A 144179-nucleotide genomic window follows, 5' to 3' on the forward strand; every position below is an offset into this window, starting at 1 on the left:
GATAAACCACTGTTAATTCTTTACCCGATAAGCTTCTTAAAAACACTTCTTGCAATTTGCAGAAGCTCTTTCCTTAGAGACTTCTATTAGCCAACACTTGTTATATGGCCTTTTAATTGAGAAAACAAACTCCTTGATATCCTAAGGTCTTGTTTTCAATAATATTTTACACAATAATCATTCCAAACACCACAGGAAAAATGTCAAGCCCTATTCCTATTTATCAGCAAAGGCCAAGTGAAAAGCCTTGACGTCTTTCCTCACCCAAGAGTAAAAAGTTATCCCTCCCCTCTGGTTTGGGGGCTGGGATCAGAGAAGGCTGAGTGAGATGGTCATACCTGTCAGGTGGTATTGACTTCCATCCTAAATCCGCTGGCAGTGGAGACCATGTGGGGTACCTGGACTTCCAACCCCACCTGGTGGTAATAAGGCAGCCCTCCACCTTTGTGCTGTGTTAGTATCAGAGGAGGCCTAGTGGAGAGTCAGGACTCTGACCACTGCCTGGCAGGAAGGAGTCCAACCACCTCCTCTTGGTGTCACTGAAGGCCACGATGGGAGCAGTAACAAGGCAAACCTGTCCCTCCCAACCAGGATGGCTCCAGTTTAGGGAGGAGCCAGTACTCCCATCTTTGCCCAGCAGTAAGGAGGTGCTCCTACCCCTTGTGGTGTCAGTGGAGGCCAAGCTGGGGACCTGCATTTACACCTACAGCTAGAAGTATTGAGGTACTCTCCATCTCTCACCAGTGCAAAGCCAGAAGAAGCCTGATAAAACAGAAGACTTAAATTCCAGTCTCATAATACCCCAAATGTCTGAGATTCAATTAAAAATCAACAGATTCCATTGAGATGACATTGATGTTAAAATCAGATCTGACAAGAATTTTAAAACAGCTATCATAAAAATGCTTTAATAAACAATTACCAACATTCTAAAACAACTAGAAAAATAGTCTCAGCAAAGAAAAAGAAGAACCAAACAGAAATTTTGGCATTGAAAAATACAGTAGAAAAACCCAAGAGATGAACAGAAAAGGAAACCATAAACAAGACGAAAAGACAACCTTCAGAATGGGAGAAAATATTTGCAAATGAAGCAATTGAGAAAGGATTAATCTCCAAAATATACAAGCAGCTTATGCAGCTCAACATCAAAAAAACCCAAACAATCCAATCAAAAAATGGGCAGACTTAAATAGACATTTCTCCAAAGAAGACATACAGATGGCCAATAAACATATGAAAAGATGCTCAACATCACTAATTATTAGAGAAATACAAATCAGAACTACAATGAGGTATCACCATCATCAAAAAATCTACAAATAAAAGCTGGAGAGGATGTGGAGAGAAGGGCCCTCTTACACTGTTGGTGGGAATGTAAATTGATACAGCCACTATGGAAAACAGTATGGAGGCTCCTTAAAGAAATAAAAATAGAACTACCATATGACCTAGAAACCCCACTACTGGGCATATATCCAGAGAAAACCATAATTCAAAAAGACACATGCACCCCAATGTTCATAGTGGCACTATTTACAATAGTCAGGACATGGAAGCAACTTAAATGTCCATAAACAGAGGAATGGATAAAGAAGATGTGGTACATATATACAATGGAATATTACTCAACCATAAAAAGGAATGAAATTTGTAGAGACATGGATGGTTCTAGATACTGTCATACAGAGTGAAGTAAGTCAGAAAGAGAAAAACAAATATTATATATTAACGTATATATGTGGAATCTAGAAAAATGGTATAGATAACCTTATTTGCAAAGCAGAAATAGAGACACAGATATAGAAAACATGTATGGATACCAAGGGGGAAAGGGGTGGGGTGGAGGAATTGGGAGATGGGATTGATACATATAAACTATTGATATTATGTATAAAATAGACAACTGAGGGGAACATACTGTATAGCACGGGGAACTCTACTTCATGCACTGTGGTGTCCTAAATGAGAGGGAAATCCAAAAGGGAGGGAATATATGTACATGTATGGCTGATTCATTTTGCTGTGCAGTAGAAGCTAACACATCATAAAACAACTATACTCCAATAAAAATTAATTAAAAAAGAAAAAGAAAAACCCAAGAGAAAGGAAAGCATATGTCCATACATGTACACAAATGTTCATAGCAGCCTATTCATAAGAACCAAAAGGTAGAAACAACCCAAATGTCTGTCAACTGATGGATGGATAAACAAAAGTATGGTACATCCATACAATGGAATATTACTTGGTCAGAAAAAGGCATGAAGTACTGATATATGCTACATGGATGAACCCCGAAAACATTAAGCTAACTCAAATGAGCTAGTCACAAAAGGCCACATATTATACAATTCAGCTTATCTTAAGTATCCAGAATAGGCAAATACATATAGGTTAGTGGTTAGTGGTTGCCTACTGCTAAGGGTGTTAGGATGGGGAAATTAGGGGTGTGTGATTGCTAACCAGTATGGGGTTTCTTGTGGGGAGTAAGGACAACATTCTAAAATTGATTGTGGTGATGGTTGCACAATTCTGTCAATATACTAGAAACCAATGAATTGTACACTTTGAACAAGAGAATTGCCTGTGTTATGGGTTAAATCGTGTAGCATAAAAAAAAAAAATACATTGGAGTCCTAACCCCTAGTAGCTAAGAATGTGGCCCTATTTGGAGAAAGAGTCTTTAGAGGTGATCAAGTTAAAATGAGGTCGTCAATGTGGCCCCTAATCCTTATAAAAAGGGGAAATTTAGACACAGACACCTATGGAGGGAAGATGATGTGCAGAGACACAGGGTGAAGATGTTCATCTTCAAGCCAAAAAGAGAAGCCTGGAACAGATCCTTCCCTCAAAGACCCTGGAAGCCAACCCTGCTAACACCCTGATTTCAGACTTGCAGCCTTCAAATGATGATAAAATACATATCTGTTAAGTTTATGTCACCCAGTTTGTGGAATTTATAGCAGCCCTAGCAAACTAAAACCCAGTATGTGAATTATTTCTCAATAAAGTTGCTACCAAAAAATCAAAACCATGTGCTATCTACAAGAAACTTATTTCAAATATAATGACATAGGTTGAACGTAAAAGCTATTCTAGACACTTGCAATAGTCTGGTTAACAAAAGAAACAAAAATCCTAGTCCTCATGGAACTTACATTCTAGCGGAGTAGCTGAGTGAGCCCAAGAGTGTGGGTCAGGTGGCTGAGGAAAGGTCACTAACCAAGCAAGGTTACATTTACATTTCCAGGGCAGAGAGAAGAAAAGGAGTTCCTGAAGAAGACAGAGAAAGAATTGTGTTGTCACAAAAATTAAGGAATGGAAGGGACTGTGTCAAATACAAATGTTGAAGTTAGTGAAAGTCAAGTTCATGGAACTTGGCAATTATGTGCACATTTTGACATCAGCAAGAATCATTTCAGGAGTGTGATGGCAACTAAGATTCCATTATGTCAACTACTTGCCAGCCTGCTCAAGATATTATTTCTTTCGTCAGTTGCACCCACCCGATAAAAACTCAACTCCGAATAGGTTTTACCAATGCACAGTGTTGAAGAAAAGTTCTCCAGATAGATGGAGGCCACTGTAAGTCCATGGTGTCCAACCCACTGCTGTTCTTTTCTAGTCCATTCTCTTTCCCATTCTTTAGGACCATCATTTCAAACTACCTCTGTTGTCTTTGTATCTCCAACCTCAGCCTCTCCTCACTTCTAGAACTGGCTACATCACTTGGTTCTCAAAGATGTGAAAGCAAAACCATTAGGTGAAAACTTTAAATGCTCTGCTACTCAAATGACACACATGGTTATGTCCATACCCATTCCTTCACCTGCCTATGATATGGATCCCAGCTTCTCCTCCTCAGGAACCTAGGATACTAATGATCTTGGCCAATTTCTCCTGCATCCCTGCATTTGCACCTCCACCTCTCTCCTGATTCCACCCCAGTATCTAAACTAGCATTTACATATGAGACGCAACTTTCTCCCATTTTCAAGAAAACAGTATTTCCCTCAACCACATGTATTTCTGTTGCTATAGCCTCACCCTTCATGTCAGCCAGTTTTTGAGTTATCTATACTTGGTCACTTCATTGCTTTGCAGTCCCCATCCCACTACAATCTAGACTTACCTTCACCAATACACTGAAAAAGGAAGATATATATATATAGATTACCATGATTCTTTTTTTTCTAATTTTTTTTTTAATTTTTTACAATAAACTGCATATATTTAGAGTGTACAATTTGGTATCCCAATCTCCCAATTCATCCCCCCCCCCCCGCAACGCTCCCCGCTTTCCCCACTTTGTGTCCATATGTTTGTTCTCTACATCTGTGTCTCTATTTCTGCCTTGCAAACCAGTTGATTTGTACCATTTTTCTGTAGTCCACATATGTGTTAATATACAATATTTGTTTTTCTCTTTCTGACTCACTTCACTCTGTATGACAGTCTCTAGGTCCATCCATGTCTCTAAAAATGTCCCAGTTTCATTGCTTTTTACAGCTGAGTAATATTACACTGTATGTATGTACCATATCTTCTTTATCCATTCATCTGTTGATAGACATTTAGGTTGCTTCCATGTCCTGGCTATTGTAAATAGTCCTGCAATGAACATTGGAGTGCATGTGTCTTTTTGAATTATGGCATTCTCTGGGTATATATCCAGTAGTGGGATTGCTGGGTCATATGGTTGTTCTATATTTAGTTTTGCAAGGAACCTCCATACTGTTTTCCATAGTGGCTGTATCAATTTACATTCCCACCAGCAATACAAAAGCGTTCCTTTTTCTCCACACCCTCTCCAGCACTTACTGTTTGTAGATTTTCTGATGATGCCCATTCTAACTGGTGTGAGGTGATACCTCATTGTAGTTTTGATTTGCATTTCTCTAATAACTAGTGATGTTGAGCAGCTTTTCATGTGCCTCTTGGCCATCCGTATGTCTTCTTTGGAGAAATGACTATTTAGGTATTCTGCCCATTTTTTGATTGGGTTGTTTGTTTTTTTGATATTGAGCTGGATAAACTGTTTATATATTTTGGAGATTAATCCTTTGTCTGTTGATTTGTTTGCAAATATTTTCTCCCAGTCTGAGGGTTGTCTTCGTCTTCCTTATAGTTTCCTTTGCTGCGCAGAAGCTTTGAAGTTTCATTAGGTCCCACTTATTTATTTTTGGTTTTTTTCCCGATTACTCTAGGGGGTGGATCAAAAAAGATCTTGCTGTTATTTATGTTGAAGAGTGTTCTTCCCATGTTTTCCTCTAGGAGTTTTATAGTGTCTGGCCTTACATTTAGGTCTTTTATCCATTTTGAGTTTATTTTTGTGTATACTGTTAGGAAGTGTTCTAATTTCATTCTTTTACATGTAGCTGTCCAGTTTTCCCAGCACCACTTATTGAAGAGGCTGCCTTTTCTCCATTGTATATCCTTGCCTCCTTTGTCATAGATTAGTTGACCATAGTTTATCTCTGGGCTTTCTATCCTGTTCCATTGATCTATATTTCTGTTTTTGTGCCAGTACCATACTGTCTTGATCACTGTAGCCTTGCAGTATGGCCTGAAGTCGGGAAGCCTGATTCTACCAACTCTGTCTTTCCTTCTCAAGATTGCTTTGGCTATTCGGGGTCTTTTGCATTTCCATACAAATCATAAAATTTCTTGTTCTAGTTCTGTGAAAAATGCCGTTGGTAGTTTGATCGGGATTGCATTGAATCTGTAAATTGCTTTTGGTAATATAGTCATTTTCACAGTGTTGATTCTTCCAATCCAAGAACATGGTATGTCCCTCCATCTGTTTGTGTCATCTTTGATTTCTTTCATTAGTGTCTTATAGTTTTCTGAGTACAGGTCTTTTACCTCCTTGGTTAGGTTTATTCCTAGGTATTTTATTCTTTTTATTGCAATGGTGAATGGGATTGTTTCCTTAATTTCTCTTACTGATCTTTCATTGTTGGTGTATAGAAATGCAAGAGATTTCTGTGTGTTAATTTTGTATCCTGCAACTTTACCAAATTCATTGATGAGCTCGAGTAGTTTTCTGGTGGCATCTTTAGGATTTTCTATGTATAGTATCATGTCATCTGCAAACAGTGACAGTTTAACTTCTTCTTTTCCAATTTGGATTCCTTTTATTTCTTTTTCTTCTCTGATTGCTGTGGCAAGGACTTCCAAAACTATGTTGAATAGTAGTGGTGAGAGTGGACATCCTTGTCTTCTTCCTGATCTTACAGGGAATGCTTGCAGTTTTTCACCAATGAGAATGATGTTTGCTGGGGGTTTGTCATATATGGCCTTTATTATGTTGAGGTAGGTTCCCTCTATGCCCACCTTCTGGAGAGTTTTTATCAAAAATAGGTGTTGAATTTTGTCAAAAGCTTTTTCTGCATCTATTGAGGTGATCATGTGGTTTTTATCCTTCAGTTTGTTAACATGGTGTATCACATTGATTGATGTGCGTATATTGAAGAATCCTTGCATTCCAGGGATAAACTCCACTTGATCATGGTGTATGATCCTTTTAATGCGTTGTTGGATTCTGTTGGCTAGTATTTTGTTGAGGATTTTTGCATCTAAATTCATCAGTGATATTGGTCTGTAGTTTTCTTTGTAGTATCTTTGCCTGGTTTTGGTATCAGGGTCATGGTGGCTTCATAAAATGAGTTTCGGAGGGTTCCTTCCTCTGCAATGTTTTGGAAGAGCTTGAGAAGGATGGGTGTTAGCTCTTCTCTAAATGTTTGATAAAATTCACCTGTGAATCCATCTGGTCCTGGACTTTTGTTTGTTGGGAGATTTTTAATCACAGTTTCAATTTCATTACTTGTGATTGGTCTGTTCATATTTTCTATGTCTTCCTGATTCTGTCTTGGAAGGTTATACCTTTCTAAGAATCTGTGCATTTCATCCAGGTTGTCCATTTTATTGGCATATAGTTGCTTGTAGTAATCTCTTACTGTACTTTTTATTTCTGCGGTGTCTGTTGTAACTTCTCCTGTTTCATTTCTAATTTTATTGATTTGAGTCCTCTCCCTCTTTTTCTTGATGAGTCTTGCTAGAGGTTTATCAATTTTATCTTCTCAAAGAACCAGCTTTTAGTTTTATTGATTTTTGCTATTGTTTTGTCTCCATTTCATTTATTTCTGCTCTGATCTTTATGATTTCTCTCCGTCTACTAACTTTGGGTTTTGTTTGCTCTTCTCTCTAGTTTCTTTAGGTGTAAGGTTAGATTATTTGGGATGTTTCTTGTTTCTTGAGGTAGGATTGTATCGCTATAAACTTCCCTCTTACAACTGCCTTTGCTGCATCCCATAGGTTTTGGATCATTGTGTTTTCATTGTCATTTGTCTCTAGGTATTTTTTGATTTCCTCTTTGATTTCTTCAGGGATCTGTTGGTTATTTAGTAGTGTATTGTTTAGCCTCCATGTGTTTGTGTTTTTTACAGTTTTTTTTCCTGTAATTGATTTCTAATCTCATAGTGTTGTGGTCAGAAAGATGCTTGATACGATTTCAATTTTCTTGAATTTACCAAGGCTTGATTTATGACCCAAAATGTGATCTATCCTGGAGAAGGTTCCACGTGCACTTGAGAAGAAGGTGTAATCTGCTGTTTTTGGATATAATGTCCTATAGATATCTATTAAATCAAGCTGATTTATTGTGTCATTTAAAGCTTGGGTTTCCTGATTAATTTTCTGTCTGGATGATCTGTCCATTGGTGTAAGTGGGGTGTTAAAGTCCCCCACTATGATTGTGTTACTGTTGATTTCCGCTTTCACAGTTGTTAGCATTTGCCTTATGTATTGAGGGGCTCCTATATTGGGTGCATATATATTTATAATTGTTATCTCTTTTCCTTGGATTGATCCCTCAATCTTTATGTAGTGTCCTTTCTTGTCTCTTGTAACATTTTTTATTTTAAAGTCTATTTTATCTGATATGAGTATCGCTACTCCAGCTTTCTTTTGATTTCCATTTGCATGAAATATCTTTTTCCATCCCCTTTCAGTCTGTATGTGTCCCTAGGTCTGAAGTGGGTCCTCTTGGAGACAGCATATATATGGGTCTTGTTTTTTATCCATTCAGCCAGTCTGTGTCTTTTGGTTGGGGCATTTAGTCCATTTACTTTCAAGGTAATTATCAATATGTTTGTTCCTATTACCATTTCCTTAATTGTTTTGTGTTTGTTTCTGTAGGTCCTTTTCTTCTCTTATGTTTCCCACTCAGAGAAGTTCCTTTAGCATTTGTTGTAGGGCTGGTTTGGTGGTGCTGAATTCTCTTAGCTGTTGCTTGTCTGTAAAGCTTTTGATTTCTCCATCAAATCTGAATGAGATCCTTGCTGGGTAGAGTATTCTTGGTTGTAGGTTCTTCCCTGTCATCACTTGAAATATATCATGCCACTCCCTTCTGGCTTGCAGAGTTTCTGCTTAGAAATCAGCTGTTAACCTTATGGGGGTTCCCTTGTATGTTGTCATTTTTCTCTTGTTGCTTTTAATAACATTTGTCTGTGTTCAATTTTTGTCGATTTGACTACTATATGTCTTGGCATGTTTCTCCTTGGGTTTCTCCTGCCTGGGACTCTCTGCGCTTCCTGCACTTGGGTAGCTATTTCCTTTCCCATGTTAGGGAAGTTTTCAACTATAATCTCTTCCAGTATTTTCTCAGGTCCTTTCTCTCTCTCTTCTCCTTCTGGGACACCTATAATGTGAATGTTTGTGTGTTTAACATTGTCCCAGAAGTTTTCTTAGGCTGTCTTCAGTTCTTTTCATTCTTTTTTCTTTATTCTTTTCCACATCAGTGATTATCACCATTCTCTCTTCCAGGTTACTTATTCGTCCTGCCTCAGTTAATCTGATATTGGTTCCTTCTAGTGTATTTTTCATTTCAGTTACTGTGTTGCATATCTCTGTTTGTTTGTTCTTTAATTCTTCTATGTCCTTGGTAAACTTTTCTTCCAACTTTTTGATCTTTGCATCCAGTCTTTTTTCAAAGTCCTGGATCATCTTCACCATCATTATTCTGAATTCTTTTTCCAGAAGAGTGCCTATCTCCTCTCCATTTAGTTGTTTTTCTGGTGTTTTATCTTGTCCCTTCATCTGGTACAAAGTCTTTTGCCTTTTCATTTTCTTTCTGTGGCTGTGATCTTCAAGATGAAATACTGCTGATACTGCTTAATTCTGCTGTCTGCCCTCTTGTGGAGGAAGCTGTCTAGGAGGCTCATGGGTGCCTCCTGATGGGAGGGACTGATGGTGGGTTGGGCTGGGTGGGCAGAACTCAGTAAAACTTTAATCCAATTTAGTGGGTGGAGCTCAGTGACACTTTAATCTGCTTGTCTGCCAATGGGTGGGGCTGTGTTCCCACCCTGCTGGTCGTTTGGCCTGAGGCGACCCAGCACTGGTGACTACAGGCTCTTTGGTGGGGCTAATGGTGGACTCTGGAAGGGCTCATGCCAATGAGCACTTCCCAGAACCCCTGCCGCCAGTGTCCCTGTCTCCTCGGTGAGCCACAGCTGCCCTTCACCTCCACAGGCAACCCTCCAACACCAGCAGGTAGGTCTGGTTCAGTCTCCTATGGGATCACTGTTCCTTCCCCCTGGGTCCTGCTGAGCACACTTTTTTGTGTGCCCTCCAAGAGTGGAGTCTCTGTTTCCCCCAGTCCTGTGGAGGTCCTGCAATCAAATCCCACTGGATTTCAAAGTCTGATTCTCTGGGGATTCCTCCTCCCATTGCTGGACTGCCAGGTTACAAAGCCTGCTGTGGGGCTCAGAACCCTCAGGACTTCTGCAGTATAACTGTTCTCCAGCTTGTGAGTCACCCACCCAGCATTTATGGGATTTGATTTTAACGCGACTGCGCCCCTCCTACCGTCTCAATGCGGCTTCTCCTTTGTCTCTGGATGTGGGGTGTTTTTTTGGTGAGTTCCAGTGTCTTTCTGTTGATGGTTGTTCAGCAGTTAGTTGTAATTCCAGTGCTCTTGCAAGAGGGAGTGAGCGAACGTCCTCCTACTCTGCCATCTTGGTTCTCCTCCTAGATTACCATGATTCTTAAATTCTAATATGCATATTCATTCCTCCCCATTTTAACAGACTATGTCTTAGAATCAATGTTTGAAAGCAATGGGCCACAGTTTAATTAGATTTTTCTTTGTATATTTAAAGATGTCTTAGATTTAATCAAATACAGTGTTTCTGAAATTTTTTAAATGGGCACTCTATTTTTATATGAGAGCTTTTAACTTCACTGAACACCCTGAAATACTTTATTCTTTTGCCTCTGTGATATCTCAGCTGTTCCTTCTCAATTCCCTTGTTGTATTCCTTGTCTAGCTTTCTTCTTTCCTCACTCATCAGCTTCTTTGGATGAGCTCTTACACTACCATGGCTTCAGTACTACTGATATGTTATAGCACAAGCCTGTAGCTGGTCCAGTGTCATGTGGGCATGACTTCCAGAGACATCAAATTAACTGAGTCTTGTTCCAGTTCCAAAGTAGAGTCCAACAATGACTTAAGTGAAGGTGTTAGCCTTGAGAGACTGAAGATGATACATTAGAATGTTTACACCTACAATTGTATTGCATAACTCAGAGCAGCACAGCTGACCCAGATGACTTGGTCCTTAGTACAGAACAGATGACATGCAGAATCTCCCCAGCCTTACATATATAGGCTGAGTCTACAAGGGGTCACTTAGGTCTTCAGGTTTAATACAACACCTACTTGCACATTATTGTTCCCTCTGTGCATTGCCCTCCAATCCCCCATTCCCGGCCCTTGCCCCTGTAAGGTTTCAGAGTCTATTAGGTCAGTGTGCTGACTTCCCTCTCAAATTCCCAGCATCTTTCATCCATCTGCCTCCTATTTCCCTCCCTTGTGAATGCCTGCTGCTCAGGTAGCAAATCATTTCCACAGTCAGCATAAGTAAAATACAAATGACGATCCACCATTTCTTCATTCACAAATATTTATTGAGCACCTACTATGCACCACACCATGTTAGGCTCTGGGATGCAAGTGAAATAAGATATCACCCCTGCCCTCATGGAGCTTACAATCTAGCAGTGGAAACAGACAATACACAGTGAAGTAATAAATAAACACAGGTTGCACTATCTGCCATAAAGGGTATAAACAGTGATATGATTGGGATAGTTAGCAAACACCTACTTTTTAGATAGAGTGGTCAGGAAGGCCTCTCTGAGAAGGTAGTTAAAAACTGGGTATGAAGCCTAGCTCCCTGCTTACCAGCTCCATGACCTTAGGCAAGCCGTTTACCCTCTCAGAGTCTGTTTCTGCATTTGTGGAAGGGAGACAATCATATGAAACTCAATCAATGCTCATTACTATGAATGATCATGAAAACTCTTCAATGACTTCTTGCTACTTTACAAGGCTTTTCACGATTTCTTAGGTACTTCCCTTACATTGCTTAGCAAATTTCTAGCTATTCTGAACATTTTCAGTCCTCTCTTTCTCTGTGTGCTCCTATAGCACCCTGTACCTTTTACCACTGCACTGTAATCTCCCAATTCACTTATCTGTATATTCTACCGGATCTGAGGACATGCTGAAGGCTGTGATAAAGAAGGAGTCTAAGTTGGACAAGAAGTACAATGAAAACAGAAAGGGTTAAATCATGATAGGGAGACTCAATGGAAGAAAATGTTGGAGGTGAGGTAACAAAAATCTCACCGGCCAGAGTGTTAGGTGGATCATCCACCAGAACAGGCGATACTGAGACTACGGAAGAATGAGAGACGGCAAGTGCGCTGTGAGTTAGGAAATGAGGCCTTCAGCAAATCAAGGGAAGGGATCAGTGTTAAGAATAGAGGTAACTGACAGTATAACTTCTTGGCATAGGCTGCAAGGGGCAGATTTTTTCAGAAGCCTTGGGATAAATTATTTAGAAATTACGATAGAGAGGAAGGGCAGCAACCAGCATCCCCTGGGACACGTGGAATGCGGACACTGCCCACACTGGCGAGAGCTGCAGGCTACAGCGGGCCTTCGGGTGGCAGCCAAATTTGTTATGGCAAGGCAGTGAAGAGAAAAATCAAAAGAAAAGCTCAACATGCAGCCAAAGTGTGGTTTAGGGAGGAGCAAGGGAGGGCAGGCAGTTGGGAGTGACTAGTATACACATAAAAGACAAGTGAAGGTGAAAACGGAGGACAAGGGACGTTTGCACTTAACAGCGCAGAAGACAAGCTTCTTGGACACCTCATGCTTACCATCAAACTCACCATGGTCTCCCCTAAATGACTAATGTCCATTCTAATGGCCTCCTGTCTTATAATAGCACCATTATCCTGGTGATCCAGGCTTGAGAAACTGACTCAGCCGTTAACTCCTATATCCACTCACACTGAATCTTGAGGCTTCCTTTGAAATGACTACAGCATTCTCTCCTTCCTTATTCCTGTGGCCATCACCTGAAATCAGTTCTCATAATTTTATGTCTAGATTACCATATCAGTCTCCCAAACACCCTAATTAGCGTCATTTCAGTTTAGTCAGAAGGCTTTTGAGGTAGGTCTGTTTCAAACAGACCTCCCAAGTCCACTGAAAATTTACCTGTTTCTTCATTTGCAAAATGGAGATAATACTACGTGCCTTTGAAAAACTGTGGTAAGAAATGTGACATTTTTATAAGGTACTTTAGCACATCTGTTAGTAGGTAAGAATTCCTGATTTTTGAAAACTTGATTACAAGCCCTTTGAAGTATGGGACCAAAATTTTTATACTACTCTATCCCACATACACTTACAAAACACACTGCATATTTGTTGAATAGTATGATGAAAGCCAAAATAAGAGGGATATTTTACAACACAATGACACACTTCTTCATGTAAAAGAGTTGAGCTTTGAGAACATAAAAGAAGCCTTAAAATCCATTCAAAAAGAAAAAGCAGCTTGGGAAATGCGGTATGCCAATCAAGAAAATAATACCTTGAGCATCTGAAGATGGCAATCTGTTTTTCTTTCCCCAGGGCTGCCCTGAGAACACCAATATGGGACTGGAAACACAAAAAAACAAAGTGAAAAAGCAAAGCTTAGCTCTGCTTTTGTTGTTGTTTTAGCCTTACCACTTTTCCAGTTTGGGCTGGACTGCCTTTGGCTCAGAAGATCCTACTGGCTTTGGGGATCTCAGAAAGGCCAAAATGGAGCCTACGGGAAGAGGAAAAAAAAGAGAGCTGGCTACTAAGGGCTGGCCCCAGGCACAAAAAATTTTAAAAAGTCAAGATTTTCTAACTAAAAATGGAAAATGTAGTGTAACAATGGGCTACTTCACAGTACAAGTAAAACTGTGTAAAATTACTTTGGATATCCTTATGTAGGTGTTTCTGGAACATATCTGACAGATATATTTGAAACTGAGACATCCCAGGAAAATCTCTGCCCATTGTCCTCAAATCAGTTACTCTAGCTCACCAAGGTCAGAAAGATGGTGGAGAGTCTTAATGCAGGTGCCTGCATAGAATTAAATGGCACATATTCTTGGGAAATATGGTTAGACATTTCTTCTCATAGCAAATGGTTAGAGTATAACTTCGTAAAACCAGTTGGAAAAACCATATGAATCAAAAACTACAAAAGTGGTAGTTTTTGAGTCCTTGACTCAGAAATTGACCTCTAGGAATTTGTCCTAAGGAAATAATTTATGCACAAAGACATGAACTGTAACACTGCATCATGAGATGCAACCTAAAATGTCCAACAGGGAAAGGTAACAGGAAGCACGGCACATCCATACAGCATAGTTTTTAATGACATGGAATAATGTCTGTAGATTGAGAGAAAAATCAAGATACAAATTAGACTCAGAATGAACAAAACTATGTAAAATCACACACAAGTAGCAGAGACTGGCAAGAAACATGCAAAAATATTAAAGTGCCCTTTTCTGTATTGTCTAGATTTCCCGCAATAAGCATGTATTACCAACAAAACAGAAAAAAACAAAACAAAAAAAACCCCACCCATTATTGAACCAGGCAAGCCTTAAAGAACGGGCATTTTTATACAGCTTTATTTGTTTCTCCTGGGAATTGGAGCGTGGTTCCTAACGACAACAAAAAAGTGGGGGCTTACAAACCAGTCGTTCTTAAAAAAGCAGAGAAAGTATTAAATTTCTGTCCACAAGGTTCACCTTATCTGTGCAGAACTGTAGCAGAAAAGATGGTGAATCAGCTTCAGTCATCAATCACCAATCTAAATGACAACTCCATGCTCCCACAACACATAGATCCAGGGTCACAAAATACGTCAGACCCAAGTTTAAACGGCACACTGCTCTACATTTTCCAAGAGGAAAAAGATTCAGAAAATAAAACTGTTTACTTGGGGAAAAAAACTTTTTTTTTTTTTTTAACACCCATGAAGGCTAGAGAGAAATGAAAGACATAGCTGAGAACTAAGGCTTTATAAAATTCAACTTTACTTAAAAAGACAAAACATAACAATAAATACTTTTTTTGTATAAGAAAAACAGTCAACTTGGTTACTAAATGACAGATGTCCAGGACTGGTTTGAAGGCAGAATGGTTGAAAGGTTTGAATCCCAAGTCAGGATAGTCTCTGTTGAGTATCATTCATCTAAAATCCAACATCTTATCTTTCTTCAAATTCTTTAAGTTTCTACCCTCGGGAAACTTGTTTATACCAAGAGCCGTGGAACTCCTTATTTATACTCACAATCTTTCACCAAATCATTGTATTTTCATTCTAGTTTTCCTGACTCTACTTTTTCATTTGACCTTTATAATTATCCCATGATGGATGCTGAGAATCTGTACCATCTGGGGAGAAATGGAAACGAAGTCCTAAAGCGGCTCACCTAAGGGTCAGAAAGTTAGTGAATGCAAGCAGACCTTAGGCGTGAAGCTACATTCAGCACCGATTACACTGCCCCGAGTTACCAAAGCAAGGAAATCCTTTAACATTTCTACATGAATAAAGATTTAAAAAAAACAGAGGTTGGCTAAGTGTTTATATGAGACTAGAAACTGCAGTTCCTTTCCTTAAACATAATCATTGGTTGGCTGAGTAACAGCTATAGATGACCTCCTCTGAAAGTGAATTATACTTGGTTGAACAGATTTGTGGGCTAGTAAAAGAAACTGCTACAAAGTCAGTCTTAGTAAAAATATTTAGTGACCATAAGGAAAATGGCTTCATAAGCATGCTATTGTCACAGGGCCAAAACCATACAGAAAAGTACTCACCTTCAAAGATACATACACCAAAGTCTCAATTTTAAGATTATAAACTTAAAAGTATATTTTAAAAAATGTTAGTCGCCTATACGAGATAAATTAAAAATTTATGTAATTCAGTGTACAGCACCAAAAATGAATAAAACTGTTCACATAAAATAATGAAAAGGAAACAAAGCGTAACTATAAAAGCACAGAGGTACCAGTTACAAGAACCAAGTAAATAAACTAAATTTCTATTAATTTTTTTCATTTACCTTATAATAACACTTTGTTGGTAAAACTGGGGAGGGGAGGGTCTCTGAGAATCTGAAGTGTAACAAAATGATGATAAATATACAGCATTTCTTTATTAACAAATTATACCACACAAATCAGGTTACTGTTTCTATCTGATTACAGAGTTAACAGAACTTGCATCCACATTTAGAGCAGCAACATAAAATTTTACTAGGAAGAAATTCTGTATCTGGACCAAAGGACTGTAACACGGACTAAGAAAGTAAAACTGGCAACTACAATGCAACTACTGCAAGAAGATTCAGGTTTGTGTTTTCCACATTTTTAACTCTCCAAAAGGGATAGTACATTAAGGGCATAATGCAGCCAGAGAAGGGATGATGCAGAAAATCACATGAAATTAAATGAGTACAAAAGGAGCCCAGGGGTCATGAGAACTTGATAAAGTGTGAAAAAACACATAGTGACAAGTAAGCTCCCTGGAGTTGCACCAACCCAGACTGTTCCCTATTCTAACAAACTGGTGGACTCTTCACCTGGGCACTTCAGTTTGAGAAATGTTAGATTAATCATTTTTAACAAAGGTTTATTTTTAAAGTAGGTAAAGCTTAGAGAGAGAAAGCTAAACATTAGAGAAGTATCAACTCCTTGAGAACTCAAAATTTTGCAGCCAAATGAAAACAAAGGAAAGTATATAAAATCTGTATTAAAACGTTTCTCTAAGGGTAAAACAGTTTTCTGAGAGATTTAAAATCAAACACATAGTAAGAGTGTTTTTCAAAGCGGGTTTCAGGCCCATCCTCTCCTCTTCAAACCTTTCTTATTTTCAAACATTTCTAATTCTGTTTGTCTTTTGTGGTTTCACGAAAGATTTCCTTTAAAAAAAGGGGGGGGGAAGGAAATTCGATGCCATTCCCACCCCTTTGCTACTGTTTGTTCTTTAAGTCTGAAAATCACTGCTATGAGAAAAATGAGATCTAAACCATATTTTCTTTGTTACTAAACTGAAAAGTTTCAACACAGATTTGTACATTATCCTATAAAATAAATGAGCAAAAAAAGTTCTTAGGAAGAAATTAAACTTTGCTATTCCCACTGCCCCTAAATCTGTTCTTCCATTGCCTCCAAGCTTTCAATATTTCTGGACAGTGTGAACAAAATTCTAACAAACATTCCAGCCCACATCTTAATCCAAAAACATTTCATTCAATGGCTGCAGAGAATTTTTTTTTTTTTGAGACGGTAAGCTCCCAATTTATAGAAATTTCTAGAATGAGAAAGTACAATTACCAAAATAACACACATTATATCAGGGCAGACTCTGCATAGTGTTCTTCAATATAATCACTAATAAAGAGCAGCCAAATCCAAGAACCTCACTCTGCATTCATCAGCACACAATATCAAAGTGTAAACAACAACCAGGGGAAAATGATTAACACAAAGGCCATTTTTCTTTGATGGAATCAAGGGGAAAAGTGGAACTGCAGGAAGAAAAGTGGAATCCAAGCTTTGGCCACTTATCAAGACTTCATTACTTCAACGAAACAGAACAAATCTCCATGGAAAGGACTCATTCGGCAAACATAATTTCTCTCCGTATATTTTTCCTTCACATCAGGTTAAACAAAAGTTGTTGTCATTTTAGAATCACTGATTACATCTTTTTTTAATTAGAAAAAAGTTCACTTGAATATTTACATAATTTTATTGCTGTTTATTACAACAAAAAAAATTTCACTGATTTGTAGAATCCATCCAGTAACATATGAAACTGAAATCCATCTCTCAAGAAGATGCAGTTACAGCTGAATATATCTGACACTCAGAGTACAGCATGAATAGGAAGAACCCTTGCATGTCACGTGGTTTTTGCTGCAGTCATCTGTGTTCATCTCTCAGAAGGCAAAAGAATCCATTTGACATTTCAATAAATATCAAAGTAATCGTTACCAAAAAAATAGCTTCCACGGACCAGAGATCCAAGAAAGAGCAGTTTTGATGAATGATTCTTAGAATCGAGTGAGTCCTCCTTTAGTCCAATGAGATGATGTCAGGAATGTTACTTCCACTGCTGGTTATGACCCCTGTCTCACTCCTGCTGCTGGATGAACTAACATGAGTACTGCTTTCATGGGGGCTGGTGGTGGTGACAGACGTACTGCTTGCTGTTAAGGGTGAGGTGAGACTATCCAAAAACATAGGAGGACAGTACTGCTTGAAACAAACAATGATGCCGATGAGGAAGAGGCTACATTGATTTTAAATACAGAGACTAGAAATTGTTAGATATGCACAAGCGATAGTCAAATATTTAAATCTCAATGGGATTTAAAGATTTGTCAAAACTTCACATCTTTGGATGGAAGGTGGCACGAATTTAACATTTTACATTATTTGGTGAGTGCAGCATATTCTTGACTGTCTCAAAACTTACAGATTTTGTGACCAAATATGTAGGTAGTAGCACAAAAATGTCAACAATAAAGTTATTTAATACTGAATATTGGCCCTACAATTATGACTTATACTTAATCTCAAAAAGAATTTGTTCACTAAATGTATTTATACCAGATTTAAAGCACACTGTAAAAGGCTAATTCTTTAATGGCGTTAAGCAAAAATGCTAATGCAAAATTCAGTAATTCTTTCAAAATTTAGTATTAATCAGATCCTTAGGGAATAATGTTAAGACTGATCAGCGGAAAAGCAACATCTGACTCCTCTGTACATACGTGTAACAGTATCTGTGTAACTGTAAGATAGCATACATTCTAATATAGAGACTACACGGTACCTAACTATCACGGGATGCTAAGAACGAGAACTATCTCAGGTATTCACAAACTTCTGGACTAAATCTTAAAGGAAATCTAATCTAATCTAATTTCCTTTGATATGCCTGCTTGACACCCCCCTCCAAGTGTTCAAATTTCTGGTTTCTTTAACATCTTAGTTGCTGATTCCCAAACAAATTCCAACCTGAGTTTAGTACTCTAACACTGACCTGGAGGAACAGAGAAGGAAGAGCTAAAAACTGTATTTTATACCACCACAGAATATTTTATGCGAGAAACAACTGCACTGATGTTAGTGAGATAAGCAAGGTCCAGTATACACTACAAGAGGAGAGCTCCTAAATTTGGGTTTAGATTGACTATATGAAAGATCAGTAAGGCTATCTGATCAACAGTATCAATTCTATATATTATTCAGCCTATCATCAGAGATATTAAAAACAGAAATTTAAAACTGAAGTTGTTTAGACTATGTGATCTTCAAAAAGACCATAAAATGGGAACAAAAACCCCAGGTTTAAGGCTGCCAGTCAGTGGAAGAGCAACAACTCAAATTCAGGCTGCCTTTTAAAAAAGTAAGTTAATGTTCAGGATGGACAATTGTCTTGGTTCATCAAAATGCCAGGCACAAAGAGACTCAAGGGGAGAAGTTCTTAAAAGAGCTTCTAAGAAACTCTAAAGAGAGTTGCATTGTCAGGTATCAAACAACTTTTTTAAAATCAAATCAATTTCTAATTTTCCACTAAAATTGAGGCAAGAATCTGGAAAAAGCCCAGGAACTTAACATTTTATTTCTACTACCTCCCAGGCAGGTTCTAACCACCAAGGAGTAAAATGGAACTCATTCATTTATAAAATGAATGCTTGATACTACAGTCCTGCTATCAATTGCCTCTATGTCTTAAATCCTCAGGTTGCAGCCAATTTAACTCTAACTCTGTAGCTTTTATGCGTCATTTGAACATATCTGCACAAGGATAACAGGGATTAAGGGGGTAATGTGGACATAAAGTAGAACAAATCTAAGGATTCCAAAGACAGCTGAAAGCACAACCTCATCCTTCGTCTGGTTTATTAACAAGTAAGCCTGACACCAAGTTAGCCTGACACCCTGTAAAATCAGTCCTCTAGGTTCCAAAATCATTTTTTAAAAAAGGATGGTTCACATAAAAAGCAGTAATACTTTAAGCCTGAAGAATCTATTTCCTAAAAAAATAGATAGATACTTTGCTATACAATCTACTGATGTAATTAGGTCAACTCAAGGTGAGAAGGAGAAACTTCTCATTCTGTGCCTGTTACCTTAGGCCCAAATTTATAGTGCTGTTTGTGTCATTAAATACAGAGTACTGAATCAGGAAGTTGATACAAGACCTGTAGTTAGCTGATTCTGAGCAGCCTATGAAGCCATGGTTCTTCCTCTATCCCTCCCTACTCTCAACACTTTTTCTCAAAGTCTCTTTCTCTGTTTTGCTTTTCCCTTCAGCTTTTCCTATGTCTTTTCCTCCTCTGCTCTGCTTCTGCTATAAGCCTATCAGTGGAGTCCACACTCACTGCAAGGTTTTCACGTTGGGACCCTGGGATACTAGAGTTTATCTCTGACAGAGAAAACAGGAATGACTGGTTTATAGCAAATTTAGATTAGGGCATCTCCAAAGGAAGATGCCCTTCCTTGAAAAACAAGGAAGAATCAAGCTAATGATTCAGTCTGTTTAATCAGCTTCAGCTATTTTCTATGTATATAGCAAGCATTTTACAAATTATCTCTATAAAGTTTTAACTTCCAGTCATCTAGCACTGCTTCCCTTCATTTTAATCACTCAAATGCTTGTAAGAAATGCCAACTGATTATATTAAACTAAATAAATATAACTTAAAATTCCAGTATTAAAGGCCAAAATATCATAAGCTGAAAAATAGCAACTTCATCCCTCCAAGCAAAATTGTGAAATACTTATATAGTACTTCCTTTCCATCAATTTAAGTAACTGAGAATTGACTGTCCTGATTTTATGCAACTGGTCATTTTTAGTTAGTGTGACACAACCAACAATCAAATACAAATTAGTTGCTTAAATTCAGGATACATACCTGGGGATCAACTGGAATAAGGGAAAGAAAATCCAAACCTAAAACAAAAATGTTCTGTTAATAGTTGTCTCATATTTTGGAGACAAGAATTACTTCCCCAAATCATTTTTCATTTATCTTAAGTCATAAAACATTTGGGTTAAGGTCTTACCATTCTGCTGTAGGGAAGGTCTATACTATGATCAGGATATCTCAGGACATTTATGTGCATAAAACCCCAAAATGAACATATTTCCTCACAAAACAACTAGAAGAACCACCTCCTAGAGACTTAAAGGGAGCAGTCCAAATGTTTTCAGATAAATAGGACGAGTAAAAGCAAACCTTCCCCCTTGATCACTTAGCAGAATGAGAAGCAATAAAACGAAGAGATGATCTGGATTTGGACCATTAAAAAAAAAAAACAGACTCTTAAGATACTTCATATTTATTTTTTTAGAAATACACTACATTGAGCTTCATCTAAAATATCACTTCTTAGACAGATAAATGTCTATTTCATGGACAGCTCTCTGTTCCCCTGTTCCCACAACAAAAGCAGTAGTACACAGTTCAATGCGCTGCACACAGCAAGCACTTGCTAACTGCTGCTCACTAACAAGTTAAATCTTACCAAGGTTTACTGGGTTATAAGCTAATGCAGTTTTCTAAACCAAAGCTTTGGGACTCTCCAATTATGCTTTAGAAATAGAAGTGTGGTAAAAGGTTGCTCAGGAATGCTAGTTTGCAATATTAAAGTTATAACAATCAATAATAAAAAATTTCAGGTCTGAAAAGTCTACCAATAAACTTCAAGGTCAGTTCCCCTAGACCTCTGTTTGACTAAATTTCAAAACATTAAGAAAAAAATAAAAATCACATACTAGGTATAGGTTACTAAAGCAGGCCAATTTCCATTCTTTCTATGAATTTTTATATGCTGGTATGCAATGTCATCTCAAGTATAACAATCATACAGAGTGTACTCTGACACTAGACTGTTACTCTAAACAGAAAATATTAGTGAGAAATGATATTTAAAATATTTAATAACCAGTATGAATAATTTATAAATCAAAAAGGTAAAGTATATTTATTCCCTTATAATCTCTAAATAAGGGTATGATAAAAATACTTATCAAGTAATATAAGCTGTAGCACCAATCATTTGAAAGAAGTCATTCAATTTCTAAAGCATTTCTGAAAATGGCTGACATGACTTCTCATTTCATATGTCTGTCACCAGCTATATGATACAGCACAGTGTGGACAAAGGGAATCACGACAAACTTTTCCGAGTTCCCCATTAAATTGATACTAACTAGGTGACATATCTCAATAAGCAGAGCGTTTCTCTTCACATTAATGATATTGTCCAGTAAACCTTCTGTTTCAGCCTAACAGTAATTCAAAATTTGTCTAGCCCTTATAATACCTTCTGAGAGTTTTATATATTCAACATTTCTATTACTGACTAAGTCACAAAAAGACTTTATTGGCATGTCACAATTGGCTTAATTTTACTAATTTTGTTTTGCTTCAAATGGTATATAACATTTTTATTTATATGATACCTTCTGCTTTTAAAAGCTTATTTAATTTTCATATGTTCAATCACTTTTAATGTTTGTTGAATCAGTCCAAATTTCTTTATAAAGCTATAGCAAGTATTACTATTTCTGTTGGAATATTGTGTATTGAAGCCAAGTCACTCAAAATGCTCACTTTCTAAATGTTGATTCCCATTTCATAACTTCAATTTAAATAAATACAGAGGGATGATGTAATTTCAAACCGTTTTTGCAGTTCTAGCATTGGAGACTGCCCATCAAGGTATCAAATGTCTCCATCTTTTCATTATTTCAATTCCCATCTCTTCAGATGTACTATATTCTCCTTGATGATTATTTCATGTGTGCTAGTAGATAAACAGTCTATTGATAAAATATTTTAGGAGATTTATTTGATCTATATCTTTTGACACCTCACCCAGGGATAACTGAATATGGTAACTTCTACAATGCCATAATAAAATATCTAGAAATTTTTCTGAAATTTTGGTTGAAATCCATTGCCTCCCTAGCATTACACAGATGCTGTCTACACAAAATTCAATAATGTTTTTAACGTAAATATTTCTCACTGAAACCATTTTTCTCAAATAGTAACACTGAAGTTTGATACAGTATTTCAGATGTTATTCCTTCTGTTAAAAACCCATTATCAACAATATCTTGCAATTCTACTTTGTAAGTATAGACTATTAAAACTCTTACATGAAACAGATGAAGTTTCATGAGTAGTGATTAAATGTTACTGCCTTATTTTATAAGTTTAGCAAAATGCTGTTTTCTTATTTCACCGAAAGTTTGAACTGCAATGATATGTTGTACTGATGTATTTTTAGGCCCTCCTAAGTATCTCAATTATCTTTAACCAAAAAGCATGTAGTGGTAAAAATTCTGACGGTAACATTCCAAATGCTTTTGTCAACACTGATAAAATTGTCATTTTTCAATTTTAAATGCTTCAAGTGAAACTAAGTCTTTATGTCTTACTAATAACAACACACTTTCCTTACTTGAGCCATGAACTTTAACAAAGCATAACTGCTACATGATTAAATATGTAAATGTTAAGCACTTTCAAATTTTAACGATACAACTTTTGAGCACCATTCGCACCTGACAATATGGCACTAGCAATAATAAGGCAGTCATATTTTTTCGTGAAATAATCAAGCTGTTTTCCATTCCATAAATACAAATTATGTTTTATTTTGCATTCACTGTTGCACAGTATCAGAAGATGTTCCAAGCTGCAGTTCATTATTAATATCATTTCTTCTTTGTTCTCCTGCAGATTCAGAAGATTCATGTTTATGATGTTTAAAATGAATGTTCAGAAATGTATTAAAAGTTTGTCATCTCTCCATTCTTGGTGTTCTATTTAATATTTTATTATAAATTATTAAATGTATAAATATCAAAACTCTGTACAGTATGACTAATTACATTAAAATTATGCACAAAAAACCCCAAAGTAATTACTAATTACAAAAGAGCATATTAACAGTAACAGCAAAGTAAAAACTAAACTATTTAGATGTAGTAACTGCTACATAATTCATAGATGACAGTAAACTGGTAACTCATCTTAAGTACAACAGATTCTATTCTATTCCGTGTATCAACTGATAAGAGAGCCTTTCAACATTTTAATAATCAGTATCACTATATTGACTTATATTGGCTAAGTATCAGCCCTGGATATCAGTCTTAGTTCCTTAATATCAGTTTGAAATGTATTTTATGAAACACAGAGTTAACATATTTTACTGCATTTTTCTCAAATCTGTACATTTTATAAAGTAAACAGTCTGACTTTATGCCCAAACTGTGAAATAATATAAATTCCATGAAATTAAAAATTCATCCAAACTCACATAATTCAAAAACTAACAGAGCAAGTGACTTGTACATGGTATCTATTCTACTGCTAAATGGCCCCAGTGACTCAGTGAACAGAGAACATTCACTATCTTTTTTCAGGATTTTTAATTCAAGATCTTTAGGAAACGAATCCTTCTGGAAGGCTTGTTTGTAACACATACTAAGATGACACTCTTCAACTTCATTTAAAACTAGCCATGGTTAAAGCAAAACATGGCAGTAAGGAATTAAGATTCTCTGACCCTCCATCTTTCTTACGGACCATGAAACCTCACTTGTAACTCAGCATCAAGCTTTGTATCAACAAATAACCCTATAATTGGTGCTAGCTGGCTTTACAATTTTTTAAAATACCTATTCCCAAAGTACATGTGGAGTAAACACATTTAAGATGCAAAAAGTATTTAACATTTTTTTGATGGATACTATTTTTGGTCTACTCTTTTCCATTAAATTTTATCCAAACTGAATAAATTCTGAACAAATTTCAAGTGACAAAACTACACTGGGCCAGAGTACACAACTATCAACTTTTTTAACACCACAAATTTTGCCCAATAGAATATATATTGTGCTTAAAATAAAGACTTTACTAAGAGGGGCAAGAAGAATAAATCATAGGTCAAAATTAACTTCCTAAATTCAGAAACTTAGTAACAGGAGGAGGTAACTATATTCCACTAAAAGGACCCTTCAGAGAGAAGGGAAGTCACGAATTTAAGAGTCACTGGTTCTAACTTGCTCAAATCTGACTGACCAAAAAATGTCTGCAAAAACAGCGGCTATGTAGGGAGGGGAAAAGAGGGAGGTAGGATAAAGCTTAAGTTTTACAATATGGCCTTGGTTGCATAAGTCTTGGTACTAGGGTAATTCAAGCAGCCTTGAAGTTTTTAACTGTCAAGTTAATATACATCTAAAAGATATCCCTAAATATCAAGCAGTGCTCTAGGGAAACAGCAGGTAGATCCTATTTTTACAGGGTAAAGCTGACCTCACAGTACACCACTATATTCTGAAGTTGTGATGGGCTACCAAAAAAAGTGATGGGCTACCAAAAAAAGTATGAGAAACATTCTCCCTAACCTGTGAAGCTCCCATGATAAATAAATCAAGAAGTCTCCGAGCACAAATTCTCTATGAGGAAGAGTAAATTTTGTAAAACTTGCCTACTACCCTACTATATTTGCTCTCATCAAAATCTACAGATTGCTCTGTAGTTAAAATGATAGGAACTGAATGTGACATATTTAAAACAGATACTACCTTTACAGGACCCCTTTCCTTAGCAATTTCCTTAGCATTTCTATTTTAAATATTTAAATTATATTTGCTCCACAGATTAAGATAAAAAATAAATGGTAAAACTTGATAAAAAAACAAAACAACTCTTCACATACCTGGCAAATCTGATGACATGCTTGATATTGGCGTGTGGTGGAATGGTACTGAGTAGTCTGTTAATGAAGGCGGAATAGCAGCAGGATCAACCGAAGTCACACTGGGCACCCTTACAGAAGATGGCTGATACATGAGAACCCTGTTTTAAATAGCATGGGAAATTACAAACAATCTGGCTGTTAGTTCACAGGAGAGAAGGGCTGTACCACTGGGCTTTCTCAGTCGTAAGTTCACTAAGTTTCAAAACAACTATATGGCAGCTACTCACTACACAGTCCTCCACTCTCCACTCACTCTCCTCTTTCATAACAGTCTTCACTTTAACATGAACATACGCTGGCTCTCAACAGCAGCTGTGACATAAGAGCAAGGTGGAATTAAAACATAATGTACAGTGCTGGAGCAACACATAAAACTTCGACCCACAAATAGGAATATACTCTACATACTGATTTTATTAATATACGTGTAACATGTATGTGAATATTAGTAATTTTATATATAATGAAATTTAGAAATAAAATAGAAGCCTCCTAAGATCTGATTTACATCAGGGTACCTTTATGAGTGAAGCTAATTACTATAGCTCAAGCATGATTTCTTCCATTCTAACATGAACTGTATTAATTATTAGTGATCTTATCTGGGAATCACTGAGCAAAGACAGCCAATCCGAAAGCCAGCCAGCCTGATAACAACAGGCAGCAATTAGAAATTAGAATAAGGCAACTACTCAGGATTTAAGACATAATGTCCAGAAATAAAAACACTGGCTACCAAGATACCATCTACTCTTCTAAGAGGGCTTATGACTGAAATTTGCTGTTCATGCTACTAAAAACACAAATTAAATACATTTAAGATATACTTTATTATTAGTATTTATACATATATATATATACACACTATATATAGGATAATAATTTTATAATTTCAAGAAGCAGATAGTTAAACATATTTTTGAAAAAGTTCAGGAAAAAAGAGAGATGATTTTGCATTCTTCCTACTTAACCTTTATTTTATCTCAGTCCAGGGTAAATAATTAGAAGTTCTCAAGAAAACATCTTGAAAACATACAAGAAACTAAGCAATGTTACAGACCCTCTGGCTGATGGTGGCCATCTTTTTGTCCAACATCTTAGTGAGGCTGCAGTGGTAGCAGCTGCTCTCTGAGCTCCCAAGGATGACAAGAAAAAGATAGATGCCCGGAAAGTCGGCCAAAAAAGACAAAGACCCAGTGAACAAGTCTGGGGACAAGGCCAAAGGCAAAATGTAGGACAAGCTCAATAACCTAGTCTTATTTGACAAAGCAACATAAGACAAAGTCTATTAGGAAGTTTCTGACTATAAGCTTAAAACCCCAGCTGTTGTCTCTGAGAGACTGAAGATTCACAGTTCCCTGGCCAGGTCAGACCTTCAGGAGTTCCTCAGTAAAGGACCCATTAAGCTGGTTTCAAAGCACAGAGTTCAAGTAATTTACCAGAAATACCAAAGGTGGAGATGCCCCAGCTGCCAGTAAAGACGCATAAACAGGTCTCACCAATGCATAAGGTACATTTTGAAAAATAAAACTTCACTAAATTAAAAAAAAAAAAAAAAAGGGAGGGTGGGGGACAGGGACACAGGGACATTAGGTCTTTAGGACATTAAGGTCAGCATTCCAAAGTGCTGCCACTAAACTACTGTGAGCTTAATGAGAGAGACACAGAACTCTGTAGCTGGAAGGGACCACTAAAAAGATGAAGCACAACTGACAGAAACAGTACAACCGTCAAAGTTAGACTGAGATGACAAGGAGGATCTCTAGGGATCCTAAGGGATATCCTTTCCCTTGGTTGAAACTTCTGTTATTGCTCTGTTATTGCTCAGATTATTAAATACTTGTAATAAGAAATAACGACATATTTGTATGACATCCTTCATTACTCTAAACAAAGGACAAAACTATTTCATAACCTCAATTTAAAATTTCAAACCACTTAAATAATTACCACCTATTTAGACACTGGAGTCCCCCTAAAACTAGTCTGCATTATAACATGAGGATCTCATCTAGCTGGTAAGCTGTACTACTTGTCAAAAATACATATGTTGAAAAGGAGGAAAAAGAAATCATCTTGCGAGGACATACATGGCTGTGTCGGCAACTGCTAGTCTCAGAAAAGCAAATAAATACCATAGGTTAGAGTTCAGAAATCTTAAACTGATCCATTTGGGAGGCATAGGAAATATAATATGCTTGAGACGATAACAGAAGCCTGGTATTTCAAAACACATTTTTCAGACATATATAAAGATGGACAAAAAGAGCAACCTGCCTGGGTTAGAATCAGGTTTCTCGGCCTCCAGTGTTACCTGTCAACCTAAAACCACACAGGCAGACTCTGGAGAGGGAAAGAGAAAACCTGAGATGAACTCAAGCACATATGCTCTATTAAAGGACATTTTTTTCTGGAGGTTTGAAGACACTGCTCCTCTACAAGGATGAAGGTAGAACAGGAAATCACCAAAAGTGTTTTCAAATTACATATGATCCTACCTCCCACAAAGGACTGTGTATCAAAAATTGGGAGACAGGGTATGGTTATAAGAAGGAAAAAGAGAGTGGTATATGCTAGCACTGAGGAGGGGGTTTAAAAAGTGGCTCTGATTATTATGGTTGTTTCACAGTATTAATATATCATATATATATTTTAATTTAAGACAAGCTTTTGAAGACATATATATATACACACAATATACACACATACATATGACTTCATTTATTTTAAAAAGTTCCTACTTAAAGGTACATTTCATCTATCACTTTTTCTCTGACACTGAAAGAAACGAAACGAAAATTTTCAGGTTTACAAGAAAAAAACAATGGCTGCCTTCCTCTTGCTCCCCCTTCTCTTCCTCTGATATCTCACACACTGGAGGTTGTCTTTTCTCTTGATCCTGAATTGACCTTTCAACCTGGATCAGATTTATAGAAAACAACAACAAAACTCACTTTCCTACCCTGGCCCCTCTGTTTAGATCTATAGAGGAGTAAGGTCCATGTCTCAATGCACATGTCACCATAGTAACCCTTAACTATCGCATACCTTCTGTTCTCATAACATGAAACTCTGAGCAACTGAATAACTTCCTTGTTTCCCCAATACAAAATGCTGTCACAACATGTGGAAATGTCACAATCTAGTGACAGTACAAATTATTAAATCAACATCTAAAATTTCAGCAAACATCTGAAAAACTAAACTATTTAGTGTTGGTTAATTCTTATCACCTGAACTTTGTAACCATTAACACAAATTCAACTTTATATAGAATGGGTGAAATTTGTCATTTGTTAGGATTATCAAATTACCTACTGGTAGCAGATTTTTCTTTTAATCAGAATCATCACAAAGACCACATTCAGAAAGGTAAATGATTCTAATGTCTATGCAAAAATAGATGTATTTATAGATATGGAATAACAGGAACCACGGAGAAGTGTAAATGGCTATGTCTGGTGGAATTATGGGTATAAGTATGTAATGCTATAAAATAACAAAAACATTTTTTAAAGCTTTTAACATTTGTCACTCCCTCCTCACAGGATTGGCAAATACACACACAAGCCTATGTATGTGTACATATAGGTATGTGTACATACATATATGAATTTTTTAAACTTTATTCATAATATCACAGCACAAAGGTAAATTGCTGGCATGCTGCTAGAAGACTGTGTACTTTATCACTGAATTCATTATACTTGGCCCAGACTTAGATGTCTGAAAATTCAGTAATTTGAATTTTTATCCATAAACCTGAAATTCATTGAGTGTTCCCACTTTGTGATCACAAAAATATTTTAAAAGATTCAATTTTGCTACCAATTCCTAAAGATTCTTAATCTATCTCTAATTTTTGTTTCCTGCCTTTAGAATACCTCCTTATTAATGACAAAGCAATCATTCCATTTCCCCAAGGCACGAAGTAGGGGCATAATATTTAAAATCATCTTTTAATTTAGATATATCAGAGGTTTTCTAAAAGTCGTAGATTAAGGTGCCAATTTCTTCTGATAGGCTAGCAGGGAAAAAGGCTAGAAGAATTTCCACCAAAGTCTTAACAGAATGCTTTTTACTTCTTGATGCTTTGTAAAATTGTTTGCAAGAATAATTTTTCTCAGAAATAATACCACTTAAAAAATAACTGCTCACCTGATTTTTCGACTGTAACAAAGTAAGTTTTCCTGTTTTTTCTCCATTTCCCACTTGCTTACTATCACTGACCAAGAAGTTCCATGATAAACTAACACTTCAGAGAAAATTCCTAGATACTGATGCAAAAGACAGGATATGAAAAAAATGACCAGGGACAAAACCAGGGAAAAAAATGTAAAGAGCTGAAGGGATTACAGAGACAATATAACCACAGCATGAGTCTCCACTCTGACACTTGGACAGCTGGCATCTGCTCTTGCTGAACACAGAAAATGTCATTTTAGCACAAAACATGAACTTTCTTAGTGTTCAGAAAACTCCAATGGGAAGTTTTTCCATGTATCTTTCCTCCACCGGACTTAGATCTGCCAAATGTTATAACAAAGAATAAACTTATTAACCCAGTTCATCAATGACTCCCATTCAAGAACTACAAGGTAACTACCACATATTCTCTTCTGGCTTAATAGCTTCAGGCCTTAAACCCATTCATCCATCAGGCTACAGTTTGCACTATTCACCATCCTATTTCCCTCCTCTGGCTGCTCTCATTAATATCGTTCTTGATGACAGCCCTGACTAAAACGGCCTAAGTGAAAGTTATATAGCCTAAAATGGAACAAAACTGGCATGGGTATGTATCCTGGACACAGCTTCTCTTATTAATGCAGTCTAAGAACAAATCAGCCCAAGTGGTAAACCCTTCAAACCATTAAGTGAGTTCTGACATTTCAAGGAGTTTCTATCAGGAATGGCCGTTAATTTATGGAATGTCTCCATCTATTAAGAGGACTATATATAGTTGTCCCTTGGTGTCCACAGGAGACTGGTTCCAAGGACCCTCCCATCCGCCATGGATACCAAAATTCATGGACGCTCAAGTCCCTTATATAAAATGTAGTATTTGCACATCCTCCCGCATACTTTAAATCATCTCTAGATTACCTTATACTTTATAATATCTAATACAATGTAAACGCTATGTAAATAGTTGCTGGCAGCAAATAGCAAATTCAAGCTTTGCTTTTCAGAACTTAAAAAAAAATTTTCCCCCAAGTATCTGTGATGCTCTATGGTTGCTTGAACCCACCAATGTGAAGCGCTGACTAGTTATCCTATGACAAGATCCATTTTATCAATGCATTTCCTAATAATAAAGGATTCTTGGGTAAACCCTACTTGGTGGGGTAATGGATGCCATTTTAATATACTATTAAATAATTTACTAAGACTGAATTCAGGATTTTCATTGATCTGCCTAATGTGAGCCTGTTTCATAACGGTTCTTCTATTTGGCTGTTAATGTGTAAGTCTAGTTTGGGTATTAAAAGTGTTCAACTTCATGGAATGAGCTGGGCAGCTGCAATTTACAGACTTTTTAAACCAAAATTTTCACTTGTTGCTGGTTTAGTACAACTTTCTACCTTATACTCACAATGTTAGTTTTTGTTTTCTTTTTAACTGAGATGAGGAGACAACATCTATCTCTATGGTAGCTGACCACAGGTGTGAACTGTCCTGATTCTTTTGCATGAAGTCACTTCAGATTGTCACCCAATGTATATGCCATTCCTCCAGTTTTGAATCCTCAAGTATTAGTAAAAATGTGCTAAAGGACACATAGAGGGTAGACCCTTATGGCAAGCCACCAGAGACCCTCCAAGATCACAGTAACTCATGAGTCTATACCACTATACACAACCCTTCAACCTGGCGTGAACCCATCTAACTATAATACTGTGCAACCCATGTTTTTCCAGCCTATTCTAAAGGGTTTCATTAAAAGTAAAATCTGGAAATACCACATCTAAGTATTCATTCCCATGATTCTCCACTTAGGCAAACATTTCAAAATCACATTTTCAGTTTTTGTTTATCATTTAAATTCTAGAAGTGCCAACCAAATTGTCTGAAAGGAACAATAAATGATCAGCATCCCCAAAAAGTCCCACTTGAAATATTTATTTCATTTCCTGTTCCACTAAAAAAAAAAAAAAATACACCTTTACTGTGATGTGTAAATCACACCTGGAAATATAAGTATGTTAACAGTAAAAAAGGCAGCACAAAAAGTTTAATTCTCCTGGCTTCAAAAGTAACTATAAAAAAAAGGATGTTTCAAAAGTGCATTGAGAATATAACTCCACTTGTATAAAATATCTAGAACAGGCAAATTTATAGAGATAAAAAGATCAATGGTTGCCTAGATACAGGGTGTGCATTGGAATTAACTGCAAATGAACACGAGAGACATTTCCTGGGTATTGAGAATATTCTACAACTGAATTGTGACAACGACTGTACAACTATGAATTTGCTCAAATCGCTGAACTGTGCAACTGAATATTTAAGATGGGATGAATGCTTAAGATGGGATAACTTTATAATATGTAAATTATATCCCAGTAGAGCAATTACAGAAAAGCAGTACTATGAGAGGCCAAAAGATTAAGACTGGCATAACCAAGTTTGAGACAATATGCTCATGGGATGTTAAGAGAACCCTCTGCTACTTTCCTGTAGGTTCTAAAATCTCTAAGAAGCACCTATTGCTAAATACTCAAGCCTGTCACTTACTGTATGTCAGCAACAGCTTCTGCTAGATGACTTACAAATAAATGCTAGACTGCGTTTACTTGCCCATATTTTGCCATGGAGAGGGTAAGAAAGGAAGGCAATCAATTTTTACTGAGAAAATTGCCACGTGGCTGACACTTGAGGCTGAGCTCTCTCACTTTCGTATTGAAACCTGAATATAATCTTATGAGGTAGGCATTATTCAACCCCATTTTACAGAACAGGAAAAGGAGGCTCAAAGAAGTCAAGTATTTCATCCAAGATCACACAACAAGTAAGCAATGGTGTCAAAACTGGAATCCACAGTTGTCAGAATCCCAATTCCACACTCTGCACACTCGGCTTCCTCCTGTTGGTCTGTGATGCCAAATTTACTCCTTCCAAATAGATTCAAGAAAATAACAAAAGGATCAAATATGAAATAAATAGACATGAGAAGATTTCAACTCTCACTTCCCAAAGATGAGAATATTTTATCAAAATTTGCTTTCTTATAAACAAGATGCTCACTTGAAAATATTTCAACTTAACAAAAGGTGAATTAAAATATTCCTTTATGGTTATGCAACTCTCAAAGAGATATTTACAAACTTATCCCAAGAATAGTTAGTTCCAAGTATAATAAACAATAGTGAACTATAAATTAACAAACCCTTTGGTCGGGCTGCTTTGTGTTTCTGACATAAAGATGCATTTCCTTTTGGCAGGAGGGTCTTCCTCTTCATCAGAAGAGCTTTCTACTGTTAGGTCAATAACATCCACTTTCTTCTTGCTTGCCTCACTGGCTACAGTCACTGAACAAGGCTTACTGAGCACACTTGAAGCTGCGTGTAGGGAACAGAGGGGAAAAAAAAAAATCAAAGGTGTAACACAAGCTCTAACTAAAGGAGTTTTAACTGTGCAGCACGTCCTGGAGAATACACAGCCAGTAAAGCCCACACTCTGTCCCATGGACAGAGATCAACTCTCTAACTCCAGACATCTGTCTATAAAATGACTGCTTACCTAGGGAGACAGGGTGAGCGCTATGCCTTGTGCCTCCTTCAGACGGCACACTTTGTGTTATCTCCCCAGTGCTGCCGACAGATTTGCGCAGATCCTGTTCCTCACACTGCCTCCCTGGGTGAGGACTCACGTTATACACAGACATCTGGAGTTAAGGGGCTGGTCTCCAGCCATGGACAAGCATATGCAGCTTTACTGGCTGTGTATTCTCACAGACGTGGTAGTGTTCATTCAGAATCAGACACTGCCAAGCTAGCAAAGCAGTGGTGCTCATAATCAAAGAACAGATAAGCTCTTCACCATAAGCCAGAACTTGGTAAAACTTTCACCTTCATAAATAAGTTGAAAAAACCCCAACATTCTCATTTAAGTTACTCAGACATTTAAAGTTTTTCTTACCAACCATCTACTTAGGTTCTCCTTTCTGCCCACTACGACAGTCTCACACGACATGTTAACTCACCATTTCAAAGAAAGTATATTATGCCCTACAATCTGTTTAGTAGAAAATGCATGCTACTTAATCATGGAAATGCAGCAGCAACTAATTAACTAATCACTATTTTTCTCAAAGATGAGGAAAACCTTGATCATTCCACCCATAGGTTCAGGAGCAATCATAGGAGAATGATTAATATTGACATAAATCCTTTACTTTTTCCTCTCTTCTTACTCTGAACATCTATTACTCATTACACTGTTAGAAGGTTAAATATAGTCAGCACAAAACTCAAATGCAGTGCATGGACCATGTCAGATAAAAAGAAACTAAGTTTACCTATCAGTTTCAATTTCTCAAATGGCCCTTAAGTTTCCCCACTCAGCGTAGACAACATAGGAAGTTGAAGGTTGAGTTGAGTACAAATCCTAGGTAACCAAGGCAACAGTCATATTTCTTCCCACAAAGCAATGGAAACAATTAGTTCACTTTTTTTTTTTTTACCAACTAACCTATGACCATCTTCCCCCACCGTCCATTAATGGATGATGCAGCTTCTCTAACCACACCTCCACTTGGGGTTCCTCCAACAGGTACTCTAAAAACAATTCTGAGGGATTTCCTGGCAGTCCAGTAGTTAAGACTCCACACTCCCAATGCAGGAGACATGGGTTCGATTCCTGGTCAGGGAACTAAGATCCCGCATGCCACACAGTGTGGCCAAAGAAAATAAATAAATAAATAATTTTTTTAAATTAAAAAAAAACAATTCTGAAAAACTGTCCATAGAAATGTCATTTATAATTTTTCATGTTGTAACGAGTACCATATGTTAAAATGATTTTAAAGAACACAAGTAACAAATGTTGGAGAGGATGTGGAGAAAAGAGAACTCTTGTACACTGCTCATAGGCATGTAAACTGGTGCAGCCACAATGGAAAAGAATAAGGCAGTTTCTCGAAACACTAAAAATATAACTACCATATGACCCAGCAATTCCACTTCTGGACATATATTCAAAAAGAAAAAAACAAAAACACTAATTCAAAAAGATACATGCACCCCAATGTTCATAGCAGCATTATTTACAAATGCCAAGATACGGAAGCAATCTAAGTGTCCATCGACAGATGAATGGATAAAGAAGATGTGAGGCGTGTGTGTGTGCGTGTCTGTGTGTGTGCGTGTCTGTGTGTGTATATATATATACACACAGAGAGAGAGAGCACACGAGCATGTGCGCGCATGTGCGTACATGCACATTATATATAATGCTCTCCATGGATGGACTTGGAGAGCATTACGCTAAGTGAAATAAGTCAGACAGAGAAAGGCAAATACTGCATGATATCACTTCTATGTGGAATCTAAAAAATATAACAAACTAATGAACAAAAAAGAAGCAGACTCACAGATACTGAGAACAAAAGTGGTAACAAGTGGGGAGAGGGAAGAGGGAGGGGCATTATTACAAGGGCGGGGAAGCAGGAGGTACAAACTATTAGCGACAGGATAAGCTACAAAGATGTGTTGTACAACATGGGAAATACAGCCAATATCTTACAATAACTATAAATGGAATATAACCTTTAAAAATTGTGAGTCACTAAATTGAGCACCAATAACTTCTATAATATTGTAGAGCAACTATACTTCAATAAAAAAATAAAAATGATTTAGGTGATTATTTTATTTACTTTATGTATGAAAAATATACTATGAAAAGACTGACTATAATGTGGTATAAACTTCAGCACACTTCTTAAGAATAAAAATCATTTGGGAGAAATTACATATGTAACAGATTATCAAAATATAAGGTGAGCAAACTGAGCTCCAAATGGTAGTTCTACTGGCCAAGGTTAACACTAAAGATAACACTGCACAAGCCTCAGTGCTTTTCTCTCTGCTGCCATCCTGCACATACTTTCTATTTTTGTACACGGTTGGCTGGATACTTTCATAGCTTCTTTCTTCGGTCTCATTGGACACCAAGAACCATCTTCTTGGAATTTGATCTCATCCACATCAGAACAGTCATTGAGAATTTCCATAAAAAGCCTATAAACCAAGTAAGAAGTACAGAAATGTAATCAAATGGCTTTGTTTAAAGGTGACATAACAAAATAACACATTTTACCCTGGAGACAAAAGTAATGCTTTTTTATTTTTGTTTTAATACTTCACACTTTACAACAACTATTATAACCGCTTTCCTCCTAGACTTTAGCTCTTCAACAGGCAACAAAAAAGTTAAGTGACTTACTGAATATCATCTTAAAAATCAGTGATTAAACAGAAATAGACACCTGGAGCCTTCTTGCTGAGCCTGGCAGTAAAAAAACAACCTTCAACATAATACGTAAACCAACCATAAAAATTATTGTCCAAAAAATCACTTATAAGCTTACTATCAAGAAAAAGGATCACCGGGTTGGGGAAAGGAAGTAGAAATAGGGACACAGAAGAAGTCTCAATAAATTTAAAATAACTCAGCATACAAGTTATGTTTTATGATCAAACTGAAATTAAATTTGAAATCATCTTCAGAAAAATATCTGGCAACTAAACAAAAGAATCCATGAGACAAAGATAAAGTTTAAAAAATCAGAAATTATTCTGAACTGAATGGAAATTAAAATATAATAAGACCTGTGGAAGGAAGTTAAAGTAGTACAACCTTCCTATATTACAAAAGGACACAAATCAATAACCTCAGCTTCTATCTAAATGAAACTAGAAAAAGAAAAGCAAATTAAAGTGAAAGTAACCAGAAAAGGAAAATAACAAAGAACATAAACAAATGAAACAGGAAAAAATAAAATAGAGAAAAATCAATAAGACCAAAAAGCAGATACTTTACAATCACTAAAATTGACAAACTTCTAGTCAGACTTAGGCTCACTCAGAAAGAAACAGATAACCCAAGGAGCCCTGTGTCTATTAAAGACATTTGTAAAAACTTTACCACAAAGAAAATTCTAGGCCCAAATGTCTTCACTAGAAAATTCTACCAAATATTTGAGAAGACATAATACCACCACTTCCCAGCTCACTATATAAGGCCAGCGTTACTATGATACTAAAAACAGACAAAGACATAACAAGAAAACAACAGTCCACTATCTCTCATGAACTTGGCAACACCAACGCAACAATAAATGTAAAAGATAACAAATCATGACCAAGTGGGGTTTATCTCCAGAATGAAAGGTTGTTTAATATTTGAAAGTCAATCAATGCAAGTCATCATGTCAACAGACTAGTCAGTTCAAGACAGCAGGACAAAGATACAAAAGGCATCCAGATTAAAAAGGAAGAAATAAAACTATCTTTATTCATAAACTATTACTGCCTATACAGAATATTCTACGTTCTATAATAACGCTACTAGAACTACAAAATGCATTTAGTAGGGTTTCAAGATAGAACATACAAAAATCAACTGTATTTCTATATAAAACAATCAGAAATTAATATAAAAAACAACACATCAAAAATATGAAATAATGGGATAAATCGGACATAAGGCATACAAGACCTACATACTGAAAACTACCAAACATTACTGAGACCTAAGTAACTAAATAGATATGTATCATGTTCACGGATCAGAAGACAACATTGTGAAGACACTCAATTCTGATTCAACATTATACAAATCAAAAACCCAGCAGATTTTTTTCTAATTGACAAGCTGATTTCAAAATATGCAATGAAATGCAAAAGGTCTATAACTGCCAAAATAATTTTGAAAAAGAAGTTAGAAGGCCCACATTACCCTGATTTCCAGACAGTGCAGTACTGACATAAATATAGACATATCGATGGCACAGAATAAACCTCAGAGAGAAATCCACATATACACGGCCAACTGATTTTTGAAAAAAAAGGTGCAAAGGAAATTCAATGAGGAAAATACAATCTTGTCAACAGAACAACTGCATGACTGTATGCCAAAAACAAAAATGAAGCTAAAACCTTGCTTTTTATCTCATATCATATACAAAAATTAACTTGAAACAGATAATAGACCTAAGTGTAAAACTATTAAACTTCTAAAGAAAGCAAGGAGAAAATCTTTGTGACCCTAGGTTAGGGAAAAATGAATTAATATGATCTCAAAAGCACAGTACATAAAAGAAAACCTTGATAAACTGGCCTTAGTCCAAGAATTTTTTCTCTTTGAAAGACACTGTTAAGAGACTGAAAAGAGGAAATGGCAGAAAACATTTGCAAACTACGTAACTGATAATGGACTTACATCCACAATATAAAGAACTATTAAAACATAATTCCAATCAAAATCCAATCAGTAATATGAAAAACAAACAACCCAATTGAAAAAGGGGCAAAAGTTTAAGCAGTCACTTCATCAAAGATGACACACAGATGGCAAATAAATACACAAAAAGATGCTCAATATAGTCATAGGGGAAATGCAAATTAAATCCACAGTGGGGTACCACCATATACCATTAGAATGTCTAAAATTAAAACAACTAACCATACCAAATGTTGATGAGAATGTGGAGCAACTGGAACTCTCATATACTGCTAGTGGGAATATAAAATAGTACCATCACTTTGGAAAACAGTTTGGTAATTTATTAAAAAATTAAGCGTACACCTAGTATGTGACCAGGGATTCCACTCCTAAGACAAATTAATATATCAGTCCACACAAAGACTTGGACATGAATGTTATCAGCAGCTTTATCTGCAAGAACCCAAGACCAGAAACAACCCATTGACATGTAAACTGATAAACTGTGGGGTATCTGTACAATGGAATGCTCCTCAGAGATAAAAATGAACAAACTGCTGGTATATGCAGCAGTGTGAACAGATCTCAAAATAAGCATACTGAATAAAAATATGCTAGACAATTTGGTATCCCAATATCAAATTGTATGCTCTAAATATATGCAGTTTATTGTATGTTAACTGTATCTCAATAAAAGTTCTTGAAAAAAAAATACACTAGACAAAGTAAGCACACACTTCATGATTCCATTCATACAAAATTCTAGAAAATTCAAAACAATCTATAGAAACAGAAAGCATATCAATGCTTGACTGAGGATACAGTGAAAGAAAGAGATTAGAAAGACACATGAAAAGACTTTAGATATGAAAGATACATTCATTATCTTACTGTAATGATATTACAGGTGTGTATACTGGGTCAAAATATATCAAACTGTACACTTTAAATACAGGCAGTTCTTATACCCTGATAAAACTGATAAAAATGTATAATTAGGAAAAATGCTACCTTCATTAGAAGATGTAATACTTTAAATATGTATTTTACCCAATTATAACGAAAACGTAATTCCAGTCAAAATCCAAACAGGATTTCTTTGTGTAATTTAAGGATGCTTTCATTCAAGTGAATATGGCAAACTGTAATAATAGTCAAGAAAATTCTGAAACATATGGCCTAAGGGCTATTATTGCATAACAGAAATCCAATAATTAAAATAGTTTTGTACTGGCCAATACTTCGATCAATGGCATAAATACCAGTTCAGAAATGACGCTTGTGTATAAAAAACGTTTCAAATAATGGAGGCAGTGTCTCAAGTCCATGGGAGAGATTATCCGTCAAGTGTTGGTGAGATTACTGACCAACAATCAGGGTGGCAGGGTAGAGTAATGGGATCATCTATTCACTACCCTAAAGTTTCTTCCCTATCCCCAATTTTTTCACATAGTTCCATTTTTTACCTTCATAGCACCTAACACTTAATATGCAATTCGTTACTGTCTCCCACACTGGAAGTGCTCTGTTTACCATTTTACACCCAGTATTTGACACACAGCAAGTATTTAATAAGTATTATGTTGAATGAATTCATGAAGGAATGCATGATGGAATAAAGAACTGCATGAATGAAAGTGAAAAAAATGAAATCTTAAACTGTAAAACAGATAGCTAGTGGGAAGTTGCTGTATCACAGAAGGAGATCAACTTGATGGGAGATGCCTTAGAGGGCCAGGACAGGGAGGAGGAATGGGAGTCACGGGAGGGAGGGGATATGGGGATATATGTATAAATACAGCTGATTCACTTTGGTGTACCTCAAAAACTGGTACAAGAGTGTAAAACAAATATATTCCAATAAAGAGCTTAAAAAAAAAAAAAAAGTACCTGACAAAAAAACAAGTGAATGTTCATATAAAATCTCTGGGACTTTCAAAAACTCATTAAAGACAGAAATCCAAAATGAAGAAACAAACTTGATGTAATAAAAAAAAGTTTCTGAATGAGAAAAAAATGTCACAAGGGAATTAGAAGGCAAACTGGGAAAATATATTTAGCAGATGTAAACAAAGAAATTAATATCCTCAGTATATAATGAGCACTTATAAGTCAGTAAGAAAAAGATGAACCACATAAGAAAAAAAAACATTAAGAGGAAATTCGTAAAAGGTATTATAACAACCAATATATGAAGAAATGTCTGATAATTCTTACAAGAAATAAAAATCAAAGCAATATCTTTTCAACTATGAAACCAGTAAAAGCATTTTAAAAATAAGATTTAATACAATAAGGTTGGCAAGAAGACTGAGAAGTGGGCTTCCAAAATACTACTGGCAGGAGAGTGAAATGACAACTAGGAGAGTAAAATCATTTACTCCTTCTGGGAGGTTATCTTAGTAATAAATAGTAAAAAGTCTTAAAATTATATATTCTCTTTTATTCAGCAATTCAATTTCTAACAGCTTAAGGAAAAACCTATAGATATAAACAAGCAAACAAAAGCCTCAAAAATGTTCATATCACAAGGTAATATAGAAAGAGTTGAAACAATGTAGGCAATAATTAGTAGTATACCCACAATGGAACATCAAGTATTGGGTTGATACGTCCTAAGACCTTACGGAAAAACCGGAATGCAGTTTTTGGCCAACCCAATATTTAGGAAACACATCCTAGAATATTAACAGGCGAAGAGGCATGACAAATGCAACTTACTCTCAAATGGTTCAAAAGGTTTCTGAAAATAGTATAATCATCTCTTTCTCTATATACACATACATGCACACATCAAGAATACATGCACATTAAGAGGGAATTTGAAAAGCAAATATGGCAGAATATTAACAGCTAATACATTGTGCTATTGTTGCAACTTCTTGGTAATTGTGAAATTATTTCAAAGTAAGTTAAAAAGTAAGTTTATAGAGAGAACAGTCCCATCACTCTTCATTGTCTCATTCCTCTCTACAATAATACTCTTTTCAAACTGAAAAAAAATGCTGCCAAAGTATTTTTAAAGATCTAGGACATTTTTCACTCTATAGAGTGAAAATCATGATGTATATACACATCATTACGTAAAGAGTGATTTCAATCTTTTTAAAACATCAATAACAAAATCATCACCATAGGATGGGATACTGATGAGTTTATTTTAATCTTTTCATTAACTGTATTTTCTAAATCTTAATAGTGGTGTATGGATGACACATGCAATTTTTTTAAACAGTGTTATATGAAAAAAAAAGGGTACCTCACTTACTAATAATTAGTTTATACCATTTTCCTTAATTCTGACATATGCAATATGATATGAGAGATAATGCTTAAGAGTTTGGGCTCCAGAGTCAGAAAAACCTGGAAGTGAATTCCCAGTTTTAAACTTACCAGCTGCGTAACACAACTCTATCGACCCTACCACTTGTTCTGTGTTTTTGCATAGGCCTGGTTGCTATGTTCTAGGTAAGCAAAATGACATCAGTAAGTGGATTTTACCCTCTTTGCCATGGACAATGAAATATGATCATGCAAAGCAAAAAGAGAAGGAAACTACTCACCCTCTTGTCCCCAACACAAATAATATTATAAAGATAAAAGGGCCACTAACTACAGTTTAGAAATAAGACTGAGTATAACTAAGTATTATGTTGGGATATACTTACCCATCTAAAATGAGACTTTCATAGGCAGCTTTTTTGTCACACACAGGACAAATCCAGGTGGGCTTCTTTTCATTCATTTGCAGGTAAAGTGCCGCATCAAAGCACTGCAGGTGTGTGCAAGTCACTGCACGGCATGGGATTGTCAACCTCATCTTCCCTAACTACAGGACAGGGAAGACAACGTGGAAAATCATTTCAGAAAAGAGAACAAAGCCTCAAAAGTCATAAAAATCTGAAGAAGTCATACAAGACTACAAAATGAAAAAGAAATTAAAACCAGAATTTATTTCCACCAAGACTGCCATATATTTTATCCATAGTCACTGAATGACCCATAAATTTAAAAGACCATTTCACTTTTTGAAAGTAGGTAAAACTTGTAAATTCACAGGTAGAAAAAGATATATATATACACTATGAAAACGTCTGTTTCTCATCTCTTCCCCTATTTAAAAGAGAACCACTGTTACCCATCTCTTGCATGTCCTTTCATAGACGTTCTATGCATCATCAAGTGTGTATTTTAAAAAACTTTTTCCCAGAAATGGTGGCGTGCAATTCATACAATTCTGTACTTACACTTAAACTGTCTCCAATCTTTTATGACTACAAATAATGCTGCAATAGATAGCTATAGGGTTAATTCCTAAAAGTAAACTTTTTGAGTCAAAGAAGAACTGTATCTGTGATTTTTGTCACAATGACAAACTATCTTCCATAGAGGTTACCTACTGATTTATTTACGCATATACACGTATTAATGTGCTTCGTTCCCCTCGACCTTGTCAATACAGTGCTATTGAATCATTTGACCTCTGCCAATCTGATAGGTGAAAAATACCCCATTCTAGTTTTGGAATACACTTCTCGTATTATAAGTGCAGTTAAGCTGCTGCTTCTTCTTTTTTTTTTTTTTAACTTCTAAGGGTCATTTGCATTTCCAAGAACTGTCTACTCATAACCTTTTCTCATTGTCCACTTGGTTATTAATCTTTAGTTACCTATATTAATCAGCCTCATGTATGTAATACGAATTGCAAATATATTTTTCACTTATGAAAATTTCTCACTTTTGTATAATCACATATGCTGATGTTTCAATATTCATATAACGTAGTACTCTGTTCAATTTACTCCAATTGGTAGAGGAATACCAACATCAAGACATATATGGCATCCAAATTAGATCAGATCAAGTTTTTCTGTATAGCCTTTCAAACCTCCCTGTATATCCCCTTCACAGAAAACATCTCGGTTTATAATCAGCTCTCTTATTCTGATAGAAAATCTGTTTCTCCCACTACACTCTAAGCCCCACAAGAAGGTCTAGGTCACTGTTCACCATTCTAATCCAAGTGTCACAACACAGTACCAAGCACTCAGCATATGCTCAGTATTTGTCAATCAGATGGTAGAATGAATGGAGAGACTGAGTAAGCGGCAAAGAGAAAGAAAAGGAAGAAGGAAGGACTTCTTTATTTGCACTATACAGTCTAGAAAAGTCACTGCAAAACTATAACACTTAACTCTGCCTGAGGGGTAGGATTTTCAGAATGTTCCTTTTTTTTTTTCCCTTTCTGTTTACCTGTAATTTCTTTCTGCTAAAATGAACATGTGGTTATTTTATAATTTAAAAAGAAAACAGTTTAGCCAACTCATCATTATAGCAGTAATTAATGCTTATATAGTTGTACCTACATGCAAGGTACCACTGAATACTTGACATTAATTTTAGTGACACTTTACATTTTAACCTAACAGCTACACTATACAGATATATATTATCACCCCCATTTTATAAACGAGAAAATAAGCACAAAGAAGCTAACTAACTGCACCAACGTTACAAAGTTAGAACATAGCAGAGTCAATACTTGAACCCAGATGCTCTAGCTCCAGAGTCCATACAGGATTCTAAAAGACATTTTAGAAGGTATAGTGATTCATGCAAGTATGCAGCATAATATAAGTATCTAAGATGGAAAAAAAGTGAGAAAAGAATGTGAGGCAATTTCTCTTCTATGAAATATTTGCTTCTATTTTTCCCCTTCCTTTAATAACAAATTATCCCTTAAGTAATCTAGAATCTTACAGCATGCCAAAGACTTTTGTGTAAATTTCATATAATTCTCATAATAACCCCATGACTCCAGAAGGACTAGTATCTATATTTCTACTTTTGAAATGAAGATGCTGAGGCTACAAGAGGCTAAAAACAATCCACTCACTAAGACACAGCTGGCAGAGCGCAAACACAAATTCACATGTTTTTCACTTTCATAAAGACACTCCTAGTTTCACATTACACATGGTGGTAGTTTTTGGTTTCAGTTATATACCTTTTCCTACTTTACTAAGAGTTTTTGTTCTATGAGGAATGGATGTTGACTAAATACCTATTCAGCAACTAATGAGATGGTCAGAGAATTTTTTTTTCTTTCTCAACTATCATTATAGATAATTTCAACAGATTTTCTAATATCAAACTAAACGCATTCCTAAAAGGCATCTCTTTCTTATTACATATTACCCTTGAAAAAGAGTACTGGATTCTAGTGTTGTATTTAGGAATTTCCCATTGTTTTTTTACATAATCCATGTTTGGAAACAACCCAAATAATCACTAAAAAAGGCTGAAAAAAAAATAAGCTGTACCATACCCATTCAATGAAATACCTAGAGTGGTTAAAATTAGATCTAGACATATTAATATATTTAAGATACACTGTTAATTTAAAAACAGTAAACCACTGAACAGTATATACAGCACAATACAATTTTTTCCAATAAACATACATGATTATAAACAGTTAAATCTAGAAAGGTAGATATATTATTAATAATGTTACTTCTGAATAGATTTTAGTAATTTAAAATTTTCATTTTTATTTGAAAAACTGTATAATAAAGTAGGCACTATTTGTCAATTTTTTGGATTTGTTTCTTTAAAATAATGCTCTAACTCAACCTACTATGGTTTCTTCAGGCAACCGGTTCTCAAACTTTCGGTTTCAGAATCCCTTTACACTCTTAAAAACTGAGACCCTCCCAGAGATTTTATGTATGTTAGTTGTATTTATCAATATTTACTGTATTAGAAATTAAAAGACATTTTTAAAACACAAGAATACACAAATACACATTCCATCAGAGCAATGACATCACCCCGTCAGGTAATCCCTATTAAATAACACTGTCTACTCATGAGAGAATGAGAGCAAGAAAAGGGACAAATTGTGTCCTAGTATTATTATAAAAATAGTTTTGACTTCCTGGACCTCTTCAAAGAGTCTCAAGGATCCCTAGGTACCCTTGGGCCACAATTTGCAATCTGCAGCTTTTTTTCTTTTTCTTCCTCTTCTATGCCATTCTCATCTCTCCCGTCACGGCTTCAGAATTTCCATAGCATAACGAAACGAAAACATTCAGGACTACAAAAGTTGCTGATCCTAAATTTAATCCTACTCTAGTGTCTTATAAGAGTTAATGAACATTTCCCAAGTTAAGAAAGCATTTATTACTAACTAGCAAACTCTGATCGATTTCCTAATAGTGATTATGGAATGTTAATTTAACAAAGGTTTGAATGTGCTGAATTCTATTTAGTCAGATGATGGCACTGTTTTGAAACGTACTGACTTTATGAATAAGATGATTAACATTGTAATGCTGCTTTTTTATTAATAAAATATGAAGCAGGTAGTCTCTAAACTGATTTTTACTTCATTATAGACTAATTAGCATCTGTCTAAATTAAGAAAGAGTACATACAGGCAAAAATGGCTCAGATTAGTGGTTCCAAACTATTTGTAGAAGCAGAATCTTTTTTAAAAAAAAAACTTGAGCCAGAATCTTAAGACATAAAATCAAACCTACCTTTCTCTTCTATCCTGGGGCACCCACCTAGCCTACCTCTGCAGGACAGTCCAAAAATCTTAGCTAATATCACTAAGATGGAACTCCTGTGTAAAATTCAGATACTGTGTTCAAAGATTTAATAATGCACCCTCAATCAGACCCCTCCTTCAACAACTACTGTAAAAATTACCTTCCTTAGGTCCCAAGGACAGAGGTTTTGGACTACACTCTCACTATTTAGATTTATGTGTATTCCAAATCACTCTACAAACCATATCGTGAAATACAACCTATCTCTCATGACTTAAGCTACCATGACACTCTTATTTTTGCCTAAGTAACCCAAGGTTCACCACTATCCTTCCAAACACCAATGATCCTTTTTTACTTCTCTGTTTCCCATCACCACCCTAGATCCTGTGTTATTTTCAGTCAGCTGCTATACTCCATCCATTCTGTCTTCACCCTATACTAGTAGTCTCTGCCTCTACAACTACTTTGGATCATCTAACTTCTGTCATCTACCTGTTAAATTTGATCAAAACACCTGTATTTGGTTTTCTAATAACACAGATCACATCCTACAGTTAGCGATCCAACATTATGTTAACACTAGTCTAGTCTGAAGAGTACCATTCACTCTTTTCTTAGAAAGTGCTCTGAAAAAAATCACGTAGGATGAATACTTAGGAAAAGCTCAAAAGACAGTCTCAGAAACAGGTTTGTTCTCACTTGTAAGCAGAGAAAGAAAACATTAAATGGACTTAAAACAGGATCTTGTTACTTCATTTCTTCAAATAACTGAAATGTTAATTTTATTAAAACTGTCAGTTTTATTAAAATTGACACATCTAAAAGGAACTACTCCCTATTCTTATATAGAAGAAATCCTAACCACGCCAATATGCCACTTTCATTATTTTGAATGTCCAAGAATCCAATAGTTTGGTTATTGTTTTATTTTGGTTGCTGTCATGTAGAATGGCACAGTGTCTGAAGGAAAAAAAAATGAACAAATATATAAATAAATAAATAAACTTGTTCCAAGAAAACAAGACTTACAGAAAATGGTACTGTGCAACTGTACAACTCCTTAGGTAAATTATGTGGAAGTGCTTTGTTCCCGATAGAATAGTGTGACATACTAAGACATAAAGGTGACATAAGTTCCCTTCCCAAATAGTGGCTGTGCTTAAAACACAGCCGGCAATGAACATCTGCCGAATATATTAGGGTTAAACCACAAAAAACTTATAATATCCAAACTGCTTTTGACCAACAAAATGGCAATTTCATATGTTCCAATTTAGTATCAATTTTAACATAAGAAGGAGGAAAAGGTACTATGAAGACACTCAAATGAACTCATGCCCAGCTTGTGAGTAGAGGAGGTCCTGGGTCTAAATACATGTCCTCTAGGGCCTTTGCTGCCAAATGGGCATTAATGTCCTCCTGCAGACCTTCTCACTGTGTTTCATAACCACAGGTTCCCAATTTTGAAGCAATCCCAATTTCATGTAATTCTACCCCTTTTCAATAAACATAAGTTAATGACAACAAACAGTAAAGCTTTAGAAAGAAAGATATCTGCTTTCCAGAATAACAGAGAGGTAGACTTAAAATCAGGATACTTATATTTTTGGTGCCACATGGCAATATTTTTGTACCATGTGGTACATTGTTAAGAGAACTAAAATAACGTCAGAAGACCAAAATTTTTATCTCCTTGTTCTTCGACAAATTAACTGTGTGATTTGGGTTAGCCAAACTCTTGTAGTCAGGTTCCTTATCTGCAAAATGGGAACAACTCCATACAGGCTTGCTAATAAGACAATATAAGGAGCACATAATAGGAACTCAACAAACTATTCTCTTCTCTGACACAATAGTCTTTCCAATTTAAAAACTGTACATTTCTCACAATGGTAGTTAGTCACCAAATGCCTCTCCCCAACTATATTATAAATTCCTAATTCCATGACTTTCCTCACAAAATTCCTCTCATCTGGAAAGGGTCCTCTCCAACATCAGTGATTTTAAAGAAGCCTTCATCCACTATTCCCGACCACTCCCATCAATTAGCATTTATTAGGTCCTAATAATTTTATTGCTATTTTTCAATACCGTTCATATTCTGATAAAAGGAGCCGACTCTCTATATGTTCAGTATTAGCTGTGGATTATCTATAATTAACAGTAACATTATTCTGAATCTAAAGCTCTCTTTCCTCTTCCATACAATATCCTTTAAGTCTCTTCTTGCTTAGTCACTGCCTGAAGGACTTTTGCATTCTTTGGAATTATAATGTTTAACCATGAAGATCCCTGAATGGGAAAACAAAAAAATTTCAAAATTCTATAATATATCATTCACTCCCATACTTACTTTTACATGAAAATTAGTAATTTGTAAAAAGTAAAATGCCCCAGAATGTTTTGTTGGTTTACTTACAGGACACATCAAGGACACCCGAAGGCTAGTGGTAGCAATTTCACTATCAGGATCCGCAGTAAGTTTTTCTTTAACTTTAGAAAGGGGGAAAATCAATAATAAAAACACAGTTTAAAAAATTAATTGTGACATATGAATAGAATTATAGAAATATATATCATCTTATTTAAAGTTTCCCAAATATCTCAAATAGATCAAGAAACTACAAAAGCAAAACAAAACAAAATGTTAAGTATTAATATATTGAAAACACAGCGCACTTCCAGTATTAGGTTAAAGAATTATAAACTTACAAACTCTAGATGACATGTTTAAACGAATTTTTAAAATTTCATTTTAAAAGTAAAATTGCAGGTAAAGAAGAGTAGTTTCAAAACAGAAAGCTGTTTAAGACTTAAAAAGAATACAACAATTAGGAAAGGAACTTGGAAGGCAGCTGTACTCTGAGCTTCAGTGCATTTCTAAAACACATTCATGACTTTTAATTAGGGAGTACTGGCAATTTCCAACAACTGTTAAATTTGTAGACAGAAAAGATAAAATAGTCTTATACTTTCTTTGACTACTGAAAACTACTATGGATGCAGGAATGTCTGTGATCTTCACCACGTAATGTATTCAAGTCACTGTCTATACAAGCTAATAAATACATACACTGCCTTCAGATGCCTAATTCTCAACATCATGATAGGGAGAACAGGACTGGAAATGGAGACAGTGGAACCTGAATGGGGTAAGAAAAATTACAGAAGAGTTTCCATGGCTTTCAGCTCTAGGTAGGAAGATCAATACTGTACTGTTTGAGATGAGAAATGGCTTGAGTATAAGAAACAAAATACCATTTCAACGGCCCTACCTGGCTCCCTTTTCAACCTATAGATCCTCTTCTCCTTTCTGGTTCATTCAGTGCTATGGGAGGCAACTGGGGGAAAAATATTCTCTTTCCCAGAAAAAAATGTCTTGTTCAATTAACTTCAATTACTGAACTGAATCATTTACAGTTTGGGTTAGACTTTTTTTCTCTACCTATTCTTATACAGTATAAAAGTACAAAATAAAACATCTCAGAAGCCAAATATTGTTGAGGGATATCAACATTTCTTTTGCAAAAAAAGACCTTTTTAAGTTAGAAGTTTTTAAATGTACATCACACTATACACTGGAGGTTCTGAAGACTTGCATTCCTATTCTCAAGTCAACGTAGACATCAAAAATGCCATCAACCTGACAGTTACCTAAATAACTTATGAAAATGTAAAAAAAAAAATCAGATTAGTTGAGATTTTAAATTAATCCTCTGGGAGTGGTTTAAAAGAGAAGGATTTTTCAATTTATAGGGCTCCATTCTTACAGTATTTTTAACTCATAATTCATTTTAGGTTTCTAGTAACTGTTCCCAAATTGTTCCTGTATGGATGTATATGTGAGGCTTTCTAAATTTCCATTTAAAGCATCTCATATGCTCAGTTTTACAAACATTACTTACTTAGTGCTCTGGAATGATCAGGGTTTCTAATACCTTTCATTTTTAATCTCTGTAATAACATGGCTGATGTGAGCTGTCGTACAAGATATACAGACATGGAGTAATTCTACAAAGAAAGATAATCCGTATTAAAGACGAGATAATAATCTACTTACATAAAACACTTGTCTAAGAAACTCTGGTTTCTAAACATAACATTCAAAATAACTTTCACAAGAAGGTGAATGACTGGGAAGGGAACAAAATCAACTCAGCTACTTTAGGGAAGATGAACGCTTCATCACACTAAAGGTATTTCTCAATCACTTATAACTTTAAAACGTCTATGTGAAAGATAAAATGGCTCAGATCAGTGGCTTTCAAACTGTGTTTCTAACTTAGCAAAACTGGTACTTTAAGGGTCACCTGGTATAAACGAGAATATACCCTCCCATGCCCACTTCTGACTAGAATTTTCTGTTTTTATGTAATAGGGCTCTCATATTCATTGAAAAACGAGTTCCACCACAGAAACAAAATTCAAACACCTGTGATCTAAGTTAACACTTCAAATCCAGAGTTCCACAGTTCTAATTCTGGCAGACACTTGCCACATGGCCTTAGGCAAATCACACATATGAACCCCCAAATCAGCTTTCTTTTGAGAAGAAATCTGATAATTAATTCCTGTTCCCAAATGGGCATTTTACTCGGGAAAGGGCAGCTACTGTAGTACATAAGACACACGAAGAAATGACAAAAATCAGAAAGACAAGGCCAGAAAATAATAACATCCTATCCCATACCCTCTTAGATATAGCACAAAGGAAATTTCATTAGCTATTTATCAAGCTATGAAGAGATGATATATAATTTTACCTAAATGCTAAAAACCTACCTTACCATTTCACTACATATATTCATTCAATGAATTCTACAATAAACAAGCTACTTTCAATAGCTGCCAAACCAAATATTAAGTATTAAATATTTTAAAATTTTTAATGTGCTGCAACAGTTCTTTCAAATACCTGAATACCCACTATAGTATGCAAATTTAAGTCAATCATTATAATTGCAAGGAAAGAATATTATTCCCATTATGGGGGGGGGGGGGGGACTCACACCTGTCAGGCCTTCAATGTATGCAATCTTTTACTCAAAAAATCTATAAATTCATAATCATTTCAAAAAGATATACTACTCTTCTATTCAAATTCCTCTCACTAAGCTTTAAAGCACTAATACTCGCTCAGTTAACAATGTCCCTTACATTTGTATATACACTCATTCTCGAGATTCTACTTATTCTTTACAATAAGCAGGTCTCAGGGAATTAAGCAATTATGCCAAAATCAAACAATCTGCCAACTTGGGACTAAGCCACGATTTCCTGAATCCTTATCCAGTGCTTTACCATTATACATTCAGTTCACACAAATAAAAAATATTATGGATAAGTGTCACGATAAACAAGTTATAGAAAAAATTCATAAGTGAGAGCTCAAGAGGACAATCATTAAAGAGATCCTAATATCTGTACAGTCCAAAGATTAATATGAAAATATTCTTTATGTCCAGTTCTGCAATTACCTGGGTGATAAAACCAAATAATTCTGGCTACAAACATGACTCAACCTCTCCATCCACAAATAGGAATACTATCTTTATTTCTATGAAACAGCAACATTAAAGCTGATGTTCAGAAATTAACTGAAATCTCTTGCCATTCTATAATTTCAGTTACATGCACAAGCAGTTTGCAAATGGAAATCCCTTGTCTTAATCAGTATCGCAAATGCATTTTGAGACTAAGCATCAGCAGAAACCCAGGTTCATCAACCTAAAACTAGAGAGGAAATAATATAAATCTAAGCAAATATTTTCATATGGATGCCCACATGTTATCTGAAGTATCCGCTGTTCATATAAAGGCTGGAACAGATTACTTCTTATCATAACATAGGTGCATTCAACCATTTTCCCCAAAGCCTGATAAAGCTTTCTTTGTTCCTCTTCATAAATATATAACATTACCCCAAATTCCCAGTTTCTTAAAATACTACTTAAAAACACACACATAAACACAATTGTGATTAACCATTAACTTAAGAAATACAGTACTAATACTTATTTCCTTTCTAAGAAAATACAGAGATGATACTCAGGAAACCTTAAAGTTTTAACTTTAAGAATCTCCATTGTCTCTACCCTGAACTGAAAATTACTGCTTTTGGGGGTTACAAACAGAAAAGTGAAAGAGCTGGACCTAGCAGCCTAAGAAAAAACAAAGTAAATCAACACCTAGTGGGATCACCTTCATTCTCCCAAGAGAAAAGAATCTTTACCTTTCCAATTTCTGATGCCCAAGAAATGGAAATCTGGTTTGGCACAGCTGAGGATAACCTAACTAAAGATGTAATATTCAAAGGACGTCCAGGGCGCTTCTGTTCAATCCCATTTTTCGGTGGTGGTGCATAGCCCTAGAACCATAAGAAAGAAAAATAATTTAAAATTCTCTGTAGAGAAGCAAACATTTTCTCCAAGACATGTATAGTATCTTGCCTAATTTCAATCACACTAAGGTCACCAGTCCAAAAGAGGAAAATGACCTTTTAAAAATGTTACAAAATATTTCACAAATCCAGAAAAATACAACAAAAAATCCAAGTTCCATTAAAATTAAAGACACTGAGATCTTGTCATACTGACTATGAATTTACTTTTTTTAAACAATAAAGTTGCACTTCTTTACACTGATTCATCTTAGGAGCTCTCATTCACTCAAACACCAGGGGTGAGAAAGAGGAAAAATGAACTCTAGAAATTTAAAAACAAAGAACAAGTCAGTAAATTTTAAAAAAATTATTAAAATCTTGTAAGTGATAAAAATGCTCTCCACTATCTTCTCTCCGAGTAGAACAGAGATTGCCATCTTCAAAACCAAGTCAAGTTAACAAAAAAGAATAACCAATATTTCAAATGGCACTGAATTAGCTTGATGGCTGTAATAAATTATTTGATTTTTTTCTAGTAATTATTTGTTTTAAATAGTAAACATTCTCATTTTTTATTTCACAGTATATCCAATTCTCAATTACCACAGGACTTTAGATTTTCCGATTTTCAAGACCAATATATTTTTTAGAAAATTTAAATTTCTTAACTGCGAAAACATCTACGTATTGAAAAGTAGATACCATATTTCACTAGTGCCATTGATGTAATTTATGTACCACTGAAAAGGAAAAAACATTAAGTTAATGATACAACCTAACATACTTTTTTTCCTGCATATATATCAAGAAAACATAAGCAAAATGAATTGGCTAACATATTGCTTTAGGTTACACAGGAGAATCTTTTCAATCACTTTTTCACTCAGTCATCAATGCATGTCTTCCACATGATACTCTTCTATATGCCACCAAGAGCTCAAGATAAAAAGCACTTCTTAAAATTATATTCTACTACACAAATCTTAGATTTCCTTGCAAGTCACTGACACTCTTAAACTAACTGCAAGCATTAATGCTGATACACTCTGGATATTAAAAGAACAAAATTTTCAAACAACAGCCAGGATTCATGAACCTTCCTCAATGTGTCCTCAAGTCATAATTGAAAAACTGATGGAGGGCAGCTAACCAGTCATGCCGTGGGAATAATATCATCAGGGTTGAACAAGTGCAGGGAACAACACTACACTACAGCTGCCACCTGATCATCAGAAATTGTAAGACACTTCTGGATTTTAGAGATGTCAAAAATATGCACCTTAGTAACAACGTATTGATGGTATTACATAGCAGAACCTAGGAAAAGCCTATCACACTAGGGAACACCCTTCGCTGCCTTGCAGGAGGTAGGATAGTAATTAAGTGTGAATTCACATGATAACTTGCAATCTACAACTTGCAACAAGACTGAAAATCATTAAGAACTGTCTGGGTAGAGGAAGAGAAGACAAACAGAAATGTAAATAACTTTCATTACCCTATGGAAAAGGGCAATTTTGTGTGTGTTTGTGTGTGTGTGTGTGTGTGTGTGTGTGTAGAGAATGGTTATGCCTAGCTAAAGCTGTTCAAGTGAAATTAAAACAAAGACACAAACTCAAAAGAAAGTCCTCTTTTAAAGACCGTAGGAATTGGTTCAATGAGAAACACCCACAAGGAATATCAACACCAATTATCTGGGTAATTGTGAATGAAACCTTTGTTTTGCCTGTTTGGGGCCTGAGAGAGAATTCTGTCTTCTGGTATGCCCACTGGTACATTAACCAAATGAAAACAACGGGCACAGGGTGTGCCAAAATGAGAAAAATAACTCATGAACTAGTTAGACAATGAACTCTGTAAAGTGGAATGTGAGATTCCCAGCAACAATGTTTTTCGTTAATTTGACAGAAGAGAGCAACAGAAAGGAGGAGAATAGCAGTGAATATAAGAATGAGGTGTTAGCTAATTCAAAATCAAGTATGGTACTAGTCTTATCCACCAGAAGTATTTTAAATCTATCTCTACTCGCGTGACTAGTTTAATTTCATTGGTAATTCTGAGTTATCTGTATACTTGTATTCTCCCTCTGACCATCGGTATCACTTCCAGTCGACCATCAGTTACCTGGTTATTGAGAACAGAACGTACAGTTGACCCTTGAACAATGCGGGGACTTGGGCACTCACCCTCCACACAGTTGAAAATCGGAGTATAACTTACAGTCAGCCCTCTGAATATTCAGTTCCTCAGTACCTGAGGCTCATGCAGTACTGCAGTATTTACTACTGAAAATAATGCAGTATTTGGACACGAGCCGTTTCAAACCCATGTTGTTCAAGGCTCAACTGTAGCTGGAATTTTGTAAAATATAAAAGTTTAGCCTTCACACATTTCTAATGATTTTCCATATCTAAAACAAAAATAAAATTAAGTTCATCTGACAGGAGACATCTGGAGTAAATCTAAAGCTTCCTAAATAAAGGCTGCTGGAGAGCCAGTGAATGATTTTTTCGCCAGTCTCAACCCAACATTTCAATAAAAGATATACCTAAAGAATCTTTCCTGTTACATGCTACGACAACATTCCACTTACTTGTAATTCTGACAGAAGTTGACAGTGTTTGTTGCTCCTTTAACATTTTCCCCCCAATTTTCTAATTACCACTACTACTTTAATACTACCAACATTTACTATTTTACTTTGTGTTAAAAATTTTTCAACGTACACAAGAGTAGAAAGAACAGTAGATACCCACCAAACCACTTCAATAATCAATATGCTGCTAATCTTGCTTCATTTGCCTCTGGCCCAACCCGAGCGCACCCAAAAATACATATCCTGCATGTATACACGTTTATTTTGGACTGTTTATGTATTTATTTTTTTTTCAATTTATTTTATTTATTTATTTTATTGGCCGTGTTGGGTCTTTTTTTTTTGCTGTGCGCAGGTTTTCTTTTTAGTTGCGGTGAGTGGGGGCTACTCTTCATTGTGGTGCGTGGCCTCCTCATTGCCGTGGCTTCTCTTGTTGCGGAGCACGGGCTCTAGGAGTGTAGGCTTCAGTAGTTGCAGCACATGGGCTCAACAGTTGTGGCTCACAGGCACTAAAGCCCAGGCTCAGTAGTTGTGGCACACGGGCTTAGCTGCTCCACAGCATGTGGGATCTTCCTGGAGCAGGGATCGAATCTGTGTCCCCTGCATTGGCAGGCAGATTCTCAACCACTGTGCCACCTAGGAAGCTCCTGCCCAAGTATTTAAATGCAAGTTCTAGACATGCCACTTGACCCACAATTTTTATACGCATCTTTAAAAGACCTTAAAAAAAAAATCACAACCTTACAAAATTAACCATTATTTTAAAAACTGTCTAATATCTACTTTATATTCCAATTTCTCAACAGCCTCAGAGATGTAATTTATCTTTTTATTACTAAAACTTTCAAACCTATGCAAAAATAGAAATAAAAGTGTAACAAACTCCCATATACCTGCCATTCAATTTAATAATTTGCTCATAAGCGGTCTTTACCTGCATCTCAGATTATTATATACGGCATCCCAGACACATTATTTTATAGTTTGGTATATAAAGATGTCCTTTTACAGTTTGAATCAGAATGCAAACTAAACCCTCACAGTGTGCGCAGCTGTTTCTGAAGTCTCCTTTATTCTATATTAAAGAATAATTTTTATTCTCTCCCTATCCCTGCCGCCAATCCTACTTCTTTTCCAATGCTGTTCTTGAAGACCCCAGAGCTTCTGACCTGAAGAGTGACCTCTTCTTCTGGATTAGGTAGACTACTTCCTCACACTATGAAGGTGTGATACTCCCATGTTTTAAGCTGGTAATTAGTTGTACAGGCTTGACTAGATTCCAGTTCAAATTTTCAGACACAAAAATTACATTGGGAATGTTACATACTTCCTATTGTACCACATCAGGAGGCACATTTCTGTTTGCTTCATTTTCAGTGATGTCAAGACTGATCAATTTAGCTGATGTCAGCATGATCCCTCCAATATAAAGTTCCCCATCCAGCTTTAACCTAGTGGGTTATCCACTGATGATGGTTACCTAGATCCATTATATGATTATGGATTACAAAGACAGGTTTTTTAATCCATTCTTCCTTTTGCTTATAGTAATTGAAATCTTTCCATAACGAACTTGACCACATCAACATTTGGTTCCTCTGAAATCAATGATTCTCTTCCCTTTATCAATTTTTAGAGTAATGAGTTAATGTAACCTCCAATGGTTTATTTTAGCATAATTATAAACTCATTTATATATTTGATAATTTTGAGTCCACTTAGGTTTTTTTAGATGCCAATATTACCCCATCTTAGGCCAAAGGAATCTCTTCAAATCGGGGTGTGTGTATGTGTGTGTGTGTGTGTGTGTTTATGTTTTAAAAGAAGAAAACATTGACTTTACTTCAGGCCAGAGTTACTGTGTGGCAGACCATCAGCGTAACTAATACACGCAGGAAAAAAATAATGTATCAGGAAAAAGAAATCCACGAACTCAGAAAGAGAATACATTAAGCTAATGGCACTAGTACTAATAAGTCTCCCACTGCACCGAGAGGAAATATTGGGTTTGCCAAAAAGTTGCTTCAGTTTTTAAGCAAAAATAAAAGACACATTTTTCACTTTCACCAAGCACTTTACTGAACAACATATTCACTGTTTTGTTCCACTACCTTCTGCCATTTTTCAGTCAACTTCATAATTCCATCTTCCCAAAATTTTTTTGTCTTTTTGAGCAAACAACTTTTCCAGGTGCCTTTTACAGTCTTTCAGGGAATTGAAATTTTTTCCATTCAGAGAATTCTGTAAAGACTGAGATAAATGGAAATCCAAAGGTGCAATGTCTGGTGAATATGACAGATGAATCAGAACTTCCTAGCCAAGCTGTAACAGTTTTTGCCTGGTCATCAAAGAAACATGCAGTCTTGCAGTATCCAGATGGAAGATTATGCGCTTTCTGTTGACTAATTTCAGACACTTTTCGTCCAGTGCTGCCTTCAGTTGGTCTAACTGGGAGCAGTACTTGTTGGACTTAATCGTTTGGTTTTCTAGAAGGAGCTCATAATAGAGAACTCCCTTCCAATTCCACCATATTACACAACATCACTGCTTTTGGATGAAGACCGGCCTTTGGTGTGGTTGGTAGTGGTTCATTTTGCTTGCCCCATGATCTCTTCCGTTCCACATTATTGTACAGTATCCACTTTTCATCCCCCATCACAATTTGTTTTAGAAATAGAACGTTTTCGTTATGTTTCAGTAGACAACTGCATGTGGAAATACGGTCAAGAGGGTTTTTTTTCGCTTAAGTTATGTGGAATCCAAACATCAAAGTGATTAATAACCAAGATGGTACAAATGATTTTCAATGTTTGATTTAGATCTTTAGAGTATGTTGGCTAATTCCCACGTGGTGTAACACTGATTGTTCTCCATTAATGTCTCAATTTGATCGCTATCAACTTCAACTGGTCTACCAGAACGAGGAGCACTGTCCAACGAGAAATTTCCAGCACAAAACTTTGCAAACCACTTCTGACGCGTTTGATCAGTTGCAGCACCTTCTCCATATGCTGCACAAATCTTTTTTTGCATTTCAGTTGCATTTTTACCTTTCTTGAAATAATAAAGCATAACGTGCCAAAAATGTTGCTTTTTTCCTTCCATCTTCGATATTAAAATGGCTACACAAAAATACACCAATTTTGATAAGCTTTTTTTTAAAATGCATGGTGTTATGACAGCTGTCACAATACAATCTATCAAAATTGTTTCAAATGAAGTTAAAGACAACTAAGCGCTACTAGAGCATCTTAAGGAAAAAAACAAATGAACTTTTTGGACAATCCAATACTTAAGGAGATTTTTGCCAGCTGAATTGCAGCACACATCCTCTCCATTCTTTGGAATCTTTCCAAGAAATACTCCCCTCCATGTCAATCCACCTCCACACCCCCCAATCTTACAGCTCCACAGGTTTACATAAATTTCTTGAAATCTGTTTAAAAGGAAAAATAATTCAGCCTCTTAAAATAACCCTCCAAGCAAAGAGTTTTTCTCTCTTCTGCCCTTAAAAACATGTAATTTTCTCATTTGGCTGTCAGTCTGTACACTTGCAGCACTTGAGTCAAAGATGAAGGTGTGGGGGATATTCTTGGAGGCAGTTTCACTGGTGTCTGTCCACGCTGCATTTATCATTCTACAAGTCCTGCTATGAACTGCTTACTGTCATCCCTGTACGAAGGGACTGGAAAATCAATGGATAAAGGTATCTTATAAAACCCATCATCTTGATGTGGGTAAAACAGCATATAAACTGCTTTCATCACTATTTGACCCTTAAGAATCCAGGGACACATTGTATTATCAAGGGAACACCATTTCCCATTCAGTTTACTCTTTGTTCATCACGGAGCCTTAACAACTGCACACTGCAGTGAGGTCATACACAGAGTACCTTGTTCCAGGACACAAATTCAAGTTTATTCAGAGCTCTAATGGGAAATCCCATGACTGCGCCAAGCTTATGCCTCCAGGATCTGTTGTATGATAAATCTGGATCATGGGCAAGGACCACATGTCAAACTTCTTTGTGGCCTGTTGATGCTTCTTATAATTGGAACAAAGTCCCTGAAGATCTCCATGGTGGTGAAGAGCTCAATTCCTCTTCTGAGGCAGTAGTATGCTCACATGATTCTCATAAACCTGCTTCACGCTGGTAAAGGCTCCATTTTACATGGTCCCAATCAATAGCAATTGTGGATCAAGGGGAAGTCTCAGCAGTTTTCCATCAGTTGCATGTAAATTTATGCCCACGGTTCCATAGGGCTGAAGATGAAAACCCTGAGAAAGACTGGCATCTGATCTTTGGGATGGTCCTATGAGAGTGAGGCAAGCTCACCCCTGCCTCCAACATCACCCCACTGCCTTCTGTTTGTGAAATCTGTTTTGAAATCCTTTGTCCTAATGCTCACCTTTCTCCACCTCCCTCACAAGTACACCTGGAGCCACTGCAGGACCCTGGCTCCAGAGGTGAGTGCAAGACTCATCAGACAAAGGGTATTTCACATAGTAGCTGATGTGTTCACAAACAGCCTAGTTTAAGTACTTAAGGGTTAGTTAGTGCTTTTGGAAAGAAAGCAGCAGTGACTGAGTAACAATGTCTCAGAGGAAGTGCTCAACTGCCTAATTTCTTGTCTCTCAAAAGTCCTGGAAGAGGGACAAATTCAGAGCTATCCATGGTGGTGCTGCAGATTTCATGGATAAAAATATTATACCAAAGCATGACACTGACTGGTCCACTTGGCAAGTTTTGTGGGACATGTATATACACATCTGTAACCATCATATTTTCTGCAGCAATGCCATAGTTTAGGTAGAGCCTCACACATTTCAGACACAACCCCCCAAAACTGGCACAAATCATATAATACTGGATAGATCTTCAAGGTGTGTCTACAGACACCAAGTAGATCATCACAGTTAGGTATTTCTTCAAGGAAAGTGAGAGTTAAATAGCAATAAAAGTCAAAAGAAATCTTAGCCCATCCTGGACAAAGAGAATTGCATACAAAAAGCCATGGAAAATGTGCTATCATTCCAAAATCCCAGGTTTCCTTCACCACACATCTGGCCACACAATGGCACCTTCAGCTCCAAGTAAATACAGATCTTTACAAGATCCATCCAGATAAAAGACAGGTCCTAAGATCTGCTGTTGCTTACAGCCAGAAACCCAAGAGGCAAAATGTCCCACCTGGGTTCTGAACACGCACAAGGCCACGTAAGTATTCCTCCAAACCATATCTACTCTGCCTCTGAAATTTCCCCTTTCATCCCCAGAAAACTGTCTCACATGATTTCAGCCTCACAGACATCTTTCAAAAAGAGCTGGGCAGTGATGGAGTATTGCTCAAGCCCTGTAAAATGCATGAAATGGGTATTTCTCAGGTCTCTAAATCCACAGGCTATGTATGAGAGAAATAAGACTCCTGACAACCAAGAAGTCAGATCTTCAACTACAAGGGTCAGCCTTGGCCATGTACCATCTTCACTTTGGGGTTCAACTACAACCACTTGGCCCTGGTAGGGCCTAGAGTCCTAGACTATGTTCTCTGGCTTGCTCAGCTGATCACAGCTGTTGCTCATATACTTATTCCAAAGCCAAGTTTTGTGCTCAGCAGGAATGCTAAACAGCTGCCCCATCTCCACCTCAACAGTCACAGTGGTATCTGCTTTCCTGAAATGGTAGCTTATCATAATGGTCAGATCACTATTCTCACAGGGCTTCTTTAGTTAAGATACACATCCACTCAGTAGGGCTTGAAAAACAGGCCATGCTCTACTACTATTGTGATGATGGCTTTACTTCTACACAGCTGTACCAAATTAGTAGCCTCAGTGGAGACAGATATACAGTCCAGTGCAACAATTAATTGTTAAGATTTAACTTACAGGATTTGAAGAGTCTGGAGCTACCTATCAGGTCAGAAACAGACTATAAACATTGAGAGAGAGAGAGAGAGAGAGAGTGTGTGTGTATGTGTGTGTGTGTGCGTGTGCCTCGCTCTCTCCCCCACCAGGTGTTGAAGGCCATATACTACTTCACTGTTTAAACAGGCTGTCAATCAAATACCACTGCATCCATCCCCCAAGAGTGTGCACCATCACAGCTCAAGCTTGGAATCCTTAATCGCCATGTCCAGTCGCTCTCAGCAGCCTCTAACTTTCACCACCTCATCCATGGCTGAGGCCCAGATAAATCAGACATCCGCTACAACATGCTGCCCTACACACGCAGGTCCTGCCCTTCTACTATGCTATTTGATATGATCTTAAGAGTCTTTCACAGCTTCCCTGCTTCCTGGCACAAGATGCTTCAAGCTCATCTTTTCCATCGCCCCCCAGACCTGGAATCAGCCACTTCTCCAAGGAGCCATGAATCTCTCTGGTGGAAAGCAGTATTTAAGGCTGGGACTGTTCATTGGTACCAACTGATCACTATTTCTAGGCCTTGTTAGTATTTACAATAAACTTACATACAAAAGACTGGTGAATAAAAAGCAACTTACAGGCAAAGGAAACAGCTTCCCATTCACTTTTATACAGAGACTATTGGGATAGTTATCTTCTTGGGGGCAACTTGTCTCTGCCAGACAAAGTCTGCATTAAAGGAAAAAAAAAAGCAATACTCTTAAACAGTGTACTCAAACATGCTTATATATTTACAAATTCAGGGCTATATGCACATAGTTAGCAAGTATAAAATTAAAGTCACAGAAAATTTCAAACTTGCCTCAACTGAACTTGGACTGTATAATCTCTCCTACCACCTGGCAAAAAATCCCTGTTGGAAAGAGAAAAAAATTGGGTTAAGAAAACAACTTGAATTCACAGAAACATTTGCAACAGAAAAAAGCATTATTGGTATTTTTATTCTTAGTTCTTATAAAATGAACACTAACCCACCAAAAGCACAAGGCTTAATCAAAACACTGTGGTGATGACAGCCCTCATTTGCTTAACATTTAGTCTTGTCTTTATAGCAATTTGAAAGTATTTTCAATTCATGGGAAATTTCACAATACGATTTTTATTCCAATAAACAACAGATGTGGTTAACATGAAAAGGAGCACATTAGGTTCTAAGAGTTTAATAAATTAGTTTGTTTGCTTATATTGGTTCTGAAACCTTGGCTGAGCATTCTAATCACTTGCAATTTTTTTTTTTAATATAAAGGTCCACTTACCAGATATTCTTATTGGTTCTGAAGCACAGTCTGAGCAGCAGCAGTTTTTACAACTACTCAGGTGATTCTAATATAGAATTAGGATGCAGAACTGGTGTCTAGTGTCTCAGAATCTCTCTACCAGAGCAATTTTGTAACTATGTACCCGATTAAGGAAACAGAATCTCTTACTATTTCTAGATGAGAACCTAACACAGTCCCATGCATCTCTGGCACTGAATCTCCTAAAACCCTTGCCACTCAAAATGGAGTCCACAATGAAGCAGCACTGTAACTGCTTGGGAGCTTCTTAGAAATGCAGACTCTCAGGCCTCACCCCAGACCTACAGAACTAGAATCTGAATTTTAACAAGATTCCCAAAGTGACATGTATTCACTTTACAGTTTAAGAAATCTTGTCGTTAGCCATTATCATAAATCTTGGACAATGTCAGAGAGAAGATCGTTAGGGATTAGACCTGTCTTGAGAGTACATATAGCCCTCCATCTTGCTCCCATGGGGCCAGCCTTCTTACTGCTTCCAATTCTCTATGTTCACTGAAAAGCAGTAAACAAAGTAGTGACTGGCTTGAGTTCTACAGTCCCAAACTGTATGAACTTGGGCAAATTACTTAACCTTTCTGTGCCTCCGTTACACCTGTTAAAGATGGAAAATTACCACATCCACTTCACGAAGTTGTTGCAACTACTGTGTTAATAACACGTGTGGATGGAGATGGTTCAAGATGGCAGATAGGAGGACGTGCACTCACTCTCTCTTACAAGAGCACCGGAATTACAACTAACTGCTGAACAATCACTGACAGAAAGACACTGGAACTCACCAAAAAAAAACCACCCCACATCTAGAGACAAAGGAGCAGTCACAATGAGACGGTAGGAGGGGTGCAGCTGCGTTAAAATCAAATCCCATAAATGCTGGGTGGGTGACTCACAAACTGGAGAACAGTTATACCACAGAAGGCCATCCACTAAAGTGAGGGTTCTGAGTCCCATGTCAGGTTTCCCAACCTGGGGGTCCGGCAATGGGATGAGGAATCCCCAGAGAAACAGACTTTGAAAGCCAGCAGGATTTGACTGCAGGACTTCCACAGGACTAGGGGAAAAAGAGACTCCACTCTTGGAGGGCACACAAAAAATAATGTGCTCACCAGGACCCAGGGGGAAGGAACAGTGACTCCACAGGAGACTGAACCAGACCTACCTGCTTGTGTTGGAGGGGTGCCTGCAGAGGTGGCGGGCAGCTGTGGCTCACCAAGGGGACAGGGACACTGGTGACAGGGGTTCTGGGAAGTGCTCACTGGCGTGAGCCCTCCCAGAGTCTGCTATTAGCCCCACCAAAGAGCCTGTAAGCTCCAGTGCTGGGTAGCCTCAGGCCAAACAACCAACAAGGTGGGAACACAGCCCCACCCATTGGCAGACAAGCAGATTAAAGTTTTACTGAGCTCCGCCTACCAAATCAGATTAAAGTTTTACTGAGTTCCGCCCACCCTGCCCAACCCACCATCAGTCCCTCCCTTCAGGAAGCATGCACAAGCCTCCTAGATAGCTTCCTCCACAAGAGGGCAGACAGCAGTATCAAGCAGTATCAGCAGTATCTCGTTCTGTGGAACTGAAAATCACAGCCACAGAAAGATAGAGAAAATGAAAAGGCGGAGGACTTTATAACAGATGAAGGGACAAGATAAAACACCAGAAAAACTAAATGAAGAGGAGATAGGCACCCTTCCAGAAAAAGGAATTCAGAATAATGATGGCAAAGATGATCCAGGACTTTGAAAAAAGACTGGATGCAAAGATTGAAAAGTTGCAAGAGAAGTTTACCAAGACCTAGAAGAATTAAAGAGCAAACAGAGATAAGCAACACAATAACTGAAATGAAAAATACACTAGAAGGAACCAATAGCAGATTAACTAAGGCAGAGGGTGAATAAGTGAGCTGGAAGACAGAATGGTGAAAATCACTGATGCGGAAAAGAATAAAGAAAAAAGAATGAAAAGAACTGAAGACAGCCTAAGAGACTTCTGGGACAACGTTAAATGCACCAACATTCGCATCCTAGGGGTCCCAGAAGGAGGAGAGAGAGAGAAAGGACCCAAGAAAATACTGGAAGAGATTATAGTTGAAAACTTCCCTAACATGGGAAAGGAAATAACACATGTGAAGTGCCTGGATATAAGAAGTGCTCAAGAAGTGTGAGCAGCTGGCCGCTATTACTGTTAACTTTTTCTCTTGCCAGTAGCAGCCTCCACATTTTTCAAATGTCTATTCAAAATATCCTAGACAACACTGACCTCTTGTGAGCAACTCGTATCATTCTGCTCATTAAAATCAAGAAACACTACAAAGTCTGGGTGCTGGAGCGTGAAAGATAAATAAGACATAATATTTGCTCTCAAAGGTCTCACACGCTAATAAGTAACAAATACATACAACTAAAATAATGCGTGGTGTCACAGCACATTATGAAAAATAAGCGTTACAGAAAAGAGGGAAATTCAATTTTGTCTCGTAAGTTCAAGGCAATTACCACAATTAGTTCAAACAAATTAGAAAACAGGGTTTGTACTGCAGTGGTTCTATTTCCACTTAGAGAGACACACTTCCATCAGTAACAGCGGCTTCACTAATGGGGTGATTCTCAACAAAAGGAAAGGGTGGGTCTCAACCAGAGACACATCGCAAAAACTTGTTAGGCTGGAAACAGAATTTTTTAAAAAAAGACAAAAAGACGAACCTAGAAAGATAGATGGGAGAATGTTATAAAGGGTTTTGAATAGTTCACTAAGGGTTTACACTTTATTCCAGTAAGGGAAATTAACATAAACTGGGAAATGCAATGTATTATGTATCTTCACAAACGTGACGAGTAATGACTAAGCACCTTCTGACATTCATTTTCTGCCAGTTACTGCTCTAGGAACTTTCACATGTTACATTCATTTACTATATTCCAGGCACGGTGACAGGCTTTGAGAATATGCAAATAAGACATGCTGGTTTCACCAAGAAGTTTGTAAATTCAAGTAGTCCAATAAATGCTTTAATAGAAAATAAGTACATGAGAGTAGTAGAGTAAGAGACAAAGGATATTTGGGGAAATGCGGAAAGGCATCACAGAAGAGAGAAGATTTCAACTGGCCCTTAAAACATGACTCAAGTTTGCCAAGCAGGGTAAGGAGGAAGAGGATATGCAAAGATGTGGAGCTGTGAAGGCCTAGTTGGAGACAGGCTGCTAAAGAAGAGTGACAGGAGATGAGATGATTTAAAAAAAAAAAAAAAAAAAAAAAGATGAGTAGATTCTAGAGGCCACTTCTCCAATGTTGAGAAACAAAACTGACCTACCACATACCTAAAAATACAAATAGCAACTTAGACAAAATAAGGTGGCAGAGGAACATTTTCCAGGTGAAGGAACAAGACAAAACTCCAGAAGAAAAACTAAGTGAAGCAGAGAGAGGCAATCTACCCAAGAAAGAGTTCGGAGTAATGACCGTAAGACGATCAAAGAACTTGGGAGAAGAATGGATACAAAAAGTGAGAAGTTACAAGTTTTTAACCGTTAGAAAATACAAAGAACAACCAGAGATGAAAAATATAATACCTGAAATGAAAAACACACTAGAAGGAATCAACAATGGACTAAATGAGACAGAGGAGTGGATCACTGAGGGGGAGGACAGAGTAGTGGAAACCACTGCTGCTGAACATAAAAAAGAAACCAAAAAAAATGAGGATAGTTTAAGAGACCTCTGGGACATCAAACACACTAATAATTCACAATTATAGGGGTCCCCAAGACAAGAGGAGAGAAAGAAAGGGCCTGAGAACATATGTGATGACACAACAGCTAAAAACTTCCCTAACATGGAAAAAGAAGCAAAAATAAACAAATGGGACCTAATCAAATGTAAAAGCTTTTACACAACAAAGGAAACCATCCACAAAACAAAAAGACAATGTACAGAATGGAAGAAAATATTTGCAGATGATATAACTGATAAAGGGTCAATATCCAACATATATAAACAGCTCATACAACTGAACATCAAAAAAAACAAGCAAACCGATTAAAAAATGAACAGAACTGAACATTCTTCCAAAAAGGAAATGCAGATGGCTAACAGACACATGAAAAGATGCTCAACATTGTTAACCATCAGAGAAATGCAAATCAAAAGTACAATGAGGTATCACCTCACAGGGGTCAGAATGGCCATCAACACAAAGTCTACAAATAATAAATGTGGGAGAGGGAGTGGAAGAAAAGGAACCCTTCTACACTGTTGGTGGGAATGCAAATTGCTGCAGCCACTATGGAGAACAGTATGGAGGTTCCTTAAAAAACTAGAGTTACCATATGATCCAGCAATTCCACTCCTGGGCATATACCCAGAAAAGACAAAAACTCTTAATTCAAAAAGATACATGCACCCCAACATTCACAGCAGCACTATTTACAATAGTCAAGACATGAAAGCAAACTAGGTGTCCATCAACAGATGAATGGATGAAGAAACACACACACACACAAATATTACTCAGTCATAAAAAAGAAAATACTGCCATTTGTAGCAACATGGGTGGACCAAGAGATTATCATACTAAGTGAAGTCAGACAGAGAAAGACAAATAGTATATGATACCACTTATATGTGGAATCTAAAAAAATAATACAAATGAACTTATTTACAAAACGGAAAGCAGACTCACCTCACAGACAGAAAACAAAAAACAAACTTTTGGTTACCAAAACGGAAAGGGGACTAGGGGGAGGGATAAATTAGGAGCATGGGATTAAAAGATACCACTACACACACACACACACACACACACACACACACACACACAAAGGGTGAGTCAAAAATTATCCACACTCCAGTTACATTAAAACTTCTGTAAATTCTACAGCCAGAGTGGGACAATTTTTGACTCACCCTCAGATATAAAACATAAGCAACAAGAATTTATAGTACAGCACAGGGAACTATACTCATTATCTCATAACAACCCATAATGGAAAAGAATCTGAAAAAGACACATATATATCTGAATCACTTAGCTGCACACTTGAAACTAACACAATACTGTAAATCAACTATACCTCAATTTAAAAAAATTAAATTTTAAAGAAGACGACAAGTAGAGTAAGATGTTGAAGAGAACTGTCAAACAATGGAGTGTGGACTTCATAAGGTATCACTACAGGGTTTTCAAGCACAAGAAAGAAAAAACTGAATGGGCTTTAGAAAGAGCACTTGGTCAGCCTGGGAGAGTTAGGAGATCATTACAATTGCATAGACAAAAGATGAGGGCTTGGAAGTTATTTAAACATAAATACCACTGAATGATATTTAGGGATAAAAACTGATAGGACTCAATGACTGACTAGATACAGGAAGGCAGGATAAGAGAAGAGGAGCACCTAGGATGGTCTCCAGGTTTTGGAATGGTGCAAGTGGATAGATGGTGAAGCTACTCACCAGGGAAAGCAAAGGTAGAGTCAGTTACAGCATTCAACCCCCAACCACTGAGTGAGGTAGTGATTATTTTTCCAACTTTACACACTGGTAAATAAGATTCAGTAGGCTTCAGTAACTTACCTAGAGGCATACAGACTTAAGTGGTTGAGCCAGAATTTACATTCCAACTGATATTACTCTAAAGATCATGCTAGCTCCCTCAAAGGTAGAGTTGATTCAAGTTTTAAATCTTGAAAGAGACATAAAAGAAGAATCAACAGGGTGTAGCAAAAGGAAGGGATGTGGTACATGAAGTGTGGGATAATACAAAGAGGCCTCTGTCCAGGCAGATCCCATGCCATTAACGAAATAGGCAATAGAAGGAAAAATCTCTTTGAAGCCAGTTAATAATAAAAAAAAAAAATTTTTTTAAGCATATTCATGGATACTATCACAGTGCAGTGATAAGAGAATCACACATTGATTTCGAAAACATGCAAGAGATGTCAGTGTGAGAAACTGAGAGAGGATGATTACAGAGGCAAGTGGTACCCAATGGAAGGAGCAGTGCTACAGCCAAGAGAGCTGAACTCACTGATCAGTTTTTACAAAATGTAACAGAAAAAAACAAAACAACCCAAACCTGAATGTATCCAAGCCTCTAGTTTAGACCTTACCACCATTACAGGCAAAAGGGAGGCACTGGATGCACAACAGTAGTTTTCAAATTTGCTGCACACTGGAAACACCTGGGGAGCTTTAAAAACTACCACTGTTTGAGTTCCATCCTCAGAGATTCTAATTTAATTGGTATGAATGAAATCTGGTTATTTGGAGTCTTAAAAGCTCCCCAGTTGATTCTAATATGCAGCAAAATTTGAGAACCATAGGGATAGAAGTTAAATGATACCACAAGAAGCATAATTATCCAAATCCAGAATGTGTAATATGCTAACAGAGTCAAATGAACCACTTTTTTTCAAAGAAAGTGGTAGGAACCAGAGATTCTTGGAAAAGTTATCTTTCCACAACTGGGGCAAAGAAAATAAAAGATGAGCCTGGAGCAGTAAAGTAGTCCTCAGAAATCGGTGGAGACATATCAAAAGGGCATAGGAGCCAACCCGAAAGAACGGCCAACAGCCAAAGGTAGAGCAGGTTGAGCAAGAATATACGAGGGTGAGTCAAAAATTATCTGCACCCCAGTTATATTAAAATTTTTATAAATTCTACAGCCAGAGTGTGGATAATTTGTGATTCACCATCGTAATATATAATATAACCCAGGGTACTCAAGGGCCCACACAGATACAAGCAAGTAATTGAGTAAATAAGAGGGGGGGCCCACCAAGAGACAGTTCTTCTTTACAAAAGAATAACTCCAATGTGAAAAAGAATAAGAACCACAGAAAACCACATCATTGGAACACAAGTGTGTTATGATGAAGGAATTATTGAAGGCAAGACCCATAAGTGTACGCTAAACTGGTGAGAAAAAATTTGAGGATAAGCAGAATATGTGCCTAGTTTCAAAATATCTCCAAGATATTTATTAATAAAGAGGAAAAAACCAGCAACGTTACAGTGCAGAAGTCTGGTGAACAGTACCTTGCTCAAGTGATCAAAATTAACATCACTAAATATAAGATGTATCAATATCATGGAGCCCCTGTTACGATACACTGAGAAGGGCATATAACTTGAGGTACTCTTGCCCAAAATGCATAATCTCAATCTAATCATGACAAAACATCAGATAAACCCAAACTAAGGAAAGTTGTATTGATACAAAATACCTGACCAGTACTCTACAAAAGTATCAAAAGTTATGAAAGACAAGGAAAAACTAAGAAATCATCACAGACTGAAAGAGACTAGTGCCACAACTATTAAATGTGATTTGGAAACTTGGATTGGATCCAGGAACATAAATTAATTAGCAGAAAAACTGGTGAAATCTGAATAAAGTCTGTAGTTTAGTTAATAGCATTACACCAAGGTTAATTTCTTGGTTATGATAATTGCACTTACAATTATGCAACATGTTAATATTAAGGGAACTGGCTGAAGAGTATTATCTACTACTTTCACAATTTTTCTATAAACCGATAATTATTTCAAGGTAAAAAGTTTTTTTAAATCTTGGGAGACATAGAAGTGAAAATAACACGTTTGAATACTGAAAACAACTGAGAAAATTTGAATATAGGCTACACATTGCTTTATATTAAAGAATTAATTTTTTAGTGTAATTACATTAAAAATTAGAGATGTATCTTGAGGTGCTTCTGGGTGAAATTATACGCCTGCACTTTGCTTTAAAATTTTTCAGGAAAAAACGTTAAGGAGTGGTCACATACAGATTCCAAATGTTGATAATGATTAAAGCTAGGTAATGGATACCAAACTGTCACTTCTGCTTCTTAGGAAGGAGATTTTTTACTATTTCATTACCCAACTCTGAAAAGGTTGGAGTTCGCATGTACATGTGTATGTGTATTTTGTCTTCTTTGTTGGGAGGATCACAAATAGCCTTACTTTCATGGTTAATTTTTTTTTTAATTTTTACTGTGGTTAAATATTCATAAGATAAAATTTACTATGTTAACCATCTTAAAGTGTATTGAGTTCTATAACTGTAAGTGCACTGACATTATACCATCACCACCATCCATCTCCAGAGCATGATCAAAAATTTTAACTGAAAATAATTACTTAAATTTTAGTCATTCATTTTTTTGACTAGTCAATATATTCACACAGTTCAAACTTCAGAAAGATACAGAAAAGGATATAAAGTGAAAAGACTCTCCCCAACTCTGACCCCAGCCACCTGATTCCCTTCTCCAGAGGCAGCTTATCATATCTGTTCAGACACATTTTATGCACTTAAGCAAATTACACACACACCTTTTTAAGGCAAACAGTATATATTATTCACAATTCCATGCTTTGATTTGTTCACTTCAAAATGTATCTTGAAATCTGTATTTTTAAATCTATTAAGTAAATAATCTCCTTCCTTCAAAGGCCCACCCAACACCCTAAAGATTTCCCAGACCACCAAGGTTTACAGTAATCTCCCCCTCCTATAAACCAGCTCTTATTTGTCATTACTGAATTGGCTCTTTTCATATGATACCTTGCAATGCCAACAATCATTTTATGTATATGGGCTAGTTCACTAATGAGACTGCAAACGACTTGTAGAAAGGAGGCATGTCATATAATACAGTGCTTTGTACCTAATAAACACTTAGTAAATGTTGTTCTCAAGCAAGGGATCATCAATGAATAACAAACAAAATTTAATAATAATGATACGGTTTTGCATACAAAATATAACTTTTAATTCATTCTATTAATTTTTTAGTTGGTTTACTACTATCCAACTAAACTGAAAAGACTGAAAGTACTTCCAACTTATAAAAACTTCCTGCAATGTCTTGCCCCAGTGGACATGAACTACATCAAGCTACATTGATTTTACTTCTTTCGTAATTTCCTCCTCTAAATTTTCTCTACTTTTTCTAAAACCCCTATTATTTGGATATTGGGTTTTTGGACTAATCCTTAGCACTGTCTTTTTTTTTTTTAATCTTACTTTTCAATCCTTTGTCTTTTTCCCTTTTGTGGGAAAGCCAGTCTATCTAAGCACTACATTTTAGGACCTCAAATTTTACCAGGTCAAGTTATAAAATCATTCTGAGAGTTTGTTGAGAGTGGTGATGTGATTAGTGAAAGACTCTAAAGCTGTGTCCCATACCCTTCCACCTAACAACAGTGCATCTTTAAGATGTTAGGATGTTTATAACAGAGAAAGGCCCATAAATTTGGATCCACCATCTTGGTAGACTGAAGATGCATATTAACATATTAAAGACTCCAAAAAGTCTGGCTTTAAGAACTTATCTAACTACGTTGAATACAGAATTTCCAAAGCTTAACTGCAGAATCTTAATTTTTTAAAAACTTCTATTAACATCTCAGAGATGAGTGTTCTAATGAAGAGCTGAAAGGATGCAAAAAACCTCTAGTTTGCTCAACTCTGTTCCAACTTTTAACTCTACAATCCCAAAAAATCATTTAACCTCCAGGAGTCTCAGTTTTCTTATGTTAAATCTTTTTAAAGTCTTATAAATAATATATTATTAACACCAAGGATGACTATATTTTTAATTAGAAAAGTACATACTACAGATTTCCTTTTCTTTCCTCCTATCTCTCTTAGTTCATTTGCTCTTTATGTGTTCACATATACCCTATTTGTTGAAATGACAAAGCTACGAGTACTATTTTCATAACTGTTTTCAGATTTCGGCCAATTTTCTGGTCCAGATGACCATACAGCTCAGAATAGTCTCAGTTTATGTTCTCATCCCAGAAAAATTATTAGTAATGTCCACGTTTATTCTAAAATTGCCTCTGTTTGGATGATGACGTTTACATCATTCTATCCTTGGGAGGTTATCACAAATTCTTTTTTATGTCGCTATATTTTGAATAAAATTTTCATTAAAAAAAAAAGTTACTGCCAAATGTGACAAAAAGTAATTCAAAAGAGTTTTATTCAAAAGTTAAATTATTTTCTAATACAGAGTATGTATTAAATATTTGGCTAACCTTAGTCAAAGTATACTATGCTTAGTTAAGGAGAAATGGCCCATCTGTTATGGACTGAATATTGTCCCCCCAAAATTCATATGCTGAAGCCCTAACCCCCAGTGTGACTGTGTGTTGAGCTGGGAATTTCAAAGAGGTCATTAAGATTAAATGAGGTCAGGCTTTCCTGGTGGCGCGGTGGTTAGGAATCTGCCTGCCAATGCAGGGGACAGGGGTTCAAGCCCTGGTCCGGGAAGATCCCACATGCCGTGGAGCTACTAAGCCTGTGAGCCACAACTACAGAGCCTGTGCTCCACAGCCCACGTGCCACAACTACTGAAGGCCGCACACCTAGAGCCCATGCTCCGCAAAAGGAGAAGCCACCACAATGAGAAGCCTGCACACCACAATGAAGAGTAGCCCCCGCTCTGTGCAACTGGAGAGAGCCCATGCACAGCAATGAAGACCCACATAGCCAATAAATAAATAAATAAATTTATTTTTAAAGAAAGATTAAATGAGGTCATAAGGGTGGGGCCCTAATCCCCTAGGACTGATGTCCTTATAAGAAGAAAAAAAAAAAAAAAAAAAGGAAGGAAAAAAGAAGAGGAAGAGACACCAAGAATATAGTAATGCACAGGCACACAGAGGAAAGGCCATTGTGAGTAGGTGCAGCAAGAAGGCAGCCATCTGTGAGCCACAGAGGGAGACCTCAGAAGAAACCAAATCTGTCAACACTTTAGTCTTGGACTTCAAGCCTCCTGAAATGTGAGAAGACAAATTTCTGTTGTTTAAGTCACCCAGTCTGGTACTTTGTTATGGCAGGCCTAGCAGACCTATACACCAACATCCTGCAGAATATGTTCCAAACTCCTCTTACCTGGATATGCATATCTCTCTAACTTGTTGAGGTGTCAGAGCAAAAATAAAAAACTTCTCTTGAAACCGCTGAATACTGCTTTGAACTGGGGAGGAAAAAAAAGAAAGATAATATTCCAATAACAAATCCAGTAATAGAAGAACCTGAAATAACCAGGCACTTCTGATAGAGTCTGCCAAATTCTAAAATTTTTATGGTTAAAATACACCAAAATAAAGTACTAAGCTACATTCATCTTGGAATCATGAAAATAAAGTAATTCTAAAGCAGGTTCAATTTTAAGCATTTATCATTCTTTATTCTAACACACTAATTATAATCAAAATATAAAACACCACCTTTCAAAATTACATTTCATCCCTGACTGATAGTATCATCTAATGAAAACTCTGAGGAAGTCAAAGACTCCCCTCAGGAGAATTCTATCCAAGATTCAGATGTCCTTTGTTTCTGTTTGTTTTTTGTTTCTTTCTTTGTTGTGTTGTTTTTAATACTTTATATTCAATTACACAGAGCATTCATATAAGAGAAAATTTAAAACTTTAAAACTTCTAAGTTGGGAGAGTTAAGATACAAATTAATTACCGGCATACAGAAGACTACCTAGTTAAAAAAGATTATCTAATGAAGTCATCCTTCAGACTGTATTATTAAAAACTGAAATGTATTTTCTTTCCAAAGAACTTTAACAAATTTATACTGACCCATTATTCAACGATGTTCTAGTATCATTAAATGAATCATTAAATGATTTCTTTCAATGAACACGTGACTGAATATGCATCTCTAGTCCAATCATCAACTGTTTACAATTATCATTAAACACTGCTTTATGAGAACATTTTAAAATGATAATCCTCCTATACACACACGAAATTTTTCAAATTTTATGAGATTTAAACAGAATATAGCAAACTTGAATCACCTGCAAGAGTTTTAGCTATACAGAAACAATCACTATATTAATAATCATCAGGTGATGTTTAATAGTAAAATACTTTTCTCCCTATACAACAGCTGCAAAGATCATTTGGGGAGGGCAGAATACTGAGGTTTCACGCTTCTTGTGAAACAGTGGCTTTAATTCAGAATTATGAAAGAGGAGAATTGTTACCAATTGTTCAATCGCAGAAATCATTCGTTTCCTTTATTTCAGGCCTCCATCTTCATCCCTTACATCCAGTTAGTCATTAAGTCCTGTTTTTGCTTTTTTTTTTAATTTTCTTATTGGCCGCCTCCTCTCTATTTTCAGTACCACCATCCTACTCAAAACCTATTATTACTTTGTACAAATGAAGGAGCAACCCTGCCTCTCTGCCAGTCCCTCATCAGAACCCAAAGTGCAGCGCTGGTGACCCTCAGCATCACTTTTTCATCACCATTCCTCCACTGAAAAATGATAAGCAGATCTTACCTATGAATGAACCATGTCTAAACTCCTTTATCTATAAGAACCTCCATAACAATGGCCTCAATTCTTCCCTAGCAAATCTACATTTCCAACGTCTCCCCAAATCCTGCTCTATTCAAAGCAGTTTCTTCACTGTCAAGTTTCACAACTGTGCCATTTTTATTTCTACTCCTGTGACTACTCACAGTTCTCTCCTTTCCTGATGTCTATTCTCCTATAAACTCCATCAATTCAAAGCAGACACATCCTTCAAAGCTCCCTCAAGTGTCACTTCTACTCCAAGTAGTCTTGATTAACTTCTGCATTCATTAGGCCAATACAATATTTGAGCCTTAGGTTCACAAGTTATAGGGCTTCATCATACAAGCATATAACCGCTTGCTACTTTTCTCTCATGTTAAGATTCTCTCCAATCAAACAGCAAAATTCCTAAAGCCCACTCCATACTTCTGACTTCTCCACAATTAGGCTACATGACCATATTCAAGTTAAACCCTCATTATATACTTGTTAACTGAGTTAACAGAAATATATGTATCCAAGTTCTTTAGAAGTGAGATTGTATTTTAATAGCTTTATATTAATGTGCACATCACTTTAAACCTGTTTAACTGTACCCAGAGGCTTAATGAGTACTTCCTAATATTCAGAAATTTAAGAATATGAAAAGATGATGACCCTCATTAATTTGTCACCTACCAGATTACAAAGATTAAAAGACCAACAACAGATTGCTGATGAAGTGTAGGGAAAATAATACATTCATATATTACTGGGAGTAGAAACAACGCTTTTGAAGCAACTGCCAAATTTCTCTACAAAAGCTGAATATCAAAATATTAAATAATTATACTCCTTGACCCAACAAATTCACATTTAGGCATTTACATTTTGTGGATATGTAATGCAAGTATTCAGAAACACATATGCAAAAATGCTTACAGCAGCAATGTCTGTAAGGCTGCAAGAATTGTGCCCAAGACGTTATACACTCATGCACCTCTGAATAAATAATAAAAACTGAAAACAACTGAGAATGTCCATCAACAGAATACTGGTTCAGTTATGGTACATCTACAAGGTAACAGACCTACTATAACTTACAGATGTATAATATATTTCTAAGAAATACAGTTAAGAAAGATTATCAACACGTGGAACTCCACAGGGCGCTTTTTACAGTAGATACAAGTAGAATAATGCCCTTCTCCCTCCACCAGAAAAGTGTCACAGTGGCTCTGTGGTTAGAAAAGGCTTTTTTAAATGAAGGGGAAGAGAAAAAAGATGACATAACATGCAGAGAAACAGTTAATTATTGAAATGACTCTAGCTGAGTCATAAATGAGTAAATAAATAAAGGATGGACTCTCCCTTTTTGTTATACTTCTATGTTTGACTTTTCAATTACTAGCATGTTATTTTTGTAATCTGAAAAGCACAATGAAGAAATTTTAAGGAATCAAAGACTTATAACACTTCGAAGGTATTTCACAAAATACCAAACAGCTAAACATGTCAACATGTAGATGCTTATAAACAGTGAACAAAAAGAGCTAGTCACAGAAGAATATATACACCATTTATATACCATCATATAAATTTCAAAAGCAAGCCAATTAAACATTACTATATAATATATATATACAGTAAAACGAGCAAAAGAGAGAAACACAAAATCCAGAATAGCAATTTAACTCAAAAAGGAAAAGGCAAGGAGATGGCTTCAAAGACACTGGCAATGTTCCTTTTTTTAAAACTGGGTAGTGGTTTCACAGGTGTTCATTCATGGATGTTCTTTATAACAACGTTTTTTACGTACTCTTTTGTACGGATTGAATACAAACAAAATTTTTCATCATCAAAGGAAATTAAATTAAAAAAGAAAAGAAAAAAGAAAACAGAAAATTGAAAGACAAAACTACTGCCTGGGAAAGCAAATTAGAATAGCTATTTAAAGGAGAAGAGAGATTTTGTTAGCCTGTTTTCTGGTTAAGGGATTATTCATTTGCTACAGTAAAACCTCAGCTATAGAGAACCTCATTTAGTATTACTGTGTACACTCATGCTTTCTAGATGCCATAGTTTATCATTTTAAATATTAATTTTTTACTTAAATAATTTTAATAATACCAAAATGCAAAACTAAATAATAACATATTATCTTAAGTAGAACATACTCGTGGTGGTGGTTTAGGGGTTTTAGTTAGCATCAATGCATGCACCCTGCTGTAACAGCCATTCGCTCAATACTAAAGGGGCTACTGGTTTCAATATTTTCAAGAAGTTCTGAAACGACATTTTCTGACTTCTTGTTTTTCTCTACCAGGGCTCTTCCAATCTCTCCCATGCTGTTAATTCCTGCTCAGAAATATACTGACGGCTTAGAAATCATCTAATCAACTATATATTAAGTCAAGAATACACAGACTGGCCCATGGATGTCAAGAATATGTGCTTTGAAATATGGAATTGGAATCTTTCCATTTCTGAGGCTTCCTAACACTCAGTTCCCAAATGTAAATAGGTTTCTCCATAAAACTGTTCCAAACAAGTGGATTTACCCCAAATTTTTTATTTTTACAAGTATTTTCAACATTATATAACCAAATCATTAAAACCTAGGCCAATTTCTGAATGCCACTGCATTGCTTTAGACATTATGACACTAAAAATTTTCAATTAAAGATGGTTACTGGAAATGATTAAACTTTTCCACTTTTATTTGGCAGGCTATATGGTATTATGCCAATTTTTAAACTTTCTACTTCAAAGTCTAAAATAGCCTTTTTTAGATCACTGTTTTACCAATCTGAAATAATAAGACTATATACATCAAGAAAATTTTTTTTTCTTTTTTGGGAAGGCAGAATAACAAAATACTTAAGCCTTGTTTTAAAACAAAAATCAGTTTATAAAGTTTATAAAAACAATGATAGGTGAGACTCCTGAAAAATATATGAATCAACAATTTTTTAGCTCAGGAGCAAGCAGTTATTTTATAAGCTCTGAGGTTATATGGATTTTTTACATTCCAATGTAAGCTATGAGCAAAAGGCAGCTTTTTCTTCTTAACTACTCTTCAACACAAAATGCCTCTGGCATTATTTTATCTAAGACACACAAGATACAAAAATTTTATTTCAGTAAATTTATAAAAAGCTTATTACCTTCCTTTAACCTTATTGAGATTACTGAAAGTGAAATTCTATGAAGAATACAGAAAAGTAAGAAAATTCCTATTTCTGTTTCTGAACAAAGGAAAGTATGGAAAGCAAAGCACAAAGCCTCTTCAGAGTTCGCTGCCTGGCACACCACTGATGCTAGGAGCAGAGAAGACATGTTGCTGCATCTTCTCTCCGTCTCCAGTCACCTTCCTTCCAGGGATTCAATCTGGCTCTGAAATACCTTCCACGGTAACCAGAATCCCACATGGCCTCCTATTCTCAGTCCTGCCTTAAGCGATATTCCTTAATTTCATGAGGTAGTCCCATGAGGTAGGGTCATGGGACCTAAGCACATTACTAGTCTGAATCTTTCTCAAAACACATACAAAGGAATTCACAATAATTCCTAAGAAACATGTGAATGAGCCATGATACTGTACACTGGTACAAGCCAAAAACCATGAAAAAGGGAGAAAGAAAAAAATAAACTATGGAAACATTTTAACCAGATAAATGAACCTGGTTAAAAAAAGAAAAGTTAAAAACGAAAGTAAAATCATAAAAGAAACACAGCTGGGTAATAAATATTTGTTCCTGTTAATTTTAAAAATGAAAAATCTAAACAAGATATAAGTTTTCATCTATCAAAACCGCAAAGATCAATAAAGGCAGGAAGTAAAAGTGCAAGGAGAAACATTCTCTCACGTTGTGGAATTTAAACTGGCACAGCTATTCTGGAAACTAACAGCAATATGTTATCAAGAATCCTTACCCTTTGATGCAATAATTCTACTCACAGGACTCTGCACAAATAATAAAATTTGAACAAACACAGAATCCTTATTTCAGAAAAAAATGTAACAAAGGGATAAAATGCATTACTCTACCTGCTGGCTCAGTTTTGCTAAACAAAAACAAAGCAAGGAGAAAGGGCCTGGGAAAAGCATAGCACCTTGGCCTGCAACCATCAGGCCATATTGACCCCATTAACCAGCCCTACCCCTCAAAACCTCCTTCTAGCTCAACCAAGATGTACAAGTATAATCCTATACAAAATGAAAAAAAGCACACTGATATATTTAAGAGAGTCTTCAAATGACTTGAAACAAAAGGGTTTTTCCTAGGGTGGAAAGGAAAATGATCTCCTGGACTAACTATGAAATGCTACTTCCCAAACAATTTATTTTATCAATAAATTCAAATACCAATGTAAATAATTTCATCAGCCAATAAGAAATTATGCCAGTACAGCAGAGAAGTCATCAACCTAGGTAAAAATTTGTTAAAGTCACATGTATCGACATCTAATAATATAAAACTTATTACATTTTCTGAGCAGTCAATGGTTATTAAACAAAAAGCTAAAAACTCTGTCAAACTCTGCCACTTCAGGAAAAAATTAAGTATAAAAGACTTATTTCTTAGGAAAGCAGTTTAAAAAGCTATGTTGAACAGAAACTCAGTCTCTGTAAAAATATCAAGAGTATCAACGGTGGAATCACAGGCAGTAAATAAGATCTGTGTCTGTTCGTATACACACAGAAGCAATTTGAGTTCTAAGCTATAAGAAGAAAGTGTGATTGACGAATTAAGAGTTTTTATACTAGATTCCTGTCATGGTTGCCAATATTTCTTTTTATTTGTACATTTAAACCTTTGGCATTTTAATGCCTCAATTTTATAATATTAACAGCAAATCATTAATTAACAGTTGAAGGCCTCTTGCTTTACTTACTCTCTTGTCCAGAAGAAAAGGATTTCTCTAACACTTACCTAAACTCGTGGGCTTGATGAGAACATCAAGGACATCATAAAAGGGTAAGTTTTTTAACTGCACATCAGGATGGACAGGAGGGATTGGGGGAGATGGCTGCTGCATCTCAAACGTGGGTTTAGTATCTTGAAGCAGCACGGAACCAACAGGGGAGGACGGCGAGTGAGATGTAACTGAAGTGGAAGGCAACGAGTGGATTCCAGCCACAGCCAAGTCAGGTTCTACAGGTGACGAGCTACCATCCAAACTGAAAACCGATGATTTGATTGTGGACAAATCAGAAAGGCCTTCAAGAGTCCGTGGGTATCGGCGTCTATACAATTCTCGGATTTTAATCTGAACCGCAGGGCTGCAGCCACTCTTCAATAAATGCAACGCCCTCATCAGGAGGTCATGCTTGCGTCCACTTTTATTCCGTCCAGCAAAACCCAGTAACACTTGTAGTTCAGAAACCCTAAAACTAGAAACCATATTCTAAAAGGAAAGAAAAAAAGGATATAAGCTAATAGTTGGCCTCAAGCATATAAACACCCTATCTAAAATATACTGTAAAATCTGATTCTTCCAGCAGTCTATCAACTGGCATGTGCTAGTAACGAGCATTTTCACCTATCGCTTAGAATTGTTACTGTTTCTACAGCTACCACCTCTCCCCACAGTTACAGTCAAGTTATACTGTTAATTATATTTTGTTGTACTCAATTTTGGTAATCTGTGGTCTATTGGTTTCTGTTAACAACTTTATTATCTGATTACGCTCCAGTGTAAACCCGTATTTGCTTTGTGACTATGAAATCTATAACCAGTGAAAATGTTCCTCTTCAAAACTAAGCCCTACCAATACACAATGTAATGTCTGTTATAGTACTATCACCAATCAACTAAAAAAATTTAGGTTTCTACAACAATGTACCTGTAAAACTTCTGATGCTAAGCAAAAAATCTACAAAATCAAGACAACTCTAATACAAAATCCAATGAATTTTTCACCCCAACTCAAATATTAAGGAACACACAAAATAAGAAGATAAGGATATTTTTAAATATTAAAGCTAAAAATAGCACACATCTTATTCAGCAGTCGAACTTCTAAAACGATCGAAATTTCCAGCTAAGTATCCAAGGTGAAAAATAGCTTTGAAGAGGAAGGATATGAGTGGTCATAAATCTTAAAGGGCAAGATTCCCTCCTTGCCCCTCTACCTACTTGCTTTCGGTGTAAAATGAAGATTATGAGTAGTTTCTGTTTCACACTTCACCTTCTATTTATTCAACAAAACCTAGTAAATTCTAACCACTTACTGCCTCATAAATCCACCTACTTAAGTCATTTTCTGCCAATTCTGAACTCCGAGGTAAACCACACTTGGGTAGGTTTACCTGTACCACACATGCATCATCTGGCCAAAAAGAGGAGTAAGACCTGGAGCTGACCAAAAGCCCTTTCAGAAACTGACCTTAAGGAAATTTTCCCCAGCCCTCCTCCTCAACGCTGCACTCTCTACAGCTGCCTGGGATTCCTTCTCAAACCTGGTGAGTATGCAGGGGCCATACCTACAGTTGGCAGTGATTCATAATAATTCCTCTGTTCTGCACTTTTAAGTTTCATTGATAGCTCAGGAGCAACTGTTATAACTCTGCCTGGTTTTTAAAACAGTTGCTGGGAATACTTGCTAGTTTTCCAAAATGCAAGCAAATTTAAATATATCAAAGTAATCTGCATGTACATGCTTTATCATAATTCTACTTCATATATACTATGTATCCAAATTTCATATTGTACAATTCAGAGAATATTAACTTACAATCCTACCAACCATTTTATACTCTTGATCAATTCTGTCCAATAGAAATAGGAACCACATATATAATCTTAAATTTTCTAGTAGCCACATTAAAATAAATTTTAAATTAATTTTGATAATATGCTTTATTTAACCCAATATATCAAAAGTATTTCAACACGAAATCAGTTTTTGTGATTTAAAAATAACCATTTTTTGTGTCAACGAGATTTTTTTCATACTAAATCTTCAATATCCAGTGTGTATTTCACACTTGGAGCATATCTCAATTGGGACGAACCCCACTTCAAACAAGCCACATGTGGCTAGCAGCTATCACACTGGACAGAACATATTCTAATAGCAATATACATCACAAATACCATAATCATTATACTTTAACTCGCTTCAGGAAGATTTTACTTATCTCACCCCTTACGCTATGGACAACAAAGATGGAAAACAAGAAAATCTTTGGCCTATGTCACTGCACAACAGCAACAGTCAAGGTTCCGTGCATAATAAGGACCATGATAGCTTTTCAGGAAGTTTCTTCCCAAGCAAGAAATGCAATGTATCTTTCCCAAGGTCCTCAATCCTAAAAAAATACTTCAGTTGAAATTTGCTTATATTACAGTAGCATAAATAACGTTAAATCACAGAGAACTCTAACAACAAAAACAATCAATAATGGCAGTCATACGCATACAAGATATCTGTGATTCTCTCTAAAGAAATCAAACGAATTCAGAACACACTGCTTGGGCTTCCTAGGTGGCTCAGTGGTTAAGAATCTGCCTTCCAATGCAGGGGACACGGGTTCAATCCCTGCTCCAGGAAGATCCCCACATGCTGTGGAGCAACTAAGCCTATGCGCCACAACTACTGAGCCTGCGCTTTAGAGCCCGTGAGCCACAACTACTGAGCCCATGTGCTGCAACTACTGAAGCCCATGCGCTTAGAGCCTGTGCTCCACAACAAGAGAAGCCACGGCAATGAGGAGCCCGCGCGCCACAACGAAGAGTAGCCCCCACTCACCGCAAGTAAAGAAAGCCCGCGCACAGCAAAAAACACCCAACACAGCCAATTAAATAAATAAATTTATTTAAAAAAAAAAAAAGAATACACTGCTCTCTCCTTACAATTACTTTCAGGTATTCTTCATTTTAAGAAAACCTGTTTTACAGAAGTGACAAAATAGAGTACAAGGCACCCTAAAGCTTGACTCTCAAAAAGGAATTTCTGGGAGATCTCATAATACAGCAATCCCCAACGTTTTCAGTACCAAGGACTGATTTCGTAGAAGACAATTTTTCCACGGACCCGGGGGATGGGGGTGGGGTGGGGTTCAGGCAGTGATGCAAGTGATGGGGAGCAGCACATGAAGCTTTGTTCACTTGACCACCACTCGCCTCCTGCTGTGCAGCCTGGTTCCTAACAGGCCGAGGACCAGTACCAGTCTGTGGCCCAGGGGTTGGGGAACCCTGTGATAACACGTATTTCCAACGGCAACTTTATTTGGCAAAGAATGCGAAAGTAATTGGTCTTACAGCTATTGCAAATGCACAAATGAAAAGGAAGAAAAAGAGAAAGGCTTACAACTATGAATGCAGAATCACAGGATTCTGAAGCAAAACAGAAATCCCCTGGTTTGAGGAGGGGCAAAGGAAACAACAGGACACAGGACAGTCTTTACCCTGCAAAATGTTGCCAAGATAAAGTACTGTCAGGCACTTCCTCAAAGATGATGGCTTTGAGAGTCAATGGTGTCCTGTGCAAAACTTCACACCAGCAATCAGTAGTTGAAGGTCAAATCCTGCCATCAAGACTTGGGACCTTGGCAAAGTTAAATCATCTTTCTGGTCATCAATTTCTATTTTTAAAACAACAACAAAACTCTCCTTTATTTAACATTCACTATTAAGATATTCCCTAAAGATCTCACTAAGTCAAACTCTATGAATATATTTTTCTTGGCAAACTACGCTGGATCCCACTTCTTCTTAAAGTGATGCCTATTTTTTTTTTTTTAACTCTGTCTTCAACCAGTTGCAGCAGTCACCAGGTAAGGTGAGCTTACTATGAATACTAGCAAAAATGGATTTCAGCTATTACTTTCCACCAACGTCTGATGTATACATTTTTAGTCCAATTTTTTTCAAGTGGATTTTATCCAGTCCACGCTGCTGCCTCCCAAAGTCTGCCCTCTAATACTTCAGTTACAACTGCTATGTGCTCTACACAGAAAAATTTCTCAATTTTAAGTGTTTGCTGACTGACTTTAAGGAAATTCATAAACTAAGAGAACTATGTTGGCATTACTGATTTTAAAAAAGATACATAAGCAATCTGATTTCTAAAGAAAAGCTAATATAAATTAAGACCAGAAATTTAAATCAACCTTTTTCTATGTCAAATTTAAATAACACAAAACTGGACTTCCTAAGGTGGCGTAGTGGCAAAGAATCCGCCTGCCAATGCAGGGGACACGGGTTCAAGCCCTGCCCTGGGAAGACTCCACATGCCACGGAGCAACTAAGCCCATGCGCCACAACTATTGAGGCTGTGCTCTAGAGCCCGTGAGCCACAACTACTGAGCCCACGTGCTGCAACTACTGAAGCCCACACGCCTAGGGCCCGTGCTCCACAACAAGAAAAGCCACTACAATGAGGAGCCTGTGCACCACAATGAAGAGTAGCCCCCACTCTCAGCAACTAGAGAAAGCCCGTGTGCAGCAACAAAGACCCAGCACAGCCAATAAATAAATAAAATAAGTAAATAAATAAATAACACAAAACTATTAAAAAAATTTTAAAGCCAGGACTTTATATAACTGAAATATTACATATAGGACCGAAGGCAAGTTAAACGTGCTATGAAAATTGTCAAAAATACCACAGAATTTGGGGAAGCTCTAGTGGGTTAGAAGTCATGGTAAAAATCAATACAGCTTTATAGATCCTCCATTTGCTATGATGTATAATTTGGGGAAGGGAGAAGAGCTGCTGAGGGAAAGTGACAAATCACATTACTCATATCACCTATCCTAGCTACAATATTAAAAACATTCTACACCTTCATTTATAAGTGAGAATGGATTAAAAAAAACTCAGATACATCAAAGGCATGATTGAGCTGATGTCATAAGAAAAACTATGTGGCAAGTTAGAAAGACAATGCAATTCCAGAAGTCACAGGAGATCCCAGTTCCTAGCCCTGTACTCCTGTGAAACCATGTATTCCCTGTAATTAAATCTCTTTTTACTTGAGATATTTGATGTGGATCTCTTCCTTACAACACACTGATAAAAACAACTACTCAACTAAAAAAATCAAAATTGAAAATCAACTATTAAAAGACACAATAAACAGAATACTACATTTTAAAAATCTATAAAATAAGCCAAAGTCTGGGAGACCATCTCCCTAAATGCTTTCATTTTATACAAGATTTAAAATAAATTAAGTAGTCAGTTCAAGAAGCAAAAAAGTAACAACAAACAGCCTCAAAGAGTGAAGAATTAGAGAATAAAAGCAAGAACACATGACAGAGAAAGCAAAATGCAAAAAATCTGTAAAGTCAGGCCAAAAAAGGGGAAGAAAATGAATACAGTCTTGAGAATAAGAAAAGAAACATAAAGACCACAAATACTATGCAAATTTATTTAAACAAAGAACAGCACATGCTGCTATATTCTAATAACTTAAAGATACAGACATAAGTTATTTCCTAGAAAAATATAAGTTACTTAATCTGATTCAAGAAAAGGTATGTTATCTTTGTCCACCTCCACTTCTAAAAGTATCTGCCCAGACAAGATAGCTTAGTAAATAAATTCTACCAACTCTTCAAGGAAAAGATGGAATTCTGTTCCTTAAACTGTTCAAGAGCGTAAGAGTCAGAAAATCAATTACAGGTTAGAAAACAAACATGGAAAGAACTGTTGAACACAAAACATAAGTTTTTAAATATGTAAATCACTGCTTTTCAAACTTCAGCAGAGGAATCCACTCATCCAACCAAAATTTCAGGCAAAAGCCTGATAAAAAGCCTAGTATTTCACCTATTCTTTCTCACTTCCCAAGACAGATGATGATTCTCTTTGTAACACATTAATGTTTCCTGTGAGTACAGACACAAAAGCCTTCAGAGTACCCAAAAGAAGTCTGATCTACAAAGGTAAAAACGGTTTAACGTAAATTTAGTAAATTACTTGGTTAAGATGATTTCTGTCCTTATAGTCACATACTAAAACACTTATGAATAAAACAAATAAAATACAAGGAATTTCCCCTAAAATCATTTGAGGGGACTGGTGGAAATATACATGAAAAAAGACCCAAGTTGATAACTTCTGGGTATTGGGTACACAGGGAATTCTCTACCTTTGTAAGTTAGAATATTTCCATAGTAAAATGTTTCCTTGAATGGGGAAACTAGTTGTGGGGTATATGGCACTGTACCACCTTTCCAACATTTCCATTAACCTGAAAGTACTCTAGATTTAATTAAACAAAAATTGTCAGTTTGTCTGAAGCTAGGATAAAAAGTTTGTGGTCTAAACACCATTTCCCACAAAAGGAACTCAGGCTCCTTGAGGAAATGGCTAATTGCAAGTCTGGAGCAGAAAATGCACAAGATGAGCCTAGAATACCTCACCCAGAAAACAAAGAAATTATCAAAGACTATCGGAATCTCGGCAGAAACACAGAAAACAATCCAGTAGCCCAAGATAAGCTGATTTGAGCAGCAAAAATACTAATAACTGCATCAGGTTCTAACACATCAAATACATTAAAAATCATTTGCACATAAAGATACCTGAAAAAACAACTTACAGATCTCCTTTAGAAAATAGTGGGAAACCAACTCAATATTCTGAAAATTGACAAAGATGCAAAACAATACAAAAGATTTATTGGTTCACTAAAAAGCCATGATTATGTGGATACATGCTGAAAAAGCATTTGATAAAATCCTATCTATTCCTGACAAGACATCTCAATAAACAAGAATAGAAAACTCTTAACATGATAAAGGATACCTAACAGAAGATTGGTTCAAGATGGCAGAGTAGAAGGATGTGAGCTCAGTCTCTCCTGTGAGAGCACTGGAATCACAACTAACTGCAGAAAGTCATCGACAGGAAGACACTGGAACTCACCAAAAAAGACACCCCACATCCAGGGACAAAGGAGAAGCCATAATGAGATGGACTTCCACAGGACTGGGGGAAACAAAGACTGCACTCTTGGAGGGCACACAAAAAGTAGTGTGCACACTAGGAGCCAGGGGGAAGAAGCAATGACCCCATAAGAGACTGAACCAGACCTACCTGCTGGTGTTGGGAGGGTCACCTGCAGAGGTGGGGGGTGGCTGTGGCTCACCATGGGGACAGGGACGCTGGCAGTGGGGGTTCTGGGAAGTGCTTATGGGCATGAGCACTCCTGGAGTCCGCCATTAGCCAAAGAGCCTGTAAGCTCCAGCGCTGGGTCGCCTCAAGCCAAACAAACAACAGGGTGCAAACTCAGCCCATCCCATCAGCAAACAAGCAGATTAAAGTTTTACTGAGCTCTGCCCACCAGAGCAACACCCAGCTCTACCCACCACCAGTTCCTCCCATCAAGAAGCCTGCACAAGTCTATCAGATAGTCTCATTCACCAGAGGGCAGACATGAGTAGCAAGAAGAGGTATAATCCTGTAGCCTGAGGAACATAAAGCACAGCCACAGAAAGATAGACAAAATGAAAAGACAGAGGACTTTTTACCAGATGAAGAAACAAGATAAAACCCCAGAAAAACAACTAAATGAAGTGGACACCGGCAACCTTCCAGAAAAAGAATTCAGAATAATGATAGTGAAGACAATCCAACACCTCAGGAAAAGAAGGGATGCAAAAATCGAAAAGATGCAAGAAAAGTTTAACAAAGACCTAGAAGAATTAAAAAACAAACAAACAGATATAAGCAATACAATAACTGAAATGAAAAATACACTAGAAGGACTCAATATCAGAATAACTGAGGCAAAGGAACAGATAAGTGACCTGGAAGGCAGAATGATGAAAATCACTGTTCCGTAACAGAATAAAGAAAAACGAATGAAAAGAAATGAAGAGAGTCTAAGAGGCCTCTGGGGACAACATTAAACACATGAACATTAACATTATAGGGGTCCCAAAAGGAGAAGAGAGAAAGGACCGAGAAAATACTGGAAAAGATTATAGTTGAAAATTTCCCTAACATGGGAAAGGAAATAGCCACCCAAGTCGAGGAACCACAGAAAGTCCCAAGCTGGATAAACCCAAGGAAAAACAGCCAAGACACATGGTAATCAAACTGACAAAAATTAAAGACAAACTATTAAAAGCAACAAAGGAAAAACGACAAGTAACATACAAGGGAACTCCCACAACGTTAACAGCTGATTTCTAAGCAGAAACTGCAAGCCAGAAGGGAGTGGCACAATATATTTAAAGTGACGAAAGGAAAGAACTTACAACCAAGAATACTCTACCCAGCAAGGATCTCATTCAGATTCAATGGAGAAATCAAAAGCTGTACAGACAAGCAAAAGCTAAGAGAATTCAGCACCACCAAACCAGCCCTACAGCAAATGCTAAAGGAACTTCTCTAAGTAGGAAACACAAGAGAAGAAAAGGACCTACAAAAACAACCACAAAATAATTTAGAAAATGGTAACAGGAACATACATAGCAACAATTATTTTAAATGTGAATGGACTAAATATTCCAACCAGAAGACACAGACTGGCTGAATGGATACAAATACAAGACCCATATATATGCTGTCTAAAAGAGACACATTTCCAACCTACAGACACATACAGACAGAGTGAGGGAATGGAAAAAGATATTCCATGCAAATGGAAATCAAAAGAAAGCTGGAGTAGCAATACTCATATCAGATAAACTAGACTTTAAAATAAAGAATGTTGCCAGAAACAAGAAAGCACACTACAGAATTATCAATGGATCAATCCAAAAAAAAGATATAATAATTGTAAATATATATGCATTCAATATAGGAGCACCTCAATACATAAAGCAAATTCTAACAACTGTAAAAGAAAAAATCAACAGTAACACAATAATAGTGGGGGACTTTAAACGCCTCTTACACCAATGGACAGATCATCCAGACAGAAAATTAATCAGGAAACACGAGCTTTAAATGACACAACAGACCAGACAGGTTTAATTGATAATTTATAGGACATTCCATCCAAAAACAGCAGATTACACTTTCTTCTCAGGAACACACAAAACATTCTCCAGGATAGATCACATCTTGGGTCACAAACCAAGCTTTGGTAAGTTTAAGAAAATTGAAATTGTATCAAGCATCTTTTCCGACCACAACACTATTAGATTAGAAATCAATTACAGAGGGGGAAAAACTGTAAAAAACACAAACACATGGAGGCTAAGCAATACACTACTAAATAACCAAGAGATCACTAAAGAAATCAAAGAGAAAAATCAAAACATACCTAGAGACAAATGACAATGAAAACACAACAATCCAAAACCTATGGGATGCAGCAAAAGCAGTTCTAAGAGGGAAGTTTATACCTACACAATCCTACCACAAGAAACAAGAAAAATCCCAAATAAACAATCTAACCTTATACCTAAAGAAACTAGAGAAAGAAGAACAAAAAAATCCCAAAGTTAGAAGAAGGAAAGAAATCATAAAGGTCAGAGCAGAAATGAAATAGAAACAAAGAAAAGAATAGCAAAGATCAATAAAACTAAAAGCTAGTTCTTTGAGAATATAAACAAAATTGATAAACCTTTAGCCAGGCTCATCAAGACAAAGAGGGAGAGGACTCAAATCAATAAAATTAGAAATGAAACAGGAGAAGTTACAATGGACACCACAGAAATAAAAAGCATCAAAAGACACTACTACAAGCAACTACGTTCCAATAAAATGGACAACCTGGAAAAAATGGACAAATTCTTAGAAAGGTATAATAAGCTTCAAAGACTGAATCAGGAAGAAACAGAAAATGTGAACTGATCAATCACATGTAATGAAATTGAAACTGTGATTAAAAATCTTCCAACAAGCAAAAGTCCAGGACCAGATGGCTTCACAGGTGAATTCTACCAAACATTTAGAGAAGAGCTAACACCAAATCTTCTCAAACTCTTCCAAAAAATTTCAGAGGAAGAAACACTCCCAAACTCATTCTATGAGGCCACCATTACCCTGATACCAAAACCAGACAAAGATACTACAAAAAAAGAAAATTACAGACCAATATTACTAATGAATTTAGATGCAAAAATCCTCAACAAAATACTAGTCAACAGAATCCAACAGCACAGTAAAAGGATCATACACCATGATCAAGTGGGGTTTATCCCTGGAATGCAAGGATTCTTCAATATACACAAATCAATCAATGTGATACACCATATTAACAAATTGAAGGATAAAAACCACACTATTATCTCAATAGATGCAGAAAAAGCTTTTGACAAAATTCAACACCCATTTATGATAAAAACTCTCCAGAAAGTGGGCATAGAGGAAATCTATCTCAACATAATAAAGGCCATATATGACAAACCCACAGCAAACAACATTCTCAATGGTGACAAACTTAAAGCCTTCCCTCTAAGATCAGGAACAAGACTAGGATGTCCACTCTCACCACTACTATTCAACATAGTTTTGGAAGTCCTTGCCACAGCAATCAGAGAAGAAAAAGAAATAAAAGGAACCCAAATTAGAAAAGAAGTAAAACTGTTTGCAGATGACATGATACTACACATAGAAAACCCTTAAAGATGCCACCAGAAAACTACTTGAGTTAATCAATGAATTTGGTAAAGTTGCAGAATACAAAATTAACACACAGAAATCTCTTGCATTCCTATTCACTAACAACAAAAGATCAGAGAAAGAAATTAAGGAAACAATCCCATTCACCACTGCAACAGAAAGAATAAAATACCTAGGAATATACCTAACTAAGGAGGTAAAAGACCTGTGCTCAGAAAACTATAAGATACCGATAAAAAAATCAAAGATGACACAAACAGATGGAGAGATGTAACATGTTCTTGGATTGGAAGAATCAATATCATGAAAATAACCATACTACCCAAAGCAATCTACATATTCAATGCAATCCCTATCAAATTACCAATGGCATTTTTTACAGAACCAGAAAAAAAATCCTAAAATCTGTACGGAGACACAAATGATCCCGGAGAGCCAAAGCAATCTTGAGAGGAAAAAACGAAGCTGGAGGAATCAGACTCCATGACTTCAGACTATACTACAAAGCTACAGTAATTAAGATAGTATGGTACTGGCACAAAAACAGAAATATAGATCAATGGAACAGGATAGAAAACCCAGAGATAAACTATGGTCAACTAACCTATGACAAGGGAGGCAAGGGTATACAATGGAGAAAAGACAGCCTCTTCAATAAGTGGTGCTGGGAAAACTGGACAGCTACATGTAAAAGAATGAAATTAGAACACTCCCTAACACCATACACAAAAATAAACTCAAAATGGATTAAAGACTTAAATGGAAGGCCAGACACTATAAAACTCTTAAAGGAAAATGTAAGAACACTCTGACATAAATCATAGCAATATCTTTTTGACCCACCTCCTATATTAATGGAAATAAAAACAAAAACAAGTGGAAGCTAAAGAAACTTAAAAGCTCTTGCAGAGCAAAGGACACTTTAAACAAGATGAAAAGACAACCCTTAGAATGGGAGAAAAGATTTGCAAATGGAAAAACAAAGGGTTAATCTCCAAAATATATGAACAGTTCATGCACCTCAATATCTAAAAAAAACAACCCAATCAAAAAATGGGCAGAAGACCTAAATAAGCATTTCTCCAAAAAGACATACAGATGGCCATGAGGCACATGAGAAGCTGCTCAGCATCAACATTAGAGAAATGCAGGGCTTCCTAGGTGGCGCAGTGGTTAAGAATCTGCCTGCCAATGCAGAGGACATGGGTTCGAGCCCTGCTCCAGGAAGATCCCACATGCCACGGAGCAACTAAGCCCGTGCGCCACAACTAAAAAAAAAATAAAAATAAATAAAGAGAAATGCAAATCAAAACTACAGTGAGGTATCACATCACACCGATTAGAATGGGCATCATCAGGAAATCTACAAACAATAAATGATGAAGAGGATATGGAAAAAGGAAACGCTCCTGCACTGTTGGTGGGAACGTAAACTGATACAGCCACTATGGAGAACACTATGGAGATTCCTTAAAAAATGGAATTACCATATGACCCAGCAATCCCACTACTGGGCATATACCCAGAGAATGCCGTAATTCAGAAAAACACATACACCCCAATGCTCACTGCAGCACTATTTACAACAGCCAGGTCATGGAAGCAACCTAATGTCCATCAACAGATGAATGGATAAAAAAGATGTGGTACATATTTACAATGGAATATTATTCATCTGTAAAAAGGAATGAAATTGGGACATTTGTAGAGACATGGATGGACCTAGAGACTGTTACACAAGTGAAGTCAGTCAGAAAGAGAAAAACAAATATCATATGTTAACATATATATGTGGAATCTAGAAAAATAGTACAGATCAACCAGTCTGCAAGGCAGAAATAGAGACACAGATGTAGAGATCAAACATATGGACACCAAGAAGGGAAAGCAGGTGGGGGGGGTTGGGGTGGGATGAATTGGGAGATTTGGATTGCCATATATACATTACTAATAAGAAAAAATATCAAATTGTACACTTTAAATACATGCAGTTTATTGTATGTCAATTATATTGCAATACAAGTTCTTTCAAAATAAGTTATTTAAGAAAAAATCAATAACAAAGATACTTAAAGATGAAACACCAGATCATAAAGACCTATAAAATGCACATTATATTTTGTCATTTAATAGAATTCCAAAGAATCTAGACAGTAAAAAAGTTAAAAGTAACATTAATAACTAACAAATGACAGAACTGTTTATATATGGAAATAAACGAGAATCCACTGAAAAATCAGACCCAATAATAATATCAACAAAATTTTTTGAATTTTCTATACATCAAATAGGTTTTCATATAACTTATCACAGAAAACAGTATTTCTTAAAATGAATCTAAGTAACACGGATATCAAACACAAAGACATAAATGTTAAAAACCTGCAAGACCTACATTTAGAAAAATAATAGTATGTTTAAAAAAAACCTTGAATAAATTAACGAATACATTATGTTACTAAGTAAAAAAGGTAAATGCTGAAAAGACATCAATTCTCCCAAACTTAAGGTATAAATATAATAAAATTCCAGTGAATTTTGACAGCTCAAACTTACAACAAAGAAATAAAATACATAATATGGCATGTGGTGATGAACACAATGGACAAAAATAAACGAGGAAAAGGCAACAAAGTGAAGTGGTAGAGGATTTGCAATTTTAAAGAAAGAAGATCTCCCTGAGAAACTAACTGAATAAATAACTGAAAAAGTAATAAAGCACCCAATGGATACCAGATGAAAAGTATTCCAAGGCACAGGACGTACAAAAATCCCAAGGAGGAAAGCATACTTAACACATTGAAGGGACAGTAAAAGCCCATCACTGCTGAACCAGAGTAATCTAGAGGAATGAGTATTAAGATAGCAGAATGATGAGCAAAGAAAATGACAAACCTGGAGAGGGAGGTAATTAGCCTAAACAAACATTCACTGGATACAATTATAAAATCAAATTTGTGAGGCTAAGAAAAGACAGAAAGTGCTGGGCAAAATGGCATGCATGAAAGTTGGTAGAGTGATAAGCACTTTAAAGTCTTCTACAGGCAAGGAAGAAAAAGACAGTAATTTTAGATTTATACACATATAATAAAGTTTCAAGAGAAAATTCAAGAAACCTTCAAGAGTCTGTGAGAAAGCAAAAAACAAAACAAAACAAAATTACTAATTTCACAACTAGTAAAATGGGGAAAACATAAAAAAGACGGAAGGAAAAAAAAACAACCCAAAACACAGCAGAACAGATGGAGAGACAAAACCCAGAAAAAGATGCTCAAGATGAAGGGGTAGAAATAAATGCAAATATGTCAATACATCCAACAAAAAACATGAAATAAACTTCACAATTAAAATACCAAGATTAGGGGATATCATTACAGAAACCACTGTGGGAATACTAAGAACAACTCTACACATGTGAATTTGGCAACTTAATTGAAATGGATCAATTCCTTGAAAAATACAAACCACCAAAACTTACCCAATATGAAATAGATAATTTGAATACCCCCTCTAACTAGTCACGAAATTTAATTCTTAATTTTAAAACTCAAAAAAAAAAAAAAAATTACCACACCCAGATCATTTTACTGGAGAATTCTACCCAACATTTAAATAAGAATTGACACCAATTCTACATAATTTCTTCTAGAAAAGAGAGTATGAGAGAAGACTTCCAAATTCATTTTATGAAGCCACTATTATCCTGATACCAAAACCAAACAAAGACAGAACAAAAAATAAAACTACAAACTAACATCCTTCATGAATACAGATGCTAAAATATTTAAAGTAGGGCTTCCTAGGTGGCGCAGTGGTTAAGAATCTGCCTGCCAATGCAGGTTACATAGGTTTGATCCCTGCTCCAGGAAGATCCCACATGCCGCAGAGCAACTAAGCCTGTGTGCCAATAAATAAATAAATAAATAAATAAAATATTTAAAGTATTAGCAAATAGAATTCAGCAGTATATAAAAAGAATTAACACTAAGGCCAATCAAGGTGTTTATTCCAGGGATACAAAGTTGGGTCAATGTTTGAAATCAGTGAAGTATGCCATATTAACAGCTAAAAAAGAAAACCACATTTTATATATACATTATTATATATATTAACATATATAATACATATTATTCATATACACTTTATTTTATACATATATAAAACGTGATTTTATATGTATTATATATATTAATATAATACATACATTAATGAAGACAACATACATATTGCTTTACTATATTGTCTTATATACATAAAATACACTTTATACATATTAATGTATATATAATATATATTAATGAAGACAAAAAGCATTTGACAAATTCAATACCCACACATAAAAATTCTCAGAAAAAATAGGAATAGAAGAGAACCCCAACTTGACAGAAAGCATCTACAAAAAAATCTAGAGCTAACATAATGGTGAAAGACTGAATGCTTCCCCCTATGATTTGGAATGAGACAAGGATGTGATGGAAGTGCTAGCTAGAGGAATAAGACAAGAAAAAGAAGATATAGGGGTTGAAAAAATAAAAAAACCCACCTGTATTTGCAGATCCTGAGGAATCTGCAAAACTACTAGACTAATAACTGAGTTCAGCAAGGTCACAGGATACAAAACTAACACACAAGTACCAATCACATCTCTATATGCTAACAAAGAACATGTGGAAACAAATTAAAAACACAGCACTAGTCATAATCACTCCAAGGAAAATGAAAATACTCGTTTAAAATTATAACAAAACACATATAAGATTGGTTTGCTGAAAACTACAAAACACTAAAGAAAGAAGTCTAAAAAAACCTAAATAAATGGATTCTTTGTGGATTGGAAGACTCAACAAAATATCATTTCAATCTTCCCTACACTGATACACAGATTTAACACAATTCCTACCCAGATCTCACGAAGACATTTTATGGATATAGGTGAGATTATTCTTAAATTTATACAGAAAGGCAAAGGAACTAGAAGAGTTAAAACAATTTTGAAAAAGATTAGAGAAAGAAGAATCTGCCTATCCCATTTCACCTTAGCTCAGTAATCAAGACTGTATGTAGTATTAGCAGAGAAATAGACATAGAGGTTAAAGGAACATAACAGAGAACCCAGAAACAGACCTACATATACATGCTCGAATAGTTTTTGGCAAAAGTGCAGAAGTAATTCAGTGGTGGAAAGACAGCTTTTCAACAAATGGTGCCGGAGTAACTGCACATTCATAGACCAAAATATGAACTTTCACCTCATCTCACGTTTTATACAAAAAATAACTCCAAATGGATCACATGCTTAATGTTAGAATAAAGCTGCAAAACTTAGAGAAAAAAACATAGAAAAAAATATTCAAGATCTAGGGCTGGGAATTCCCTCGTGGTCCAGTGGTTGAGAGTCTGCCTTCCAATGCAAGGGGCACAGATTCAACCCCTGGTCTGGGAACTAAGATCCCACATGCTGCAGGGCAACTAAGCCTGTGCACCACAATTAGTGAGCACGCAGACCACAACTAGAGAGCCCGTGTACCACAACTAGAGAGAAGCCTGCACACCGCAGCAGGTGATTCTGCATGTAACAACGAAGATCCCACGTGCTGCAAACTAAAATCCAACACGGCCAGAGCTAAAATAAATAAACAAATATTAAAAAAAAAAAATCTAGGACTAAGCAGTGTTCTTAGACTTGACACTCAAAGCAAGACTCACAAAAGGAATAACGATAATATACTGAACTTCACTAAAACTGAAAACTTATGCCCTTGCATATGCCCTGTTAAAAGGATGAAAAAACATTTCAACAAAGGACTGCTGCCGTAAAATCGTCTTGGCAGTGGATTCGTGATCTCCGAAGGAAAAGAATTTCTCCTCGGGATCAATGACAAGTCGCTCAGGCATAAGAAACAGAGGAACAGTTTATTAAGAAGAGAGTACAACATCTTCTGGCACAGACACAAAAAGAGGACAAAGAAAGACTCAAAAACAGATTATAAGTCCCATGATTATGTACCTTTTTCTAGGAGTTAATCAGCACAAACATTCAAATAATCATCAAAGAGCTTTACAATTCAATGAGTGCTTCCCTGCATATGTTAACTACTACCAGGGGTCATAAATTCCAATGGAATGTATACAGCTGGGCCCATAAATTTTTCCTAACTTGATTTTTTTTCTTGCTTAATCTTATCAGGACTAGTATCTAGAATACATCTAGAACTCCTCTCAAAACTCAATAGAAAAAAAAAACCCAAATAGAAAAAAGGACAAGATATTTCATCAATGGGGATATACAGATGAAAAATAAGCAAATGAAAATATGTTCAGAATCATTAGCCATTAGGGGAGTGCAAATTAAAACCTAACTAACATATCACTAGATACATACCAGAATGGCTAAAATCAAAAACAGTGATAACACCATATGCTGGCAAGGATGCAGAGAAACTGGATCACTCCACACATTGTTGGTAGGCATGTAAAATGGTACAGCTACTCTGGAAAATAGTTTGGCAAGTTCTTTAAAAACTATTACACAATAATAATACAACCCAGCAATTGCACTCCTGGGCATTTATCCCAAAGAAATGAAAACTTACATTAAAACAAAAAACAAAAAAAAAAACCCTATGCACAAATCTTCACAGCACTTTTATTCATAATAGCCACAAACTGTAAACAACCCAGCTGTCTTTCAACAGGTACATGGTTAAACAAATCCATACCATGGACTACTACTTGCAATAAGAAAGGATGACCTACTGATACATTTAACAACATGCATGAATTTCTAGAGAATGATGCTGAGTGGAAAAAAACAAACCCAAAAGGTAACAAACCGTACAAGTTCATTTATGTAACATTCTTGAAATGACAAAATCACAGAAATGAAGAACAAATAAGTGGGTCCCAGAGATTAATAGGATGGAAAAGGAAATGGGTATGGCTATAAAAATAATAACATGAGGAATCCTTGTGGTGATGGAAAGGGTCTGTATCTTGTGTCAATATCAATACCCTGGCTGTGATATTGTACTACAGTTTTGCAAGACATTATCAACGGGGGAAACAAAGACCAACACTATTACAGCAAATTATTTTTTAAATTCAACAGCAGGACATTCACAAGAGATAAAACTAAAATAAAAGAACACAAAAATGTAGGGGAAGGAGGAATTTTAAAAATCAGGCAAAACTAGTGGACCAAAAACAAAATGAATAATAGGTATGTATGTTAATATCAAACAGTAGTATGTAATACAAAAAGCATTACTAAACATAAAGACTCACTACACAGAGTAAAAGTTTCCACTCAACAGCAATGTATCATGAATTTAAATTTTCATGTACTAGAACAATTTTTAAATGTATTTTAAAAATTGATGGAAACTGAAAAAATAATTCTAGTAAAAGACTAACATACATCTGCTCTCTTAAGAAACAAAGATATAAGATTTGAACAACAGAATTAACAAGCCTAACTACTGAAATATATAAATCTTTGCACGAACAACTGGAAAATACACATTCTCTTCAAATACAAAAAACTGACCACAGTCTCAACAGATTTCAAAAGACTGTATCATACAGATCATGCTGCCTAACCACAATTACAAATCAATAACCAAATAAACTAAAGGAACTCCCATATGTTGGGAAATAAAACTTTTAAATAACTCATAAATTGAAGAATCCATCTCTTGTGTGACGCAGGGAAAGCAAATACATAGAAATTCATGATCTTAAATGCCTGTCAAAATGCTGAAAATGAATAACGTGTCCAACTTAAGAAATTAGAAAAAGAATAGAAATAAACCCAAGGAAAGTATAAAGGAAAGAAAGAACAGAAATTAACCAGGGGGAGGATACATTAAAAAGCATAAAAAAGACAAAAACCTGATTCTTTGAACAGCTTTTTAAAACTGGCACTTTTAACTTTTCAAACTCATCAAGAAAAAGGCAGCATTTTAAAAAAAAAGGCAAAAGAATATTAATTACAAAATAAGAGACTAACAATTTTATGCCATAAATTCAAGAACGTAGATGAAATGGACAACTGTCTATAAAAGTATAACCTACCAAAACCAGTTTGAAAATTGAAAATATGAGCAATCGTATAATGAAAGTGATAGAATCAGTGATTAAGATGTGTCCCACAAAGAAAACAGTAACAATTCTACAAGGGAGTTCTACCAAACACTCAAGAAACAAATCATCCTAATCCTACATAAACTCCTCCAGAAGACACAGGGAAAGTATATACATATATTTTTAATTATAGGTCAATATTACTCATTATTATAGACAAAAATCCTACATTAACTATATTCAAACTGAGTCCAATAATGGAAAAAAGGGACAGACCAGGGTTGACTTTATACTTGAAACACAAGGTTGGTTTAAATATTAGAAAATCAATGTATTTCACCATGTTAACAGGTTACAGAAGAAAAATATATGATCTTCTCAGAAGATGCAGAAAAAGCTTTTGATAAAATTCAACATCCATTTGCTTTTCTTTTTAATTAGCAAGCTAGTAATAGAAAGGAAAATCCTTAACCTGAAAAGATTATCTGCAATAAACCTACAGCAAGCATCATACTTAACTGTGAAACTCTGAAAGCATTCCCTTTAAAATCAGGAACAAGATCAGGATGCCCCCATCACCGCTTCTATTCAACACTGTACTGGAGATCCTAGCCAGCACATTAAGACAAGAAAAAGAAAGAAAAAAAAAAGCATAAGAATTGGAAAGGAGGAAACAAAGAAGTCATTATTCACAGATAGAACTGTCTACACAAAAAATCCAAAAGAATTCTATACACAATTTATCACAGTTAGAAGGATAGCAAGGTTGTTATACAAAGTCAAATTGTATTTCTATACACCACCAAGGTAGAGAATATAATTTCAAAAGATACCATTAATGATTTGACACAAAAATAAGGTACCTAGAAATAAAGCTAACAAAATATTTGCAATAGTTTAGTTGAAGAAAATTATAAAACTCTATTGAAAGAGACTGTAAAAGACCTAAATAAATGGATATTACAATGTTCACTGGCTTGCAAATTCAATACACTTCCCATCAAAATGTACACAACTTCCCGTTGTGTGTGTTTATCTACATAACCTTAAAAAATGATTCCAGAATTATATGGAGGAGCAAACCACCAAGAAGTTCCTTGAAGAAGCACAAGGCAGGAGATACTGGCCTACTTCTGTGTCCCTCAATGACTGACTAGATGGTTTCACACCAATCCTCCCTATGAAAACTTTAAAAACTGAACATAATATAAAAAACATCTCTTTGAAGAACCACTACAAAGGCAGCAAGAACCTAGGAGGTCAAGACTGTGGAAAGAAGGGAAGCCTAGAAAATGGAGTCTAACATTTGATGCCTCTTTTCCCCTGGAGATATCTGCCAATGGAAAAAGGGCAACGGGTGAGTTAAGAAATCAAACAGAACTTTGAATAGATGGATACGGCTGGGAAAACGAGAAGATATTTGTAAAATAAACTCCTACAAATCAGTATGAAAAATACCCAATATAAAAATGGATAAAAGACTTGACAAGTCACCTCACAAAAGACATCCAAATGACCAATAAGTATATTACAAGGGGCTTAACATCATTACTCATTGGGGAATTCAAACTAAAACCACTAAACATCCACCAAAAGGTCTAAAATTAAAAGGATGGACAGGAAAGGACAAGGAGCAACTGGAACTCTATTATTTTGCTAGTGGAAAGGAATGGACAAAAAACCACAACCACAAACAACAATATGGATAAATCTCACAAACATATCTGAGAGAAAAAAGTGAGACACAAAAAATATATAAATAATATAGTTCCATTTATATGAGACTCAAAAAATAGGCAAAATTAGTCTAAGATGTTAAATTCTGGCCAGTAGGTATCTTTAAGAAGGAGGAGGTTAGTAACCGGGAGAGGACTCAAGGGAACTCTCTAGAGTGCTAGTAATGTTCTATTTCTTGACCTGCATGTGGTTATATTGAGAAAATTCATCCAGCAGTACTCTCATGATCTGTGTACTTTCTATACATATATATGCCCTACAGCAATAGAAGTTTGTTTTTATGGAAGATGTTATAAACTTACAGTAATTAAAACAATGTGAAGGTGCTGTTAGACTAAGAGACTAGAGTCCAGAAAGTATAGATAGATTCAATTGTAGAACTATTACAAATCAGTAAGAAATAAATTTAAAAAAAAAAATTAGTAAAAACATGTGCAAAAAAAAATGAATAGAATCTCAAAAGAGGGAAGAACATGTTAATCAGCACAGTAAAAGATGCTCAAACTCACTAGTAAAAGGAAAAAATTGAAAACTAAAAAGTGATACTTTATACTCCCTGGCAGAAACTTTTAAAGTCTGATAAAACTAAGTATTATCAAGAAAGCTAAGCAATGAAAACCTCTGCGTTATTGGAGGGAGCAAATACTGATATAATCCTCTTTGGAAAATAATCTGGCATTATCCACTATTGCTGAAGATGCAAATACCCTGAAGTTCCAGCAATGCAATGCTATTCCTAGAATTTCTACAGTGAAACATACTGTATTAAATATTCACATTAAATGAGATCGATAAAGATTATAAATAGCATCATATCAATGCAGATTAAGTTTGTTCACCAAGTTTTGTTTTTTTGGTTTTTGTTACTGCATTTTCAGAGCTTTTTGGATTTCAGAAGTGTAGATAAGGGGGGAAAAGGAAACTACACAAACTTCTAACAAGAATGAATAAACAGGTATTTATATAATGGAAACTCAAAAATAATGATAAACCAAAACACCCCAAATACATACAGCATTATTCAATTTGCATAAAATTTTAAAACACACACACACCAAAAAATTTGTACATAAAATACATGATTTATATATATATAATTATATGTATCTATATAATGTGGATATGCTCAGGGAAGGGCACCCTGCTGACCTGATGAACTACTTCTTAACTTGGATGGTGAGCACATGTATGTTTATTTACCTACATCTTACCTGTTACAATCTTTTGTAACTATTAAATAAATTAAATATTTAAAATTTTTAAATTAGCATAATATACCCAAATATCTAAACCACTATTAACCACTACCAATTCAAAGAACTGACTCAAGAGAACTTTTTGAAGGAATTAGTATCCTAAGAGAGTTCAAGGTATTTTCCCCCATAAATCAAGGACAGGTTGCTGTTTTTAAAAAAGGAGAGGAGGGCTTCCTAGGTGGCACAGTGGTTAAGAATCCGCCTGCCAATGCAGGGGACACGAGTTTGATCCCTGCTCTAGGAAGATCCCACATGCTGAGGAGCAACTAAACCCGTGAGCCACAACTATTGAGCCCACGTGCTGCAACTACTGAAGCCCACGCGCCTAGAGCCCGTGCTCTGCAACAACAGAAGCCACGGCAATGAGGAGCCTGCACACCACAACAAACAGTAGCCACCGCTCGCTGAAACTAGAAAAAGCCCGTGTGCAGCAACGAAGACCCAACACAGCCAATAAATTAATTAATTAAAAAAAAAAGTTTAAAAGTGATTTTCATGAGCTTTCCACAATCAAGCCTCGCTCTATTGCATTTCTCCTTTAAGAAGCCCAGGTTTAACAACACAGAAGTTCCTCTACTGCTCCACACTACTTGGTTTTATAGTAACAAATATTTATATCAGAACACGTTACAAATGCTGGTTATTAGTATTCAGTTTCTAGAATCTTCCTGTATAAGTACAGAGAAGTTTAGAAGAGTCATAAACCGTAATATAAATGCTATAAATCTCAACAACGTAATATCAATAGAAAATGAAGGCTAGAATAGGGAAGAAGGTTGGAGGCAGAGAAACAAAGGGGAAAGGATGGGTGCTAAATCCTCTGTAAGATTGGGAACTAAAGAGATAGTGTCTAAAATTGTTAAATCAAGAAACAGAAATTTAACTATTACAAGAAGTTTAAAATAATCAACAGCAGAATTAGGAAAAAGAATGTAACTGGTAGAAATCAAAGTGCTAGGGCAGGTAGAAAACAAAATGACTTAAATTTCTCATTTACTAGAGAGTCAAGCAACAGGTACTGTTTATAGAGTTGAAAGAAAAATCAAAATATAGAAAGATATGCTTTGAGTTTTAGAATTAACCTAAAAAAACTAAGACAAAAACCTACATTTAAGGCAGTTATACTGAAAACTTTTACTTTTCTTTTTGAATTTTTCAAAGGAACATTCATTTAAAACAAAAGAATGAAAGAAAGAAAAAGATAAAGACACAAGAAAGTTTAAAATATTAAAGCCATTTCCAGATTGGGGGAAAAAAGGTCAAATAATTTGTCTAAGGATATACAAATGAAAATCATGCATCCCCAATGCTAGTATCAAAAAACAAAACAAAGCAAAACAAAACAAAAAAACAACCTTCTGTAGCATAATCTAGATCTGCTTTTAACTGACTTGTATGAATAACCAAATGGAGAGCTCTGAATAGCTATGTTAAGTTCATATTATTCTCTGCAAAGTCACACACACACAAAAATCTTTGTTTCAAACCATTTTTCCAAAAAGTCTAGAGAAATGGCCATGTTACTAGGGGGTTTAAAATGAACATTCATAGAGGACAGTTTGCACTGATACCAACTGAATTCCACATCACTTTTACTTCAACTTCAATTCAACTGTGAATTGCTTAAATTCAGATACCTGAATAAAAACAGACTAGCTGTCAAGACAACTCAATATAGAAAGAATCGTCTTTTCAACAAATAGTTCTGGAAAAACTGGATAACCACATGCAAAGGAAGCTGTAGCTCTACCTGACACCATAAAAAAAAATTACCTCAAAATGGAAAAACAATCTAAATGTAAAAGTTAAAACTATACATACAAGCTCTTAGATGAAAATAGGAATAAATCTTTGACATTGGATAAGGCAATGGTTTCTTAGATTTGACATCAAAAGCACAAGCAACTAAAGAAAAAAACAGGTAAAATTAAAAATATCTGTGCTTCAAAGTACACTATCAAAAAAGTGAAAGAGTCCATAAAAAGAAAGAAAATATTTGAAAACTGTATCTCTGACAAAGAACTTATATCTGGAATATAAAAAGAACATAAACAGTTATTTAAAAAAAAGAGCAAATAATCCAATTAAAAAATGGACAAAAGGTTTGAATACATATTTCTCCAAAGAAGATATACAAACGGCCAATAAGCACATGAAAATATGCTCAACGTCATTAGTCATCAGGGAAGTGCAAACCAAAACCTCAATGTGATACCACTTCACACCCGCAAGGACAAGGATGTGGAGAAATTAAAACCCTTATACACTGCTGGTGGGAATGAAAAATGGTGTAGCAGTTGGAAAAGAGTTGAGCAGCTCCTCAAAAACTTAAACATGGAGTTACCACATGATCCAGGAATTCCACTCCTAGGTATCTGTCCAAGAGAAGCGAAAACACATGTCCACATAAAACTTATACACTTGTAAATGAATGTACACACCAGTCAAAAAGTGAAAATCACCTAAATGTACATACACTCATGAATGGATAAACAAAATGTGGTATATTCCATACAATGCAATATTATTCAGCCATAAAAAAGAATGAAGTACTGATACATCTACAAGAATGAACCTGAAAAGATTATGTTAAATGAAAGAAACCAGACACAAAAGGCCACTTGTAAGATTTTATTTCTATGAAATGTACAGAACAGGAAAATCCACAGACAAAGTGGATTAGCAGACGCTAGGGGAAAGAGGGCATAGGCAGTGACTGCTAACCAGCACGGGTTTTCTTTTGGGGTGACGAAAATGTTCTGAAATTCAACAGTGGTGATGAGAATTATATCTCAAGAAAAAAATTTTTAAATAGACTAGCTAAGATCCAATCCAGAAAACCAAAGGCAAAAATGTTGAGAAAAGAGAAACATTTGGAGAATTTAACAGTTAGAAAAATGTCACCATTATCATAAAAAGTATTCATGTTTACCAGACGGAAGGTGCAGACCAAAAGAGCAAACAAACACGAAAATGTCCACTATAGCTAAGAATATCTTGGTTTACTGACTATTAAAAATTATCTATTTCACTTTAAATTAGATATTTGGTTTTGAATGTGCTTTCATAGATGTGATCTCAAATGAAGTCCTCAGAGAAATTTAGATGTTTCTGCTAATAACAGTTTTGAATTATATGCTGAATTCTGTTACATCTATCATATGTATTAGTCGATTTCTTCACCCAATAGCTGGGAGCTCGGAGGAATGAGGACCTCTAACCTCAACACCCTCCTTCCCCATTAACTTCCCATTCTCCCTCTGTATCCCAACAGCATCTAAAGGTACCAGGATGGCAAGCAAGGACCAAACACTCAAACCTTCCAGGCAGAAAATCTTCTATTACAGAATTACTTAAGCCTCTTATTCGATCTTCCGTGTCTGGCTTATCAGTATCTATTAAGAAAGTTATAATCATTGGCTCTTTCACTAGATTCTTGCATACACATTCACTCTCCTTCTCTGACACGCACACAGATAAATTCTCAATGCACAAAAAGAAGGGGATGAGGAACACAGGAGAGAGAGCCTTAAAAAAAAAAGTTACTACAACAGATCCCCCCTCCACTCTTAAACTTGAGAGAAGTCGGAAGAGTGGATTAACCAGGTTAAATTGTAGCTGGGACCTTTTTAAGGACTGCCAGAGGACTGAACCAGTAGCTGTATCAAAATTATGCAATTGGAGGAGACAACAGTAGAAAAGCCACTCTGGTTGAAGAAGAGGTGAGGGACTTCAGACTCCAACTACTCTGCCTCTCTTCCACCACTGTGCTTGGCACTGCTAGAGACTATTTTGGAGGAAGAAAGCAGGGCAGCAGTGACAGAGGTCTAGGCCACCAGACTGTCTGAGCTTGTCCCAGGTTAATTCACAACTAGTTAGTTAATTCACGAACTCCTAACAACATAAATGTTTTAAACAAGCAACCGCTGAACTCAATAATTTCTTCTCTAGCACCTCGAAAGCTTCTAATACATGATGCACTGTCATAATCATCTTTGACTACACAGCCCACAATTTCCCTTCACATAGAACTTACCCCTTCCTTTCCCTCAACCCATCAGAACGATCTTGTGAGTCAGGTTTGTATGATGTGACTCTAACCTCCTGGCTATAGATAATCAGGACAGAAGTGGACCCTCACCTGAGCTCAGCCACTCAGATCCTCTCCCCCTGAAGAACTGAAGAGAGGTGTGCTGGTATTCTCTTGGTCACTAGAACTGAAAGCGGCAAAGTGTAGGGATGCCATATTATGCTGTGACTAGACAAGACCTCTGGTACCGGCCCACTAAGCTGTCTCAAAAACTGAAATTGTCAGGCAGTCTCTTAAGGTTCTACAGGAGTTGCCTCATCAAATAACTCTCCTCCCCCGAGCAAAACAAAGGCACAGGAGTCACTGAAGCACAGCGAGGATGATCTTTCCCAAAATTTCAGACCTCCAGTACAGGCGATGCCAGCAGTAGCCAGCAGTGACCTGCTCCAGTTATACGGGCTCGTAGGAAGTGGCCCTGAGTGATAACGGACAAAGTAGAAGGAAATCCTCTCAGCGGCATTATCAACAGCCAAGTATGCAGCATTCAGGTCAGCAGGCCATTTCTTCTACTGCCAAGAAGTTAGCCAACAAACCAATGCCCATGATTTTTCCTGGTCCTTTAATTTACTTCAGAATATATTCTGAAGAAGAGACCATTTCGTAAACCCTCAACGTTTCTTCCCCTTTTCCTTCTTTCTAATTAGATTTCTAGTCAGTTATCCAGTTTTCCCTACAATACTATATGTCACATAAGCAGGGCATTATCATTCAATTTAATTCACAGAGTGCAGGATGATAGCTAAGAGCACCACGTGGACCCAAAGGAAACTGAACAGAGCATTATAGTTTAGACTGAGGAGCACCCACTCTAAAGCTAGATCTGAGGTTAAAAATCCCAGGTCTTCCAGTATCGCCGAGCTGTGTGATCTAGGTCAGGTCATTCAACCTCTCTGTGCCTCAATTTTTCATAGAATTGTTGTGAGAACTAAATAACTATATGTATATAAAGTACTTAAACCAGAGCCAAGGATTTAATAAGCACTTTATTATAATGGATATCTGCCATCATCATCACAATGGGGATAGGGGAGAGCTACAGCGCATCTTTAAGTGTAAAGGATGCTACTGAGCAGGTAAGGCAAAAACGGGTGGATAATCCTTTCAGTATCTGCACAGTCCATACCTTCCCCTCCTCTGAAAACTCTCCCAGTTAGTTTCACAACGTGAACTGTGGGGGAGGGGCCATCTTCTAGCAAGAGCAGGGAGAGGCAAAGACAGCTAATTTACAGAAAAAGATGAAGATGACCCACAAAACAAAATGTGAGGGAAGAGAGGGGGGTAAGGGATGGAGACAGAGGTGGGAGGGAAGGGGGAAGCAGTGGGAGACAAAGACAGAAAGAAAATCTTGGTTTCCAACCACTTTCCAGGTTCCTGGTTCCACTCCAACCTAAGCACTGACTGCCCTTTGTGCCCTATATCAATAAATAAATTCTCCACTTTTTATTAAGCTTTGACCAACAACATTTATAAAAGTCTAACACAAGTCTTGAAAAAGTTTTCATCAACAAGAAAATCTCAGAATAGGAAAAGTTACATACATCCTTTACTACACAAAAACTAAGACAATATTGCAGATACAAATAACTACAAACTTCAGTATTCTCAACCCATCCTAAACCTAATGCATTAATTTACACAGGTGAGGCTCAGGCCTGTTGTTTCAAAAGTTCTACAGGTGTCATAAGCTCTACAGCCGAGGCTCAGACATTAACACCCTTACACTTATCAGTATGAACACCCTCTACCTACTATAACGGTTTCCTGTATAAGCTAGCATAGGCCATAAAATGCATTATTATACTTTTCTCTTTACTAGGAATTAAATAATTTTTGAAACAACAGGAGAGAAAATGGCAGGCGTTATTCAAAGTGAAACAATTTACCTTTAGAGCAGAACCATGAATACGTTCTTTTACTTATGTTCACCAAACCAGCCAGGTAACCAGCCAACATCCTTCCCCTCATCCCTTCCCTCTCCAAAAGACAATAATAAACATACAAACTGAATCTTTTACCAGATTTCTCTTTCTTCTTATTCCGAAAAAATAATGCTAACAACACAGCTATGGTTGTGCAAACTGACTGCAGTTAACTTAATTTCAAGTTCCTATTCATCCCTTCTTTGAAGACTATTTTTTTTAAATCAGGGTTTCCGTCCTTAAGTATCCCATTTATGCCGCCAGTAATTCAACAATTATTACAAATTTTTCTTTAAAAATCTGGCTCGTTTACCACAATTTTGTCTCAGTTAACGGCTTTGAAGGTTATCAGCTTCGGGAAAAACACCTTTTCCGTGCTAACCCCAGTACAGCCCATTTCAAACCTCTACTGTACAAAGGTATCAAAAATAAAATTGTGACCTTGTTCTCAAGGCTAGGGAGAAAAAATTTTCAAGTGCATTACGAACTCACAAACCTCATGACAACACGGACTTTGCGGAGTTCTTACCATGCACTAAGAAAATACCAAGGTTTAAGGCCAATCATTGAAAGTAGGGTTGAGGAAGCACTGGTGGGAGGAAGGGGCCTTTCTCGTGACAGATCTGACTAAGCGGTAGCATCACCCATAGAAGACAGAGAATTCCTAAAAGCCACTTCACGTTTCAGAAAACAGCCTCCCACCAAGTGAGTAGCCCGTAGACTTAGGGATGGCCGGACACGTACACCCCTCACGAAGGTTGAAAAACAAATCCTGATGCCCACCTCACCCCTCAAAATAAACAGGGAAGTTGGGTCCCCAAGAGCCCCTCGCGAAAGCGGCCCCGGCCCCCCGCGCCAGGTGTGCGGACCCCTGGCGGGACCCACCAACCGCCTCACCCAGGGCCCCAGGCCCGCCACCCTCGCGCGGCCCGGGCGTCCTCCGCCGCCTCGCTCCCCTCCCCCGCCCGCCCGGGCGCCCGCTCGAACGCGGGCCGGGGCTCGGGGCTCCGCCAACCGGTCCCCGCGAAACCAGAAGGTGGCGGCCGGCGACGCTACGGCTTCCCCGCCTCCCCTCCCCTCCCCCGCGGCCTCCGCTCTCCACTCCCGCGCCCCCGCTTACCCTCAACTCCTCGAAATCCGCCATTTTATACCACCCGCGGGCGCCTCCGCCGCTGCCGCCACAGCACCCCCTCCCGCTGCCACCAACGACACCGCCGCCACCACGGCCGCCGCCGCCGCCGCCTCCAGCACCATCCTGCACTGGGCGCCGCTAAAGACGCCGCGGCCGCCGCCGCTACCGCCGCCGCCGCCTGGCCCGTCACGTGACCGGCGCCGGAGCTCCGCCCCCCGGCGAGCGCGGCCCCGCCCCCTCGTCGCCCCGCCCACCCGGCCCACCGCCTTCCGCCTGCGTCTTCCGCCCGCCCTCCGGGCGCGCGGTTCTTCTTTCGGTTGGCTCTCCGCCCTCTCTCGCGGCCAGCCCGGCCCTGTCGCCGTGCCGCCCTCAGCCTGCGGGTGTCTCCTCTCCCTGGCGCGGAAGAGGTGGCCGGGACTCGTGACGGGAACATTTCGGGAAAATTCTTACGGTGCCCTTCCCCACGGTGGCTGTGGACGGAGGGAGCACCCACACATAAAGGCATCCCCAGAATAGTTGTGGCAGAACAACCTAAATATGGGTGTTGGATAAGCTGTTGTTCTGATCTAATGGTGCAAGGTTGGTGAGACCTCTTTGGATTGCTAATATCTTCAAAGTACTAACCTGGCTGGTTCTTTCTGACTTTGAAGGGCGACTGAATGTCAAGGACTGCAGAGTTAAAAGGGTTGGGGAGGGAAGTTGGAGAAGTGAAATAGGAGAGCACCCAGAAGGGCCCTGATAGAAAGTCGAGGGGTCAGGGAAATCAGATAGCTGGGAAAGATGAAATGTCAGAGGCAGAGAAGATGGAAGTTTCACGGCACCCCTGACGTGCTGACAAAGAATGAGAAGGTGCTGAGCCAAGCTCGTCAAAAAATTCGCTCGACCAAGTCCAGGGTTCAAATTTCCTTTTAGAGGTGGATGGAACCCATTCAAGACACCTAATGTTGATCCCTGGGCCAAGAATAGTTTCCCAATACCTCTTCGCCTAACTCCTGTTCATGTTTCAACTCTCAGTTTGTGTCACTTCTTCAGAAAGACCTTCCCCAAACCCACATGCCCCCATTTTAATTCAAATCGATCTCTGACTTGCTCATAGGACCAGAACCTTTCCTTCCGGATATTTGTCCGTGGTAATTAATTATGTAGGTCTTTGTGTGATTATTATATAAATAATTGTTATCTAACTTTTTTTCTTAAAAATGTTTTTAAACCCACTAGACTGTAATGACTGACAAATGCCTGAAAAACTGGGCCTCCTTTGGGTTTAATGAGTAAAAGAATGAGCAGTATCTAGAGTAGGTTCTAATTATGGCTTTCCACCATTAACTTTCTGGTTTTAGCTTGCTTATTCTTGATCTTGGCTTATTCTTAGGCCTTTATTTCCACCTCAGTAGAGTTTATCATTGTTCAACCGACATTAAGTGAAGGCCAATGTGGGCTAGGAGCTTTAGGGGAATATAAAGATGAGTAGAATACAATACAGCCCTTCAACCAAGGAGCTTAAAACCCATAAGAAGTACCAACATGAACACAAAACTCTAAGAAGTAAAGCCACACTGAGGTTGTTTGAAGTGTTCATTGTAGGGTTGGGTAGCTTGGACTGCAAAGAGTTCGAGATGCTGCCCCAGATTGGCCTAAGCCAATAACAATTAATGTCCTCTTGCCACGGTGATTATATCAGAACTGTACCTATAAATCCAACTACAGGGCATTTCCAGGCCAGTTAGATCAAGTATGGACCCATGCCCCCAAGGGTAGGCAAATCAGGTAGACCAGTAAGTGTCTGGGACATTTATTCAGGAATTAGAGTTGAGGAGACTTTATAGCATGTGGAACACCAGCCATTTTGCTACAAGGAGGGACCAACCTAAGGACCCTCCCATCTCATAGGCAAGAATCACCAAAAAATTTCAGAATTAACTTTGCTACCTACCTCTACTTGTCAGTTTTCTTGAGCCAATACCTTTACTGTTTTAGATAGCTTGAGATAGGCTTTCTATTAGTTGCAACCAAAAGAATTCTGTGATAGGATGCTACTTTGTCTCACAAGGCTAGATTACTAATTGGGCATCTTTTCCAAACTATACTTCCTAATATTCATTCAATATTTGTTTAAAGGAAAGGCTAAATGGTAGGTGGAAAGGAAGTCTCTCTTTACTGTCATAAGCAATTTAGCTCTGGTCCAAATTTGTATACCCTACTCATCAAAAAGAAATCTCTGCACTTACTTGGGCCTAACTTCATTATACTGTGGCATGACATATCCTTGGATGAGAGTGGGGAAAGAGGCAGGTGCTGAAGTCTCACCACTACTACAGACCACATACCAAAGTACCACTTCAACCAAATATGGAACTGTTCCCCCAGAGGAATTCCATTAAATACAATTTTCAACTCATTACATTTTTCAATGATTAAATGTTTAACACTCTTTACGGTTTGAGGTTCTAGACAATTATCTGGCTGGGCCACCTCCTTAGTCTGGTTCCAATTAAAAAACATAAATATTATAATTAAAGTGTCTTAAGATTATACTATCTAGGCAAAAATCTCAGGAGTAGCTTTTCCACTTATTAGCTGTCTAACTGGCAGGGTCTCATCCCAGTTTTTCTAATCTATTCTGGATCTCAGGATGTTGAAAGATAAAATAAGAAATATGAGTGTGCTGTATAAACTTATAAAGTGATAGGTGATTTTTTAATTTAAGCAGCTGATAAGCACACACACAAAAAGTATTAAGAAGCACTCATATACCCATATAATATATGCTAGTATCTTTAGAAAAGCGTATTCAACCTAGTTGGACCATGCATGAAATACTGAGTTTACTTTCTAAGCACCTGTCTTGTTAATCCTTTCTCTGCCCATCTCTGTACCCATCAATCCTCTTGATCTCAACATCTCTCTTTTCCTTTCCACTGATTTCTTCCCCTTTCCCTATATATAGGTGCTCAAGCGTCCTAGATAGTTTCAAGCCACCTTTCTTCTTTTGTCAAGTGCCCATCTATTTTAATCACATTTCTTCACTCCTTCTCACTTTACCTTAACCTTTACTGAAACTATGCAGTATCAAAGAAAATGAACAATGAATTTATCTTTTATTTTATATTCCCAATTTTTTATTCTGGAATTTTTAAACACAAAAGTTGAAAGCATAACACAATGAATATTTGTATACATTCCAACTAGGTTCAACAATTATTAATATTTGAACGATTTTTACTAAGGTATAAATAACATATAGGTAAATCCTCATATCTTAAATAAATTCTTCAGTTAATTTTGAAAAATGCTTGTCAAGATACAGAACATTTTCATCACTCCAGAAAATTCCCTCCTGCCCCTTCCCAGTCAAACCTCCCACCAGAAATAACCAATGATCTGATTTCTAATACTGTAGAGAGAATTTTAAAATGAGGGAAACTTCTCTACTTATTTTAAAATGCTGTTATAACCTCGATGCAAAAACCAGACAAAAATTAATTTTCCTAGCTAACTTATAAGCAGATTTTCTCCCAGTAATGCAAGGATGGTTTCACACTAGCATATATGTTGAAGAACTAGGTAATTTGATACAACTCAACAACTGAAAACAACCAAAAAATCTGTATTTAAGAAATCAGAAGCAAGTGCCAAATGTAAGGGGTTATCCAGTCAAAATCTTAGAAGGCAGTATTCCAGGCAGTTAAACTGAATGTTTATCCTGAGGCATTTGACAATCCAAAAGTAAAATCTATAAACTGAACTATGACTTTTGCTGGGCAAGGGAGAAATAAATCTAAATCTAGTGCTACAGATGATTCAAAGTCCAATAAGAACCCCCCATATTTAATACAAGACCCCACAGGGTAAAAATAAACCAGAAATAAATCAGCACTTCTACAAATTGCATTCAGCTTTTATAGTAATCAAGAGATCTCACTCCTTGAATACTGAATAAACAGATCCTAGAGTGGTACTCCACAGACACTGGGCAGAAATAAAAATTCTCTCCAGATGAAGATATCATCACCCCAAACCTCAAATTAACCTACAGATAATTTTCCAAATTAAATGACCAAAAATCAGAAAAAGACTGCAATAAAAGCATGTTTACACAAATAAATAAATAAGCTTTGAAAAAATTATCTAATAGAAACTCTAGAATTGAGAAGTTTAAGAACAAATGGGGGACTTTCCTGGTGCCTCAGTGGTTAAGAATCTGCCTGCCAATGCCAGAAGCATGGATTTGATCCCTGGTATGAGAAAATTCCACATGTGGCAGAGCAACTAAGGCTGTGCACCACAACTACTGAGCCAGTGTACTACAACTACTGAAGCCCGTGCGCCTAGAGCCTGTGCTCTGCAACAAGAGAAGCCACCACAACAAGAAAAGCCTGCACACCACAACAAAGAGTAGCCCCTGCTTGTCGCAACTAGAGAAAGCCCGTGTACAGCAACAAAGACCCAACGCAGACAAAAATAAATTTACAAAACAAAACAAAACAAAACTCAGTGGATAGGTTTAATAGTATATTACACATGATTTAAGAGAGGATTACTAACCAGAACATGTTGGAAGACTAGAATGACGCTCAGGGCAACAAAGAGATGGAAAATACATAAGAAAATATTAGAGACATAGATTTGAGACAGAGAAGATAACGTTGGAAAAGTCTAACAAATGTTTAATTGGAGTTCTCAAAGAACAAAAAACCAAACTGAGGCAGAAGCAATATGTGAGGAGATAAAGTTTGAGATTTCCAGACTGATAAAAAAAAACACTATAGGTAAAGGGTTAACAAAATCTTTTCCATTCTGCATGGGAACTTGAACTTCAGTTAATTTTCTAGCTCTGTTCACCTGGAAACCTGATAGAGGTTTATGATAAAAATTACCTCTGATTAGTAAATTGTCTCTGGACCAGGAGGAGCTATAAATGGCCTACATTTATAGATCTGATGTGAATACCATACTTGGGACTTTTCTGACGGAGTTAAGCTCACCAGTAAAATACAGCAATTTTAAATCTGTATGTACCTAATGACATGCCCTTAATGTATCAATCAGAACGACAGTGAGAAGTAAACAAAATCCACAAGTATAGTGAAGCATTTTACCATTTTATCATTTTATCTCAGTAATTGAATAAAGAGAAAACAGAAAATCATTAAAGACAGAGATTTTTGAAACAGCATAATTAACAAATTTGACCAGTGACTACAAATAATGTGCAGAAAATGCATTATTTTAAGTACATAGGGAATATTTACCAAAATTGAACATAATAGAGCAAGCCTCAACAATTTAAAAAACTATGATAAAATATACACAACATAAAATTTACCAATTTAACCACTTTCAAGTGTACAATACAGTGCCATTAAGTATAGTCACATTGTTGTACAACCATCACCACCATCCATCTCCTGAACTCTTTTCATCTTGCAAAACTGAAATTCCACACTCATTAAACAATAACTCCCCAATTCTCTTCACCACCCACCCCTCACCCGCAACCACCATTCTGCTTTCTCCATGTCTTTACTCTAGGTACCTCATATAAACAGAATTATACAGTATGTGTCTTTTTGTGGCTGGCTTATTTTCCCTACCATGATGTCTTCGAAGTTCATCCATGATGCAGCATATGACAAAATTTTCTTCCTTTTTAAGGCTGAATAATATTCCATTGTATGTATGTACCATATCTTGTTTATCCATTTATCTGTCCATGGACAATTAGGTTGTGTCTTAACCAGGTTGGGGTACTAAAACAAAATACCACAGAATGCGTGGCTTAAATAGCTAACATTTATTTCTTACACTGCTGGAGGCTGCGAAATCTAAGATCAAGGTGCCAGCATTTGGTGTTTGATGAGGATCCTTTTCCTGGTTTACAGATGGCCACTTTCTTACTATATCCTTACATGATGGGGAGAGAGAGCTCTGGTTTATTGATGTTCTTCTAAGGACATTAATCCAATCCTAGGGCCTCCACCCTCATGACTCCAGCTAAACCTAATTACTGCCTAGAGGCCCCACCTCCAAATATCATCACATTGGGAATTGAAGCATCAACATATCGGTTTTTGAGGGACACAGACATTCAGTCAATGGCAGGTTGCTTCCACCTTTTGGTTATTGTGACTAATGTGAACAAATATCTCTCCTAGATCCTGCTTTTCAATTCCCAGAAGCAGAATTATTGGATCATATGGTAATGCTATTTTTATTTTTTTGAGGAACTGCCATACTGTTTTCCAAAGCAGCTGTGCCATTTTACATTCCCACCAGCAGTGCGCAAGGGTTCACAAGGGTTCCAACTTCTTCACATCCTCATCAAAATTTGTTATTTTCTGGTTTTCAATAGTAGCCATCATAATAGGTGGCAGACGATATCTCTTTGTGGGTTTGATTTGCATTTCCCTAATGGTTAGTGATGTTGGCATCTTTTCATGTGCTTATTATAACTTCTTTGGAGAAATGTCTATCCAGTCCTTTACTCATTTTTAAATCAGGTTGTTTGGTTTTTTGTTTTTGAGTTTCAACAAATTTTAAAGGATTGGAAGCTGCTACAAGTCTCTTTTTCATTTGCTTCTGTATAACAGAGACTGTCCTGAAACAGAGTTTCATCATCTCTCAGGTTCTGATGAGATTTAATAGGCCATGATGATCATATGTACCCTTGATATGATGTAATGAGAATGGCACTTTACCTCTGTGATCTTCCTCTCAAAAAACCCACACCCCCAATTTAATCGTGGGAAAAAATATCAGACAAATCCCAATCAAGGAGCATTCTACAAGCCACCTACCAATATTCCATACAAGTGTCAAGGTCATTAAAAACAAAGAACGTCAGAGAAACCATCACAGCAAACAACAGCCCAAGGAGACACAACACCTAAATATGATATCGTATCCTGGCTGCATCCTGGTGTAGAAAAAAGACGCTAGGTAAGAACTAAGGAAATCTGAATAAAGTATGAACTTTAGTTAGTAATAATGTCTCAATAATTGTTCATTAGTTGTGACATATATACCATATTAATACAAGATGTTAACTACTGTATAACACAGGGAATTCTACTCAATATTCTGTAATAACCTATATGGAAAAAGAATCTGAAAAAGAATGGATATATGTATAACTGAATCACTTTGCTGTACACTTGAAATTAACACATTGTAAATCAACTATACTCCAATATAAAATAAAATTTTAATTAAGGGAAACTGGGGTATATAGAAAGGAACTCTGTGCTATCTGCACAACTAGAATCTAAAACCTATTTTATTCATCATAAAAAATTTCAAAATTATATTTGTCAATGATAGAAGCTCACTGGCTACTGGATTTTTGAAATGTGATTTCAACTTTTGAAATTGTATTGTGAAAATTGTAAAAATTGTAAAAATACAAAATAGTCTATTCAGTCAACAAGAATTTGATGATATTGTCATTAAAATGTCTTGATCAGGAAGTACAGACAATTTAAACATTAAATCTGCCCATAGAAGTGCTCTCAAGCTTTTCATTAAGACTTCTGAAATTTTTTATTTGGAAGTTTACACAAATGTAATATTTTATATTTTCCTTTATACTTTAGTATTCCATTCTTTCTTATAATTATAAGAGAAAAGTAATGAGCTTTTTCACCAAGTTCCATGTAGATATTCCTAAATCCCCTCCAGTTTATTAACATGCCACAGAAATTTTATTGTTTTCTTTGTGTGCATGACCTGAAAAAGGTTAGGAAGCACTAATCTAGAGAAACTCTTATACATGCTCATGTGTACCAGGAGATATGTACAAGAATATTCATTACATCACTGTTTGTGACAATGAAAAATTAAAAACAACTTGTCCATCAAGGACAGGATGGATATATGCGTTGTGGTATGTTCCTGCAAAAGAATGCTATGTATAGAGTAAGAAAAAAACAAATAAGCCAGAGCTGCATATAAGAATATGGACAAATCCCCAAAACAATGCTAAATGAAAAAATCAAGTTGGAAAAAGTTATATACCTTTTATATAAATATTGCAAAAAGGGGAAAAATGCTGTATATTTATGGATATATACATATGTGATACAAGTTCAAAAACATACATGTGAGTGATGACTATCAAAACCAGGACAATGCGTACTTTTGAGAAGAAGGGAATAGGATCTGTAGGCTATCCTGGGAGATTTTTACTATATTGGTAAAGTTTTCTTTCTTTAAAAAAAAAAAAAGATCTGAAGCAAGTATGGCAAAATGTTAAGATATGATAGAATTGGAAGGTAGGTATACTAAATTATTATCCTCTATATTTGTATGCTTGAAATATTTCATAATGAAACAAAACACAAAATACATCCTAAATCTGATCATTCATCACTACTTCACTGCTACTGCCACCATTGTCCTAGATGACCACAGTAGCCTCTTGTCTTTCTATCTTGCTTTCTATCTTGTTCCACTACAATCTTTCTCCATATAACAGCCAGCATGATTTTTTATAAACAAAGATCTGATCTAAGCATCCCCCTATTCAAAAACTTTCAACAGGTTTACAGCACTCTAAAAATTAAACTCCTTACCATAGTCCATAGGCCCTGTTTTATCTTCCACATTTAGCCCATATTCTTTCTCCACTGTCATTATTTATTCCCTCAAACTGTGGAACTTCTCACTACCTCAAATTATATTAATTCATGGTTTATGGATAAAATTCTTCCCAGAGTCTCCACCCCCACTAGAATATAAGTTCCATGAAGGCAGGGACTTTTTTTTCCACTGTATCCTCATTGCCAAGAACATTGTTTGACTCCTATTAAGTATGAAGTAAATATTTTCTGGATGAATGAATGAATGAATGATTTCATTTTCATTCAAATAGAGGAGGAATAACATTTCAGTGGTTAAAAAAATGATGTAATCAAATGGATGGAGCCTGAAAATGACAGGGCACACACTCAACAATAACAACAATTGCTAAAACTCATTAAGCACTCATTATGTGCATTTCCAAGCACCTGGAACCACATACATTTTGGGGTGCACGTCAGCCTTGCTCCTCTCATAGGCCCTGTAAACCTATTTGAGACATGGGAACCTCCTCCCTAGCCACGGCTGATTGGATTTGGAGGAGAGGGTTTTACCAAGTCCAAGCTGGCTCCGCTTGCTGTATGACAGGCCAATGAATCGGAGATGAAGTGTTGAGGCAAGGCACATGACTTTATTTGGAAAGCCGGCAGACTGAGAAGATGGCAGACTAGGGTCTCCAAAAAACCATCTTGCCTGAGTTAGAACTGTGACTCCTTTTATACTAAAAAGGGAAGGAGGTGTTGTTGGTTGTTGCAGACTTCTTGGTGTCAAAATCCTTTGTTCTCGCAGCTGTCCACGTAGGTCAGGTCACGGTATTCCTGTAAACCTCCAACAAGACAAATTTATTCTCTGTTCTGCAACTTTATATGAGTGGAAAATGTTATGCCTTTAAAGGTCAGAGGCTCGAGAATGGGCTATCCTGTATATTTCAGAGTATAAAGCAACATTCTAAACTTATAGCAAAAGCAATAGAGTAAAAGGTTAATAAAAAATAAACAGATCCTACATGGAGTCCAATATATCTTTTCCCTGTTACAAGGGGATTGAGAAAAACCCATCTGTTAGCCGGGGGAAACGATCAGGTTCTTTTTCTTGAAAATTTGTGCTGGGTGACTGGTGGGCTAAAGAAGTTTGAAGATGAGTCATGTTAATGGCAGGACATTTTTGAGTGAAAGGAACAGGTGCTGAGGCCCCTGAAGCTGCACTGGTATCTACCCATTCTGAACCATGTTGTTTAGTGCTTCATTGGCTTAATGACATAAGTTACCCTAATACTCTTCCAGAAAAATCCACTCCCTTTTTAAAACTAACATGGGTAGGTTACTTTGTTTTGTTGATTATTCATTCTCTTAGAAACAAACAAAAACAAAAAATATTTCACAATCCCTTAATCAAGGAAACGTGACTAGAGCAATCTTTCCCACACATGGTCTCATTTCACTATAAGAAGGTATTACTCTTCCTATTTTACAGATGAGGAGACAAGGCTTGAACAGGTCCAGTTCCTTTCCTAAAATTACAGAGCAGTAAGTGATGGGGCAAGATTCCAATCCCAGCCTGTGTGCCTCTGAATGTGGCTGCAGGAATGGCAGCAGGAGGACTGCTCAGAAATGAAGTTAGGAAGACAGGGCAAATATTTTGATACCATTTAGGGTAAATTAGAAAATGACACTGATAACAGGGACAGGGTAAAAACTAGATTGCATTCTATTTTTGGATAAGATCCAGTGAAAGCTCTCTATTCTTATATTTCAACAACTCTTGGCAGAGAAAGATTTATACCAACATGGAATGTCTGTATGATTAAAACTTTTTCTCTTTCCACTGACAGAGTTGACAGTTTTTAAAGAATGACAGGATACATTCTTTTTAGGCAACATAAAAAATGGAGTTTTAACAATATATATTCAGAGATGAGTTATAGTTGGCTGTCAGAGGGTTTGCAGTTAGGCAGGTATCTCTCTTGTCATTCTTGAAAACTCCCCCTCATCCTTGCATGCCTAGAGAAGCTCTGTGGAAGGTGGTTTGACATAAGTGAGGCTGTGAATACACAATTCCAAGGTGTTTGCACGGGGAGGGGCTCGTGGGGAGAAAGGGATAGGCACTGATGGATTAACACACAGCTTGAAGAGCCTAACTGATAAAACAAAAAAGTTTGTGAATAAATACACTCAGAATTCACCCTATAAAACATCCTTGCTGTAAGAGAAAGAACAAGTGGAATAATTCATTTTCTCCAACTGAAGTTGGACTGTGTTTTCCAATATTTTAGAAATAGCATGCCTTAAAAAAATAATATCTCTTGAGAAACAAGCAGTAAGCTTTGGCTCTGTTTCACATACATCAAGTGACTCAACTTGGAAGCATCACTAATGTGCACATGGGACACAATTTTGTTACTTTGGCGATTATTGAAACAATGTTTTAAAACTGAAGGATAAGAAATTTAGGGACTTCCTAGGTGGCCCAGTGGTTAAGAATCTGACTGCCAATGCAAGGGTCACAGGTTCAAGCCCTGGTCTGGGAAGATCCCACGTGCCGTGGAGCAACTAAGCCTGTGAGCCACAACTATTGAGCCCATGTGCCACAACTACTGAAGCCCATGCACCTAGTGCCCGTGCTCTGCAACAAGAGAGGCCACCGCAATGAGGAGCCCGCGCACCACATCGAAGAGTAGCCCCTGCTCACCGCAACTAGAGAAAGCCCGTGTGCAGCAACAAAGACCCAACACAGCCAATAAAATAAATAAATAAATTTATTTATTTTTAAAAAAAGGATAAGAAATTTAACTAATGTTTTATAAAAGGAGAGGAAAATAAAATTTCCTTAAAAAGAGGGGAGTTTTTTCTTTCTCTGTAGGTATGAATAATTTAGGAAGCAGGTAATGTATACATTTTTTAAAAATGGTTCTGGCAGCATGGGCAGGTCGTTCACTCATCTGTCCCTGGAGTCACACAAGGAAGGGAGGCAGGAGCGGCACTCTCTTCCTCGCAGACGTCTATTGCTGTGCAGGTTCAAGTCCTACACGAGGCTGAGGGCCACACTGTGAATGTGAGACAAACCTGGCGATGTGTATCATGGGAAGTTCATGAGGAGGAAGACAACAGGAACTGCCAGATGTGCAAGATCACAGTCCCCTACAGAGATGCTGCGCAGCTCACCTGGAGCAGGTGTACATCTGTGGCAGGAAGATCCGCTTTCTGATCTTGCCAGACATGCTGAAAAATGCACCCGTGTTACAAAGCATGAAAAGGAAAAACCAAGGCTTGGGGCCAGCCAGGGAAAAACTGCTATTTTGAAGGCCCAAGTGGCTACAAGAAAAAGAGGATGTGGCATGGGACATGGAAGCATCTTCCAGAAGTGAAGATAAATGGCTGAACAGAACTTTGCCCTTATTTTTTCTTTTAGGTTATCTGGGTTGGGGAGTGGTGGTGGTGGTGGTGAAGTGCATGCTTATGTATATGCCCTAGGTTTTCTTCCGACATCTTTCTCTTCAGATCAGGAGAAATGTTAAATTTAATAAATATGGTGGTGGGTTTTTTTTTCTTCTTGAGAAAAAGAGATCATTCTAATCTAGGGGCGATTTTGCCCTCCAGGGGACAATTGGCATTTGGCAATGTTTGGTGATATTTTTGGTACTCACAATTTGGGGGTGCCACTGGTATCTAGTGGATAGAGGCCAGGGATGCTGCTACACATCATGTGATGCTCAGGTTAGCCCCCAGCAACAAAGACTTCTCTGGCCCTGAATGTCAACAGTGCTGAGATAGAGAAATCCTGCCCTAGCCCAACGAATCTAGCTAGAGAATTTCAGTGAGAAAAAAATGGGTTCCTTTCTTAAAGGAAAAAAATGCATGCTTCTGCCTTTGCCTTTTCTTCTAAAGTGGTGGCTTTTATTAAAACTAATTTTAAGACAGGGTGAGATGAAATTGGGGAGGGACATACTTGTCAGTATAAGGAATTTGGATGCTCAAGGACACCACACAGGATTTTGTAGGTCGTAGTGTGATAGGCTCTCTACTCTAGAAAACTAACTCTGGGAGTAACTCAGGGGTCAAGTGACCTCCAAAGACATCCTCTGAGAGTCTCTCCTCTCATTCCTAATAGTCCCTGTCCCATTATTCCTCATCTAGACTATATAGCCTCCTTTCTGACCTCCCAGTTCCTGGCAGTCACACTTTCAAAGTCACCGTAATTTCTGGAGAATATTTTCACTGGATATAGAACTCTAAGTTGACAGTATTTTGCTTTCTTTCAGCACTTTGAAGATGTATTTCTATAATCATCTGGATTGTTAGGTTGTTTCTATGTTTTGGCTATTGTAAATAATGCTGCAATGAACATGGGTGTGCAGATATCTCTTCAAGATAGTGATTTCATTTCCTTTGGATATGTATCCAGAGTGGAATTGCTATATCACATGATACTTCTATTTTTAATTTTTTGAAAACCCTCCATACTGTTTTCCATAGTGGTTGTACGAGTTTATATTCTCACCGAGAGTACAATTCTCTTTTCTCCACATCTTTGTCTCTTGTATTTTTAATAATAGCCATTCTAACAGGTGTGAGATGATATAGCATTGTGGTTTTGTTTTTTTTATTATAAATTTATTTATTTATTTATGTTTGGCTGCGTTGGGTCTTGGTTTCTGTGAGTGTGCTTTCCCTAGTTGTGGAGAGCAGGGGCTACTCTTCATTGTGGTGCACGGGCTTCTCATTGTGGTGGCTCCTCTTGTTGTGGAGCATGGGCTCTGGGCCCCAGGCTTCAGTAGCTGCAGCACACAGATGACCACATAAATCACATAGTTCATTGCCTGGTGCCCTGCTTTAAATGTTTAATAAATTATAACTATTATTACTAATGTGAGTGGTGAACAACTTCAAATGGTGCCAAGTTTAAATATGGTAAAGTGTAAAAGAATCTATAATTGGATTTCCTAATTAGGAAGTTATTGGCAACTTTGGCAAGAACAGCTTCAAAGGAGTAGGGGCAGAAAGTTTTGAGAAATGAATGGGAGGGGAGGAAGTGAAGAAGAGGATAGCCAGTCCTTTAAGAAAGCTTGAAGTAAGTGCCAGAGAGGTGATTCAATTTAAAAATTATAAGATGAGAACTTTTTTTTTTAGATTGAGGAGACTTGAATATTTTCATATCCTGAGGGGAGAGAATGAATGAAGAAAGCCAAGATAATGAAGAGGGGCTGGTTTAGAATAAGATTCATAGCAAGAGAGACTGAAGGGAAAGACACTGAAGACACAAGAGTAGTTAGTACATGAAGAAAATAAAGTGGAGGAAAATATAAAGTCCATGTCTGTCCACTTCTAATGAGAGTAGGTCACATGTGGGGGAAATTGGAGGGGAAGGAAAAGTTTAAGGCACAGTTTGCATCCAAGAAAACCCCTGACAGCCGAAGTCCACATCAGATTCTATCAGTCTAAATGGACCAAGCACAGACAATTTCAAAGTAAAGCAGGAAGGAATTTCCAAATCTTTACCTTAATTAGGAGGGAGAGGGGGGCCTAGAGAAGATGGGATGCCAAAAACAGTCTTGGGAATATAAGCATTGGGTCACAAAGGCCTGAACAACTGCCGAAATCAAGGACAAATACTATGGTACATAAACTTTAGAAACACAGTTAAGGGAAACAAAACAATTGCAAATAACCCAAGACCTGCCAATCATCCCCTTTCTGTCTCTCGATTGGCCAGTGCATTACAAAAGCCCCGGATTAATAGGTTTCTTTTAACATTGATTGGCATGCGTAAAGACTCCATCTCTGCCCAGTGATTGGCTGCCACGTCCAGGCTCTGGCCAATCCTGAAGGGGGCGGGCTGGTTAAGCGTCAGATTTCCCTGAGCCGCCTTCGGTGGATGTGCTGGTCAGCCGAGTAACTGGTTCCTTTTCTCCCTTCTTTCGGTCCCTAACACAGTGTCCTGATGGAGCTTTCTTACCAGACCCTCAAATTCACGCATCAGGCGCGGGAAGCGGTAAGGAAAGCCTGTACAAAAAATGAATTGTACTATCATGAACTCGTCTCCCCTTGTTGTGGGCCGGTTCGCGTGTCTCCAGTTGCTATGGCGACAGAGTCCGCTGCCCGAGTGGCGCAAGCGCAAAGTGTGGGGACTGAGCTTGAGGCGGGGATGGGTCAAGGACCCAGGCGGGTTTGGGCTTGACAACGGGTTTGATGAAAGAGATGGCAGGGTTCGTTTGTGACTAAGGAAATAAGGTGTCGAGGGGGTGGTATTGTATTATTAGGCAGGCCGAGTCTTGTTGGGTGAGCGGGTTTGGGATGTGGTGAAAATGACATTGTTGAAAGGCAACACTGACCTGGGAGTTGGAGTGCTGGGTTCTGGTCCTGATTCACTACTACCAAGGCTGAGAGACCTTAGGAATTTAATTTCTCTCGCAGGCTTGCAGTCTCCTATTTGAAAGTAAGGTAATTGGATTATAATCCATTTCACACGAAGATTACATGAATTTTACAATACATACTATTTCCTGTTGTCTGTGTCATCAGCTAACTGGCTCAGCAGTACTTTCCACAACAGAAAACATGAATTGAAGATGTACTATATGCCAGGCACTGGGGAAATAAAAACAATGCTTTAGGGGGAAAATGATTTTTAAAAAATTGAAATTTAAAAATACTGATATCTGAGCTCCACTTCCAGAGCTTCTGATTTACCGGGCTTGGTGTATCCTGTGCACTGATATTTTTTAAAGTCTCAGTAGGTGATTACAATGTGTAGCCAAGCTTATGAACCACCACTCTAGTGTCTCCCACCTTTAAAAGAAAACAAACAAACAAACAAAAAAACACCTAATGATACACCAAAAAGGTAACCCTTTGGCCTCACACCCCCTCTACCTAGCAACCCCTCTCTAATGTCTCCAATTTCTCTCCAACTTCTGGAAAGATTTGGCTACACTTGCTGTTGCTACTGCCTCACCTCTGGGCCGTTCTTAAGCCTGTTCCAACCTGAGCCTGAACTACCTGCATCAGAACATTTTAGATTGGTTTTTAATGAAGCAGATTCGTGGACCTCACTGAGAATTACTAAATCAGAAACTCTCTGGGATGGGAGTCTTGAAACTTGCATTGTAAATGCACACTCCAGGTTTGAAAATCACTGCCTTAGGTGGTCTCATACATTTTCATGACTTCCAATGCCTTCTGTATGTCAACAACTCCCCCAAAGTGGCTAGACTGGACTTGTTTGCTGAGCCCCAAACCCACGTGATATCCTAGAATATGGAACACGGAGAGCACAATGAAACAATTGATTAGTTGATAAATCCAGTGAGGAATCCCAAGTATCTACATGTTAACTTGTTCAACCCTTAACTTTTTAACCTTCCTCTCTAAAACCTGTATGTTTCCCAGTCTTCCTCCATCTGGAAATATGAAACCACCATCTACCCAAGTGCTCATATCAGAATTCTGGGGGTCATGCTTAGTTCCTTCTTCCTGCTAATTCCTCCCCACTGTCCTCTACATAAGGAAGGCATCAGCAAATCTTATTGATTCTATTTCTATAATGGGTCTTTAATAATACACATCTCCACAGCCTTTATCTGAGTCCAAGCCACCAGAATCTCTCACTTGAACCATTTCAATAGCCTCTTAACTATTCCCCATGTTGGTTTTGCCTCCTTCCAGTCCATTCTTCATCTAATTATCAGAGTGATCTTAAAATTGTGTCACTCCCTGGCTGGGATCCTTTTAGTGGCTTTCTGTTACGCTTGGGATAAAACCCCCAAACTTGACATGATCTACAGAGCACGACAATGATGTGACCCAACTTCTGCATCCAGCTTCTTGCTCACTACTTTCCACTTTGCCTTCCACTGCTCCAGGCATATTCTCTCTCGGATCTGACATGTTTTTGAACTCCATATAGTTTGTACCACATAGGTTACTATTTAATTGTGATTAATTTATTGGATTGGCCAAAAAGTTCATTCGGGAATTGAACTTTTTGGCCAACCCAATATGTTAGTACCTATTTGCTGCATGTGACATAGCCTCTCAAACAGAACTTATGTGACTTGAAGACAGAGGCCCAGTCTTATTTTTTGTTCTACACCCTAGGTGGGACTGAGAGCCATATTGGGTATGCTCACTGATGTCTTGAACTCTTAGGGCCTCTATGCAAGGAACTGTGCTGATTAGGGGTCTGTGGCAGGAATAAGGTTGAAGTAGGGAAAGTGAGTGAGTTGGATGTAAAGACCATTGCATGTCCACAAGGAATTTTGATCATCTATGTTGTCTACTGTATTAGGAGTTCAAGAATACTTCCTTTTTATTTGGTTGATTTTTATTATTGTTTCAAATTTTAAATGAATATATATATATATTTCAATTGGATTTTTGTTTTAAAGAAAGTAATGCCAGCACCCAGTTTAAAAAAACTGAATAGTTCTATAAAACTTGAGAAAAAAAGTTTCCTGCTTCCCTTCACACTGCCTTCAAGTACTGCTCCCCAGAAGCAATTGCTTTTGCCCTTGTTAGCAGCTTCTTCAAAATAACAAGTTAAAACTTCTGAATTTTGATTTTTCATCCTTAGATGTAAATTCTACTTATTTTGATGGAAAATGAGCATTTGGCTTTTTGTAATCTACCTCACTCCTTCCCCTTCTTCTACCACTAGCCCATACTTCCCTTCCTCCATTCTCCCAAGATCATTTTATCACAATTTTTGGTTAAATACATATTCAGTACAGTTATGTGTATTAATCTGACCACAAAAACATTATTCACAGCTGAGCCATATGCTGTGGTTATATTTTATTTTTTATTTAACTTTGGAACAGGGCTCAATTAACTATGCCTTATTCTTTGGCTTAATTTTCTGTACTACTTCCTTCCTAAATTTTATTTATTTTTATTTTATTTTATTTTTTGGCTGTGTGGGTCTTTGTTGCTGCCCCTGGGCTCTCTCTAGTTGTGGCAAGTGGGGGCTACTCTTCGTTGTGGTGCTCGGGCTTCTCAGTGCGGTGGCTTCTCTTGTTGCAGAGCACGGGCTCTAGGCATGTGGGCTTCAGTAGTTGCAGCACATGGGCTCAGAAGTTGAGGCTCGCGGGCTTAGTTGCTCCATGGCATGTGAGATCTTCCCAGACCAGGGCTTGAACCTGTGTCCCCTGCGTTGGCAAGCATATTCTTAACAACTGCGCCACCAGGGAAGTCCTCTTCTGAAGTTTTCTGAAGGAATTGTAAAACTCCTTTCCATAGGGTGACGCTCATCAGGAAAATTTTCAGTTTCTTTTTTTTTTTTTTTCTCAGTGACATCCTTTCCTGACCTTCTGCATCCTCCTGCTCTGTGAATTGGTACTCTCTGGGCTCGCTATGCAGTTTTCTTCTTGGGAAATCCCTGCCCCTCTTCCTTGTGTCAGAAAGGTGTTTCCTGGACCCCGTGTCTTCCAGTTTCTTGCCCTGTATCCCTGTTTCAGTGAAACACACCAGCCAATGACTGCCTAAGAAAAGGTATGTGGGAGGCAAAGTTTTTGAGGTAGGGTTTGGCTGAGATTAATATTCTAGGCTGGAATTGATTTCATGTCATTTGAGAAGACATTTCTCCATTATCTTTTATTAGCTTCCAATGTGACTGTGACAAGTCTGATGCTATTCTTTCTCTGAAAACTTTTAGAATTTTCTCCTTACCATCCCTGGTTTCTGAATTTTCATGAGGATATCGCTTGTTGAGATTCTTTTTCATTCACAGCACGAGTATGCAGTTATGCGTCATTTAGATCCGGGAATTCATGCCCTCAATTCTGCAAAATATTCTTGCATTATTTCTTTAGATAATCTTTTCCTTTTTTTTCCCCCTCTCCCTTGCTCTTCTGTTCTTTCTTTCTCTTCTTCCCTCTCTTCCTTCCTTCTCCCTCCCTCCCTTCCTTCCTTTTGGTATTTTTCATGTTGTTGTTTTTTTTTCTGGAAGTCCTGTTCATTGGATGTTTGACTTCCAAGTGGAACCTCTAATTGTGCTGCTTTCTCTTTTATTTTACATCATTTGCTCTTCTTGTTTTTGTTATCAAGAGACCTCCTCAGCTTTTTATCCCATTTTGTTGAGTTTTAAATTTCTGCTGTCATATTTTTATTTCCAGGTACTTTCTTATTGTCTCAAGTTTCCTTTTTCACAGCATCTTGTTCTTACAAGATTTCCCTCCCTCCCCTTTGTGTTTTGCTCCTAGCATTATGTCTGTTTCCCTGCAAGTTTTTCTTTGCTTTTTTCCCTGGTTCTCTCTCTTTCATGTAAGAAGTTTTCCTCAGAAGTCTAGTGAACCTTGCCTGAGGTGAGACACCTAAAAGCTAATTAGAATCTGTGTGTTTTAGAAGAGGCTCCTCAGATAAAGATAGGTTTTTCTCTTTAGGATGGTCAGGTAGCCAGGGGCCTTTTCACTGGGATATCTCCAAATGCCAGCATCTATTGGTCTTTGCTCTGAGGTCTTCAATGTCTCCAAGAAGTCCTCTTTACCCTCCTAAAGGGTATGAGGGCAAAACAAGAATGGTTGTCACCACTGTTGGAGCTGAATAGGGAAAGACAATTGTGTGGGCGTGGGGGGACTTCTCCTCACTGTTCAGTGTATAAATTATACTTAATTACTCCTTCCTTTTAAAAAAGTTCCTTTACCATCATTTTAACATGATTTTGGGAGAGAGCAGAGGTAAACAATCTCTAGAACAGTTTTTGTTTTATAGATATTTATTGCGTGCCAACTGGGTCCAAAGACTCACACTGGTTGCTTTTGGAGGGGGTGGTTTCAGAGAGGTGAATATTAAAAAAAACCAACTAATATATGATTCATATATAAAAGATAGCTTTATTGTTGGTTTCAAGTTAGGCATTTGTCATACATGTTTATATATTAAAATGTATTTTTAAATATGGTTATTTCTTTGCATGTGATAGGGGATAATGGCTGAGCATAGTAATGGCGTTAGCTACTTTTGAATTCATATCCTGGTGGGTTTTTTTTAATAAATTTATTTATTTATTTATTGGCTGTGTTGGGTCTTTGTTGCTGCACAGGTGCTTTCTCTAGTTGCAGCGAGTGGGGGCTCCTCATTGTGGTGGCTTCTCTTTTTGTGGAGTACAGGCTCTAGGCGTGAAGGCTTCAGTAGTTGTGGCACATGAGCTCAATAGTTGTGGCTCATGGGCTCTAGAGCGCAGGCTCAGTAGTTGAGGCACATGGGCTTAGTTGCTCTGTGGCATGTGGTATCTTCCTGGAGCAGGGATCAAATCTGTGTCCCCCGCATTGGCAGGCAGATTCTTAACCACTGCGCCACCTAGGAAGTCTCCATATCCTGGTTTTTACTTAACACGGAGGTAAATATGCCTTAACTCATCAACTCATACAATGAGCACTTACTTAGTCACTACTCTGTGTAAGACATGGTGTTTTGAGAAACCCGTGGTATTCTGCACATCGACACTGTTGATTATCCTCAGGAAATACCTCTTCTCTTGGTTTTTATGATACTACAGTCAGCTAGAGTTCTGTTTTTCTTCTTGGACTCCTTAATGTGCTTATCTTTCTCTGCCCCTTACCTTTTTGTTTTTTAGGATCTGAACTTGTCTTTGTTGGTCAGCCTTCTTCCCAAACCTGACAAAGTTCCCCTCTTTTTTTTTTTTTTAAATAGTTGTGGCGCATGGGCTTAGCTGCTCTGCGGCATGTGGGATCTTCCTGGAGCAGGGATCGAACCCATGTCCCCTGCACTGGCAGGCGGATTCCTAACCCCTGCACCACCTAGGAAGCCCCCAAAGTTCCCCTCTTTGATGCAGAGTAGACATCACCATGATGTCTAGACATCATGAGTAGACGTCACCATGCCACCTTTATCCCAGGAAATTATTATTGAATTTTTCCTTGTTGATTCCTTCTGCTGACCCCAGACTCTAAGCTCCTTGAGTGCAAGGACTCTGGCAAGTTTCTTTCCTGACTGGTAAACTGATCATGCTTCTGCCGGGCTTCTGAGTCTTTAATGTGCACGCTGAATACCTGGGATGTCTTGAAAATTCAGATTGTAATCCAGTAGTTCTGGGGTGGGGCGTGAATCATGAGCTCCCGTGTGGCCCTGATGCTGTAGTGATCTGTGAGTAGCAAAGATCTGTGAGTGGAGAATTTTTCTCCTATTCCAGTTTAAATTTAGTGTTTAATTAAAATAAGACTATATCCAATCTGTAAACCACTTTCTTTTTTTCATCTTGAAGGTAAGATCCTGGGGGCAAGGAAGCTCTGAGGAGCAATTGCTTCAGTGTTTTTAATTTGACCACACAATTAAAACCAAACAAACAGTAATTGGTATCAACGCAGAAGAATGGTTTTTAGAAAACCATACTTGATCCACATATTTATGTGTACACACAAAATAATCTGAAGCAAAGTTACTTTTATTTATTCTCAGTGTCATTACATGTAGTTTTCAAAAGTTGTGACTTTGCTTATGTGAAACTTTTATATTAAAAATATCTACTATAAGTGTTAGCTAATTAATGAGGTGGTAGATTAGGTTTTTAAATGAGTATTGTTAAATGCCTTAGGTTTTATTAATTGCATGGGCCCCTAAAAAAAAACTAGAGTAATTGAAAATTTAATTACATCACTGTTTTTCTTCAGAGAACTAAGGCTTATTAAACTTTAAATGTTCAAACATTTAAGCATCTATTGAAATACCAATAGCTATAAACAATGTGTAGTTCTAGGTACTAATTAAACAAATTCTAAATCATCATAAAGCTAAGCTGAATTTTAAGTAACTCTTATGTTTGAAGTGCTCAGCTCTGCTCTTACATAAGGAAGATTAACCAATTCACTACTGACCACTGCTGTAGCCTTGTGGGCATCTTTAAAACTGCTGTGGCTGCTGTTGAACCACATTCCTCCTGTACCTGGACCATGAAAGGGAGACTGATCAGACAACCTGGAACATTTTGCTAATGTCACATTGCTACTCTTGGAGATTTGTTGCTGTTTTTTTTTAAATTTTATTTATTTTTTTGCTGTGTTGGGTCTTCGTTGCTGTGTGCTGGCTTTCTCTAGTTATGGTGAGTGGGGGCTAGTCTTCGTTGCAGTGCATGGGCTTCTCTTGTTGTGGAGCATGGGCTCTAGGCGCATGGGTTTCAGTAGTTGCAGCACACCTGCTCAGTAGTTGGAGCACACAGGCCCTAGAGGCACGGGCTTCAGTAATTGTGGCTCATGGGCTCAGTAGTTGCAGTGGGCAGGTTTTAGGAAGTGCAGGCTTCAGTAGTTGTGGCCCGTGGGCTTAGTTGCTCCGCGGCATGTGGGATCTTCCCGGACCAGGGATTGAACACGCGTCCCCTGAGTTGGGAGGCAGATTCTTAACAACTGAGCCAGCAGGGAAGTCCCTGGAGATTTATTTCTTTTTTTTGTTTGTTTTTAACCACTAACTGAGAATATAAGAATATACAGATATGAATTTGTATATTTGATGTTTTGGGTTAAAAACATCCTTTCTTTCTTTTGTGAAAATAACATTAATTTTATTAGATTTTATTTTTAAGTAGAAAAAGTATATATCTCTCCACCCAGATCAATCTTGTAAACATATTTAAAAAAATCGATACAGCTTTCTGCTTTCGAATGTAATAATAGAGTAAATGGTACCAGACTAACCTTCCTGCTATATGTAACTAGGAAGCTGGGCTAAATATATGAATAATATGTTTTCAGACATTGGGTAATGTGATCATGAGAGAAAGTCTTCTGCCTGGAAGTAGTAACTGGGTTCCAGCACACAAGGGAGTATCCAAGCACAGCACAGCAGTTTTGCAGAGATGAGACAAGGAGCTGAATTTGGGAAGACTTAGGTGGTTAGAATTGGGAGGGAAAAGGACCAGAGAGGAGGGAACTAGGCAAATAAATTGCTCCATACTTCTGAGTTTTTGGCTGAATACTAAGCTGTGCATACACAGAGTGGAAATGTATGACGCTGGGGGAAAACCAACTATCAGGAAACTATACAAGGGTGAGTCAAAAATTATCCACGCTCCAGTTATATTAAAACTTCTGTTGGCCACACTGTCTTATTAGCACTTTCTGTTCAAAGCTGCTATTCCCCCAGTCACTGCTGTGCAGGTGTGAACGTGTTACATCAGTTCATTTGTAACTGCGGTGTGAGCAAAAATGGATGCCCCACTTGTGATTTGCACGAAAGAAGAGCAGCGTGCAATGATTTGTTTTTTGTGTACCTGGTGAGGGTGTACCTGGTGCCGTTATTTATCAAAGACTTTGTGTGCAGGATGGAGAAAGTGTTTTGTCGGGAAGAAGTTTGTATGAATGGTAGAGATGCTTATTGAGGAGCTGAAGCCTAAACCTCAGATTAAACACAGAGGACTGCTATCCAAGGGTGCTGTGATCTTTCATGACAATGCATGTCCGCACACTTCTGCCTACATTGTAGACACTGCAAAAACTTCATTTTGAGGTGTTAAAGCATCCTCCCTATAGTCCTGATCTTGCTCCATCAGACTTTCACCTGCTTGGTCCCCAGAAAGCAGCCCTATGAGAACGAAGATTCACTTCTGATGTAGTGAAGACAGTGATGCATTCGTGGCTTGCAGCTCAGCCTAAAACATTTTTTTAATGAGGGAATACAAAAGCTTGTTGACAGATAGACAAAGTGTATTGAAAAGCAAGGAGATTATGTCACAAAATGATGTATTTGTCTTTTTCTAAAAGTTAACGAAAGTAAATTCTACAGCCAGAGTGTGGATAATTTTTGACTCACCCTCGTATAAGCTGAACAGCTACTGGTGCTCACATAATATTGAGAGACATTTGAAGTCCATCCAACCTGAATGGAGACATCTTGTGGAACAGCGGAGTATTTAGTGGAGATTCCAGGTAGGCAGTGCATTAAGAGTAAGCTAAACTAGCCTTAGAATAAAAGTGACTTCAGATAACTTCTTTCCTAACAAAACTTGATAGGATCAGACTTACCTGCAAATAACTAAACTACCTGATCCCCCCCCCCCCACCCCCAACCCTCAACATACTTAAGAGAAGGCAATATATAATCTAGAGATTCACAAGACTGGCATTCAAAGAAAAAACTACTAGCAATATCATAAAAAACAGGAAAATGTGTCAAAACCAGGACAAAAATCAGTCAACAGAAGATCCAGTAATATAACAAAATACAGAATTAGCAGACAGTGTCTTTAAAAATAGCTATTAGAAATATGTTTAAACATGTAAGGAAAACATGATTGTAAAGAGGAGAAAAACAGAAGATATAAGAATAATAAAATGAAACTTATAGACTTGAAAAATATGCAGAATTGTTTCTGGGTCCTCAAATCTGTTCCAATGGTCTTTTCATTTATTTCCTATGCAGATACCACGTTGTCTTAATAAATATAGCTGTATCCATTCTTGATATCCATTAAAGCACAGACTTTTACTTGTTCTTTTTTGTCAAGTGGGCACATGATTATTAACAACATGTATTTACGTATTTTAGAATCAACTTGACAAATTCCACAAAGGTTGCTGGATTTTGATTAAGAAGGCATTGAATCTGAAAATAAATTTGAGAAGAATTGACAATTTAAAAATAATGAGAATTATAAAGAATTCTCCAATCAAAGAATATAGGATCTCTTTTTATTCTGGCTTCTTTAATTTTTTTCAGTAGCAATTTAGAGTTTTCTGCATAGAGGTTTTGCCCATTTTTGTTAGAAATAATTTTAGTTTCTTGATACTATTCTAAATGGTTTTCCTGTCATTGTAAATGGTTTCTTGGTTTTTTAAATTTAATTTTATATTTATTACCAATATGTAGAAATGCAACTGATTTTGTATATTGTTCTTATTTTAGCAACACTGCTAAATTCATTTATTAATTCTAATAAGTCTGTGAATTCTTTTGATTTCTTTACATATACAGTCAAATTATCCATGAATAAAGACAGATTTAAATCTTTTTTAAAAACTCTTATGCCATTTATTTATTTTTCTTGCTTAATGTTACTGATTAGGGCCTCCAATATAATAAAATGTTGAATAGAAGTGGGGTTAAGAGGCATTATTGTCTTTCCCCCAATCTCAAAGGGAAGGCTTTTAACATTTCACCCTCTAGTATGATGTATACTGTAGGATTTTTTTGTATATATCTTTTTGTCAAGATAAGGCAGCTTTCTTCTATTCCTAGCTTACCCAGAGTTGTTTGTTATTTTTTTATCAAGGAAAGTGTGTTGATTTTTATTAAACACTTTTCTACATTTGTTGAAGCGATCATATGTTTTCTTTTCTTTATTTGTAATGTGGTGCATTAACTATATTGCTTGATTCTCTAATATTAAAACAACCTTACCTCATTCCTGGGATACACTGAAGTTCGATATTACATAATGTTGATTTAATTTGCTAATATTTTGTTTAGGGTTTTTCCATCTATAATAATGAGTGAGGCTGGCCTATTAGTTTCCTCTTTTGAGTGTCTTTTGTCAGATTTTGGTATGAGAGATGTGTTGTCCTCATAAAAATTGAGAAATGTTCCCTCTTTTTCCATTCAGTAGAAGAAATTATGAAGATTGGCATTTTTCATTGAATGTTTGGTAGAATTTGCCTTGAAAGAAATCTGGGTATGTATTTCCCATAGAAAGTGTTTTGTTTTTTGTTACTTGGTTGGTTGATTTTTAAGAGAGTCGAGTTCTTTTCAACAGGACTGTTGATACTTTTAAGTTTCTTTCTAATGTCAGTTTGTTATATAGTGTTTTTTTGTAGTTTATTTATCTCATCTAAGTTTTCAAATTTATTGGCGTAATTGTTCATAATATATTTTAAAAAAAACAAATGTATACAGGATCTCTAACCATCTTCCCTTTTGATTCTTGACATTGGTTATTTGTGCGTTCTCTCATTTTTCTTCATCAGGTTTATCAATTTTGTTAGTCTTTTCAAAGAACCAACTTTTGTTTTGTTGATCCTGTCTATTGTAAGTTTGATTTCTATTTCTTTACTTTCACATTCTTAAAATTATTTCCTTTCTTATACTTTTCTTGGGTTTATTTTATTATTATTTTTTCTAATTTCTTAATATATTGCTTAACTTATTAATAGTTACCTTTTTTCTCTTTGAAGAGATGCATTTAAAGATTTAAACTTCCCTTTAATCAGTACTTTGCCTGCTTCCACATGTTTTAATATGTAGCATTTTAATTTTTTCCTTTTCATTCAATTCCAAATATTTTCTAACATTTGTTATGATTTTTCTCTGACCCATAAATGTTTAGAAGTATATTATTTGCACATGGGAAGTCTACTGATACCTTTTGGACACTGTTTTCTAGTCTAATTGCATTGTGTTTACATAACAGTTCTACATGATTTCAGTCCTCTTATGTTTGTCAAGAATTGTTTTATGGCTCAGTGTATGGCTAAGTTTCTTAATTGTGTTGTTCAAATCTTTTACATCTTACAGATTTTTTTCTTGTTCTGTTAATTATTAAGGAAGGCAAATAAATCTCTCTCACTGTGATTGTATTTTTTGCCTATTTCTCCTTTTTGATTTTGTCAATTTTTGCTTAACTTATTTTGATGCCATGTTATTAGGTACATAAAAATTTAGGATTATTATCTTCAATTAATTTGTGTGTTTGATGTGAGATAGGGGTTAAGCTTCATTTTTTTTTTCCCTATTTGGTTATTCAGTTGCACCTTTAAAAATTCTTTTTAATTACATGGGCAACTTTGTAAAAAAATCACATTACCATATATTTGTGGGTCTATTTCTGAACTCTGTATTCTGTTCCATTGATAGATTTATCTATCTCCATGCCAATATCAAACTATCTTAATTATTGTGGCTTAATATTAAGGCTTGAAAACTGGTAGTATAAATCCTCTGACTTAGCTCTTTTTCATTGCTGTCTTGGTGATTCTAAATTTCCACATAAATTTTAGAATCAGATTTTCAATTTATACAAAAAGTCTGCTGAGCTTTTGATGAGACTGCATTCAATCTATAGATACGTTTTCAGGAGAATTAACATCTTAACAAAATTCATTTTCCCAATTCATAAACACTGTATTTTCTGTAGTACCTCTTAGCCCTATTTTGTCATTTTTAGCATAGAGATTGTATTAATTTGCTAGGGCTGCCATAACAAAATATCACAGACTGGGTGGCTTAAACCACAGAAATTTATTTTCTCACAGTTCTGGAGGCTAGAAGTCCAAGATCAAGGTGTCGGCAGGTTGGTTTTATCCTGAGGTCTTTCTCCTTGGCTTGCAAATGCCCATCTTCTTGCTGTGTCTTCAACATGGTCTTTCCTATATTGGAGAACATCCCTGGTGTCACTTTCTGTGTCCAAATTTCCTCTTCTTCTAAGGGCACCAGCGAGACTGGATTAGGGCCCACCTTAATGGCCTCATTTTAACTTAATCACCCCCTACAGGCTCTATCTCCAAATACAGTCACGTTCTGCATTATTCAGGGTTAGGGCTTCACTGTATGAATCTGGGGAGGAGAGGCCACAATTCTGCCCACAAAAGAAATCTGAAACATCTTTTGTTAGATTTGTTTCTATTTGATTTTTATATACTGTTGTAAATGATATTGGTCAAAATAGTTTTTCTCAAGTCCGTGTCTGATAGTTCTAATATCTTGAGGCCCATGAGGATCTGTTTCAATTTTCTGTTATTCCTAATGTTTTAAATTTCTCCTGTTCTTCTCTTAGACTGTACACGGCAGTGTATGTGATGGTTTGTTTTTAGAAATAATTTGCGATGAAGGATGATCATGTCTTCCTTTAGAGGTAATTTATGCTTGTTTGTCTTGTGCCAGGGGGAGGAGCTAGCAATCCAGGAACATCTCAATCCAAATTCAGGGACTGAGATTTTTCTGGGCCATGCAGAGCTTGGGCACCTTAACTTATCCTTTGTCCTTAATCCTAAAACTGAATAAGGACTGAATATTCATTGCTTTTACCAGAGTCCCCTATCTTGGTGGGTCTTGGATTAGAACTTTTGAACCTCTAGCACTTTTTGAGGTTGTCAAACACACTACACAGCATCTTAGCCTCTTAGAGGCAGGCAAATGTCCTGGAGAAAAAGTAGATTCAAATGCCATGGTCATGTCTTTATATTAATTAAATACACACACATACACACACACACACACTCACACGCATGCAGGCACGCACGCTTCGCCCGCATTTGTGTCTGCAGAATAAAATCCTATAAGTGAAATTGCTATATCAGAGTTTGTATATGTGTATATTTGACATATGTACATCTGTGGAATACAATTCTCATGGAAATAAATAAAAACTATCCAATTGAACAAACAGAGGCTATTTATTGAGAGTTTGCTATAGCAAGGGAGTCAGCTATCATCACTTGCATTTGGCAGGCAGGGGAGTGGGAAAGCGTTATAGTGCAAAAAAAAGGGAAGGCTTTAGTATTTTCTAACTGGAGGTTGTTGACTTGGGAAATCTGTAGTTGGGCTATCTGGAAGCAGGGCATCTTATGTGATTGATCTGGAGATCCTATTTGGCTTTCTCTGGTTGGTCCTAACTTGGAGGCTGAGGGCAAAGCTAGGGAGGCTGACAGTTGTTGACCAAATCCTGACTATTCTGGGCCAATTGCTATGGATGCTGTGATTTAGTTTCCTGGACTGATTGCTGCAGAGTCTGTGATTTGGTTTTCCGGGATGGTTACTGCAGAAGTTGTGGTTTGGCTTCCTGAGCTTATGTGGGGCTGGCCATTATCCATTTATATATTCAGCCTCTCATCCTAAAAGTGATATTGCAGTACCAAAGAATATATATTTAACATTTGCCTTTTAACTGCAATAGTAGTTGTGTCAATTTACTGTCTACTAGTAATTTATGATCATCTGCTCCAATATAGCAGGCTATTAATCTTTTGAATTCTACTCAACTGATAGGTGAAAATTTGTATCATATTACGTTTTTTAATTTGCATTTTTGTAAACTTAAGCATCTTGTCGTATATTTGAGTCATTTGTGTTTCCTTTTGTGTGAACCATCTTTTCCTATGTTTGCCCGTTTTTATAGTAAATTATTGGTCTTTTTCTTCTGTTGATTTGTAGGCCTTTAGTATATATAAAGGAACTTAGCCTTTTGAATATTAACTGAGTTGTAAATATCTTTCCCAGTTTGTTATTTATCTTTTGACCTTGTTTTTTTAATATATTTTAAACCTTTTATGTGGTCTTTTTAATTATTGGCTTCTGGGTTTGTGTCCAAGAAGGCCTCATCTACTCTGAGATTAAAAAAAAAAAAATCTCATGTTAAGTACTTTTATTTATTTATACAAATACAAGCTGGGGATAATATTTGTTAATTAAGACTATGTTTTATTGTTTACAAAGAGACTAGTTAACAACAAAAGTATAATGGATCTTAAAATCATTAGTGAGAATAAGGCTTCTCATCTTCAGAATTCTGAAGTGTTCTCCAGGCAGGAGGCAGTGGCTGTGGCATGAAGGCTCACAGGTGCAACACTGGGAAACTATAGGAGTCAGAGTCCAAAAGTTTCCACAACGCAAAAGATTCTGGTCTCCTTTGGAAGTTCATTCCCTATCTCCCACTACCCTTGTATTCCTCCCCCTGAATCCCACCTCCAAGGCAAGGCTTCAATTTATCGTCGGGAGAACCTGTTCTTGAAATCTTTAATTGCCTTGGCCATCATGGGGGCGATTTTCTTCATAGGTTTCCTGCCGCTGACCACCCGCGGCGAGTGAGTACTGGTGGTGCTTGAGCTGGCATGGGCTGGCTTCTCATGGGTGAGGTTAAGGCTGTTGCTGCTGGAGGGAGTACGGCTGGTTCCTGTGGGGGACGGGGCTGGCTTGATCTTGACTTTTTCAGGGACAGCTGCTTCTCCTGTTTCAAACTTTCCGTGCTTCCTTCGAACATCAGAAGGTAGCCTGGCCAGAGAGTTGAGAAGGATCATCTTTGCTTGTCGGCCTTTAGGCTTACTGGCGTGTGCAGACTGGATATTCTCGGTCAGTGCTCGAAGTCGCTGCTCTCGGGCATCCTGAAGCCGCAGGTACATCTCTCGCCATGACTCATGCTCCTTTGGCCTTTCTTTACTAAAGTTTTGATGACAGTGAGTTTTCCATAATTTATCTGTTTCTTGGACTAGTACATGATTATATTTCTCTATGCGATACAGCTGATCAGGTGCACAGCTCTCCAAGATGGGTTCAAGAACCGAATATGGGACTCCTCCCACTTTAAAGAGTGAACTGATGTTGTTTTTAAGTACCCAGATGCATTGCTGGCGCAAGGTCATCATTTTGGGGAGATAGACACACTTGGAGCCAGAAAACACTTGCATCTTAGAATTCATTCTGCGTCCAGTAAATCCAACTTCTTCCTCTTCCTGGGGTGAAGACAGTACTTTTTGCTTTGGTCGGAAAGAGGACATCAACCCCGAGGCAGGAAGTGGACGGTAATTAGCCTGGACCCTGCGTAATGGGGGGTCTGGCCACACTAGTGCATCAGTGGGGACCTTTTTCAGCTTGGCCCAGTCGTTTCCAGATGGGGGCAGCTTCTCTGATCTGTTTCCATTCACCTCAGGTAGTTCCTGAACCAAGTCCAAGTTTTCACTTGAATCATGTTTTTTAGGCCCTTTTTCTTTAAGAGCAGTGGGTGAAGTTTTCATAATCTTTTTCTTTTTCTCCCTAGGCTGGTCATGGTTGAGGTATGACTCAAAAGACATGGTGGGTGGCCTGAATTCATTATCCATAACTGCTTTCTTAACTTCAGGGAGGGAGCCCTCTGCCTTTCCATCCAAACGAGGAGGTCTTACTTTCCCTTCTTGAATCTTTTGGTTATTGGAAACCTTCTCTTTCACCTTGGGTAACAGGCCTCTTGTCCCCTCTGTAATGTCTAAGCAGTTGAGACTTTGCTTGTCTTTGTCCAGTTTGATTTTCTCTGAGTCTTCGTGCTTTCTCTTTTTAAGGTCTAAAGGTTGTCTGAAGGGAAGTGGAAACTGGATGCCGCGGCCCCCTCCTTCCTTCTCCTTCTTGACACCACCAGAGGGCGGGTTCTCCTTTGCGCTGCCCCGGGAGAGGGAGAGAGGCCGCGGGCTTTCCTCTCTAGACGAGGCCAGGCCTGATTTCTGGCTGGTCAAAGCAGAGGACTTCTCGTGTCCCTCGGCACCCACCGCGCGTTTGTCCTTGTGGGAAGACTGGTGCCCCCTGCTTAAACTCCCAGCCCTTCTCCCCTGGGGTGCGCCCAGGCGGCCGTCTTGGCCGAGACCCAGTCTGGCCCGAGGGGCAGCCGAGGGGCCTCCTCCAGGCCTCCGCTGTGCAACGTGGGCTTCGGCCGGGCGTCTGTGACGGTCCCCGGACATCAGACGGGGACGCGTAGGCCGTGGAGGGGACCGGCAGTAACCAGAATATCCCTGCTCCGAAGAATAAGCTGGGGAACCCCCGCGGCGCTGCCTCCTGTGTTCGCCCCTCTCCCGGCCGTGGGACCCGCGGCGGGGCCTCGCGACATCGGAGGGGTGTCTGTGCTGCTCGCGTCTGTGCTCGCGGCCGTGCGATCGGTGGCTGCGGCCTGCGCGCTGTGCGCGGCCGTCTCCTTCCATCGCCCGCTCCTCGTGAGGAGCGGCCCCGGGGCGCTCTCGGGAACCGCTCTTCCCCAGGCCCCTGTGGGCCGGCTCGGGGTTTCGGTCCACCAGAGCCAGCCGCCCCCACTGCGCCGCCGGGTCCCGGCCAGGCTTCCGAGGTGCCGGCGTTTGCGCCCGCGACTGGCCGTCGGGCCGACTCCGCTCTGTGAGAGAACGGGCGAGGTCAGGGGCGCGTCTCATCTCTCCGCAGCTAACTCGGCCAACTCGTTCGGGGTGGGCGGCCAGGTCCCGCGGCTCCTCCGCAACCCCGTGCCACGCCGCCGTCGCCCGGTGCTGCCCCGCGCTCCCCCAGGTGCACACGGCGCGGCCCCGCCTCTGGCCGCTCGGAGCGCGGAGCCCGCGCGGGAATGGCCACCAGCGCCGAGGCCAGGACGCGAGGAAGCCCCAGCGCCCCCTTCCCGCGGGGGCTGCGAGTGGTGCCCAAATCAACACCACCCGTCGGGGGTCCCAGGGCCGCCCCGCCCCACTCTGGTACCGAGAGCAGAAGGAATTAATCAGCAGTGATGACCATCCTAGCGCTGTGCGCCTGCCATCAACGAATTCCAGCCTCTACGCAACCAAAGAAGAGTTATATTATTCCTATTTTACCGGTGAGTAAACTGAGGCTTAGGGAGACCAAAGTAACTTGCATGCGGTCATGAAACAGGAAGAAGTGAAGCCGGAATTTGTAGGAAAGTAGTTTAAGTCCAGAGTCACAGCTCTGACTAGGTCAAGGACCTGAGCCCTAGAGAGTGAAAGCGATTTGCCTAAAATCAAACAGCTCAACTTCATGAGGGCAATAATAGTCCCTGTGTCTGGTTTGCCCCCTAAGCAATATCTGACAAAGGTATCAGTAATTCTTGAATGAATGAATGCCATTTTCTCTGATCACCTGAACATCAGCAATAGGAGCTGAGTCAGATCAGTCTCAGATACCCCGAAGTGTCTTCCAGGGCACTTACCCTCATCCTAGAAGGCCTAAATTTATTATTACTATTGTTACTACGAAAAAGAACACCTAAATAGACAACTTAAAATGTCGGCATTGATTACATCTCATTTGATTGGATCAGATCTGGTTAGATCCTAGCTAGAACTCTTAAGAATGCACTAGGCGTGACCTCTTGCGCAAATCAGGAAATCCCAACCTTTGTTTTTCATATTTAAATTTCTTGATCTCTTGAACAATTCTGTAGGTATACATTGTGAGCTATGGTTCAACTTTCAATTTTTTTCCTTCAGTTGTCTTAGCATTATTTATTGAGTAATCTGTATTTCTCCCATCATTCTAGGTTTTAAAGATATCCCAAGTCTTAGAATTTATTAGATCTAAGAATTCCTGACAGTTCTTTTTGTTTATTTTTTGAATATTCTTAGTAGTATAAATTGACAGTTTAATGATTACTTACATAGTAATAAGTCACGCTTAAAGAAATAATAGGTAACAAACAGAATAAATAAGTAAAACCACCACATTCCCACAACCCAGATACACTAAGGTATTATTACCCAATGGTCAGCCTTGGTGTATATCCATATGTCTTTGCAGATCCTTTGCTGTGTTTGTATATACACATACATGAACATATACAGGTATGTTTTATCAAAATGAAATTGTATGGTAAAATATTGTTCTTTAACCAACTAGTTCTCTGATCAGGGTCCAAAACAGGATCATGTATTGTGTTCTGGTTGTATCCCCTAAGTCTCTGAATTTGCACAGCTTCCCCCACCCCCTACCTTCTCTATTTTTATTTTATTTTATTTATTTTATCTTCTAGTTTTATTGAGATATAATTGACATACAGCACTGTATAAGTTTAAGGTATATAGCATAATGATTTGACTTAATACCTCATGAAATGATTATCACAAGTTTAGAGAACATCTATCATCTCATATAGATACAAAATTAAGGAAATAGAAAAATATTTTCCTTGTGATAAGAACTCTTGGGATTTGCTCTCTTAACTACTTTCATATATAACATACAGCAGTATTAATTATGTTTTTCATGCTGTACATTGTATCCCTATTACTTATTTATCTTATAAGTGGAAGCTCGCACCTTTTGACCACTTTCATCCAATTCCTCCTCCCTTCCCCACTGCCTCTAGTAACCACAAATCTCATCTCTTTTTCTGAGTTTGTTTATTTGGAAGTATAATTCACTTACCACACTATGTTTGTTCCTGTTATATGACGTAATGATTTGATATACATTTGACTTATATAGTTTGAAAATGATCAATACAAGTTAGTTTTGATCTGTCATCATACAAAGATATTACATAGTTATTAACTGTATTCCCCACACTGTCCATTTTCTACCCATGACTCATTTATTTTGCAGCCAGAAGTTTGTACCTCTTACTCTCCCTCACCTATTTCTTTCCTCCCTCTGCTCCCCTCTGGCAATCACCTGTTTGTTCTCTGCATCTATAACACTTTTTCTGTTTTGTTATGTTTGTTCATTTGTTTTGTTTTTTAGATTCCACATATATGTGAAGCCATATGACATTTGTCCTTCTCAGTTGGACTTATTTCACCTAGCATAATAGCCTCTAGGTCCATCCATGTCTTAAATGGCAATATTTCATTCTTTTTTTATGGCTGAGTGATATTCCATTGTATATATATACACCACATCTTCTTTATCCTTTCACCTATTGTGGGCAAATAGGTTGCTTCCATATCTTGGCTATTGTATAATGCTGCGTAGAGGTGCATAGATCTTTTCTAATCAGTGTTTTCATTTTCTTCGGGTAAATACCCAGGAGTGGAATTGCCGGATCATATGGTAGTTCTATTTTTAATTTTTTGAGGAATCACCATACTGTTTTTCGTAGTGGCTGCACCAAGTTACATTATCATTAACAGTGCAAGAGGATTCCCTTTTCTGCACATCCTCACCAACTCTTGTTATTTGTTGTCTTTTTGGTAATAGCCATTGTGACAGGTATGAGGTGATATCTCATTATGGTTTTGATTTGCATTACCCTGATGATTGGTGATGTTGAAAATCTTTTCATCTGCCTATTGGCCATCTGTGTGTCTTATTCAGAAAAAATGTCTGTTCAGATCCTCTGCCTGTTTTTTAATCCAGTTGTTTGTTTTTTGATGTTGAGTTGTAGGAGTCCTTTGTATATTTTGGATATTAACCCCTTATTGGATATATTGTTTGCAGATATATTCTCCCATTCAGTATTCAGTTTTCATTTTGTTGATGGTTTCCTTCACTGTGCAAAAGCCTTTTACTTTGATGTAGTCCCATTTGTTAATTTTTGCTTTTGTTTCTCTTATTTGAGGAGACATATTCAAAAAAATATCACAAAGACCAATGTCAAAGAGCATACTGTCTATGTTTTCTCCTAGAATTTTTTGGTTTCAGGTCTTACATTTGTCTTTAATCCATTTAAAATTTATTTTTGTGCATGATGTGAAAGAGTATTCCAGTTTGATACTTTTGCATGTGGCTGTCCAGTTTTCCCAACACCATTTATTAAAGAAGCTGTCTTTTCCCCATTGTCTATTCTAGCCTCCTTTGTTGTAGACTAACTGCCATATAAGTGTGGGTTTATTTCTGGGCTCCCTATTCTGTTCCATTGATCTTTATGTCTGTTTTTGTGCCAGTACTATACTGTTTTGATGACTGTAGCTTTGTAGTACAGTTTGAAAGCAGGAAGTGTGATACCTCCAGCTTTGTTCTTCTTTCTCAAGATTGTTTTGGTTCCTTGGGGTCTTTTGTGGTTTTATACAAATTTTAGAATTATTTGTTCTAGTTCTGTGAAAAATGCCATTCGTATTTCAATAGGGATTGCATCGAATTTGTAGATTGCCTGGAGTAGCATGGTCATTTTAATAATTTTCATTCTTCCCATTCATGAACATGGTATATTGTTCAATTTGTTTGTGTCGTCTTCAATTTCTTTAATAAGTGTCTTATAGCTCTCTGAGTACAGGCCTTTTACCTCCATAGTTAGATTTCTTCCTAGGTGTTTTGTTCTTTTTGATGTAATGATAAATGGGATTAAATTCTTAATTTCTCTTTCTGATAGTTCGTTGTTAGTGTATAGAAATGCAACAGATTTCTGTATATTAATTTTGTATCCTGCAACTTTACCAAATTCACTGATGAGTTCTAGTAGATTTTTGGTGGCATCCTTAGAATTCTTTATGTATAGCATTGTGTCATCTGCAAACAGTGACAGTTTTACTTCTTTCTTTCCAATTTGGATTCCTTTTATTCTTTTTCCTCTCTGATTGCTGTGCTTAGGACTTCCAATGCTATGTTGAATAAAAGTGGTGAGAGTGGGCATCCTTTATATTGTTTCTGATCTCAGAGGAAATGCTTGCAGCTTTTCACCGTTGGGTATGATGTTAGGTGTAGGCTTGTCATATATGGCCTTTATTATGTTGAAGTATGTTCCCTCTATGCCCACTTTGTTGAGAGTTTTTACCATAAATAGTTGTTGAATTTTGTCAAAAGCTTTATCTGCATCTGTTGAGATGATCATATTGTTTTTAGTCTTCAGTTTGTTAATGTGGTGTATCACATTGATTGATTTCCAGATATTGAACCATCCTTGCATCCCTGAGATAAATCCAAATTGATCATGGTATATGATCCTTTTAATGTACTGTTGAATTCAGTTTGCTAATATTTTGTTATGGATTTTTGCATCTATGTTCATCAGTGATATTGGCCTATAATTTTCTATTTTTGTGTGATGTCTTTGTCTGGTTTTGGCATCAGGGTGTTGCTGGCCTCATGTTTGGAAGAATGTGTTTGGAAGTGTTCCTTCCTCTGCAGTTTTTTTTTTGGAATAGTTTGAGAAGGATGGCTGTTAACTCTTCTCTTAATGTTTGGTAGAAATCACCTGTGAAGCCATCTGATCCTGGACTTTTGTTCGTTGGGAGTTTTTTGTTTGTTTTATTACTGTTTCAATTTCATTACTGGCAATTGGTTTGTTTGTATTTTCTATTTCTTACTGATTCAGTGTTGAGAGATTGCATATTTCTAGGAATTTGTCCACTTCTTCTAGGTTGTCCATTTTATTGGCATATAATTGTTTGTAGTAATCTCTTATGATCCTTTGTATTTCTGTGGCATTGGTTATAACATCTCCTATTTAATTTCTGACTTTACTGATTTGGGCCCTCTCTCTTTTTTTCTTGATGAGCCTGGCTTAAGGTTTATCAATTTTATTTATCTTTTCAAACAACAGGCTCTTAGTTTCATTGATCTTTTCCATTTCTTTTATTGTCTTTATTTCATTTATTTCTACTCTGATCTTTATGATGTCTTTCCTTTTACTAACTTTGTGTTTTATTTTTATTTTTTTCTTTCTTTAGTTCCTTTAGGTGTAAAGTTAGTCTGTTTGAGATTTTTCTTGACTCCTGAGATAAGCTTGTATTGCTATAAACTTCCCTGTTAGAATTGCTTTTGCTTTGTTCCATAGATTGTGTGTGTGTGTGTGTGTGTGT

General features: G+C 37.1%; 2 protein-coding genes and 1 pseudogene across 9 annotated transcripts; 1 reads left to right on the plus strand and 2 right to left on the minus strand.

The window, feature by feature from the left end:
- Positions 1 to 10959: 10959 nt before the first annotated feature.
- On the minus strand, positions 10960 to 107710 carry PIAS2 (protein inhibitor of activated STAT 2). Of its 8 annotated transcripts, none has more exons than XM_057698371.1 (15): positions 107492 to 107710; positions 97889 to 97977; positions 78684 to 79158; positions 72336 to 72420; positions 60940 to 60990; positions 60716 to 60806; positions 51461 to 51595; positions 49134 to 49239; positions 47648 to 47721; positions 41338 to 41498; positions 35330 to 35463; positions 32610 to 32781; positions 25178 to 25317; positions 20350 to 20387; positions 10960 to 17677 (listed from the first exon to the last, which is right to left on the minus strand). In XM_057698371.1, the coding sequence occupies exons 3-15, from the start codon at positions 79153 to 79155 to the stop codon at positions 17495 to 17497; spliced, it is 1842 nt and encodes a 613-aa protein (XP_057554354.1). In that variant the 5' UTR covers positions 79156 to 79158; positions 97889 to 97977; positions 107492 to 107710; the 3' UTR covers positions 10960 to 17494. The 8 variants fall into 8 exon arrangements, 5 of the variants coding, with proteins under 5 accessions (XP_057554354.1, XP_057554353.1, XP_057554350.1 ...); XR_009047934.1 differs by lacking the exons at positions 97889 to 97977; positions 107492 to 107710 and adding exons at positions 23013 to 23184; positions 95670 to 96059 and having other exon boundaries at positions 17583 to 17677; XR_009047933.1 differs by lacking the exons at positions 97889 to 97977; positions 107492 to 107710 and adding exons at positions 23013 to 23184; positions 95670 to 96059 and having other exon boundaries at positions 17586 to 17674.
- LOC130831515 (40S ribosomal protein S25-like) lies at positions 26269 to 26707 on the plus strand (annotated as a pseudogene).
- Positions 107711 to 136715: 29005 nt separating the features above from the next.
- LOC130830927 (elongin-A-like) lies at positions 136716 to 139344 on the minus strand. Its single transcript, XM_057698212.1, is given in 4 exon segments — positions 136716 to 138802; positions 138805 to 138888; positions 138960 to 139181; positions 139302 to 139344. Coding segments are annotated over 4 exon segments (2436 nt in total).
- Between the last annotated feature and the right edge of the window lie 4835 nt (positions 139345 to 144179).

Source organism: Hippopotamus amphibius, chromosome 11 (genome assembly GCF_030028045.1).
Source record: "Hippopotamus amphibius kiboko isolate mHipAmp2 chromosome 11, mHipAmp2.hap2, whole genome shotgun sequence".
Classification (NCBI taxonomy): Eukaryota; Metazoa; Chordata; class Mammalia; order Artiodactyla; family Hippopotamidae; genus Hippopotamus; species Hippopotamus amphibius.

Bases quoted from the DNA above. Each gene is read 5' to 3' on its own strand.
- PIAS2 (XM_057698367.1), bottom strand. From the start codon at position 95,855: ATGCCCAGGAGTGCAATTGCTGGGTTGTATTATTATTGTGTAATAGTT. The intron at 79,159-95,669 runs GTATGTATCTAG...CTTTCCTTTTAG, and splicing joins TTTTGATTTTAGCCATTCTG to AATATGGTTTCTAGTTTTAG. The intron at 17,678-20,349 runs GTATGTATCCTG...GTTTGTTTCAAG, and splicing joins TTATTCCAGTTGATCCCCAG to CAGTACTGTCCTCCTATGTT.